General features: G+C 38.7%; 1 protein-coding gene across 6 annotated transcripts; it reads left to right on the forward strand.

Annotated features, from left to right (window-relative positions):
- Positions 1–13669: 13669 nt before the first annotated feature.
- On the forward strand, positions 13670–119609 carry CCDC15 (coiled-coil domain containing 15). 6 transcript variants are annotated; one of them, XM_038005037.2, is made up of 18 exons: positions 13671–13927; positions 14277–14462; positions 18689–18838; positions 19386–19574; positions 36159–36272; positions 38539–38661; positions 47719–47865; positions 48096–48854; positions 51151–51270; positions 51510–51632; positions 52659–52766; positions 53265–53339; positions 53652–53774; positions 64220–64312; positions 65461–65564; positions 114017–114190; positions 114507–114655; positions 116145–119608. In XM_038005037.2, the coding sequence occupies exons 2-18, from the start codon at positions 14286–14288 to the stop codon at positions 116264–116266; spliced, it is 2850 nt and encodes a 949-aa protein (XP_037860965.1). In that variant the 5' UTR covers positions 13671–13927; positions 14277–14285; the 3' UTR covers positions 116267–119608. The 6 variants fall into 6 exon arrangements, with proteins under 6 accessions (XP_072878128.1, XP_037860965.1, XP_072878113.1 ...); XM_073022012.1 differs by lacking the exon at positions 51151–51270; XM_073022014.1 differs by lacking the exon at positions 53652–53774 and having other exon boundaries at positions 116145–119607.
- Positions 119610–135038: the final 15429 nt, after the last annotated feature.

A 135038-nucleotide genomic window follows, 5' to 3' on the forward strand; every position in this document is an offset into this window, starting at 1 on the left:
AAAACAAAACAAAAAAAGGAACCTCAGTGCTACAACCACAAGGAACTGAATTCTTCCAACAACCATATGAGCTTGGAAGAGGCCCCCCGCCCGCCAGGCTTCAGAAAGGAACTTGGACAGCTGACACCTTAATTGAAGTCTGGTGAAAGACCCTGAGCAGCAGACCTATCTAAGCTGTGCATGAACTCCTTACCCAAAGAAACTGTAAGAAAATAAATGTATTCTGCCAGGCATGGTTGTTCATGCCTGTAATCCCAGCACTTTGAGAGGCTGAGGCAGGTAGATGGCTGGAGCCCAGGAGTTGGAGACCAGTCTGGATAACATGCAAAACCCTGTCTCCACAAAAAATACAAAAAAATAGCCGGCATGATGGTGTGTGCCTGTAGTCCCAGTGATTCTGGAGGCTGAGGTGAGAGGATCCTTTGAGCCCAGGAGGTTGAGGCTCCAGTGAGCTGAGATTGTACCACTGCACTCCAGCCTGGGTGACAGAGCCAGAACCTGTCTTAAATAATAATAATACATGTATGTTGTTTTAAGCTGCTAAATGTGCAGTACTTGTTATGTAGCATAGAAAATGAATACAATTAGTATGTGTGCATTTATACTGACAAAGAGGACTGACTTCTAGGTTTGGTAAACATGGTATGGAAAAAGGACGGCATATGTAGAACTGTGAAATGAGCTCTAAACTGACTAATTCAGCTGAAGCAGGAGAACGGAGTCAGGGATGATCTTGAAAACCTAGGCCTTCAAAAATTTGAAGAAATATTGGTATCTTAATTTGGGTTTCCTCAGAGGCAAATCCTAAGTCAAGAAGTCAAATAGTTTATCCAAAAGGTAATTGCAGCAGAACCAGGTAGTATATTGGGGGAATGAAACTGGAAGGAAAGGAAGCCAGTAAAGGCTGCATATGAAGTAAATCACTATTGTGGGCAGCTAGAGCTTATTCTTCCTGGGAGCCCTGGGTGGTAGTAAAGAATATGCCTCCTAGGGGATAGGGAGCTGGGGTATTTATCCACCAACTGCCATCAGATATGAGCTAAGGGGCTGCTTCTGAGGGGTAAGGAGAGGTTAATTTCTGAGGCTTCTTACCTCCTTGTTCTGTTTTTTTCTCTCTCTCTTTCTCTCTCTCTCTCTGTGTGTGTATGTGTGAGAGAGAGAGACAGAGAGAGTGCTACTCTGCATTTGACACTGTTAACCACTACATATATACACACACACACACACACACACACACATATATATATGCTTATTTATTTCTTCCAACCCTATCTTACAAACAAGAAAACAAACTTCTGAGAGGTCAGCAGCTTGTTGAGGTCACATAGCTATTAAATGGCAGAATTTGGATTAGATCCCAGACTGATCACCAAAAAAGCTTAGGCTTTTGACCAACCTGTAATGCACCAGTAGGAAGTCCTCCTCCTGGTATAAGCTTTTACCGTCCAGGACCTACCTACTCCCTAAGCTCTGGATATGAATCAGCCCTCTCTCCCCACTCCTTGGACCTGCTGGTATTGGTGAAGGTATTTTCTTTTTCTTTTCTTTTTGAGATGGAGTCTTGCTCTGTCACCCAGGCTGGAATGAATGCAGTGGCGTGATCTCTGCTCACTGTAGCCTCCGCCTCCCGGGTTCGAGCACTTATCTGCCTCAGCCTCCTGAGTAGCCGGGACTACAGGTGCCCGCCATCACGCCTGGCCAATTTTTTTCGTATTTTTAGTAGAGATGGGGTTTCACCATCTTGGCCAGGCTCGTCTTGAACTCCTGACCTCATGATCCACCCACCTGGGCCTCCCAAAGTGCTGGGATTACAGGTGTGAGCCACCACGCCTGGCCTAGTGATGAAGGTATTTTCATTTTTATTTTTTGTTGTATAAATCTATATGCAAATGGTACTGGTGTCTCTACCATAAGTTTGATTTCTCCTAAAGGACAGAGGACTCAGGAGGCAAACACCAGTCAGAAAATTTGTAGAGCTGCAGCACATTGCCTGGGAAACAACGAGTTTGTATGAGGCTTTGTGTTGAGAGGAGGCAGGCCCCAGCTCCTACAGCAACCTCTGAATAAGAGACAGATTAGCCAGCTCCCTTCGGAACAAAACAAGCTTTCTGTATGCCTGGACAGTGAGGAATGGCCCCCCTCCAAGAACCTTTTTTTTCTATTCGTTTTCTTTCTAAAGTTCTCCTAGGTGGTCCTACTCTGGGGGCCTCTGAAAAACATCAAATAGAAAGTAGAAACGGAGTCAAAAGGCACCTTCATCCTGAACATTGGTTTTGCTGGCTGCAGATTTCTGTAAACATGAAGAGTTACTCAGATGAAAAGGGTTCTGCAGAGATATGGTGTCTCCACAAGATGTGGAGTTTGTTGGGAGAAATACATGATCCTGGAGGTGGCATGGGGTCCTGGGTAAATTTTGGAAGGGCAGCAAGGAGGTGCTCCCATTTCTCTACTGAAAACAGGAAAACATCAAAGTCTTTTATACTGAGAGTAAATATTTGATTTTTGAATAGAATTCCGGCCCCCTCAGAAACTGAGAGGGACTGAGGCTTGTGTCCATGGTTGCTAAACGTGCTCTATTCAGCCACTCTCCAGAGGAACAAAGAGGAGAAATTAATTGGCATTAAAGGGCTGGAAAGATCCAGCTTTTGCTGACCTACTTAAGATGCAGCAAGGACATTCTGGAGAATGTCTCTGGAGATCTGTTCTTGTAAAGCTTCAGTGCTCAAATACAAACAGGTTGAAAAATCATGGGGAAGCCACAAATTACACCCCAACTCATGAAAGGCTTCATTGTTTCCCTTCTCCTAGATCCTCAGATGGTGTCGACCCACCAACCATGTCAGGGGAAGGATTCGCCACCCTCTGCCGTTGTTCACCCTCCTACCAAAGAGGGGGGCTCAGAAATGGGAATCAGCTGGCTAGCATCTGATAATTGCCTACTGTGTGAAGAACACTCTATGTTCCAAACATTAATAAGAGTGGTGGGATATGGAAGAGGAGGAAGGCGGCACATTCAAAAGTAATAGATGACACGATCCCTGGATCCCTGTCTAGGAGCTGAAATATATTATAGCCGGGAAGGCTGCGCCTACATCTATAAGCAAGTATAATTGATAAAATATTTGCATCGCTCTTTACAAATTATCTTTTAGAGTATTTTTTATTTAACCTTCTAACAACGCTGTGCAGTGGGATTGTTTTTTTCTTCATTTTTTCCAGGAGGATCATGAAGCTTAGAGAGGTTAAATAACCTGCTCCAAGTCACACATTTTACAAGTTGGCACAGCCTAGATTTAACTGTGCTTCCTGTCTAGTGTTCATAATGCTGTACGCCTGAAAGAGGTTGCCTTCAGCCAGGCCCAGAAGTAAAAACTAAGTAGGGAAAGGAGAGTTCTGAAACAAGATGTGAGAAAAGGGATCAGGCAGGTGGCAGGACCGTAAAAAACAAAGCTTAGTCAGCAAGGGAAACAGAGCCCCCACTGGTTAGGCCAGGGACACTAAGAAGATAGATTTGTGATACACAGGATTCAACATGGGGAGGAACCACATTTCTTCAAAGAAGGCCCTAGCTAAGTTGTTAGCAGAGGTGGCTTGAAGACAGCCCTCAATTTTTCCCCTTGTTGCAGTACTTACAGGATTTGGCTTTGTCTAGTTTAAAGATTCTTGCCAAAGTCAGGCCTCCAAGATTCTGCATCTGGTTTGTTGCCCGGCAAACTAAGGAATGTGATTTGTCAAGATCATCTGGTTGTAAGTGCCTGAAGTTCAACTGGAGCTATCTGAAACAAACAGGGAAGAATTTCTTGCATTATGTAAGAAAATTTTTCAGGGAGCAGGAATAATTGGAAATAAGGCAGTATGCTGTATCTGTACTGCCAAATATAGTAGCCATTAATTAGCTCATGTGGCTAGTGGGACTGAGGAAATATATTATAAATTTCATTTAATTGTAATTAAACTTAACACACGTGTCTAGTGGTTAACATATTGGACAGTGCAGCTTGTCATGCAGGCAGGAGAAGAAGACTCTTGATGGAGCTAGTTAAAAAATAATCTTGGCAAAGGGCTGTGGCTTAGGTCACATGCACAGCTCTAGATCAATCACTGTAGCAAGGAGACTAGAACACTATCCCAGGCTGGGCCATGTACTTAACCTCACAGTCGCAGGTGGGGCCATTGCTAGAAAAAGTGGGAGAAGAGATGCTGGGAAGACAAATCAAAATCTTCTAAGGTTTTATGACTTCTATCTTGCTTCCTAAAAGATATATTAGCAAGCATTTACTGAAAGTCTATGATGTATGATATATTTTACATATGTAACATTACTTCTCACAAAACACAAACAAAGCCTGAAGGGTCAATTATTATTACATATGTTACATATCTAGAAATAAAGACTCAGATAATGTGACTTGACCACAGACAGTAAATTGCAGAACCGGAACATAAGCCCAAGTTTGTCTTTAAAACCCCTTTCTCCACTGTAATATGCTATCCCCAAAAATTTGGGATATAGAAAATGTGACTCTTAATAGTAGATAATTTAAACAATTACAGCAGAACACACACAAATGAATAACTTGGCTTTCTCCAAATAGTTATCTAGAGAGCCTTACTGCTTTTTTTAAAAAATAAAATTCTATTTTCATTTATTTTTATTGTGGTAAAATATACAGTTTATCATTTTAACTTTTTAAGGTATACATTTCAGTGGGATTTAGTACGTTCACATTGCTGTGCAGCCATCACACTATCTTCTCCAGAACTTTTTCCTCTTATTTTCTCTTTTAAGGCCTCATGTCTTACACCTTTTAGGGGTTACATTTTTAAAATTCCTTTTCAAAAATTGCTGTTAGAGCCGGCAAGCTATTTTTTTTTTTCTGCCTCTGGGTTCACACCATTCTCCTGCCTCAGCCTCCCGAGTAGCTGGGTCTACAGGCGCCCGCCACCATGCCCAGCTAATTTTTTGTATTTTTAGTAGAGACGGAGTTTCACCATGTTAGCCAGGATGATCTCAATCTCCCGACCTTGTGACCTGCCCGCCTTGGCCTCCCAAAGTGCTGGGATTACAGGCGTGAGCCACCATGCCCCGCCCTGTAACCTATTTTTAAAGTATCTTTAATGATTAGAATTTTTATACTTCAAGAGATTTTTTTTTTTTTAAAGTCAAGCACAGAGTGAATAATGTAAGTAACAAGGATAGATAAAATAATGTTGGCTAAAACTAGCTTCAAAGGAAAAGTCTCTCCTGACCAACATGGCGAAACCCTGACTCTACTTAACACAAAAAATTAGCTGGGTGTGGTGGCACACGCCTGTAATCCCAGCTACTCGGGAGGCTGAGGCGGGAGAATCTCTTGAACTTGGAGGCAGAGGTTGCAGTGAGCCAAGGTTGCATCACTGCACTTCAACCTGGGCGACAGAGAATTTGTCTCAAAAAAAGAAAAAAAAAAAAAAGGAAAAGTCTCCTACCTTAGTCAAGCTTCTTTGGCTTCAAAGAATAGATATCCCAGTGAAGTACCATCAGACAAGAGGCATATTGCATGAATACATAAGACCTGGATCTGGAATTGGAGGGCTCAGTTTTGAGGCCACTCCAGGAACCAGTTTTTGTAGGTAGCTCTGATTCATTCTGCTTGTCTCTTTTAGTCTCCAATATTTACCAATGGACTCATCTCAGAGCTCGTTTATGGTCTACGTTACAAATCATATAAAACCTAATGCAAATTGGCATTAATAATAAATAACTTTATTGGCTCATGTATTTAGAAAGACTAGAGATGGGGTAGCACTGAGGTAATTCAGAGGCTCATCAGTGTCAACAGGGAATAGAAAGAAGGATTTATTTATTTATTTATTTATTTATTTATTTATTTATTTCTGAGATAGAGTCTTGCTCTGTCACAGAGGGAGCAGACAGCCAACAAGCCCTTCCTTGGAAGATCTGGATAGTGCATCTCTCAACTATCCTAGATGAATATTTGGCAATATAAAGAGATGCTGAAATCCCGGTTAATTTTCTTTTAATCACACACCAAGAGTAAGGAGAAAAAGACTTCTGCATCCGTGGTAAAATTAGAGAATCTTTTGCAAAAAGTATACAGCAGATGCTGTTGAGAAAACTGGGCTTAACGGGAGCAATCTGCTATTGGTGCCATTTACAGTGAAATGCTACTGCAGAGACCTGGTCTGCACAGGCAAGCAGAAGGACTCCTCTAGTTATCCTAGTTAAAAAGGTTATTTTGAGAGGTGAATAAGGAGGAGGAAGAAAAAGGACAGTGCTATGGTCCATTTTCAGGAAATAGCCCAGAATATCAGCCCTTGAACACCCTGCTGAAACTCAGGAGAGGGGCTGAAAGTGGGCATGACTCAGCTGCCTGAGGCTTCATTCCCCAAAATCCAGTTCCCCTGAGAGTAGAGATAGGCAGGTTTCTCACTTCTATAGATGTTCTCCTTAGGCTATGCCCTGAGAACTGACATGTGACCAAGTTTTCTAATTTGTTACAGGTGTGGGTCAGCCAGCAACAAATAGGAAAGTAGTGACCAAAAATGCAAATTGCTCCCTCATGCTCATGAAACAATCAGTTCTGTATGGGGTGGATCGCTGCCAAGGACCCAATGACTCGAGGCTTTGTGCAGACACGTCCAGGGATCCCCTAGACACAGAAAAGGGATTATATCTAACTCTGATGAGGAGTGCTCTGGAGCAGGGCCTCAACACTTTGGTGTCAGCAGCATCCATTCTTTTAAGTTCCTGAGGAAGATAGACATTTCTAAGCAAACAGTTTCCTTGATGAGAAACCAACTCTGGTTATATAGAATATAAGCATTCCTGAAGAGGTCAGAGAAGGGGAACAGGGTCTTAGATGTGAATTCTCTGGACATATCAAGAATGTAGATTATTGACTGGGTGTGGTGGCTCACAGTTGTAATCCCAGCACTTTAGGAGGCCGAGGTAGGCAGATCACCTGAGGTCAGGAGTTCAAGACCAGCCTGGCCAACATGGTGAAACCCCCGTCTCTACTAAAAATACAAAAATTAGCTGGGCATGGTGGCGGGTGCCTGTAATCCCAGCTACTGGAGAGGCTGAGGCAGGAGAATCACTTGAACTCAGAAGGTGGAGGTTGCAGTGAGCCAAGATCGTGCCACTGCACTCCAGCCTGGGTGACAGAGCAAGACTCTGTCTCAAAAAAGAAGAATGTAGATTATTATGAAACCACTGGCCCAGTTGCTAGTGGGAGGCACAGACCTTGAGGTGGAGAGTTGAAGAAAGCAAGGAGATACCTAACAACACTTCTTCCCAAGTGTTGGTGTGCATGTATGTGTCTGTGTATGGAGGTGTGCAATTCAACCTCTCTATTGCCTTCTCAAGTATTAGGTTGGTGCAAAAGTAATTGGGGTTTTGGTACCAGCCACTGCAAAAACATACCAAATTGTAAAGACCATAAACACTATGAAGAAACTGCATCAACTAACGGGCAAAATAACCAGCTAGCATCATAATGACAGGATCAAATTCACACATAACAATATTAACCTTAAATGTAAATGGGCTAAATGCCCCAATTGAAAGACACAGACTGGCAAATTGGATGGGTCTGTCAAGACCCATCAGTGTGCTATACTCAGGAGACCCATCTCATGTGCAAAGACACACATAGGCTCAAAATAAAGGAACAGGAGAATATTTACCAAGCAAATGATAAAGCAAAAAAAAGCAGGAGTTGCAATCCTAGTCTCTGATAAAACAGACTTTAAGCCAACAAAGATCAAAAGAGACAAGGGTATTACATAATGGTAAAGGGATCAATGCACCAAAAAGAGCTAACTATCCTAAATATATATGCACCCAATACAGGAGCACCTAGATTCATAAAGCAAGTTCTTAGAGACCTACAAAGAGACTTAGACTCCCACACAATAAAAGTTGGAGACTTTAACACTCCACTGTCAATATTAGATCAATAAGACAGAACATTAACAAGGATATTCAGGACTTTAACTCAGCTCTGGATCAAGCACACTTAACAGATATCTACAGAACTCTCCACCCCAAATCAACAGAATATACCTTCTTCTTAGCACCACATTGCACTTATTCTAAAATTGACCACATAATTGGTAGTAAAACACTCCTCAGCAAATGCAAAAGAACGGACATTATAACAGTCTTTCAGACCACAGTGCAATCAAATTAGAACTCAGGATTAAGAAATTCACTCAAAACCACACAACTACATGGAAACTGAACAACCTGCTCCTGAATGACTACTGGGTAAATAATGAAATTAAGACAGAAATAAGTTATTTGAAACCAATGAGAACAAAGACACAATGTACCAGAATCTCTGGGACACAGCTAAAGCAGTATTTAGAGGGAAATTTATAGCACTTAAATGCCCACAGGAGAAAGTGGGAAAGATGTAAAATCGACACCCTAACATCACAATGAAAAGAGCTAGAGAAGCAAGAGCAAATAGCAGAAGACAAGAAATAACTAAGATCAGAGCCGAACTGAAGGGGATAGAGACACAAAAAACCCTTCAAAAAATCCATGAATCCAGGAGCTGGTTTTTTGAAAAGATTAACAAAATAGACTGATGATGGGTTGATGGTTGCAGCAAACCACTGTGGCACATGTATACCTATGTAACAAGCCTGCATGTTCTGCACGTGTATCCCAGAACTTAAAGTATAATAATAATTTTAAAAAAGTAATTGCGGTTTTGGACCATGAATTTTAAGTGATTATAACTAGGCTCAAACACATTTTTATTAATCAAAATAGAACCATTACAATCAGCACCTTTTTGCCAATAGGAAATAAGTTCGTTTATTCCTGTAGTGTAAGAAGCTGTGCTTTGGGATTCGCTGAACTCTTAAAAAGCATTTTCTGCATCCTGCTGGTTGTAGAAGTGTTTTCCCTGCAAAAAGTTGTTGAGATGCTTGAAGAAGTGGTAGTTGGTTTGGCCACAGGTCAGATGAATATGGCGGATGAGGCAAAACTTCATAGACCAATTTGTTCAACTTTTGAAGGGTTGGTTGTGCAACAAGTAGTCAGGCATTGTTGTTGTTGTGGAGAAGAACTGGGTCCTTTCTGTTGACCACTGTCAGCTGCAGGTGTTGCACTTTTCAGTGCCTCATTGATTTGCTAAGCATACTTCTCAGATGTAATGGTTTCACCAGGATTCAGAAAGCCACAGTGGATCAGACTGGCCGCAGACCACCAAACGGTGACCATGACTTGTTTTTGGTGCTCTGGGAAGTGCTGTGGAGCTTCTTCTGGGCCCAACCATTGAGCTGGACATTGCCAGCTTTGTATAAAATCTACTTTTCATAGCACGTCTCAATCCAAGTGGAGAAATGGTTCATTGTTGTGTAGAACAAGAGAAGACAACACTTCAAAATGATAATTTTTTGATTTTCGGTTGGCTCATGAGGCACCCACTTATCGAGCTTTTTCACCTTTCCAATTTGCTTCAAATGCCAAGTGGCCATAGAATGGTCAACATTGAGTTCTTCGGTAACTTCTCCTGTAGCTATGAGAGGATCAGCTTCAATGATTGCTCTCAATTGGTCATTGTCAACTTCCAATGGCCGGACACTACGCTCATCACTTCAAGACTCTCATTTCCTTTGCAAAACTTTCTTTCTTTCTTTTAAAATTGAGACAGAGTCTTGTTCTGTCACTGGAGTACAGTGGCATGATCTCTGCTCACTGCAACCTCTGCCTCCCAGGTTCAAGCGATTCTCCCACCTCAGCCTCCTGAGTAGCTGGGATTACAGGTATGTGCCACCATGCCCAACTAATTTTTGTATTTTTAGTAGAGAAGGGGTTTCATCATGTTGGCCTGGCTGGTCTCAAACTCCTGACCTCAAGTGATCTGGATGCCTTGGCCTCCCAAAGTGCTGGGATTGCAGGTGTGAGCTGCCACACCTGGCCATCCTTTGCAAAACTTCTTGAACCACCACTGCACTGTATGTTCGCTAGCAGTTCCTGGGCCAAATGCATTCTTAATGTTGCAAGTTGTCTCTGCTGCTTTACAGCCCATTTTGAACTCGAATAAGAAAACTGCTTGCATTTGTTTTTTGTCTAACATAATTTCCATAGTCTAAAATAAACATAAACAGCAAGAAATAAGTTATTAGCAAAAAAAAAAAAGTGAGAAATGCCCATTAAACTGATGTATAACATAACCACATTTATTCAAGCATGTATTCCAACACAAAATGGCAAATTCCAACAATGCAAAAACCATAATTACTTTTGCACTCACCTAATAGTAGCTGTTTTTTGTTCCTTGCCCCTGTGGGTGGAGGTGGGATGGGTTTCCTTCTTGCTATGCAGTTACTCAGTGCTACTGCTAAACCACCTCCTCCCTTTTTCTTAACCTTACCTACAACTTTGAATCTCATGTCACCAGACTATACCATGCTTGGGTTTCCAAGTTATACTTATCCACCAACCTCCAAGCCTTTTCAAGATTGTTGCTTCTGGCTCTCTCCAACATCATTCTTGTTATATTTTTTGGTGATTTCGGTATCCTCATGGATCATCCAATCAATGCTCTGGTGCTCGGTTTCTATCCCTTCTCCAGTGATCTTGTTCTTTAACCTACCTTAGCTTTCCCTCGTTTGGTCATACCATAGACTTTGACAGCACCAATAAGCACAGCCTCTCCATACACTCAGCTCCAAGCATCCTACTCTCAGACCACAAACATCCTACTCTCAGACCACCATCTCTTATCTTAGCACATTCTTTTGAGTATCCTGTTCTAACAAACCTTAGACCACCACAGGGACCTACAACTTCTTGACTCTACCAACTTTTCACTGTCCCTTACCTTCTACTCATTGTATAACAAATGACCCTCAAATTTAGCATCTTAATACAACAAACATTATCTCACATAGTTTCCGGTTGAGCAGTCTGGCTCAGGGTCTCTTATGAGGTTGCAGTCAATTGTTGGCTGAGAGCACAGTCTCTGAAGACTTGATTAGGGCTGGAGGGTCTACTTCCAAGTTCATTCACAGGGCTGCTGTCAGAATGTTTCAGCTTCTTGCCATGTGATCCTCTTTACAGAACTGCTAATTATTTACATGGCTTCTCTCAAAGCAAGAGATCTGAGAGAGAGGGAGGGAGGGAGGAAAGGAGAGAGGGAGAGCAAGCAAGTGCATGTGAGCATGTCTCTTATAACCTAACCTCTGTAGTAATACACCACCCCTTCTGCCATATTCTGTTGGTCATGCAGACCAACCTAGGTACAATGTGGGAGGGGACTACACAAAGGTGGGGATCATTAGGGGCCATCTTGGAGGTTGGCTACAATACTATTTTATAGAGAAAACAGAGTAATCAGAAGAGAATTTCCATAAGCTCCTACCACCACATTACCTAATTATCAGTTTCCTGGGTATTCTAACTTTTCTGCTATTATTATAATTAACCATACCTCCTGCTATCTAAGGCCAATCCCTCCACTTGTTCACTAGGTTCCATTTCCTCTATGAGGTTTGTACAAAGACAAATCACCTAACATTTCTCAAAATGTATCCCCATCTTTAAGTGACACATGACTGTAGATCCCCAAATTCTCTCCTATCTCTCCTGCATCATTAGTTTTCTCCTGTCTACTGGTTAATTTCCATCAATAAAAAATATATGCTATGATCTTAAATAACTCTCCAATGATCCTACCTCTATGTTCAGCCACCTCTTTCGCTGTGTCCCTTCACAACAAAACTCATGGAAAGAATTGTCTAAAATTGCTGTCTCCAATTCCTTCTCCTACTCTTTCTTGCCTAGCCCATCAGGCTTTTGCTCTCCAACTGCTCTAAAGACACTGCTCTTTTAAAAGTTATCAATGACTTCCACATGGTCAAATCCAATAGTCAATTTTCAGTCCTTACCTTATTTGATCTGTCAGCAGGATTTAACACAGATGGTCTGCCCTCAATGGAACATTTCTTTTTCACCTGGCTTTCAAGGTATCACACCCTTGTGTTACCTTTTCTTCCTTGGTTTACTGATTAATCCTTCTCAATCTCTTAGCATTCTCCTCCTCTTTTTCTCAGCTTCTGTAATACTGAAATACCCTGGGGCTGTTTTAGGATTTATTCTTTCATCTGTCTCTATTCAACCCCTTGATGAGTCCATCCAGTCTCATGGCTTTCAATCTACAGGCTAACAACTCTTAAATTTGTATTTGCAGCCCACAACTCTTCTCTCAGCTCCCGACACTTTTTCTCATACTATCTTCTTGGATGTTGATTAGATAAATAAAACTTAATCTGCCCCAAACTGAACTCATGATCTTCCCCTTTCCAAATCTACTCCTTCCACCATCTTCACTATTTCAGTAAATAGTAATTTCATCCTGACAGCTGCTCGGGATGAAGCCCCTAGTTTTCCTTGACATCTCTCCCTCACACAATCCATATCCAAACCTTCACAGATCCTGAAAGTTTTGCCTCCCAAATAACTACAGAATTCAACCACTTATCATCATCTCTACCACCTCCTTGATCCAACACATTATATTCCCTTACCCGAATTATTGCAATAGCCACCTAATTGGTCTTTACAGTCTATTCTCACTACAGCATTCGGAATTTTTTTTTTTTTAATTTTAAGTCACATTATGGTGTTCCTTTGCTCCAAACCTTGCTCCAGTGGCTCTCCATCTCAACACCTATGGTGGCTGACGATATTCGATTGGATTGCCTGCTTGACCTACTGTCTCAGCATTCTTCCCCTTTCCCTCTGCTCCAGTCACACTATCCTCCTGAGTTTTTCTCAACGAGCCAATGCTCCCACCTTGGGGCGTTTGTACTTGCTGTTGTATCTGGAACATGTTTATAAAGCCTCCGTTGAAGAGCACAGTGGCCTCTTCTATTATCTCATTTAAGTCTTTGCTGAAAAGTATCGCAGTGCAACTTTCTCTGGACATTCTAATATTTCATCCTTCCCATTCCCACCCTGCCCGCCACAATCCCTCTTTGCTTCTACTCCACATCACAGACATTTACTTACTCATAGTTTATTCGCTTATTTCCCCTCACTCTATTGTGAATTCCCTGAGCAGGGATATTTGTTTCGTTCATAGCTACGTATCTCCGGTGCTTGGAACAGCACTGGTATTATAAAAAGCTCGTAGCAATGTATGTTAACCGAATGAATAAATTATCCTACAGAGATAGTCGAGTGTCTCTGGATTACAGCAGAGCTTGCCGCAGAGAGGGAGACCACTCAAGAGGCCGTGATGTCCAAATACAATAACACACGTACGAAACAGCGTTGTAAAATGAGCTGCACAGAGGATCCGAAAAATTTGTTAGCTTAATTTGTTTCTCCAGGAAGCCGGGCCAGGCTCGCCTCCCTCTTTCATTCTTTTCCCGTAGTTCCCTCTACTGGGACCCCTGGCCCGCCCAGTCTGCCAGATCACAGGCCCAACGCATCCCTTTCCGGAGGGATTTAGGAGGTCTCGGCGCTGGTCCAGCAACTACATTCCCACCGCGCCTCAGATGGCGCATTACCTAGCAACCGCGCTTACCCACACGTTCCCGCCCCCTCAGCCGAGCAGGAAGAGGAAGTGACGATACCACGGGCGCTCAAAACCCCACCTCTCACGCCTTCCCAGCTCCGGGAGGGGACGCGGAGTCCGGAAGGGGCGGGCATAAGGCTACGGAGGGGCGGGACGGAGCAGTCCGCCCCAAAGTGGCGGTTTACTTGAGGCAGTTACCTTGGTACACCGAGTAGACTGAGTCTGTGGCGAATTGCGGGCCGATTCCCGGCCAGTGCCATCTCAGCCGGAGTGGACCTCGGGGCCTCAGAAGCAGACTTTTATCTGGCCCGAGGCTCCCAGCCGTTCAGCGCGTCTTCCCATAACCGGATACCGATTATTGGGACTCTCGGCTGCAGACACAGGTCCCCGCCCCTCCCTCTTTCTCCGGTCTGCTGCTGTCATTCCTCCCTTCCCGCCTCGCTGCGCCCACAGCGGGGCACAGTCATCGCTCTGTCATTCCCATCCTTTCTCTTCCCTCTCATCGCCATTTCATCTAGAAGGCAACTTAAAAACCTTTCCTTGCCTCTATTTATGCCCATTTCTCTTCCCTTCTTTTCTTCCTTTTTCTCTAGAATACTTGTGTTTCCACTCCGTGCCAGGCTTCTGCCTCCAGGGCTTCTCTCCTTTTCATGGGCCTGTGGCTCATGTGTTAGGGTTGAACTTCTAATGCAGTCGTTTGAAGATTTTAAGCTTTTTCTTTCTCCTAACCAGGAGTCACAGATGCTGGGAAGTATGGCCCCAAAGAAATCTCGAAATACCACAAGGTTGCCCCTGGCTTTAAACCCCCTGAAGAGCAAGGACGTGTTGGCAGTGCTGGCTGAGAGGAACCAGGCTATAGTACCAGTTGGGGCATGGGTGGAACCTGCCTCACCAGGTAGTTCGGAAATCCCAGCATATGTGAGTGTCAGTTTGATCCAAATATGGTGGGGTTCCCCACCACCCTTTTTATTAGTCTTCTCTAATCCTGGGTGCTTAAAGATGAACAGTCCGAGGATGCTGTTTCTATTCTGCCATAAATAGTTTATGTTCTTGCATCAGGATTATAGAACAAACAAGTATTTGCCAAAACTTGACTGCAGCTTTAATTGGCATAATCAAATGCTTATTACTCATCTACTATAATATATAGAACATAATCTACATGGAACAGGTTATATAGATATATATCTGTATATCAGTTTACGTCAGACTCTTGATTGCTTGCTCTGCCCAAGACATAGGCACTATCTACATCTTCCAGACACTGCAACTTAGTATGGATGATAGTTGGCATACTTTAAGTAACATTAATTGGTTGCTTAAGGTTTATGATAAATTTTCTAATGAGGATTCAGGCAAAATGGAGTAATAGAATAAAGGAGAAAGAGATGAACTTTGGTAATCTGAAAAAGTCTTAACTAGAAATTCCACGGTTTCTGATGGTCTTTCACCAGACTGTGCCCCATAGCTATTTGTTCAAATTTAACTTGGCACTTACCACATTGTGTTATAGTAGATTGTTTATATATCTTTTCCTTATGCAGTGTGAGCTCCTTGAGCATAGAGAACAAATCTCATTTATCATCACATTCCCACTTTTATCTTAAATACTGCCTAATATAGACACTCATGAAATATTTATGAAAGGCACAAAATGTCATCTGTATGTGTAGACAAGGTGCTGAACATGGATGAAAAAAGGGTAAGGTATGTTCCCTCAGTGTACTTGATCTCAGAGGAGAAATGAGACATGTTTAAATGTTAAAGCAATGCAATATACTATATTCATTCATTTTATTTATGTTTGCACATATGTATGTATATTCATTGATTTATTTCTACCCTGCCTATTTCCAAAAAGGATTTTAAGAGTCTAGGTGGTATATCTATACAAGTTCTAAGAATATAATGCTTAATCAAGAAGCTATGACATTGGGTTGATGCGACCCAGGAAAGTGTAATGAATAATTTGATCGGAGAAGGGAAGGGAAAGATTCTCTTATTAAGGAGAATGAGGAGAGTAAAAAGTAAGCAAGGTTGAGGATTCTAAGGGTAGATTAGATCGATTGGAGTGGAAAGTTTAGTAGGAGAATGGTTATTGACAGGATTATGGAAAATAGGGATGGTGGAGTACCATAGGAAATTTTGGAGAAGGAATTGACTTTTTAAAATATTTACAGGTGAATGTCATGATCAACCAGTGTTTTGATTAGATTAATTGCTTCAAAGGTTTTGAAGGATAGGGAGTGATTGGATCCTGGGGATAAATTAGAATATAATTATAACAATTTAAGCATGGAGTATAGCATCAAAACTTTGTTAGGGGTAAGAAATAGAGAAGAAAAGCCTTGAAAAAGGATGGTTGAAGTGCTTGAGCCACGAGTTTTAGGCTGCAGTGAGCTATGATCATGCTACTGCACTCTAGCCTGGGAAAAAGAATGAGACCCCATCTCTGGAAAAAAAAAAAAAGGTGGAATGAGAAGGGATGAATGCAAGAAACACCCCACAAGTCTCGGTAAGATTTGGTATAAAGATATTTTGGTATTTAAGTTGTTGACACCTTTTTAATTGCTCAAGTTACATCTGTATAATATCAGTAGTGTATCACACTTTTTCTATGTTAAGAAGTATTGAATATCATATTCACACACATTAACTCAAAATATTAAAGTCTTGGAACATGGATAAACATATCTCCTTTTCCTGATTTAAAAATTTCTGATCAGTTCCAGCCAAAGGGGGTTTGATCAAGCATCTGATAGAACTCCTTATAGCTTTAGCATATCTAGTCTGGGTATCCGCCCTTATTAACGGATATAGCTCTCTCAGCTCAAAATAAATGCTGAATAGTTACTTCTAAAGCTTGGCCCTTAGATCATGTCTGTTCTAAAGGGGAATTTCTACTCATTTTTCTCCCCAAAATTTCAGGAGGCCATCAGGATTCCTAAAAATGTCATAGCTTTAGACTACCTCCCCCCAATAATTATTAATAAATTAGCATCAAAAGACACTGCTGTTCTATCATCATATGTGGGATTGCATTGTTTTATAATTTGTTCTGGTTAGCTTTTGCTGTGTAACCAGCCACCCCAGAACTTAGTGGTATAAAGCAAATAATACTATGTATCAGGAATTTGAGTAGGGTACAGTAGTAATGGCTTGTCTCTGCTCCATAGTGTCTGGGGCCTTAGCTGGGGCTCAAATAACTGGACATGTCTGAGTCACCTTGACTATTTTCTAGCTATTGGTTGGAGCTAGAAAATAATCAAGCTGTCCCAGTCATGTGGCATCTGCTGGGCTGTAATGTCCAAGATGGCTTTCTTATTCATATAGCTGACACTTGGGCTAGGATAACTAGAATGTCTGGGTGCTGGCTAGATACATTTCTCTTTTCGCATGGGCTTCTCTATTTGACTAACTTGGGCTTCCTCACAGCATGGTAATCTCAGGGTAGTATGAATTTTTATATGGTGCTGACTTCCTTCAGAATGAGCACTCTAAGAACCCAGGTGGAAGTTTCTTTATGACCTGACTTGTAATCTTGTGGAGTAAAAGAGGAGCAGAGAAAATGGAGGTAAAAGAAAGAGGGTGAATGGCTTAAACTTGTCTGGGACTTGAGTTAAGCTGAGTCAGTTGTTCAGGCTTCATTATGTATATATATCTCCACTGGAATTATTCTACCTAATTGTTCTTTGACAGTTGTACACTCCACTAGAATAGTTTATGGGATAGACACCTTGGAAATTTTAACTTAAGTTGAAATTTGAATGCATTTGATTTTGAGAATTTAATGACAGCCTGTAAAATGATCAGAGGCACCCTTCAGAGTTAGAAGTCGGAATCACTGAGTTAGAAGGAATAGGTAGGAGATATGATGATGATTTTATTTAATTTGAAAATTTCTAGTGAAAGAGAGACATATGCAGTCTAGAGTAAAGCAGTGTAGGTAGGAACATAATTGTTGGAGTCAGAAACTTCTAGTTCTGCTACTAGTTAGCTATATTAAAATTACTTTATCTTCCTGAACCCCAGTTTCCTCATCTGTAACATAAGGGATAAGAATACCTACTACCAAAGGTGGTTTTGAGAATAGAGTGCTACAATGTAGTTAAAATACTTGTCACGTAATAGATCCATAATAATGATAAGTGCTGTTATGATGATGACTATGATGATTATTATTCAAAGCACTTAGAGGAGATAAATGCAGATCAAGAACTCAAGTGGGATAAAGTGTTCCAGATTATTTAGAACAAACTTGTCCAAAAATGCGGCCATGGGCCACATGTGGCCCAGGATGGCTTTGAATGTGACCCAACGTAAATTAATAAATTTTCTTAAAACACTATGCATTTTTTTGTGATTTTTAAAGTTTATTTTTATGTTTTAGCTCATCAGCTACTGTTAGTGTTAATGTATTTTGTGTGACAGTTCTTTGAACATGGCCCAGGGAAGCCAAAAGATTGGACACCCCTGGTTTAGAATATGTTTTGAAATTCAGCAATTATATAAATATATATTGATTACCCTTATAGTCAAGGCTGTCTACTACATGCCATAGGGGAAATAAAGGAGAATTGAATACATATCCTGTCCTCAAAGAGTTCATAATCTAGTAGGGAAGTCAAGAAGTACTATACTCAGTTAACATTGGTGAAATGAGAAGTGTTATAGCATAAGAGGGCTTAGAGGAAGAAAGTGTTGTGGAAGGTACTGGGGAGTGGGTATTAAATGGTTGTGAAAACTGAGTAAGCCTTTAGGTGGAGATGAAAGGAAGGGCATGCTAGGTTAAAAATGGAGCATAATGCCAAATATGAAGACATTTTACAATATGACATACTTGGTGAGTGGTAAGTAACCTGGTGTGTCTTGACTATTTACTCCATTTTAGAAAATGTGTAACATATGGTAGGTTTTATTTGGTTCATTAAGATTTAATGAGACATCGTTAGTTCCAGTTCAATAAAAAATTTAAGATTTGATTTGAGTACTCATACATTCCAATTTTTTTGTACAGAATGGAATTATTTTTTTTCATAAAGGATAAGGATTGTATCCTTATCCTGACTGTTCTGTCTTTAAAACAGCCCTAATGGACAAAGCTGCTGACATTTAAGTTCATTTTCTATCTTTCATCTTTAAAGACATCAGCATATTTGATTGAAAAAGAACTAAAGGAACAGCTAAGAAGAAAACAAGAAGCTTTGAAACATTTTCAGAAGCAAGTTAAATACCGAGTAAATCAACAAATTAGGTTGAGAAAAAAGCAACAGCTTCAGAAGTCTTATGAAAGAGTAAGTTCAAAAGTGAGCCTGAGTAAAGATTGAATGGAAAATATGTATGTTATGAGATAAGCTATTAGGCAGTAACAGAATTACTTTCCTTTGATTACATGCCTAATATAATCTGATTAGTGAGGACAATAGACTTTTTTTGTAGAGAAATAATGTTTTATTCCTGTGTTCTGACTCAATTTTTTACTTTTACCAAGTAGTTAAAAGCAATGTCAGAAGTTTGGGTTCAGACTTGAGTTTGAATTCTGGCTTTGCCACTTAATAGCTATTGACTTTCGGCTAATTACTTAACTTCACTGATTGTAGTTTCTTCATCCATAAAATAAGGATATGATACTTCTCTCATAGGGCTGTGTGAGAGTTAGATGAGATAACCTAAATTATTAGCACATGGGAGGTACCTGGTAAATGTTCATTCCTCTGCCAGCTAAAGCCTCTCCCCTGCCCCCCACCCCAATTTAAAATCTCTTGAACTGCTTTAGAGGCATTATTTGATTGCCCTGGATTGGGGTAGAATGTTACTATCCCCCTTTCTTCCTTTGTGTAGGCAGAAAAAGAAGGCTCTATAGCCGTGCAGTCTTCAGCAGCACGCTTGACTTCCAAAAGGACAAGTGTTTTTCCAAACAATTTGAATGCTGCTATTGGAAGTTCTAGGTTACCTCCTTCCCTGATGCCTGGGGATGGAATAGAGGATGAAGAGAATCAGAACGAATTATTCCAACAACAAGCCCAGGCTGTAAGTACCTGTTCATTTTATTTTATGTCTATGATATTTTCCCCATCCCCTAAACTATAAATACGACATCTGGGGTATGAGGTAGGGATTAAGAGTTATCACACTCAGCTTCACTTTTTATAATCACCTCTTTTTTTTTTTTAGCTTTGTAAAGTGGGGAATAGTGGGATAATGCTTTTTAAAAATTTTAAATTTACATCTATTTGTGTTTGGTAAGACACTCTAAAATTATCTAAAGAAAGGTGCCAAAGTGTTAGAATTCAAAACTTATTAGAAAGCACTTTAGGTCAAGAACATGGATTTTCCCAGTTATATTGAAATTACATTCTAGGTAAGCTACTATTAGTTTGTAGTATACAGAGAGAAATAATTCTTAGCTTTGTTGCAAAGAAATTCAGTACACATAGGTGGCATTTCATTTATTATTTCTTTTTGTCTCATTTTTCTTATTGTTTTTTAATCTGATTATCACAATAAATGAATCTATAGTTGTAGGTTAAAGAATAATATAGTAAATTCTTAACATATCCAGAGTTTTTGGAAAAATGTAATTTTTATTTAATGACTCATTTGATATACCCAATATTTAAAAATTAACCACTGTGAGTAGATTCATCCATTCCAATTGCTTGACTCTGTCCATTTAGCCCCCACTTTAGTATACCTGAGCTTTTGTCCAGTTGATACAGTCTTCAACTCTGCTTCAGTAATTGTTCTTCATCTTATTTAAGATGTATTCCTAGAAATAATGAGAGGAAGAGAGAAAATGTGGAAAATTATGAGTATGTGAAAATAAAAGCTGTATTACTGCTTAACATACTTGGTCATAATTTAATTGTGCTATTAATATAAATAGGAAAAGCTTTAGAAGCACAGATTATCATGTTGAAATACTGTTAACATTTTTTTCTTTGTCCATAACTATTTGACTCTTTCTTGTCATTGTTCAGTTTGTAATAATCATTTTTATTTGTTAGCAAATATTTATTGAGCCAGGCACTGCATAAAGTACAAGGAATAGAACATTGACTTAAGACAGACACAGTCCTTGCTTTCGTGGTGCTTGTAGCTATTAGTCCCACTGTAGTGATGATTTAACTTCACCTGTGTAATACATAAATAGAACTCATCAGTCAGCAGTATTTGCATATGCTGTTATGGATTGTAGCGATACTAAGGAAATGTGAAATAGGACCCTCCATGGGTTTATATTTTCAGGTAGAAATACAAAACTAATAGACCATTCATTATATTATATAATAATATAGAGAAATTTTCTGTGTTTTGCAATAAAGTTGTGCTATGGGAGTTCAGAAAATTTTAAGAAAACAGTAGGGGAGGAATTCATGGGAGAGATAGAATTGAACTACACATTTTGAGTTGGTAAATTCAAGATAATTCGTTTTTCTTAGAGATGGAGTCTCACTCTGTTGCCCAGGCTGGAGTGCAGTGGTGCAGTCCTGGCTTACTGCAACCTCCTCCTCCTGAGTTCAAGAGAATCTCCTGATTCTCCTGCCTCGGCCTCCCGAGTAGCTGGATTAGGTGCCTGCCGTGCCTGCCACCATGCCTGGCTAATTTTTATATTTTTAGTAGAGATGGGGTTTCACCATGTTGGCCAGGCTGGTCTCGAATTCCTGAGCTCAAGGGATCTGCCTGCTTTGGCCTCTCAAAGTGCTGGGATTACAGGCATGAGCCACCGCACCTGGTCAAGATAATTTTTTCTTAAAAAACAAACAAATGAAAAGCCTAGAATCTGCAGTGAGCTTGGTGTATTTGGGAATAAGTGATGGAACCTTTCTAATTGATAGTTTCTAATGGAGAATAACCAAAAATGGGGTTGGATAGGGAGGAGGAAATCAGGTTATGAAAAACCTCAAATGTCACAAGATTTTTAAAAGTTTTTATAATGCCCCTGCGTTTTTTTTTTTTTTTTTTTTTTTTTTTTTTTTCTGGAAAGGATATGAACTACGGAAGAATGTTCAGTGACTTTGAGCCTGTAAACTTTGACCATATGACTCCATGACAATAGATGCTTTTTGATCTTACCACGTCTGTTGCAGTTTTTATCCACTAGATGTCACCATAAAACTAGGCAATGAAACAGTTCAGGCACGAATTCCCTTAGTTTATCTAGAACTGGTTGGGTAAATGGTACACATAATTCACTTTCTGAATGTTAGTACACTTCTCAGTTTTCTTGTGTTGGTGTTATAGAAACATGGGATCTTGGAGTTGGAAGAGTTTTAAAAATTGATCTGACATATTGAAATATTTATGCATGAAACTGTTTGATGTCCGGAATATACTTAAATGATAAAAGAATGAGGTAAAGAAGGGAGTTACAGATGAAACAAGATTGGCTAGGATTTGATAATGCTAAAGTGAAGTATCCATATCTCTCCATGGTGGTTCATTGTAGTGTTCTGATTACTTCTGTGTGTGTTTGAAGTTTTCCATAGGTTTGAATTTATTTACACTTTTATTAAATGTTAGAAAAGGATATTATCTGGTCCTTTCTCTCCAAGGAATTCTATTCTTTTTTTTAACTTTAAGTTTTAGGGTACATGTGTACAACATACATGTTTGTTACATATGTATAGATGTGCCATGTTGGTGTGCTGTACCCATTAACTTGTCATTTACCTTAGGTATTTCTCCTAATGCTATCCCTCCCCCGCCGCTCTACCCCACGACAGGCCCCAATGTGTGATGTTCCCCGCCCTGTGTCCAAGTGTTCTCATTGTTCAATTCCCAACTATGAGTGAGAATATGTGGTGTTTGGTTTTCTGTCCTTGAGATGGTTCACTCAGAATATGGTTTCTAGCTTCATCCATGTCCCTACAAAGGACATGAACTTGTCCTTTTTTATGGCTGCATAGTATTTCTTGGTGTATATGTGTCACATTTTCTTAATCCAGTCTATCATTGACAGACATTTGGGTTGGTTCCAAGTCTTTGTTATTGTGAATAGTGCCGCAATAAACATACGCGTGCATGTGTCTTTATAGTAGCATGATTTATAATCCTTTTGGTATATATCCAGTAATGGGATCGCTGGGTCAAATGGTATTTCTAGTTCTAGATCCTTGAGGAATTGCCACACTGTCTTCCACAATGGTTGAACTAGTTTACAGTCCCACCAACAGTGTAAAAGTGTTCCTATTTCTCCACATCCTCTCCAGTACCTGTTGTTTCCTGACTTTTTAATGATCGCCATTCTAACTGGTGTGAGATGGTATCTCATTGTGGTTTTGATTTACATTTCTCTGATGGCGAGTGATGATGAGCATTTTTTCATGTGTCGGCTGCATAAATGTCTTCTTTTGAGAAGTGTCTGTTCATATCCTTTGCCCACTTTTTGATGGGGTTGTTTGATTTTTTTCTTGTGAATTTGTTTAAGTTATTTGTAGATTCTGGATGTTAGCCCTTTGTCAGATGGGTAGATTGCAAAAATTTTCTCCCATTCTGTAGGCTGCCTGCTCACTCTGATGGTAGTTTCCTTTGCTGTGCAGAAGCTCTTTAGTTTAATTAGATCCCATTTGTCAATTTTGGCTTTTGTTGCCATTGTTTTTGGTGTGTCAGTCATGAAGTCCTTGCCCATGCCTAAGTCCTGAATGGTATTGCCTAGGTTTTCTTCTAGGGTTTTTATGGTTTTAGGTCTAACATTTAAGTCTTTAGTCCATCTTGAATTAAATTTTGTATAAGGTGTAAGGAAGGGATCCAGTTTCAGCTTTCTACATATGGCTAGCCAGTTTTCCCAGCAGCATTTATTAAGTAGGGAATCCTTTCCCCATTTCTTGTTTTTGTCAGATTTGTCAAAGATCAGATGGTTGTAGATGTATGGTATTATTTCTGAGGCCTCTGTTCTGTTCCATTGATCTATATATCTGTTTTGGTACCAGTACCATGCTGTTTTTGTTACTGTAACCTTGTAGTATAGTTTGAAGTCATGTAGCGTGATGTCTCCAGCTTTGTTCTTTTGGCTTAGGATTGTCTTGGCAATGCGGGCTCTTTTTTGGTTCCATATTAACTTTAAAGTAGTTTTTTCCAATTCTGTGAAGAAGGTCATTGGTAGCTTGATGGGGGTGGCATTGAATCTCTAAATTACCTTGGGCAGTATGGCCATTTTCACGATATTGATTCTTCCTATCCATGAGCATGGAATGTTCTTCTATTTGTTTGTGTCCTCTTTTATTTTGTTGAGCAGTGGTTTGTAGTTCTCCTTGAAGAGGTCCTTCACATCCCTCGTAAGTTGGATTCTTAGGTATTTTATTCTCTTTGAAGCAATTGTGAATGGGAGTTCACTCATGATTTGGCTGTGTGTTTGTCTGTTATCGGTGTAGAGGAATGCTTGTGATTTTTGCACATTGATTTTGTATCCTGAGACTTTGCTGAAGTTGCTTATGAGCTTAAGGAGATTTTGGGCTGAGACGATGGGGTTTTCTAAATATACAGTCATGTCATCTGCAAACAGGGACAATTTGACTTCCTCTTTTCCTAATTGAATACTCTTTATTTCTTTCTCTTGCCTGATTGCCCTGGCCAGAACTTCCAACACTATGTTAAATAGGACCGGTGAGAGAGGACATTCCTGTCTTGTGCCAGTTTTCAAAGGGAATGCTTCCTGTTTTTGCCCATTTAGTATGATATTGGCTGTGTGTTTGTCGTAAATAGCTCTTATTATTTTGAGATACATTCCATCAATACTTAGTTTATTGAGATTTTTTAGCAGGAAGGTCTGTTGAATTTTGTCAAAGGCCTTTTCTGCATCTATTGAGATAATCATGTGGTTTTTATTGTTGGTTCTGTTTATGTGATTGATTACTTTAACTGATTTGCGTATGTTGAACCAGCCTTGCATCTCAGGGATGAAGCCACCTTGATCTTGGTGGATAAGCTTTTTGATGTGCTGCTGGTTTCTGTTTGCCAGTATTTTATTGAGGATTCTCACATCAATGTTCATCAGGGATATTGGTCTAAAATTCTCTTTTTTTGTTGTGTTTCTGCCAGGCTTTGATATCAGGATGATGTTGGTCTCATAAAATGAGTTAGAGAGGATTCTCTCTTTTTCTATTGATTGGAATAGTTTCAGAAGGAATGGTACCAACTCTTCTTTGTATCTCTGGTAGAATTCGGCTGTGAATCCGTCTGGTCCTGGACTTTTTTTGTTTGGTAGGCTATTAATTATTGCTTCAATTTCAGAACCTGTTACTGGTCTATTCAGGGATTTAGCTTCTTCCTGGTTTAGTCTTGGGAGAGTCTAAATTTGGCTAGGAATTTATCCATTTCTTCTAGATTTTCTAGTTTATTTGCGTAGAGGTGTTTATAGTATTCTCTGATGGTAGTTGGTATTTCTGTAGGATCGGTGGTGATATCCCCTGTATCATTTTTTATTGCGTCTATTTGATTGTTCTCTCTTTTCTTTATTAGTCTGGCTAGTGGTCTATCAATTTTGTTGATCTTTTCGCAAAACCAGCTCCTGGATTCATTGATTCTTTGAAGGGTTTTTTGTGTCTTTATCTCCTTCAATTCTACTCTGATCTTACTTATTTCTTGCCTTCTCCTAGCTTTTAAATTTGTTTGCTCTTGCTTCTCTGGTTCTTTTAATTGTGATGTTAGGGTGTAGATTTTAGATCTTTCCAGCTTTCTCTTGTGGGCCTTTAGTGTTACAAATTTCCCTCTACATACTGCTTTTAATGTGTCCGAGAGATTCTGGTACGTTGTGTCTTTGTTCTCATTGGTTTCAAAGAACATCTTTATTTCTGCCTTCATTTTGTTATTTACCTAGTAGTCATTCAGGAGCAGAGTTGTTCAGTTTCCATGTAGTTGTGCAGTTTTGAGTGAGTTTCTTAATCCTGAGTTCTAATTTGATTGCACTGTGGTCTGAGAGAGTTTGTTGTGATTTCTGTTCTTTTACATTTGCTGAGGAGTGCTTTACTTCCAACTATGTGGTCAATTTTGGAATAAGTGTGATGTGGTGCTGAGAAGAATGTATATTCTGTTGATTTGGGGTGGAGAGTTCTGTAGATGTCTATTAGGTCTGCTTGGTGCAGAGCTGAGTTCAAGTCCTGGATATCCTTGTTAACCTTCTGTCACATCAATCTGTCTCATATTGACAGTGGGGTGTTAAAGTCTCCCACTAGTATTGTGTGGGAGTCTAAGTCTCTTTGTAGGTCTCAACTTGCTTTATGAATTTGGGTGCTCCTGTATTGGGTGCATATATATTTAGGATAGTTAGCTCTTCTTGTTGAATTGATCCCTTTACCATTATGTAATGGCCTTCTTTGTCTCTTTTGATCTTTGTTGATTTAAAGTTCTATTTTATCAGAGCCTAGGATTGCCACTCTTGCTTTTTTTTGTTTTCCATTTGCTTGGTAGATCTTCCTCCATCCCTTTATTTTGATCCTATGTGTGTCTCTGCACGTGAGATGGGTCTCCTGAATACATCACACTTAACTCTTTTTTCAGTTTGCCAGTCTGTGTCTTTTAATTGGGACATTTAGTCCATTTCCGTTTAAGGTTAATATTGTTATATGTGAATTTGATCCTGTCATTATGATGTTAGCTGGTTGTTTTGCCCATTAGTTGATGCAGTTTCTTTCTAGCATCGATGGTCTTTACAATTTGGCATGATTTTGCATTGGTTGGTACTGGTCGTTCCTTGCCATGTTTAGTGCTTCCTTCAGGAGCTCTTGTAAGGCAGGCCTGGTGGTGACAAAATCTCTTAGTATTTGCTTGTCTGTAAAGGATTTTATTTCTCCTTCACTTATGAAGCTTAGTTTGGCTGGATAGGAAATTCTGGGTTGAAAATTCTTTTCTATAAGAATATTGAATATTGGTCCCCACCCTCTTCTGGCTTGTAGAGTTTCTGCTGAGAGATCTGCTGTTAGTCTGATGGGCTTCCCTTTGTGGGTAATCTGACCTTTCCCTCTGGCTGCCCTTAACATTTTTTCCTTCATTTCAACCTTGGTGAATCTGACAATTACGTGTCTTGGGGTTGCTCTTCTTGAGGAGTATCTTTGTGGTGCTCTCTGTGTTTCCTGAATTTGAATGTTGGCCTGCCTTGCTACGTTGGGAAGGTTCTCCAGGATGATATCCTGAAGAGTATTTTCCAACTTGGTTCCATTCTTCCAGTCACTTTCAGGTACACCAGTCAAACATAGATTTGGTGTTTTCATGTAGTCCCATATTTCTTGAAGGCTTTGTTTGTTTCTTTTTACTCTTTTTTCTCTAAACTTCTCTTCTCACTTCATTTCATTAATTTCACCTTCAATCACGGATACCCTTTCTTCCACTTGATCGAATCGGCTACTGAAGCTTGTGCATGTGTCACGTAGTTCTCGTGCCATGGTTTTCAGCTCCATCAGGTCATTTAAGGTTGTCTCTACACTGTCCATTCTAGTTAGCCATTCGTCTAATCTTTTTTCCAGGTTTTTAGCTTCCTTGCGATGGGTTCGAACATCATCCTTTAGCTCAGAGAAGTTCGTTATTACTGACCTTCTGAAGCCTACTTCTGTCAGCTTGTCAAAGTCTGTCTCCGTCCAGCTTTGTTCTGTTGCTGGCGAGGAACTGCGATCCTTTGGAGGAGAAGAGTCGCTCTGGTTTTTAGAATTTTCAGCTTTTCTGCTCTGGTTTCTCCCCATCTTTGTGGTTTTATCTACCTTTGGTCTTTGTTGATGGTGACCTACAGATGGGGTTTTGGTGTGGATGTCCTTTTTTTTGATGTTGATGCTATTCCTTTCTGTTTTTTTTTCCTTCTAACAGTCAGGTCCCTCAGCTGCAAGTATGTTGGAGTTTGCTGGAGGTCTACTCCAGACCCTGTTTGCCTGGGTATCACCAGCGGAGGCTGCAGAACAGCAAATATTGCAGAACAGCAATTATTGCTGCCTGATCCTTCCTCTGGAAGCTTCGTCTGGAGGGGCACCCGGCTGTATGAGGTGTCAGTCGGCCCCTACTGAGAGGTGTCTTCCAGTTAGGCTACACAGGGGTCAGGGACCCACTTGAGGAGGCAGTCTTTCCATTCTCAGAGCTCAAAGTCTGTGCTGGGAAAACCACTGCTCTCTTCAGAGCTGTGAGACAGGCACGTTTAAGTCTGCAGAAGTTTCTGCTGCCTTTTGTTTAGCTATACTCTGACTCCAGAGGTGGAGTCTACAGAGGCAGGCAGGCCTCGTTGAGCTGCAGTGGGCTCCACACAGTTCGAGCTTCCTGGACACTTTGTTTATCTACTCAAGCCTCAGCAGTGGTGGACGCCCCTCCTCCAGCCAGGCTGCCACCTCACAGTTCAATCTCAGACTGCTGTGCTAGCAGTGAGCAAGGCTCCATGGGTGTGAGACCCACCGAGCCAGGCACGGGGTATAATCTCCTGGTGTGCCATTTGCTAAGACCGTTGGAAAAGCACAGTATTAGGGCGGGCGGGAGTGTCCCGATTTTCCAGGTACCGTCTGTCATGGCTTCCCTTGGCTAGGAAAAGGAAATCCCCCGACCCCTTGCGCTTCCCGCCTCACCCTGCTTCAGCTCACCCTCTGTGGGCTGCACCCACTGTCTAGCCAGTCCCAGTGAGATGAACCAGGTACCTCAGTTGGAAATGCAGAAATCACCCGTCTTCTGCTTGGATCACGCCGGGAGCTGCTAGACCGGAGCTGTTTCTATTTGGCCATCTTGGAACAGACCCCCCACAATTCTTTTTATATTATCTCTATATATGGGCATCTAATTCCTGCCACAACACCTCCACTATTGGATAACTCACTACTTTTTCAGACTGGTCCTTTTATTTTTAGAGGACTTGAAATTATTACAACTGTTTTTTCAACATGTTGAGTCAAAAATCTTCTTCCCTATAACTTTTATCCATTGGTCTTAATTTTGCCCTCTCAGGTAATAAAAAATAAAATACCATCTGAGAGCACTTCAAGTATTTGATTATAGTTATCATTTTTCTTTTTTGGGTTTCTATATTCCTAATGCCTTGTTGATTTCTTCTGAATACTATTTTGTTTTTAAATATTCTTCTGAAATAGGACCTCAAAAACAACACAATACAGTATTTCAAATATGATTTGGCCACTGTTGCTCTTAATCCATACCCCCACCTCACCCTCTACTTGATAGTACTTGGTATTACCTACTTGTTCAAAGGTCAATTAAGATTTGTTGCCTAAAGTTAGGAGCTAAAATTGTAGACTGGAAGAAATTTCAAGTGCTCTTATAAAATAGAACCAGTATTTTCTTTTTGTTAGGACTGATATTTATCTTTAGGGATTGAGTTTCTGTGATGTCCCTTGACAGCTGCATTTTGGTGAGGAATTAAAGAACAACTGATCATTGTTTTAGTCTTAGCATATGATAACTTTTTATTGATCTGTCCCTATTCGGTTTGCTACTGTTTTCTGGCATGGTTTATTCCAGCTTTTTGTTTCTCACTGAATCTTTTACTATCTTATTTCTATTTTTATTCTCTCTTTACAGTGCTAGTTTTCCAGCTTTTTAAAACCATGGAAATAATTACTTTTTGTAGTAAAACTTTAAGTAATGTGAAATAGCCTGCTAAATTCTTGTAATCTACCATTGAAAAAACCAGTATTTCAGTCAGGCACTTTTGACTGCAAGAACTCAGGCTAACCCAAACAAGGGGAAAGTTTATTTTAAGAATACACGTGGGTTAATAAGGGAAGAATCAGAATCTTACACAAATCCAAACTCCCTTCAGGAATGCAACTGGAGAGTTTTTCTGGATGTGAGGTAACTCCAGTAACCTCAAGAGCATGAAATCTTTGATCTTCACACTCATATTTAATCAGTAGCTTGATTGATTCAGTTTTTGTCATAGGGTGATCAACCTTCCCTATTAGTGTAAGATCGAGGGGTTTCCAGCACATGGTACTTTCAGTGCTAAAACTGAGACAGTTCTAGGTAAACTAGTGTAGTTGGTCCCCTTGTTTCTACATGTATGCTTCCCTCTTATTTTCTCATTTTTCTACCACTAACTGGTATTGTCATCTCTTCATCATAGCTTCATAACTTTGGTATCCTTGAGGACTTGTTAGCCTCTGTTTTCCAATTTAGGACCTTTTATGTTCAGGTCCTCTCTCTAACTTTTCTCTGGATATTTCCTAGTTTATTATCTGAGGTAATGAATATTTATTGGCCCAGCTTGCCTTTTTGCATTAGGTCTACATTACTGGCCATCTTATAGATTGATAGCAATTGTGACAAAAGAAAGATAATGCAACTCGCTGCATTGCATCGGGATTCATGGGTTATAAAAAGTGGCTCATGTGAGTTCAACTTTTAATGTATAGTATTTTATGGTCACTGAAAAGTCTAACACATTTAAAAATCAGTATGATATCATTTGCAAATAAACTACATCGTACTTGAATAAAATTCAACTTTGATTAGATTTTTGTGGCATTAAGAATACACTTTAAATTGGTTTTGGTCTTCCATGGTAATAAAGTAGGTGAAATTCTATAAATATTAGATCTCATCTATACTCTTTTCCCATGACCTACATAGTATTACTAATTGTCTCATTTATACAGTTACATATAAATTCTGTCCTATCCTTGATTGGCTAAAAAATTGCACAAACAAGTTAAAGAGAACTGGAGAATATATGAACAGTGTCACAGTTAGCTATCCATATTTCTCAAATTTTATCCTTCATATTTGCTTGATGTTTTAAATTTTACTATCTAATCATTGTTTAGATTTTAAGATTTAAATCTTAAAATTTATATAGTACAATTTTTGTTTTGTTACAAAGAAGTGCTTTTGCTCATTGTTAAAGTTATGTTTCTGTGTGCAAAATAGACATTTTTTTTTGGTGTGCAGAAGGCATTGCATCAAGGCCTGTTTTTATTTGATATACTACTACACAACCCTTGCTCCAGTCAGCTAAAGCTAGGGAGGAAGTTGCCTAAGGCTGCACCTTTAATAGCACTTGTGGGCCTGGCAGTATTCCTTAGAAGGTACTGTGATTTGGTTGTCTGGTATATCTGGGATATAGTCTCTAGGGGTCAGTGCAAGTGAAGTTTTGTTGTCATTGGTTTGTTAGGAGAACTAACAAACAGAAAGGAATAGCATCAACATCAACAAAAAGTACATCCACACCAAAACCCCATCTGTAGGTCACCATCATCAAAGACCAAAGGTAGATATAAACCACAAAGATGGGGAGAAACCAGAGCAGAAAAGCCGAAAATGCTAAAAATCAGAGTGCCTCTTCTCCTCCAAAGGATCGCAGCTCCTCGCCAGCAACAGAACAAAGCTAGACGGAGAATGACTTTGATGAGTTGACAGAAGTAGGCTTCAGAAGGTCGGTAATAACAAACTTCTCCGAGCTAAAATGTAGGCTCATGTGCTCTAGGATATTCCTGAGGTCTGATATATGTACATATGTATTTATATATGCAATATGAGAACCAAAAATGCATTTATATGTTTATGTTGTTCATGGAGAGGAAGCTTTTTGAAAGATATTGTCTGGGATTTTTTTTCTCATTTTTTATACTGAGTTTTATTAAAAGTATATATGTACATAGTTTGAACAAGTAAACAGTTGTGTGCATTGTTATTAAAAAAGATAAGTACTTTGCCCATTTCCTCATTTCTTTTTTTCTTTTTCTTTTTTTTTTTTTTTTAATTATACTTTAAGATCTAGGGTACATGTGCACAACATGCAGGTTTGTTACATATGTATACATGTGCTGTGTTGGTGTGCTGCACCTGTCAACTCATCAGCACCTATCAACTCATCATTTACATCAGGTATAACTCCCAATGCCATCCCTCCCCACTCCCCGCTCCCTACAATAGGCCCCGGAGTGTGATGTTCCCCTTCCCATGTCCAGGTGATCTCATTGTTCAATTCCCACCTATGAGTGAGAACATGCGGTGTTTGGTTTTCTGTTCTTGCGATAGTTTGCTGAGAATGATGGTTTCCAGCTGCATCCATGTCCCTACAAAGGACACGAACTCATCCTTTTTTGTGGCTGCATAGCATTCCATGGTGTATATGTGCCACATTTTCTTAATCCAATTTGTCACTGATGGACATTTGGGTTGATTCCGAGTCTTTGCTATTGTGAACAGTGCCGCAATAAACATACGTGTGTGCATGTGTCTTTATAGCAGCATGATTTATAATCCTTTGGGTAACCCGGTAATGGGATGGCTGGGTCATATGGTATTTCTAGTTCTAGATCCTTGAGTAATCACCACACTGTTTTCCACAATGGTTGAACTAGTTTACAGTCCCACCAACAGTGTAAAAGTGTTCCTATTTCTCCACATCCTCTCCAGCACCTATTGTTTCCTGACTTTTTAATGATTGCCATTCTAACTGGTGTGAGATGGTATCTCACTGTGGTTTTGATTTGCATTTCTCTGATGGCGAGTGATGATGAGCATTTTTTCATGTGTCTACTGGCTGTATGAATGTCTTCTTTGAGAAATGTCTGTTCATATCCTTTGCCCACTTTTTGATGGGATTGTTTTTTTCTTGTAAATTTGTTTGAGTTCTTTGTAGGTTCTGAATATTAGCCCTTTGTCAGATGAGTAGATTGCAAAAATTTTCTCCCATTCTGTAGGTTGCCTGTTCACTCTGATGGTAGTTTCATTTGCTGTGCAGAAGCTCTTTAGTTTAATTAGATCCCATTTGTCAATTTTGGCTTTTGTTGCCGTTGCTTTTGGTGTTTTAGACATGAAGTCCTTGTCCATGCCTATGTCCTGAATGGTATTACCTAGGTTTTCTTCTAGGGTTTTTATGGTTTTAGGTCTAACATTTAAGTCTCTAATCCATCTTGAGTTAATTTTTGTATAAAGAGTAAGGAAAGGATCCAGTTTCAGCTTTCTACTAATGGCTAGCCAATTTTCCCAGCACCATTTGTTAAATAAGGAATCCTTTCCCCATTTCTTGTTTTTTTTCAGGTTTGTCAAAGATCAGATGGCTGTAGATGTGTGGTATTATTTCTGAGGGCTCTGTTCTGTTCCATTGGTCTATATCTCTGTTTTGATACCAGAACCATGCTGTTTTGGTTACTGTAGCCTTGTAGTATAGTTTGAAGTCATGTAGCATGATGCCTCCAGCTTTGTTCTTTTGACTTAGGATTGTCTTGGCAATGCGGGCTCTTTTTTGGTTCCATATGAACTTTAAAGCAGTTTTTTCCAATTCTGTGAAGAAAGTCATTGGTAGCTTGATGGGGGTGGCATTGAATCTATAAATTACCTTGGGCAGTATGGTCCATTTCCTCCTTTCTTCTTCCTCAAAAGCAACTATTTGAATTCTTTTATATTTTGGTGTTAATACTCATATTTCTAAGTAACATGCTAGTAGTATTCCTTCTTAATTAAAACAAAATTAGGCATTTTTATTGATTTTCCACTAGGAAGGATGAGGATTTATTCCTCTTGCTATCTGCTGCTACCACTACACATGCATTCTTTCCACCCCGTCCTCTCTTTATAGTTATATTATAATTTTGCTGAGATCTGTGTTAAGCATTTATGTTGTTATGACTATATAAACATTAATCACAACTGATCCATGAGTAAACTATGATTACTTTTCCTTCTATATATGGCTTTTTGTTTTATCTGGAGTTATATTGATTTTTCATTTGCTAGGTATTCTATTTATCTAATTATGAGTAATTCATCTCCATCAGGGAATCTAAGCCTTAGTCAGAGATTTAATAGTAGTCTGTTAATAACAGTTAACAACTACAAAAGAATCAATAGTGTGCCTAAGGTTCTAGATAGAAAAGACTTTTGGTCAGATTTTATGTTTTGAGTGTTGACATACATATAACATATGCACATATGCATATGTACATTTAAACATATATATGTAAGTATACATACAAATGTGTATATGTATACCACAAACATTCACACAGTTACACATATATGTAATGACCACCATCATCTTGAAGAGAAATGTGCTTGTCTACTTGTTCATTTTAATTATTACATAATTTAATTTATAATATCCCTCTGGGTTTTATGTTTTTGTTAAATTGCTTGTTAACATTAACTTTAGTCTTTGTATTAGTTTCTGGTGACTGCTGCACATTAGTTCAAAGTTAATGACTTAAAAAATTACAGAAATCTATTATCTCTCAGTTCTGGAGGCCAGAAGTCTAGAATCAGCTTCACTAAACCAAAATGAAGGTGTCATCAGGGCTGTGCTCCATCCTCAGGTTCTAGGGGAAAGTTTGTTTTTTGACAGTTCCAGCTTTTGGTGTCTGCTGGCATTCCTTTTCTTGCAGCTACATCACATAAATCTCTGCATGCCATTTTCACATCACCTTCTCTTCTGTATGTTGAATCTCCCTCTACTTCTCTCGTAAGGACACTTTTGATGGCATTTAGGACCCATATGGATAATCCGGGATTATCTTCTCAACGTCCTTAAGATCTCAAGATCCTTAACTTAATCACATTTGCAAAGGCCATTTTTTCTTATAAAGTAATATTTACAGGTTCTAGGGATTAACACCTGGTATCTTTGGGTGGCCATTATTCACCCTATGACAGTCCTCAAAGCATGTTATGGAAAAAGCCTTTCCGTGATTGAGGCTTGGTGAAGGGTTATGGTAACTGTAGAGAAACGGAAGAAAAATAGTGTATATTCTAGCTGCTGAACCAGTTGAAATATCCTGCTTAAGGGCCTATAATCAATGTGACTCTAATAGAGGTTTGGATTTGATGGGAAATGAAAATTCCGAACCCCTGTTTCAGATTTATTACAATGGGGATTTTTGAATCCTTGGTTATATGGTGCAGGGCAATAACACCTACCTTAAGTGGCAATGAATAAAACAGACGTAGTCATGGGGCTATTTTTTTTGATAATTTCAGCTACACATATCTCCTTTTGCATTGTGAACAACTCTATCTTGATTCCCTTTGGCCACTCGGCAGCTGACCAAATCTACAAGCCTTCCTCTTGGCAAAACAAAGAGTAGTATATTTCAAGCTGATTTCTCTGGGTAGAGGTATAGACCCCTAGAAACAAGTATAAATAGAGGTGATGTGCTGTAAAAAATCCGGGCTGCTAGAGTGTTTTCATCCTTAGGTAATTATTAGCAAAAGCCATAAAGTTCATTTTATTTTTTTTTTAGACAGAGTCTTGCTCTGTCATCCAGGTTAGAGTGTAATGGTGCAATCTCGGCTCGCTTCTGCCTTGATCTCCAGGCTCGAGCAATCCTCCCACCTCTCGCACCTCAGCCTCTTGAGTTACAGACTACAGGCGTGTGCCACCACGGCAATTTTTTTTTTGTATTTTCTGTGGAGAAGTCATAGTCATCATTTCTCTTCAAGGGAGGATTGATATTATTAAACTTTCAGTGAATGGGTTAGTAGTGGTCTTGGCTTTGCCATAATTTTACTGACTGGTACAAGATATACTTTTCCTCCACGTGATACAGTGCTTATCTTTATTTTTTTATTTGTATTTTTATTTATTTATTTTTGAGATGGACTCTCTCTCTCTGTTGCTCAGGCTGGAGTGATCTCGTCTCACTGCAGCCTCTGCCTCCTGGGTTCAAGCAATTCTCTTGCCTTAGCCTCCTGAGTAGCTGGGATTACAGGTGCATACCACCACGCCTGGCTAATTTTTGTATTTTTAGTAGAGATGGGGTTTCACCGCATTGGCCAGGCTGGTCTCGGTCTCAAACTCCTGACCTCAGGTGATCCGCCCGCCTCGGCCTCCCAAAGTGCTGGGATTACAGGTGTGAGCCACTGTGCCCGGCCTACAGTGCTTATCTTAAAAATGATATATATTTTATTTCTTTGTTTCCCTAATGAGATATTCTTTGCAAATTTGTGAGATATAAAATAGGCTGTGCCTCTCTGAAAAATAAATAAAAATAGCTGCATACTGAAATTACTAGAGATAAGGAATGAACACGAAATCAACATTTAATATTAGTAGTCATTTATTAGGTGTTACTTAAAGTAGTTGAAACAAATTGGTTCTTTTGAGATGTTTGAATTTGTGTTCTAAGTTAATTTAGGAAGGCTTCTTGGAGGAAGAGGAAGGGAGATTCAAGAAAAGACTTTAAGTAGCTATATATAGTCTTCAAATGTTGAGGGTGGAGAAGGGAGTCATGTAAATTGGGGATAAAAGGACTTTAAGGAAACTAGGAATAGAGTCTCCTAGCAAGCAGTGATGAAAGCAGTTAAGCATATATGGAGCACTTGGAGAAATAACTCCTTATTGAAAAAGGTGGATAGAAGGTAAGGAATGTGTCTGGTCAGTGATCTCCAAGTGTATTAGTTCAGACTTAGGTTCTCATATTTTTGTGTACATGCTTTATATAAAGTATACATAATTTCTTAAAGAACTGTTTGAGTAACCGCCCTTAAACCAAGTTACGAAGTACAATCTCTAGAATAATGACAATAATATTGTACCACACTATCAGCAGATCAAAGTCTCCTTTGCAAGTAGTCTTGTTGTCTTAGATCTGACATTTTTTAAATAATAGGGACCTGTTTTCCTGTTGGCATACTTGGCGCATTTGGTATTAAAACTTACCCTGCTTTTGTTTGCTTTTTTCCCCCTTTCCCTGGCAGCTTAGTCAAACTATGAAACAGGCACGTCACCGGCTAGCATCCTTTAAAACTGTGAGTGAAGAAACGGGGTCAGTGTTTCCGGATGATGGAAGGAAAAGCTTTCCCACCCGAGAGGTAAATTAATTTCTAATACATGATTTAAAAAAAATACAGGTAAAAAGTACAGATAAAGATTTACTTATATCTCAGCATAATTTAGAACTGTAAAATAATTGGAAATAGCCTTAAATACCCAATAGTAGGGGATGCTTGAGTAAATTGTGACATATCCATATGCAGTCTTTCTAAAAATATAATTTTCAAAGAATATCTGAAGATAAGGGAAAGTGTCTGTGATATAAAGTTAAGAAAAAAGTTGGATACGAAATTAAGAATGAGATGATCTTAATGAAAATATATGTATATATATTCAACAAATACTTATGGAATGTCTGTGATTGCCAGCATTGTTCTAGAAACAGGACTAATAGTGGTGATAAAAGATCCCTCAAGGAGCTTCTGTGCTAGTAGGGAAGCATATAATCAACAAGCAAATAAATATAGAATATAATTTCAAGTGATAAGTGCTATGAAGAGAAATGCAGCAAAATAAAAAGATGAAAAGAGTTCCATGTGCATAGACAAAAGCCTAGGTAGAAATGGCACAAGAGGTTAATACTGATTATTTCTGGGTAGTAGTATTACAGGTGATTTTCTTCTGTTTTTTATTTTTAAAAATTGTCATAAAGTATCTTACTTTCTAATCAGGAAAAAAATTGATACTATTAATTTTTAAAAAGAAAAATTTTTTTGATTCAAAACTTAAGTGAGAGTGTAGAGCTAGGCTTAGGAGGATATTTAAGTCTACACTTATAAAATGACATTGTTTTGGTGCCTACCTCAGAATTCACAAATTTGGATCCTAAATTTATGTGTTTTCCTGTGTGTACTTAGTTTTGGCATTAATTTCAATGTTTGATAGGCAGCATCTAGTAAAATAGACCATTAATTTATTTTTTAATTATTTTCTTGCCATCATCAACTGCCTCATTTAGTTCTTTCCCAGTTTTACTTCCTAATTAGTATACTCTTATATTTTCCTGGAATATACATATAATATATAAATATACTTATATGTGACATATGTATTTTATATATATATAATTTTTGTATTTATTTGTGTATCTTGACACAACCATCAAAAATGTTTGTCTCATATGTGTTGGCAATTGGTTGAATACTAAACTGTAATGTTTTTCTCTTTAATTATAACTAAGAAATTTATAGTTAAATTTAAAAAGCAAGTGGGCATAGATACGTGTCCACATATGGCAACATATCCCACATGCGTTCAGTATGGTTGTCTTTTTCTGGCATTGCCTCATGGCTCCCCAGATAGAGTTTCTTTTGTACCTAAATTATTTTCAGATGTTGGTTTTGTGACAGTTTTCATACCTGTTGTGGTTTGGCAGTACAATAGTTTGGGCCATTAGACTGACTCCAGGGTACTGTTAGATGAGGTGATTAGACACTTTCTACTAAATAAAAAAAAAAAAAAACAGTTATAAGATCTTAGAGATGGTCATTTATATTGTTGGAAACATGCTCAGACCTTTCAACTGGTGTTTTTCCAGAAGGTGTACTATATTCACAGTTCTGAGTGAAATAATTATCCAGTAGACAGGAGGATTAAGTCTGAGACAACATCTTTGTATAAACCAGTTTTATACGTCAGAGGTGCCATTTAAGTGTAATTCTTTATTGTTATGGTGATAATGATGAATTCAGGCTACCTACTTGCTTCCAAGGAATGCATATATGTTTTTCAGGTAAAAATATGAAAAACAAATCTACTCAATACAATTGGGAATGATGTAAGAAATTGGGGAAATTTTTCTTATTACTTGTATCAAGTCTTTCCCTCAAATCTCAACAATTTTCTACCCTCTTAGTTGTGTGAAGTGGGAATTTGCAAGTCAGAAAGAACAATCTATGATTGGATTGAACCCTGGTTTTATTTCCTTGTTAGTTTTAGTGACATTAGAACCTGTCTGGTTGTTATTGATCCGGATTTGGAGATACAAGTAGAACACATACTTGCTTGTACTCTGTCAGGTTGCCAAGACTAAAATCATGAGTCTTCTGAAATTGTTACTGGCTAGAATAGGTGCCAGTTGTCATTTATAAAGTTATTATATTCTCCTGTTTCATTCCGTATGTTTTTATATGTGACTGCTTTGTTTGTACAGATGAAGTAGAACTCATGTTTTTTCCCTTTGTTGACTACCAAAACCTACTAAGATAATTTTAGATCTTTCACAGAAACTCAACTTAGTCTCATGAATATGTTGCTTCCTCTAGACCTATTTATATTTGTAGTAATTTTTTTTTTTTTTTCCAGAAAGTGCTTTCTAGGAAACCAGCATCCACTGGGATAAATACAGGAATAAGAGGAGAGTTGCCCATTAAGGTTCATCAAGGTCTTTTAGCTGCTGTACCTTACCAGAATTATATGGAAAATCAGGTAGGGAAATATAAAAAGTAGAGGGGAAAGATACTGGCTTATTAGAACTATCCACAGCTAACTAAGGATAGGATAAAGGGTTAAGATGTCCAATATTTTTTTTAATGGACTTTATTGAGATATAATTCATATACCATACAATTCACCCGTTTAAAGCAATTGATTTTCAGTACACACAGTTTGCACAGGGTTGTGCAGCTGTTACCACAATCTAATTTAGAGCGTTTTATTTTTAATTTTTAAATTATTTTTTAAAAATAACTTTTATTTTAGGTTGAAAGGTACATGTGTAGATTTGTTATATGGGTACATTGCATGTTGCAGGGGTTTGGTGTACAGATTACTTTGTCACGTGACATTACCTAATAGGTAGTTTTCCCATCCTCACCCTCCTTTCACCCTCCACCCTCAAGTACGCCCTGATGTCTGTTGTTTCCTTCTTTGTGTTCATATGTACTGAATGTTTAGCTCCCACTTATAAGTTAGAACATGTGGTATTTTGGTGTTCTGTACATGAATTAGTTTGCTTAGGATAATGGCCTCTAGTTTCATCCATGTTGCTGCAAAAGACATGATCTCATTCATTTTTATGGCTGCATAGTATTCCATGGTGTATATGTACCACATTTTCTTTATCCAATGTACTATTGATGGGCATTTAGGTTAATTCTGTGTCTTTGCTATTGTTAATAGTGCTGCAGTGAACATATGTGTGCATGTATCTTTAAGGCAGAGCGATTTATATTCCTCTGGATATATACCAGATAATGGGATTGTTGGGTTGAATGCTAATTCTGTTTTAAGTTCTTTGAAAAATCACCAAACTGCTTTCCACAGTGGCTGAACTAATTTACATTCCCCTTAGTGGTGTATAAGCTTTCCTTTTTGTCCACAACCTTGCCAGCATCTGTAATCTTTTGGCTTTTTCTGACTGGTGTGAGATGTTATCTTGTGATTTTGATTTGCATTTCTCTAATGATTAGTGGTGATGAGCGTTTTTTCACATGCATTGGCCATGTGTATGTCTTCTTTTGAAGCGTCTGTTAATGTCCTTTGCCCTCTTGTATGGAGTTGTTTTTTGCTTGTAAATTTGTTTAATTTCTTGTAGATTCTGGATATCAGACCTTTCTTTGATGCATATTTTCTCCCATTCTGTAGGTTGTCTGTTTACTCTGTTGATGGTTGCTTTTGCTGTGCAGAAGCTTTAGTTTAATTAGATCCCATGTGTCTTTTTTTTTTTTTTATTGCTGTTGCTTTTGGCATCTTCATCATGAAATCTTTGCCTGTTTCTATGTCCAGATTGATATTTCCTATGTTATCTTCTAGTGTTTTTTACGCTTTTAGGTTTTACGTTTAAGTCTTTAATTCATCATGAGTTGATTTTTATATATGGCGTAAGGAATGAGTCCAGTTTCGATCTTCTGCATATAGCTAGCCAAATATATCCCAGCACCACTGAATTGGGAGTCCTTTCCCCATTGCTTGTTTTTGTCAGTTTTGTTGACGATCAGATTGTTGTAGGTGTGCAGCATTATTTCTGGGCTCTCTATCTGTCCCATTGGTCCATGTATCTGTTTTTGTACTGATACCATGTTGTTTTGGTTACTGTAGCCTTGTAGTGTAGTTTGAAGTAGGGTAATGTGATTCCTCCAGGTTTGTTCTTTTTCTTAGAATTGCCTTGGCAATTCAGGCTCTTTTTTGTTTTCATATGAATTTTTAAATAGTTTTTTTCTGATTCTGTGAAGAATGTCATTGGTAGTTTGATAGGAATAGCATTGAATCTGTATGCTGCTTTGGGCAGTATGGCCATTTTAACGATATTGATTCTTTTTATCCATGAGCATGGAATGTTTTTCCATTTGTGTCATCTCTGATTTCTTTTAGCATTGTTTTTAAATTGTTATTATAGAGGTCTTTCACCTCCTTAGTTAGCTGTATTCCTAGGTATTTTATTCTTTTGTGGCTATTGTGAATGGGATTGCATACTTGATTTGGCTCTTAGCTTGGATATTGTTGGTGTATAGGAATGCTACTGATTTTGTATCCTGAAACTTTGCTGAAGTTGTTTGTTAGATCAAGGAGCTTTGGGCAGAGACTATGGGGATTTCTAGGTATAGAATCATATCTTCTGCGAACAGGGATAGTTTGACTTCCTCTCTTCCTACTTGGATGTCATTTTTTTCTTTCTCTTGCCTGATTGCTCTGGCTTATGTTGAATAGGAATGGTGAGTGAGGACATCTTTGTCTTGTTCTGGTTTTCAAGGGGAATGCTTCCAGTTTTGCCTATTCAGTATGATGTTGGCTCTGGGTTTTTGTTACAGATGGCTATTATTATTTTGAAGTATATTCCTTCGGTGCCTTATTTGTTGAGGGCTTTTAACATGAAAGACTGTTGAATTTTGTTGAAAGCCTTTTCTGCATCTGTTGAGATCATTCTGTGGTTTTTGTTTTTAGTTCTGTTTATGTGGTGAATCACAATTAATGATTTGTGTATGTTGAACCAACCTTGCATCCCAGGGATAGCTTTATTATGGTGGATTAGCTTTTTGATGCACTGCTGGATTTGGTTTGCTAGTATTTTGTTGAGGATTTTTGCATCTATGTTTATCAAGAATATTGGCCTGAAGTTTTTGTTGTTGTTGTTGTTGTTGTGTCTCTGCCAGGTTTTGGTATCAGGATGATGCTGGCCTTGTAGAATAAGTTAGGGAGGAGTTCTTCCTCCTCAATCTTTTGGAATAGTTTCAGTAGAAATGGTACCAGCTCTTCTTTATAACACCTGGTAGAATTCAGCTATGAATGTGTCCGGTCCTAGGCCTTTTCTGGTTGGTAGGCTTTTTATTACTAAATTCATTTTAAAAACTTGTCATTGGTCTAGTCAGGGATTCAGTGTTTTCCTGGTTCAATCTTGGGAGGTTGTATGTTTCCAGATATTTATCCATTTCTTCCAGATTTTCTAGCTTGTGTGTATAGAGGTGTTCATCATAGTCTCCGAAGGGTTTTTTTGTATTTCTGTGGGGCCAGTGGTAATGTCCCCTGTGTCATTTCTGATTGTGTTTATTTGGATATTCTCTCTCTTTTTAATTAGTATAGCTAGTGCTCTATCTTATTACTTCTTTCAAAGGACCATTTCCTGGATTAATTGCTTTCTTGTGTGTTTTTTGTTTCTCAGTTTTTATCAGTTCAGCTCTGATTTTGGTTATTTCATGTCTTCTACTAGCTTTGGAGTTGGTTTGCTCTTGTTTCTCTAGTTCTAGTTTGATGTTAGGTTGTTAATTTGAGACCTTTCTAACTTTTTGATATGGATGTTTAAAACTATGAACTTCCCTCTTAACACTGCCTTGGCTGTGTCCCACAGATTCTGGTATGTTGTATCTTTTTCCTCATTAGTTTCAAAGAATTTCTTGATTTCTGCCTTAATTTCATTATTTACCTGGAAGCCATTCAGGATCTGGTTGTTTAATTTCCATATAACTGTATGGTTTTGAGTGATTTTCTTAGCACTGATTCCTATTTTTATTGCATTGTGATCTGAAAGTGTGGTTGATTTTTGTTTTTTTTTTAATTTGCCGAGGCTTGTTTTATGGCTGATTGTGTAGTTGATTTTAGAGTATGTGCCATGTGCAGATAAGAATGTATATTCTGTTACTTTGGGGTGGAGAGTTTTGTAGATATCTATAAGGTCCATTTGGTCAAGTGTTGAGCTCAGGTCCTGAATATCTTTGTTAGTTTTCTGCCTCAACGATCTCTTTTTTTTTTTGGAGATGGAGTCTTGCTTTGTCACCCAGGTTGGAGTGTAGTGGCATGATCTTGGCTCACTGAAACCTCCGCCTCCTGGGTTCAAGCGATTCTCCTGCCTCAGCCTCCTGAGTAGTTGGGACTATAGGCACCTACTACCATGCCTGGCTAATTTTTGTATTTTTAGTAGAGATGGGGTTTTACCATATTGGCCAGGCTGGCCTTGAACTCAGTGATCTCTTTAATACTGTCAGGGGGCTGTTGAAATCTCCCACTGTTATTGTGTGGTTATCTCAGTCTCTCTCTCTCTTTTTTTTTTTGAGACAGGGTCTCACTCTGTCGTCCAGGCAGGAGTGCAGTGGCATGATCTCAGCTCACTGCAGTCTCCGCCTCCTGGGTTCAAGTGATACTCCCACCTCAGCCGCCTGAATAACTGGGACTACAGGTGCACACCATCATGCCTGGCTAATTTTTGTATTCTTTGGTAGAGATGGGGTTTCTCCATGTTGACCAGGCTGGTTTTGAACTCCTCATCTCAGACAATCTGCCCACCTCGGCTTCCCAGAGTGCTGGGATTACAGGCGTGAGCCATCGCACCTGGCCTGAGTCTCTTCATAGGTTTCTAAGAACTTGCTTTATGAATCTAGTTGCACTTGTGTTGGGTGCATATGTATCTAGGATAGTTAAGTCTTCTTGTTCAATTGAGCTTTTTACTGTTATGTAATACCCTTCTTTGTCTTTTTTAAAATTGTTATTCATTCAAAGTCTGTTTTGTCTGAAATTAGAATAGCAACCCCTGCTTTTTGGTGTTTTCCATTTGCTTGGTAGATTTTTCTCCATCCCTTTACTTTGAGCCTATCTGTGTCATTTCATGTGAGATGAGTCTCTTGAAGACAGCATACCATTGCGGTTTGCTTCTTTACCCAACTTGCCACGCTGTGCCTTTTAATGGGGCATTTAGTCCATTTGTATTCAAAGTTAGTATTTGGTGTGTGCAGATTTGATCCTGTCATCATGTTGTTAGCTGGTTATACAGACTTGTTTATGTGGTTGCTTTTTAGTATCACCTGTCTATGTACTTAAGTGTGTTTTTGTAGTGGCCAGTAATAGTCTTTCCTTTCCATGTTTAGCACTCTCTGCAGCACCTCTTGTAAGGCAGGTCTGATGGTAATGAATTCCCGTAGCATTTGGTTGTCTGAAAAAGATCTTATTTCTTCTTCACTTATGAAGCTTAGTTTGGCTGGATGTGAAATTCTTAGTTGTAAATTATCTTCTTTAAGAATGCTGAATATAGGCCCCCAATCTCTTCTGGCTTTTAGAGTTTCTGCCAACAGACTTGCTATTAACCTAATGGGATTCTCTTTTTAGATGACCTGCCTCTTCTCCCTGGCTGCCTTTAACATTTTTTCTTTTATTTCAACCTTGGAGAATCTCATAACTGTGTGTTTGGGGGATGGTCTTCTTCTTGTGTAGTATTTCGCAGGGGTTCTCTGCATTTCCTGGATTTGAAGGCTAGCCTCTCTAACCAGGTTGGACAAATTTTCATGGATGATATGAAAATATGAATACATTTTGCAAGTTGCTTGGTTTCTTTCCCTCTCAGGGATGCCAATGAGTCATAGATTTTGTCTTTTTATATACTTCCATATTTCTTGGAGGTTTTATTTATTCTTCTTTATTCTTTTTTCTTTATTTTTGTCTCACTGAGTTATTTTGGAGAGTCAGTCTTTGAGCTCTGAGGTTCTTTCCTCAGCTTGGTAATTCTGTAATTAATACTTACGACTGCATTATGAAATTCTCGCAGTGTGGTTTTTCAGCTCTATCAGATCAGTTTGCTTCTTATAATGGCTGTTTTGTCTATCAGCTTCTGTATCGTTTTATTGTAATACTTAGATTCCTTGGACTGCGTTTTGACTTTCTCCTGAATGTTGATATTTTTGTTCCTATCCATGTTCTGAATTCTATTCCTGTTATTTCATCCATTTCAGACTAGTTAAGAATTATTGTTGGGGAACTAGTGCAGTCATTTGGAGGTAAGAAGACATTCTGGCTTTTGAGTTCTTGCACTGGTTCTTATGTTTGTGGACTGTATTGTTCCTTCAGTCTCTGAAGTTGCTGTCCTTTGGATTTTTTTAAAAATCCTGTTTGATGTCCTTGGGGGTTTGATTCTGGTATAAGGTGGAGTCAGTTGACTGGCTTCATTTCTGGAAGATTTTAGGGGCCAGGACTCAGCTCATGACTCTTGGACTGTGTGCTCTAACTCTGGGGGACTGGTATTGGCCCTGGCTTTGTTCTCTGGCCCCTTAAGATTAGGAACCTGCCACAGTGGAGGAGCTAAGGTGTTCCCAGGCTGCTGGTCACAACACACGGATGGATGGTGCCAGCCAAAACACTTTTTTGGGTGGTGGCAGTGGGATTCATGCTTGTTTTTATGTGCCAGCAGCAGTGGCAGCATGGCAGGGTGCATGCCATGGTGGGATGCTGGCAGGTACAGGGGTACTGGCCTCATTGTAGGCATTTGCAGTCGTGGTGGTTGCAGTGCTGCACCAGAGGATGGAGCAGTGGGGGTGGGGCCTACTGGCATCATTGTACATGTTCACTCTGGTGGCAGTGTCAGCATGTCATGGGCTGCTCGCAGGCATGGGGCTGGTGCCCTCCATGTAGGCATTCATGTGCAGCAGTGGCTGTGCAGGGCAGGGGGTGGGGCTACTCGTCTCCTTGCATGCCTTCGCACTGGTGGGGAAGGGGAGGCGAGGTCTGCCTGCACACACATGTGAGCAAAATGATGTAGGGGTTGCTCTGGGTGAGTGCATGCTGGAAAAGTGGCATGAGGGAGGACGCAGTGGGGGAAGGGCATAGGCAGGCTCATGCTGGTTGGTGTGGTTCGCTGTGATGGTAAGGCACGGTCTGCCAGCACAGGAGCTATTATGTGGGCCTCTGGGAGGCACCCCGGTGGGCATCTGAGGTTGTACTGCAAGCAAGTGCAGCCAGGCTGGTGCCCTGGGAGAGGCTGGTAGACGGGTGCACTCATGTAAAACTGGCCCTGTCTCACGGACAAGATTGCCCTGCAGTGTTCACGTCTGACAGTTCCTCTATGGGTAATGTCTCCTAGGGGAGCAAAGTGGGCCTTGGGGGATGGGCAGCCTGACCATGCCCCACTACAGATACTCCTGTACCAAATCCTCTAGGCTTTGCACTGGCTGGAATTCTACCCCACCACCTCTTGAAGCAGCTTTCCCTGATAGCATAAGTGTCGGTGGGGGTTGTGGGGTCTCCTGCTGCCAGGATTCCAGAGGTCTGTGGAGTAAGCAGGTCGCTCCTTACTTGTTCAATTCATCCCTTCCTCAGGAGCCACTGGGGGCCAGGGACGAGTCCTGGTGCACGGTAGCCCCATTCAAGATTCCCAGCTTCCTCCCCTTTTGGCCCAGTGTCTGTGTCTTCCCTCTGTCCACTCTTAATGCCTTCCCTCCAAAGATCTGCTAGGAGTGTACCATCTTCCTAATGTTCCAGTGTCTCGGTAGCAGATGTTCCTCCGGGCTGCTTCTAGCCAGCTATCTTGCCTTTGGGATTTGCTCTAGAGCATTTTCTTCTCTCCTTAGAGAAACCCTGCACCTCATTCTCTCCTTGCCCTTAACCTCAGTCCTGGGCAACTACTGATCTACTTTTTGTCTGTATAGGTTTGCCTATTCTGGACATTTCATATGAAAGCTATTATATGATATATTGTCTTTTGTGACTGTTTTTTTCTCTTTGCATAATGTTTTAAAGTTCATCCACATTGTAGTGGATGTATCAGTACTTCATTCTTTTTATTGATGAATAATTTATTGTATAGATGTACCACATTTGGTTTATCTGTTTATCAGTTGGTAAACTTTGGGGTTCTTTGGTGTTTGTGAATTATGAATGATTGTGTATGAGCAGTTGTGTACACATTTTTGTGTGGACATTCACTTCTTTTAGGACATTCATTTCTAGGAGTGAAATTGCTGGATCATATAGTAATTCCATGTTTAACATTTCAAAGAACTACTAAACAGTTTTCCACCAGCAATATGTGAGGGTTCCCATTTCTCTGTTTCCTCTCCAACACTTATTATTGTCCTTCTCTTCTGTTATATCTATCCTAGTAGGTGTGAGTTGGTATCTCACTGTACTTTTGATTTGTAGTATATTTTCCTGATGACTCATGATCTTCAATATCTCTTCATGTGCTTGTTGCCCAGTTGTATAACTCTCCTGGATAAAATGTCTATGCATGTGCTTTGCCCATTTTTAAAATTGAGTTGTCTTTTTGTTATCAAATTGTTAAGTGTTTATATATAAATTTATACATAAAATATATATATTCTGGATACAAGTTCCTTATCAGATAGTTGATTTGCAAGTATTTTCTCACATTCTATAGACTGTTATCTTACTTGATTAATAGTATTGTTTGTGACACAACATTTTTAAATTAGTCACTTCTTTTTTTCTTATGTTGCTTGTGCTTTTGATGAATTATCTAATAATAATTGTTTATCTTAAGATCATGAAGATTTACTCCTATGTGTTCTTTTAAGAATTTTATAATTTTTAGCTCTTGATTTTAGGTCTGTGATCCATTTTGAGTTAATTTTTCTGTATGCTGTAAATAAGTGGTTCATCTTCATTCTTTTGAATATAGGTATCTAGTTGTCTCAGCATCATGTGTTGAAAAGACTATTCTTTCCTCATTGAATTTTCTTGGTACTCTTGTCAAAAATCAATTGACTATAAATTTGAGGGTTTATTTCTGAACTTTCAGTTCTGTTCCATTGTTCTGTATGTGTCAGTATTACAATGTCTTGATTCCTGTAACTTTTGTGGTAACTTTTGAAATTGGGAGGAATGAGACCCTTATCTTTGTTCTTCTTTCTCAAGAAGGTGTTTTGCTACTGTGCGTCCCTTGCATTTCCATGTGAATTTTATGATTAACTTATTAATTTCTGCCAAGGAAAAGCCAAGTGGCATTTTGATAGGGAGTGTTGTAAATTTGAGAAATATTACCATTTTACCAATCTTTACTCTTGATCCATAAACATGTTATGTCTTTCCATTTATTTTGATCATCTGTCATTTCTTTCAATTATCTTTTTAGTTTTCATTATACAATCCTATACTGTAAACATTTTATAACATTTGAACATTTGACTATGCTGACCTACTAAAATTATAATAGCAGTGACCTGAAGCCTAGAATTTTATTGCAATCACATTATGTCTGTAATAGCTACATTGTGTGTGTGTGTGTGTGTGTGTGTGTGTGTGTGTGTACGTTTTCATTGTTTTTTTCTTTAGGAACTTGACTATGAGGAACCTGACTATGAGAAATCTTCATCTCTTGTAACTGATGAGAAAGCGAAAGAAGATTTATTTGGGAGAGACCAGCAGGACCAGCAGGATATCCTTTCTGAAGATAAGAACGAACCTTTCAGCAGAGTTCAGGTAAAGCAACAAGAAATTAAATTAACTGTGATTTTGCCAGTAATGTTGTATTGATTTAGGATTGTAGATTTAGCTTTTGTTAAGTTGGACAAAGATTATAATTTCACATTTTATTCTAGTAATTTACTTCACTGCCATATCATTTTGAGATTATTTTAGGAATCTTTTGGAAAACCTAGAGTATTGCTACTAACTCACATTCTGTATTTGGTGTTTATGTTCACTTTTAGAAAGTAAAATTCAAAAATCCGTTATTTGTTCCGATGGAAGAAGAACAACAAAAGCAGATACATTTTGAGGGCCTTCAGGATATTCTGCCAGAAACTCAGGATTATCTTCCAGAAGCCCAAGGTGATTTGCTGGAAACCCAGGGTGATTTGACAGGAATCCAGAGTGTTGAGCCAGATACCCAGGCTGTTGAGCTGAAGGTTCAGATTACTGAGCCAGAAGGCCAGGCCACTGAGCCAGAAGGCCAGCCTATTAAGACAGAAACTCAGGGTATTATGCTGAAAGCCCAGAGTATTGAGCTAGAAGAAAGGAGTATTGTGTTGGAAACTCAGGATTTTCTACCCCCAAATCAGGCTTTTCTAACTAAAAACCAGGATGTTTTACTCAAAGACCACTGTGTTCTCCCTAAAGACCAGAATATTCTACTCAAATATCAGGACCAGGATTTCCTACCCAGAGACCAACATGTTCTCCCCAAAGACCAAGATATTCTACCTAAATATCAAGACCAGGATTTTCTACCTAAAGACCGGGATTTTTTATGTAGAGACCAGCATGTTCTCCCTAAAGACTGGAATATTCTACCCAAACGTCAGGACCAGGATTTTCTACCCAGAGACCGAGGTTATCTTCCCAAAGACCAAAATATTCTACTTATATGTCAGGACCAGGATTTTCTCCCCAGAGACCTGCATGTTCTCTCCAATGACCAGAATATTCTATCCAAATGTCAGGACCAAGATTTTCTACCAAAATATCAGGTAAAATAGAGTGGAAAGGAGACACAAGAAGAAGAAATAAGTTACTTAGGGTTTTGAGGAGGGATTTGTAAGGACTACAAGTATACCTTGGAGATATTGTGGTTCAGTTCCAGGCCATTGCAATAAAGCAAATATTGGAATAAAGTAAGTCACACAAATATCTTGGCTTCCCATTACGTATAAAAGTTATGTTTATATTATACTGTAGTCTATTAGTGTGCAATAGCATAATGCCTAAAAAAAATACATACCTTAATTTAAAAATACTTTATTGCTAAAAAAAAAAGCTTACAATTATCTGAGTCTTCGGCAAGCCATAATCTTTTTGCTGGTGAAGGGTCTTGGCTCAATGTTGATATCTGCTGACTAATCAGGTTGGTGTTTACTGATGTTTGGGGTGGCTATGGAAGTTACTTAAGACAATAATGAAGTTTGCCACATCATTTGACTCTTCCTTTCATGAAATATTTCTCTGTAGCATGTGATAATGTTTGATAGCATTTGATCCACAGCAGAACTTCTTTCAGAATTGGAATCAATTCCCTCAAACCCTGCCACTACTTTATCAACTAAGTCTGTGTAACATTCTAAACCCTTTGTTATCATTTTAACAATGTTCACAGTAGATTCCATCTTAAGAAAACACTTTCTTTCCTCATCATAAGAAGTAACTCCTCATCCATTTAAGTTTGAACATGAGATTGCAGCAATTCATTCACATCTTCAGGCTCCACTTCTAATTCTAGTTCTCTTGCTGTTTCTACTACATTACAATTACTTCCTTCACAGAAGTCTTGAATGCCTCAAAGTTCATGAGTTCAAATCAGCTTCTTCCAAACTCCTGTTAAAGTTGATATTTTGACTTCCTCCCATGATTCATGAATGTTCTTTCCGAGACGGGCGGATCACGAGGTCAGGAGATCGAGACCATCCTGGCTAACACGGTGAAACCCCGTCTCTACTAAAAAAAATACAAAAAACTAACCGAGCGAGGTGGCGGGCGCCTGTTGTCCCAGCTACTCGGGAGGCTGAGGCAGGAGAATGGCGTAAACCCGGGAAGCGGAGCTTGCAGTGAGCTGAGATCCGGCCACTGCACTCCAGCCTGGGCGACAGAGCCAGACTGTGTCTCAAAAAAAAAAAAAAAAAAAAAAAGAATGGTGGACCCTTTCCAAAGGGTATCAACCTACGTTGTTTATATCTATCAGAGGAATCGCTGTCTATGACAGATATGGCCTTAAGAAATGTATTTTATAAAAAACAAGACTTGAAAGTCAAAATTATTTCTTGATCCACAAGCTACAGAATGGATGTTGTGTTAGCAGGCATGAAAAAACAACATTAATCTCCTTGTAGATCTTCATCAGAGCTCTTGGGTGACTAGATGCATTGTCAATGAGCAGTTTAAAAGACGTCTTTTTTTTTTTTTTTTTTTTTTGGAACAGTTGGTTTCAACAGTAAGTGTAAAATATTCTGTAAAACATGTAAACAGACGTGCTGTCATCTTGGCTTTGTTATTCCCTTCACAAAGCACAAGAAAAGTAGATTTAGTACCATTCTTAAGGGCCCTAGGACTTTTGGAATGGTAAATGAGCATTGGCTTCAACTTAAAGTCACCAGCTGCATTAGCTGACTTAGTTGATAAAGTAGTGGCAGGGTTTGAGGGAATTGATTCCAATTCTGAAAGAAGTTCTGCTGTGGGTCAAATGCTATCAAACATTATCACATGACGTGAGCACATGCTGTTGGAAAAGTGGCGCCAGTGGATTGACTTGACATATGATTGCCACAGACCTTCAGTCTGTAAAAAAAACAGTATCTGCAAAGCATAATAAAACCAGGTATGCTGTATATTGTAGCTGATTTGGAGATCCATACTTGGAAAAAATAGTTTCTTGATTGGTTTCTCAAAACTCCAAATCTCTTACTGAGTGTTATAGTATTACCAGCAGCATATTACTCCAAATAAACAATTTGCTGTTTCTTTTCTTTTTCTATCTTTAATTTTTTAAATCAACACTCTACCCAGATTTTATGAACAATTTAACTTTTTATTTTTAATCTTCTTCATTAGGAAAAAATTTCTGGCAACAAGAAAGAAGAAAGAGAGCAACAGGAATTAGATTACTTAGGGTTGTGGTTGGACTTTTGTGCAATGGAGTGTAGTTTTTTGTTTTATTCCATAAGGTGCTCAGTTATATTCTGATCTTAGTTAACTCCAGAATTCTCACTAAAACCTAAAGTCTTAACCTGTCATTCTTAACTGAACAATTGGTATGTTATGTTTATTCTTTTTTAGAAAGCAGATCTGAAGCAGCCAACATCCATTTTGATAGATAGGAGAGGGAGAGAGGCGCTTCCTCTGGATGTCCATCAGGATCTTCTATGCAGGCATCATCAGGCCTCCATCAGAGGCAAGGTAGAAAAGAAAAAAGACACCAACAGGAACTGAATTGTTTAGAGTGTAGTTTGAAGTTTTCAAAGGTTCTCAGCTAAACTTCGGAATTGACAAAAAGTATGGGTTTCTCTTTTATTCCATAATGTCCTAAATTATCCTGAAAAAAACTGCCCTTTGGCCTTCAATGAAGCCTAGAATATTATTGCTATCATGTTAGTCTTACTAGACAATTTATAGTTTATGATTATTTTCTCTTTTAGAAAGTACACTTTAAGGAGCCATACTCTGATATGACAGATGACAAAGGGAGAGAAGACTTGTCTCTGGCAGATTATCAGTGTTTGCCTCCCAAATCCCAGGACCAGGATGACATCAGAAACCAGGTAGAGCAGAATGAAAAAGATATAAACAGGAAGAAAGTACCCGGGTTTTATACATTCCAACAACTGGTAATTTAGAATGAGGGACTTTGGAGCTAACCTAAGAAAATAGTGGCTTTTTTTTTTTTTTTTTTTTTTTTTTGATGGAGTCTTGCTCTGTCGCCCAGGCTGGAGTGCAGTGGCATAATCTCGACTCATTGCAACCTCTGCCTCCTGGATTCAAACGATTCTCCTGCCTCAGCCTCCCGAGTAGCTGGGATTACAGGCACATGCCAGCATGACCGGCTAATTTTTATTTTTTTAGTAGGGATGGGGTTTCGACATGTTGGTCAGGTGGGTCTCGAACTCCTGACCTCAGGTGATCTGTCTGCCTCTTCCTCCCAAAGTGCTGTGATTACAGGCGTGAGCCACTGTCCCTGGCCAGAATATAGTATTTTTTATTCCTTCCCACATTAGTGGGAAGATTATCCTAAGTCCTATTAGAACAGAGGAACTGCTTCAGGAGCATAGAGTGTTAAACCCTAAACAATTCAGTTTCTCCTGGTTTCCTCTTTTTTTTTTTTTATTTTTTATTTTTCTCTTCTACTTTGTACTTCAGTGGTACAAAAGACCCTGGTCTAGGGAACTATATGAGTCAAAATCAGTTCTGTGATTTCTGAGGCTGATGTATCATGTTCATATCTTATTCCAGAATCAGTTGACTATTTTAATTTAACAAGATAATTATTCAGCTCTTACCAAAGCCAACAGTATTGCTGCAAGTATATGCCCCTACATGAACAATGTAGGATCTAGAAGATACTTAGGATTTGGTGAGTTCATCAGGCTGTTCTGTCCATGATGGGATTAAGAATTAAGGTCTACATAGTTGAGCTAAAAGTGTAACATCTCCCTCATATCAAAATATATCAGAATATTTTTACCTAGTTTCATTTCTCTGGAGTTTTCACTGATGCTTATGATATTATGATTAGCATTACACAATTTTTTTTTCTATTGTTGTTTTTCCTTTAAAACATGTTTCTCAAGCAACCTGCATCTTTTATGAGAGAAGAGAGAGTGAGAGAAGAATTGCCTCTGGACTATCATCAATATGTTGTACCTAAAATCCAGGACCAAGACTCTCCTAGAGAACAGGTAGAACCGAATACAGTAGGAGGACTGTGTACTTTCTAAAAGAGGAACAAGGCTAAATTATATAACATTGAGGCCGAAACCTGTCAAACCAGCTTGTTTGTGGGATACATAGAATTAAGGCCTCCAGAATTAAGCTAAGAGTATAATGTTTTTGGTTATTTCAAAATGTGCCAGAGTAATCTGGAATTTGCTTTAAAATACTCCAGGAGAAACGTTGGAGAAGAGATAGATTAAAAAGCAAAATGTTGCTAATTGTTGAATCTGTGTAATTGTTGAATCTTGAGATTCATTATACTTTTTTTTTCCTACTTTGAGGCATGTTTGGAAATTTTTATGTTGAAACACACACACACACACACACACACACAGAGCTTTAACTGTGTTCTGTTATCCTCATCTAGTGTCATTACTCTGGGATTGTCACTGAAGTCTATAATATTGTCACTAGCCCATCATTTCTGCTTAGACAATCAGTTTTGTGTTTTGTTGTTCCTTTAGAACAAGCATTTCAAACCACCCTCATCTTTTGAGAAATGGGAGATTGCAAGAGGAAATATTCCTGGAGTGCCATCGGTATGTTTCACACAATATTCAACATCTAGTCTCTCCTAGAGAAGTAGAGCAGAATATATTGAGTAAGTAGCAGAGTGTAAATTGCTTTTTTTTTGGCTGAAGATTGACAGGGCAGTGTAACTGCTTCAGGAATTTAGCATTAAGGTCAGTAATAATGGGAAAAGAATATAACGTTCTTTTGTTCTGTGATGTATCACACCATTCTGACCTATTGAAACTACTTCACTCGTCTTCACTGAAGCTTTTACTATTGTCACAGGAATGATGATCCTGCTTGGATAATTTATGTTCAGTGTTTATGTTGTCTTTTAGCACAGGAACTATGAGCAGACCTCACATGATATGACAGATGAGAGATGGAGAAAGGAGTTACTTCCAGAGCGCCATGGATATATTTTACATGAAATCCGAGATCCAGGCTCTGCCAGAGAGCAGGTAGAGCAGGGTATATTAAAGAGTAAGCAGCAGAAAGCAAATTAGTTAGAGTTTGAGTTGGGCTTATCATAGTTTCATTACCAAAAAAGATCATGATGATCGTGTTATTTGTTTTTAATATTAGCAATAGTATTATTAATATTATGAATAACAGCTTACATTGATTGAACACTTACCACAGCCAAAATGGTTTTAGAATTTTATATGAAGTATCTTGATTTTCATAATAACCATAGAAGATAGATACTGTTATTATCCTTGGTTTATAGATGACATTTAAGATTGCTTTGCAGGTAGAGTTAAGATCCAGAACGGTGACAAGAAGTATAATGTCTACTTTTATGCCATAATATATCAGACTATTCTGACTTACTTAGATTACTTCAGGGCTATCATTGAAGCCTACGGTATTATCACTACTGTGATACCACTGCTCACACAATTTGGTAAGTGTTTTTGTATCTTTTAGAACTTATACTTTAGGCAGCAGCCATCTGTTTGGTCAGCTGAAAGATGGCCAGAGGATTTGCTTCTGGGTGACCATTAGCACCTTTCACCCACGCACTAGAGAGATACTTCCGGCAGACGACAGGTAGAGCACACCATAGGGTATGAGCAGTGGAATTTAGACAAGATTGTAGGTACCTACTAAACTGGGAGTGGTCAGGCTGATCAAGAAGCACATTCCTGTTTTATTTCATACAGTGCAAAATGTGTCCTGAGATTATTATCCTAATCCTAAGATTATTTGAGGTCTGTCATTGAAACCTAGGGTATTTTGGGGAGCATTTATTGCCCATTTGAAAAACTATAATTTTATATGTATTTTTATAAAAGGCATATTTCTAATGGCCATTGTCTTTTACAGTATGAGAGGGGAAGAAATGAGCAGTTCTGAGGGCGGGGGTTATGAGGATCTTCCACCCCATGGCCAGGGCTAGATCGCCATCAATAAGCTGGTAGAGCATAAGGCAGGAGCATCAAGAAATAAACTAATCAGGTTTGGGCTGGAGCTTGTTAGGTTCCTCTTGCCTAAGGTTTGGGGGCGTTGAGTTAAGATCTGTAGTTTTTCAAGAAAATGTTACAATGTCCTGGCCTACTAAGATTTTTCTGTGGCTTAACTGAAGTTTGGTTTTTATCACTGGAATTTTACCCCTTTCTGCATAATTTTTATTTTCCGATTTTATGTTTTTAAAAACAAAGGCTTACAGCAACCAGCAGTGTTAGGCTGTATGAAAGAGACTGGAGAGACATTTTCTCTTGGCCTCTTTAAGAGAGCAGAATTCTAAGGAGGCAAAGAAGCAGAAAATAGAGTTTGGGCTGAGGTTTTCAGGACTGAACTGCAACTCTTGGTGATTTTTAGTTTGGGTCTATAAGGTTGGCCTAAGGGTATGCTGCTGTGTTTTAGTCTACATTGTCATTTATACATCCTGAGCTCTGCCAGGCTCTTTCCTACCTCTGGTCTTTTGCATATGTTTTTTCCTCTTGTCTGGGTAGTCTTCCCTTTTTCCTTCATAAAGTCGATCCCTTCTTATCCTTCAGGTTTCAGCTTAAATGTTACCTCCTTGGAAAAGACCGTCCTTACCACCTTATCAAAAATAGATCTCCTCTTTTCTGTTTTTCTCTATCCTTGCATTCTATTTTTCTTTATCCTTGCATTCTGTTTGTTTCCTTTTCAGTGCAAAACAATTTGTAGTTAGTTACTAGTTTACTTGTTTTCTTATTGTCTGGAGATTTCCCACTAGCCCATAAGCTTTGTGAGAGAGGTACCATACCTGTTTTATTTACCATTATATGAACAGCACTTGGCACAGTGGCTGGTACCTAGTAGTCACTCGGTAGATATGTTTTGAATGGATTAGCCAATCAATCAAACATCTATTGAGCACCTTTTAGGTTTTAGCCATTGTTTAAATACTAAATATCAAAGATACAGTTGTGAGCAAGACACAACACTCAAATTTCAGGCAATCTAAAGAAGAGAGACTGATACATAAACATAATTATGAAGCAGCGTAATTAGCAATAGAGGACATATAGGGCATTTACAAAGCACACAAGAGGGGTACTTACTCCAGACTATTCAGTTCAGGTTACAGCTTTGGTGGTCTGAATCTCTTGTCCTTCTGCTGTTACTGTCCCTGGAAATTTTCAACCCTGGAATAGCCTTTTCTCCTTTTTTTTTTTTGAGACAGAGTCTCACTTTATCACCTAGGCTGGAGTGCAGTTGTGCAATCTCAGCTCATTGCAACCTCTGCCTCCTGGGCTCAAGTGATTCTTGTGCCTCAGTCTCCTGAGTAGCTGGGACTACAGGCATGTCCTACCATGCCTGGCTAATTTTTGTATTTTTAGTAGAGATGGGATTTCGTCGTGTTTGCCATGCTGGTCTCAAACTCCTGACCTCAAGTGACCCTCCCGCCTGAGCCTTCCAAAGGTGCTGGGATTACAGGTGTGAGCCACTGCGCCTGGCCATCTTTTCTCCTTTTATGCTGCTAAATAATCTAGCCTTTTTGAACAAAACACTTTAATAGTATAGATTTATACCATATTCATACTTAGGGTTTCCAGTCACAGCTGGGTTCCTTAGTGTTTTTTCTTGCCTATTCCCTACCACCTTGCTCTCCAGTGCTCTACACTGACTATTCTAAATCTTAAACACTCCTTAAACTTCTTCCTGCACCCGCATATTCTCAACTTTCATACAGAAAATAAAAGCTATCACACAATAACTGCCTTAACCATTTACTTTCTTTTTGTTGCTGTTATTACTTATTCTTACTATCTTGGAGGAAGTTTTCTCTTCAAGCCCCACCTGCTATATTCTCTGCTCTTCAAAGTTAATCACTGTCAAGAGTTGTATGCATCCTTTGAGTCCTCTTTATAAGCATTTATACACATGTAAATGTAGACACGTTAAAAAATTGTGATAAAATATACATATAAAATTTTCCATTTTAATCCCTTTTAAGTATACAGTTCAGTGGTGTTAGGTGCACTCACATTGTTGTGCAACCCTCAATCCATCTCCAGAGTTTTTTTCCATCGTGTAAAACTGAGCCGTATACACGTTAAACAGTAATTTCTCAGTCTCTTCTCCCCACGTCCCTGGCAACCACTATTCTACTTTCTGTCTTCATGAATTCGATTACTCTCGGTACCTCATGTAAGTGAAATCATACAGTATTTGTCCTTTTATGCCTGCCTTATTTCACTTCGCATAATGCTATGGCATATTATAGGAATTACTTCCTTTTTAAGGCTGAATAGCATTCCACTGAATGTATATACTACGTTTTGTTTACCCATATATCCATTGACTCTTCACAATCAGTTTTCTTTGTTCTAGACCTTCCTATACAGTATGAATCCTGTTGTGTAAGGTTCCTTTTACTCAGCATAATGTTTCTGAGATTCATTCATGTTGCTGCATCAATAATGTGTTCTTTGCATTGCTGTGTAGCATTCCATTATTTGAATATATCACAGTTTGTTTATTCAGTCTCCTATTGATGGACATCTGTGTTGTTTCCTGTTTGTAGCTATTTGGTACTGGGAATGGGGTGCTGCTACAACAAATATTGAAAAAATGTGGAAATGGCTAAAAAAATGGGTAATGGATAGAGGTGAAGAATTTTGAGGCCCCTGACAGAGAAAGCCTTTATCATTTTTAAAATTATTGTTATATTTTGAAACAGACTCTCACTTAGTTGCCCAGGCTGGATTGCAGTGGCATAATCATAGCTCATTGAAGCGCAAATAGGTGGCTCAAGTGATGCTTCTGCCTCCGCCTCCTAAGTAGCTAGGACTACAGGTTGTGCTACCCATGCTTGGCTAATGTTTATATTTTTGTGGAGACAGGGTCTTGCTGTGTTGCCTACTCTGGTCTTGAGCTCCTGGCCTCAAGTGATCCTCCTGCCTGAGGAGGCTGAGGAGGATCCCAAAGTGTTAGGATTGCAGGTGTGAGCCACTGCTCCTGGCCATCATTTTAGAGAATATCTTCATTTTTAGAAGCAAAATATTGGTGGAAATGTGTACATTAAAGATACTGCCAGCTGGGCATGGTGGCTCATGCCTATAATCCCAGCACTTTGGGAGGCCGAGGTGAACAGATCACTTGAGACCAGGAGTTTGAGACCAGACTGGCCAACATGGTGAAGCCCTGTTTCTACTAAAAATATAAAAGTTAGCCAGGCATGGTGGCATGCACCTGTAATCGCAGCTGCAAGGGTGGCTGAGGCACAAGAATCACTTGAACCCAGAAGGCGGAGGTTGCGGTGAGCCAAGATCGCACCACCGCACTCTAGCCAGGGTGACAAGAGTGAAACTCTGTCTCAAAAATAAATAAATAAATAAATAAATAAATAAAATAAAAAATAAATAAAAATACTGCCAGTGAAGCTCAAGGAAATGAGAAACATGTTATTGGAAACTGGGGGAAAGGTAATCCTTGTTATTTAGTGGTAGGAAGCTTAGCTAAATTGTGTCCTACAGTTGTATGGAAGGCATAACTTGCAAGCAATGAACTTGGAAATTTAGCTGAGATTTGCAAGCAAAATGCTAAAGGTACAGTGTGGTTTCTTTTTGTCATTCCCCAGAGAGGCTGCCAAGGTCTGTCTGGAATCCCTCTCTCCATGTCGTGTACTAGAAATTATTCAGGCAGTAAGCTGGGATAATTGTAGTGCTGACCACATTTGTTTCCTGTCTATGAGAAATAATTATCCTGTGCTTCCTTATAGCCAGTGTTTAAAAACCATTGTTGTATAGATTTTTGTTTGTTTTTTGTTTTTTCAGTCTTCAGAAGGAAGGTAAATTCTGTTCTATTATTGTACTGTGGCTTCAAGCAGAAGTCTCTTTATTTGCATATTACTTAATTTCATTCTAATTGACCTATTATCTTTTTGGCTCTATCTCTTCATATTATAATGGTTGCTCTGAGGATTACAGTATACATACTAAACCTTTCACAGTCTACTTTGAGTTAATAGTTTACCACATTAAGTAAATGTAGAAGCTTTATAATCAGACAGGTCATTTTACCCTTTCCCCTTTATGTTAAAATTTTCATAGGTGTTCCATATGCCTACACTGAAAACTCCGTTTTTTTTTTTTTTGCCTTCAATAATCATACATGTTTTTGTGGAAAACTTGAGAGAGTCTCTACCTTTTTTTTTTTTTTTGAGACAGAGTCTCTGTTGCCTAGGCAGGAGTGCAGTAGTGTGATCTCGGCTCACTGCAACCTCCGCCTCCCGGGTTCAAGCTATTCTCCTGCCTCAGCCTCCTGAGTACCTGGGATAATAGGTGCATGCCACCAGGCCTGGCTAATTTTTGAATTTTTAGTAGAGATGGGGTTTCGCCATGTTAGTCAGGCTGGTCTTGAACTCCTGCCTGGTGATCCACCCGCCTCGGCCTCTCAAAGTGCTGGAATTACAGGTGTGAACCACTGCGCCCGGCCGAGAGTCTCTACTTACTGACTCTTTTTGTTGCTTGTCTTTCATTCCTGAAGTTTCAAATTCCTCCCTGGTATCATTTTCCAGCTAACTTTCTTTACCTTTTCTTGTGGTGCAGGTCTTGTAGCAATGCATTTGCTTAATTTTCTTTCATCTGAGAATATCTCTTTTGTCATCAGTCCTAAAATTTATTTTTACTGGATATGGATTTCTGGATTGACAGTTCTTTTCTTTCAGCACATTAAAAATACTGTTCCACTGTCTTCTGGTTTCCAGTCTTTGATAGCAAATTTGTAATTATTTGAGTCATTGTTCTTCTATATGTAATATGTCTATTTTTTCTGGCTACTTTCAAAACTCTTGTTATTTTTTGGTTTCCAGCAGTTTAATTATGATGTGTCTAGGCATAATGTTTTTTAGTTTATCCCATCTCAGGTATGATGAACATTTTCAATCTGTAAATCTGTATCTTTGACCAAATTTGGGAAGTTTTTTGCCATTATGTCTTCAAATGTTTTTTATGTACCAATTATTTTCTCCTTTCCTTCTGCAACTCCATTGACACAAATGTTAGACCTTTTGATATTGTCCCACAGATGCATCATCGACATGCTGTTCGGTTTTTTTCCAGTCTTGTTTTTTCTCTTTGTTCTTCACATTGGATCATTTATATTGATCCAGTAGATTCAAGTTCACTGACTTTTTTTTCATTCTTCTATTGAGTCTATCCAGTGAAATTTTGATTTCACGTGTTGTGTTTTTCTGTCTCTAAAATTTGGATCTGTATTTTTAAATAATTTTTATTTTTGTGCTGAGAACTTCTGTATTTTCTTTCACTTCAATTGGGTTTGCCTTTTCCTCATAGATATAGTATTAATCACTGCTTTAAAGGTTTTGTCTGTTAATTCAACATCTGGGTCACCCTGGAGTTGGGATCTGTTTATTATCTTCACCCCTCAAAATTGGTCACATCTTCCTGCTTTTTTCTATGTCAACTAACTTTAAGTTATATCCTAGACTTTTTTTTTTTGAGATGGAGTCTTGCTCTGTCACCCAGGCTGGAGTGCAGTGGCGTGATCTCGGCTCACTGCAACCTCTGCTTCCTGAGTTCAAGTGATTCTCGTGTTTCAGCCTCCCTAGTAGCTGGCATTACAGGTGTGTGCTACCACTCCTGGCTAATTTTTTTATTTTTTATTTTTAGTGGAGACAGGGTTTTGCCATGTTGGCCAGGCTGGTCTTGAACTCCTGACCTCAAGTAATCCACCTGCCTTGCCCTCCCAAAGTGCTGGGATTACAGGCATGAGCCACCATGTTAGCCACCAGGCTAACATTTTTAATATTATATTTTGAGACTCTGGTTTCTGTTAAAATCCTCTGAAGAATATTGTCTCTTTTGTTGTTTGTTCTAGCAGGCAGTCAACCTGGTTAAATTCCAACTGTAAGTGATCTCTCCTGTGCACAGTGGCTCCAATGTTTAGTTAGTTTTCAAAGCTTTTAATATATTCCTATAGGTCTGTCCCATGCACTCACAGTTCAGGGGTGATTCTGAGATATGTGCGAGTTCACACACAGAATTAAGGGGTCCACTTTCTAGCTCACTTCTCTCTAGGTTACCCCATACGCTCTCCAGATCCCAGGAGCTACATTTCCTAGAAGTCTTAGTTACAATCAATGAGAGCAAGAGAGAGAGCCCAAAGTGTGCTTCATCGTTGGCAAGTACTGGGAGTCCAGTTTTCTTTATTGAAAACAGAAAGTAATTTCATTTTTATTATAGAGAAGATAAGCACAAATGAAAAAGATAACCAAAATTTTAGAGATATTTCTCATTAACATTTTGGTATATAGATTTTCAGACTTTTAGAGTCACAAAACAAATAACTTTTAAAATAATAATAGCTTTATTGATATAAACAATTTATTCTTGTTATTCATAGTAGTTGTGTTATATAAAGTTGTTACAAACACTGAATCAGGAAATACTGAATTTTTGCTCCTAGGGGAGATACTGGGGTAGATTCCTGCAAGCCTCTGGTCATACAATTTTTGTCAGCTAATCACTACATAACCTTATTTTATATATATTTCTCTTTAAAACACCTTATTTAATATACATGGTTGATCTGTTAACATGAACTCGCAGCCAACAGCATTGTAACTCATGCTGGAATGAAGCTTATCTAACACGCATGTTTTTTTCCATAAGGTACACCACTGCCTTTTTGTGCTTAGTAATAATAGATAGTACTTCAGCTATGCATGGGGACCATTTTAACAGTGAAGTCACCAACATAGAACACAAACATGCAAACACGTGGCACCAAATAGACTGCAAAAAGGACACTTGTTTACAGCATGAGAGCTGAAACAAAAAGGCAGAGTATCACCTTGGTCAGCCTCAGTTGGCAACATGCATGTTGGGTGACTCACATTTTTCACAGCTCTGTGCATGTCTGCAAAGACCTGCAAAAACACCTTGAGTACTGGGTTTACACACAAATTTCAGTGAATAGGCAAATTTGCAAATATATAATATGCAAATAATGAATGATTGTAATTCACATACCATACAATTGACCTATTTAAAGTATACAGTGTTTTTAGTGTTTACAGGGTTGTGCAAAAATCACAGGTTGTGTTTGTGGCATTAACCACAATCAGTCTCAGAACATTTTCGTCACCCCCTAAAAGTCCTGTACCACTCCCCTTTTCCCTTTAGCCCCACCTCCAGTCCTAGGCAACCACTAAGCTATTTTCTGTCTTTACAGATTTGTCAGTTCTGGATAGTCTGTGCAAAGGAGACCATGAAAGATATGACCTTTTGTGACTGGCTTCTTTCACTTAGCAGATGTTTTCAAAATCCACTGATGTAGCATATAGCAGTACTTTGTTCCTATTCACTGCTGAGAAATATTCTATTTTGTGCATATAGCACATTTTATTCATCAATTGATGGAAGTTTGGCTTATTTCTTGGCTGTTAGGAATAATACTGCTGTGAACATTTGTGTACAATTTTTTTTTGTGGGCATATTTTTCACTTCTCTTGGGCGTATACCTCATAGTGGAATTGGTGAAATGTATGATAACTGTGCTTGACCTTCTGAGGACCTGCCAAACTGATTTTTCCAAAGTGGCTGCACCATTTTTCACTCCCACCAGCAGCATGCGAGGGCTCAAATTTCTTTACATCCTCATCAACAGTTGGTATTATCTGTATTTTTAATTATTGCCATCCAAGTGGGTGTGAAGTAGCACCTCACTATACTTTTGATTTGTATTTTCCTGATAGCTAATGATGTTGAACACCTTTTCATGTGCTTACTGACCATTTGTATATCTTGCTTGGAGAACTGTTAGATGCTTTGCCCATTTTGTAATTGGGTTATTTGTGTTGTGATTATTGAGTGTGAGAATTCATAATATGTTCCACGTACAAGTCCCTTATCAGATACATATGATTTGCAGATGTTCTCCTGTCTGTGTGTTGCCTTTCACTCTCTTGGTGGTTTCCTCTGCAGCACAAAAGTTTTTAGTTTTGACAAAGTCTAATTTGTCCACTTTTTCTTTCATGGTTTGTGCTTTTATTGTCATATCTAAGAACCCATTACCTAAGCCAAAATCACGAAGATGTACTCCTATGCATTCTTCTGGTCTTATAGTATTAGCTGTTATATTTAGGCCTATGATCAATTTTGAGTAAATTTTTGTGTATAGTGTTAGGGAGAGGTCCAACTTCATTCTTTTGCATGTGGATAACCTGTGTCCCAGAATCATCTGTTAAAAAGACGTTTATTTTTCAATTGAATTGTCTTGGCACTCTTATTGAAAATCAATTCATTATAAATGTAAGAGTTTATTTCTGAACTCTCACTTTTTTTCTATTGATCTATAGCATATCTATCCTTGAATTAGTACAGTTTGTCTTGATTATTGTATCTTTGTAGTAAGTTTTGATGTTAGGAAGAGTCCCCTAACTTTGCTCTTTTTCAAGACTGTCTTAGCTATTCTGGGTCCCTTGCATTTTCATAAGAATTTTAGGATCATCTTGTCAATTTCTGCCAAGAATCAACTGACATTTTGATGGAGGTTTATTAAATTTGTTGATCGATTTGGGGAATGCTGCCAATATTAGGTCTTCCAGTCCATAAGCATGGGATGTCTTTCCATTATATAGGTCATCTTTCATTTTTTTAAAACAATGTTTTGTATGTTTCAGAGTGTAAAATTCACACTTCCTCTGTTAAATTTCTCAGTGTTTTATTCTTTTTGAAGATATTGTAATTGTAAATTTTTTCTTAATTTACTTTCTAGATTTTTCTTTACAAGTATAGAAATACAATTGATTTTTGTATATTGATCATGTATCCTGCAACCTTGTTGAAAGATAAATAACTTTTAAACTTTAGAAATTAATTTTAAACTTTTTATTTCTAAAAGTTGGAGATCATCATTTGACCTATATAATGTCCAAGTAGATATACCAAGTTATGTTATAAGGCTTTCCCAGTAAACATGGGTGGAAATTAGCCTGTTTCCTCCATGCCATTCCAGTTGTTGATATAATATTTTCTCTCGACTCATGCACACTAAGAGGGTTATATAAATTCAAAGTGATCATATGTAGAATTGAAATATTAAGGAATCTGGCTATTTATCCTAGATTCTATTCCAAGTACACTCATGACAGTGATTTCAAGTGATCACTTTAGAAGAATTTTCATTCTGAACATTTTAATTTTTTGTTTATTCATATTTTTAACCTGAACCCTTTTCTTCGATTTATTATTTTGAGTTTGGTTAATTCCTTCTGAAATGGCTTCCTTTCATTCTTTTTTGATTTTATTCTTTATATCCCCCTTTTTATTTATTTATTATTTTTTGCTTCTTTATCCCGTTGAGCCCAAGTTTGCAAAAGAAAAGACTAGATAAAAATATCAAAATGGCTTATGAAGTAGTTTTTGGTAATTTTGTCACTTTGTGTGACTGGACCTTCTAACAGGCTTATGATGGGTATCGATCAGGATTGAGCACTGAATTCCAAGCTCCACTCGCATTTCAGTCTGGCGTAGATAAAGAAGAAGATAAGAAAGAGGTATGTAATGATACTGCTTTTGGACACCAATATTTCTACTATGATAGTATTAATATATGAGAAATTGGAAACAATTTGTTGTGTCCTAACACATAAAAGAGCTAATACCACAAATTTCATAAATAAAATAAAAGTTGCTTCACTCGTTATAATGTGTTGAATTTCTTTTCCAAGCTCCTATGAGTTAGGGTACATTGATATGAAACCAATTATTTGATACTAATAGATTTCTCCAGCTAATGTATATTTGCCACTATAACTTATTTAAAGGAAGATAATTACTTTATGGCTTGCTTTCTTTTCTCTCTCTCTTTTCAATCTAAAGTTAGTTTAAACCAATAGTTCTTAAACCTGGCCATGCACCAGAATCAGATGGGAAGTTTTTTTCAAAATACAAATATGCCTAGATCTAAACCAGATACACCAGATCAATATCTGAAAACGGAGGTTTAGGGCATTTTTGTTTTTTAAAAATACCACTGGTGATTCTGATGCATCCTCAGTATTGAGTATAGACCTTCAATAATTTTTAGCAAAAAGCCCTGTACTACTCTGGTATATACATAGACATGCTTTTTGCTCATTGAATAGCTTGTGTATTTAAAAGAGTGTATATAAATCCAGAGGTATGAACAGATCACATACAGTCTAGTAGGACTTGCTTTTGTTCTACTTGTGTTTTTTATGAGTCTGAGGCTTTAGTATACCTCAGCCCTTCTACCCTCCTCTGTGCCATATTAGGCTAGGCTTAGAGTATGCTTTTGTGATACTGTTTTAATTTTGAAAAGTTAAAGTAACTATTGTTCTGTTACAAAATATCGTCTACATTCTTTCTGTGGCCCTGCTTTTATGGTACTTAATACTTGGGAACACAGAATAAATATTTCAGAGTAACACAGAGTAAATACTTTCTCTGGTTTGCCTATTAACATATAATAGCTATGTGCTTGAAAATATAAAATTCTTGTGTATATGACATCCTGAGTAACCACAGAGAGAAGGAAATTAAAGACTTAATCCCACGTAACTTCTATATCATCTATTTTTGTTTGCTTGCTGTTTGTTTTTGTCTGTGGTATAAGAATATTTTTCTTCCTTGGAAATTCCTCTGAAAGCAGAATCTTAGTAATTTTAACTTCTTTCCTTAGCGTCAAAAGCAGTACCTGAGACATAGACGACTTTTCATGGATATTGAGAGAGAACAAGTAAAAGAACAACAAAGGCAAAAAGAACAAAAGAAGAAAATTGAAAAGTAAGTTATTTAATCTGCCCTGTGAGCCTTAAATTGCCAGTTAAGATGTTTTTGGAAGATGAAGTTTAGAAAAAGGTAGTGGTTTTGCCCTCTGATCCATGTTGAAAACAGCTGTTTTTAACGATCTGGGTGAAGTATTGGAAGATGGTGAAGAGCTATGGTTTGGTTTTTTGGTTCGATTTTCTATTAGACTTGATTTTTTAGGGCAGTTGTAGGCTCACAGCAAAATTGAGCAGAAAGTACAGAGAGTATACCCTCTGCCCCACAAACGCGTAGCCTCTCCTACTGTCACTATCCTGCACCATAGTGTTACAATTTATTAGAACTGATGAACTTACATTGACACATTATTATTACCCAAAGTCCATAGTTTACATTAGGGTTCACCTTTAGTGTTAGGCATTCTATAGGTTTTGACAAATACATAATGTCATGTGTCTACCATTATGGTATTATAGAGAGTACCTCCACTTCCCTAAAATCCTCTGTGCTTTGCCTATTCCTCCCTCTTTACACCCTATCCTGTGGTAACCACTGAACTCTCTACTGTCTTCATGGTTTTGCCATTTCCAGAATGTCATATAGTTGGAATCATACAGTACATATGTAACCTTTTCAGATTGGCTTTTTATACTTAGAAATATGCATGTGCATTTCCTCTAGTGCTTTTTTATGACTTGATAGCTCATTTATTTTTAGTACTGAATAATATCCCATTATCTGAATGTATCACAGTTTAGTTATTCACCTACTGAAGGACATATTGTTTACTGCCAATATTAGCAGATATGAACAAAGCTACTTTAAAATCTATGTACAAGTTTTTGTGGGGGCGTACTTTTTAGCTCATTTGAGTAAATAACAAGGAGTATGATTGCTCAGGGAGTATGATTGCTGGATCATATGGTAAAAATATATTTAGCTTTATAAGACAATACCAAACTGTCTTCCGAAGTGGCTATACCCATTTTGCATTCCCACCAGCAAGGAATGAGAGTTCTTGTTGCTCGACATCCTTGCCAGCATTTGATATTGTCAGTATTTTGGATTTTGGCCATTCTAGTAGGTATTTAGTCGTATCTCATTGTTTTAATTTTCACTTCCCTAATGACATATAATATGGAACACCTTTTCACATGCTTATTTGTCATCTGTATATCTTCTTTGATGATGTGTCCAGATCTTTTGCCAATTTTTTGAGTCATTTGTTTTTCTTATTGTTGAATTTTAAGAGTTCTTTGTATATTTTGAATAACAGTGCTTTATCAGTCTTTCGTAAACATTTTTTCCCCAGTCTGTAGCATGTCTTCTCGTCTGTTGACAGTATCTTTTGCAGAGCAAAATGAAGTCCGCCTTATCAGTTCCTTCTTTCATGGATTGTGCCTTTGGTGTTATATATAAAAAAAAGTCACTGCCATACCCAAAGTCACTTAGATTTTCTCCTGTGTTACCTTCTAGGAGTTTTGTAGCTTTGCATTTTACATTTTTCTCTGTGATCCATTTTGTTAATTTTTGTGAGAAGTGTAAGATCTGTGTTTAGAGTCGGTTTTTTTTTGCATGTGGATGTCCAGTTGTTCCAGCAGCATTTGTTGAAAAGACCGTCTTTTATTAATCGTATTGCCTTTGCTCTTTTGTTAAAAATCAGTTGACTGCATTTATGTGGTTCTGTTTTTTGGACTCGGTTCTCTGTTCTGTTCCATTGATCTCTTTGTTCTACTCCATCGATCTATTTGTCTTTTGCCATACCATACTGTCTTGATTATTATAGCTTTACTTACATATTTTTATTGATACATAATAATTGTACATATTTATGGGATACATGTAATATTTTGATACCATGCAATGTATATGATCAAATGTGTGATGTGTAATGATCAAATCAGAGTAATTAGGATATCTGTAATCTCAAACACTATGATTTCTTTGTGTTGGAAACATTTCAAATCTTCTAGCTGTTTTGAAATATACAATAAATTATTGTTAACTAGAGTCACCCTACTGTGCTACCAATAAGTAGAATTTATTCTGCCTATCTAACTGTATGTTTATACCCATTAACCATTAACCCATTCTTCATCCCCTCCTCCCTTCCCACCCTCTGGTTAACTCTCATTCTACTTTCTACCTCTATGGGATCAGCGTTTTTAGCTCCCATCCCACATGTGAGTGAGAACTTGTGATGTTTGCCTTTCTGTGCCTGGCTTGTTTGATTTAACATAATGACTTCCAGTTCCATCTGTGTTGCAGCAAATGACAGGATTTCATTCTTTTTTATGGTCGAATAGTATTCCATCGTGTATATATACATTTTCTTTGTGTCCCTCTGTTGAGGACACTTAGGTTGATTCAATATCTTGACAATTGTGAATGGTGCCGCAGTAAACATGGGGGGGAGGTACAGGTAGCCCTTTGATACGCTGATTTCTTTTCCTTTAAATAGATACCCAATAGTGGAGTTGCTGGATCATCTGGAAGTTCTGTTTTTAAGTTTTTTTTTTAAGAAATCTCCATACTCTTTTCCATAGTTTCTGTACTAATTTACATTCCCACCAACAGAGTATAACAGTTTCCTTTTCTCTATATCCTCACCAGCTTTTGTTACTTTTTGTTGTTTTGATAATTGCCATTCTAACTGTGGTGAGATGGTATCTCATTGTGGATAAGGGAAGTGGTTGATCCCCAGGCACCCAGATGACAAGCATGAGTGCCTGCATTGGCAGTAGTGGGTGAGGCAGTCCTGTCCTCAGGCCCTTTGGTTCTCTACCTGGGTGCTGGCGTAAGTGGGTGTGGCGTGTAGCTTTATAATAAGTCTTGAAGTCGGGTAATTTCAGTCTTTCAATTTTGTTTTTCTTCTTTAATGTTGTGTTGGCTTTACCTCCCTACATAAACTTTAAGTAAGTTTGTCAATATCCTCAAAATAACTTGTTAAGATTTTTACTGAGATTGCAGTTAATGTATATATCAAGTTGGGGAGAACTGACATCTTGACAATATTGAGTCTATCCATGACCATAGATTATCTCGCCATTTTATTTAGTTGTCCTTTGATTTCTTTCTTCAGTGTTTTGTTGTTTTTGCTCCTATAGTTCTTACATATATTTTGTTAGACTTATTCCTAAGTCTTCCATTTTGGAAATCATATAAATGGTATTGTGCTTTTAGTTTTAAACTCTACCTGTTCATTGCTGGTATATAGGAAAGTTCATTGCTGGTATATTTATATGGTATTATGCTTTTAATTTTAAACTCCACCTGTTCATTGCTGGTATATAGGAAAGTGATTGACTTTTGTATGTTAAACTTGTATCCTTCAACCCTGCTGTAATCACTTAGTAGTTCCAGTAGCTTGTTCAGTGACTTTTTTGTTATTATATGATCATATCACCTGTGAACAAAGATAGTTTTATTTCTTCTTCCCTGATCTGTATGCCTTTTATTTTCTTTCATTGCCTTATTTCATTAGCACGGACTTTCAGTATGATGTCAATGAGAGGGTACATCTTTGCCTTGTTTCTTATCCTAGTGGGTAAACTTACAATTTATTACCATCAAGTATGATGTTAGCTGTAAATTTTTTGTAGATGTGCTTTATCAAGTTGAAGAAGTTCTTCTCCATCAGTTGCATTTCTTTTCTTTCTTTTCTTTTCTTTCTTTTTTTTTTTTTTGAGATAGTGTCTCTCTCTGTTGCCAAACTGGAGTGCAGTGGCACAATCTCAGCTCACTGCAACCTCTGCCTCCCTGGTTCAAGCGATTCTCCTGCCTCAGCCTCTTGAGTAGCTGGGACTACAGGCTATGGGTTTTTACTGTGTTCCTTAGAGCTCAGCCCCATTGTCTTGACAAACTTCATTGTGCCTACTGACTTATAAACAATGCATAAAAAGTTATAATGGGCCAGGCACGGTGGCTCACGTCTGTAATCCTAGCACTTTGGGAGGCTGAGGTGGGCGGATCACCTGAGGTCAGGAGTTTGAGACCAGCCTGGCCAACATGGAGAAACCCCATCTCTACTAAAAATATAATATTAGCTGGGTGTGGTGACTCATGATTGTAATCCCAGCTACTTGGGAGGCTGAGGCAGGGGAATTGCTTGAACCCAGGAGGCGGAGATTGCAGTGAGCTGAAATTACGCCATTACACTCCAGCCTGGGCAACAAGAGCGAAACTCTGTCTCAAAAAAAAAAAAAAAAAGTTATAATGAAATCTAATATGAGGATTTACTTCATCAGATGTTATTGACATACTATGCATAACGCACTAAACAAAGTGCTAATATGTGTAATAGTTTGAAATTTGTGAAGTGCTATAAAGTATAAGGCAATAACACTTTTATTTTGAAATACTCTATATAATACTATAACAAAATCGCTATAGGTTACTGTAAAGTGCTAGAATTGTGTTCAAATAGCATAATGAATAGTTTTTGGGGTCTTTTTGGTTTTGTTTTTTATAATTTCAACTTCTATTTTAGATTCGGGGGTACAGGTGCTGGTTTGTTATATGGGTATATTGCATGATGCTGAAGTTTCTGGTACAAATGATTCTGTCACTCAGATAGTAAGTATAGTACCCAATAGGTAATTTTCAGCCCTTGCTTCTCCCCTCTCCCTCCCTCTAGTAGTCTTCAGTGTTTATTGTTTTCATTTTTGTGTCTATGTGTACCCAAAGTTTAGCTTCCACTTATAAGTAAGAATATGCAGTATTTGGTTTTCTGTTTCTGTGTTAATTTGCTTAGGATAATGGCCTCCAGCTACATCCATGTTGCTGTAAAGGACATGATTTAATTTGTTTATATGGTTGCATAGTATTCCATGGTGTATACATACCACATTTTCTTTATCCAGTTCACCATTGATGGGCACCTAGGTTGATTCTGTGTCTTTGCTGTTTTGAATAGTGGTGCGATGAACATATGAATGCATGTATCTTTTTGGTAGAAGGATTCATTGTACCAAATAATAGGATTGCTGGGTCAAATGGTAGTTCTAAGTTCTTTGAAAAGTCTCCAAACTGCTTTCCACAGTGGCTGAACTAATTTACATTTCCACCAACAATGAATAAGCATTCCCTTTTCTGTGCAGCCTTGCAATTATCTGTTATTTTTAGACTTTTTAGTAATACCTGTTTTGACTGGTGTTAGATGGTATCTCATTTTGGTTTTGATTTGCATTTCTCTGATGATTAGTGATGTGGAACATTTTTTCTTCTTTATTGGCCACTTGTATGTCTTCTTTTGAGAAGTATTTGTTCATGTCTTTTGCCCACTTTTTAAATGGGGTGTTTTTTTGGTTTGCTTGGTGTTTTTTTTTTTTTTTTGAGATGGAGTCTCACTCTGTCCAGCAGCAGGTTCTCAGCTCACTGCAGCGTCTGCCTTTCGGGTTCAAGTGATTCTCGTGCCTGTCTCTCGAGTAGCGGGACTACAGGCATGTGCCACCGTGCCTGGCGAATTTTTGTATTTTTAGTAGAGACAGGGTTTTGCCATGTGGGCCAGGCTGGTCTTGAACTCCTGACCTCAGGTGATCCGCTCGCCTTAGCCTCCTAAATTGGGGGAATTACAGGTGTGAGCTACCATGCCTGGCCAAATTGTTTAAATTCCTTACAGATCCTGGATATCAGACCTTTGTCGGGTACATAGTTTGTAAATATCTTCTACCATTCTGTAGGTTGTCTGTTTATGCCCTTGATAGTTTCTCTTGCTGTGAGGAAGCTCTTTAGTTTGAGTCCAATTTGTCAGTTTTTGCTTTTGTTGCAATTGCTTTTGAGGATTTAGTCATAAAGTTTTTGCCAAAGCTGATGTCCAGAATGGTACTTCCTGGGTTTTCTTCTAGGATTTTTATAGTTTGAGGTCTTACATTTAAATATTTAACCCATCTTGAGTTAATGTTTGTGTATTGTAAAGGTAGGAGTCCAGTTTCATTCTTCTGCATTTGCCTAGCCAGTTACCCCAGCACCATTTCTTTAATAAAGAGTCCTTTCCCTAATAGGTCGTCATTGGACCTGAAAGTTTCCTAGTTCCTTTTCAATGCTATTTCATCTCAATGAAAAAAAAAACCCTTTAATTAGTAATCCATTTATTCTCTTGTATTACTAATAAGTTTTCCTTCATCTTAATGGGCAGCTGTTTCTGTAATAGAAGTATTCTTTATTTAGAACAATTCATTTAAAAAAGCAGTGACTGCTGGTATAGTAGCCATGTCAAAGGAAATATTTATTGTGTTATTTTAAGTGCTTTCACATATATTTTCATTTATTTATAATTTATTCATGGGATAATTGATTTAAACCTGCCTCTAATATTTGCGGTACTGGGCTCACATTACAAATACAAGTTTATGTACCTTACACCTAAGTATTTAAATGTTATAAGCTGAGCTAAAAAAACTGTTACATGACATATATTCTATTGTCCTACCTTGACAAATATGATTTCATAGTGACTAGAAGGTCAGACTCAAATTTGTAATTCTTGAACTCCTCTGAGTTACTTGAAGGAACATAAGTGGCAGTTTGGGGAGAGTCAGCCTCCAGTCCACCTCCTTTCTATTCTTACTTGTGCCTCTATTTTGTACTCAAAGAATTTTGGATACATGCTATGGTTCAACTCAGCCCAGATTTCCAAGTTCTAAGTACATGCCTTGTAAGTAGTCACCCCTTAATGTCCCATTGAGCCTAGATGCACAAGAGAGTTGCAGTCTGCTCTGAGGAAGACAAAGGTGGGGAACAGAACTGTGTATACCCTAAAAATGACCTTGGAAAGTTTGAGTAAAGAATTCCAGGGGCCTGGGTACTTGGAGCAGAGTATACGTGGCCAGACATAGGCTTCAGGTGCGTACCTTCCCCTAGTCCCTTAGTCTCTGAGGACTATGGGAAGAGATATGGTCAGAGACAGGCCGAAGTGGGACTATTAAAAATGTGGGTCTCGTGATAAGCTCTCCCCTCTTACCCAGGTCTAAGAGTGATTCTGCATTTATTCAGAAAACATTTATTTTTTATCTTCCATATCATAGGTACTGTCCTAGACTCAGATGATACAAAGATAAATAAAATTCATGCCTTTTCTTGAAGAACTCATAATCTTAAGTTGGGGAGGGAGGATGAGAAACAAATATATTCAAATTAGTAATATAATTAGTGCAGTTGCAGAGATAGGTACAGAGTCCATGTGAGCACAGAAGAAGGGGTTAATGATTTTATCTGGAGAGTTAGAGAAAATATTATACTTCAATTGAGTGTGGGTGGATAAATACATGTTTTGCAGGGAAGAGGATAAGGATGGTGAATTAGGAAAACATACATAAACAGAGTCAAGGTGAGAGGAAATAATCGTAGTATTCATGCAGAATTTTGTAATTCACAAGGAGTATCATATATTATCTTGTTTAGTACTTTTCAACAACAAAGCAAACATTTATTGAAAACTTACAACATGCCAGGGACTGTCCTATATGCTAAGAATATAAAACTAGAATATATGACAGGATAGTACATATTTACAAATGGACTTAAGTTTGAATGTATCCCTTATGAACTTTGTAAACTTAAGCAAGTAACTTCATCTCTGAGCCTCAATATCCTTAATTATATAATGGAGATTATAATATTGATATTCTAGTTTGTTGATAGCATTAAATGGAGAAATGTATGTAAAGTACTTAACATTGTATCTGACATTTAATAAGATCTCAATAAAAAGTACCTGTTACTACCATGATGATGTAGTGGTGGTAGTAGTGATGATGATGAAGATTAATAGGATGAACACCAAGAGAGGACAGACAGTAGGAGAAAAAGAGACAGTAATTATAATGCTTAAAGTGAGGCAGGGATAGTCTAGGGAGGTCAAGAAATGCTTTATAGATGAGTTAATACTTAAGCTACATCTTAAGGATGTAGGATCTTAAGGATCCTTAAGGATCTTAAAGGATCTTAAAGGATGAATTGAAGTTTGTCAGATGGTCAAGGAGCTTCGTATGAAGCATAAGGTATGTCTGGGAAATAAAAATTTGGGTTGGCTAAACCCCAAGTGAAGTGAAGTGGCAGAGAATCTATAACGAAGTTGTTGAAAGATTTTAAGGCAAAAGTCCTATAATCTGACTAGAATCTTAGAAAGATCAGTCTGGCAGCTGCATATAGAATAATCTAAAAAAGAAAACTAAGGCAGAGTCCAGTTAAGAAGTTATTGTAGTAGTTGTGGGGGATGATGAGGGCACTAGGAACAGAGAGTGACATATTTAATAATATTTAAGAAGTAGAATCCATAGATTTTGATAACCAAATTCTTAGTCTTGATGGCTTTGGTGTTGAGAGAGGGGTCAAGGGTAGTTTCTAACTTTTTTCTTAGATATTTGAATGAACGGTTAGTACCATTAACATAAATAGGGAATGTTCAAAGAACAGATTTTTCGGGAAGCTAATGAGTTCAGTTTGTGACCATGAGCTTAAGGAGCATGTGAAATATTAAGGGAGGTCTAATTTATATGCATGTGAAAATAACTAAAGTTCTGGGAACAATAGGAACTAAATATTTCTTAAGGAGTTTTCAAAATATGTTTCAGCATGACATTGGGTAAGGTACAGGGCTGCTGCTGGATGACAGAGAAACAAGCAGAGATTTTGGTGGTCTTAAGGAGCTGCAGTAACAAAATTGGAGACTCGAGGGATTCAAACATTTTATCAGTTTTCTCCCCAAGACATTTGCCAAAGTCTAAGAAAACATGAAGGCTAAATGGAAAATATGTGGAAAACAGACTAAGAATCTATTAGTCTGTGATGACAAGGAGATGTAGAGTTCAGGACCCACTGGGTTAGGGGAGGGGAGGAAGGGCTCAATGTACATACCAGGCTTTCAGGTGAGCTAGGGAGAAGCATACACTAAGAACGTAGTCTAACTGGCAATAGAATAAACTGTACCTAAATTACAAAGCAGCCTTGATTCTGCTGATGTCTGGACTAGATTAAGATGATGAACTGTGTACTTTGTGCCTAGCTGAGAAAAGTATGAACTTTCTCTGGTTATTTCTCTGGTTATGGATAATGTCATTTAGAGCCTCTAAAAAAATTAAAACAATATTCAGTGTTCAATCAAAAGTTTCTAAGTACATACTTGGAACTAGATGTCCAAAAGCCAAGAGAAAGAAAAGACAACAGAAGCAGACTCCAGTGACACAAGATTACTAGTATTAGTAGACTTTAAAATAATTGATGAATGTGCTCAGGTAACTAGAGGAAGAGATGGAGAAAATTGATGAAAATATGGAGAATTTCACCAAAGAACTGGAATCTATAAATAGAATCAAATACAAAAATATAATCTTAAAATAAGAACTCACTATATACACAATGAGGTACCACTTCAGACTCACCAGATTAGCTTAGGGAGGGAAAGGCAACAAACTTAACAGTACCCGATAGTGGCAAGGATGAACAGCTGTAACTCATGTATTGGTATCATATGTAGAAAAAAGCACAACCACTTTGGAAAACTGTTTAATATCTTATACAGTTAAATATAGACCTACTATATGACCCAACCAGTTTGTGCCTAGAAATTTAAGAAAAGTGGAAACATTTGTAAAAACACTGAATCGTGACAGAATGTATTCCTATCAAGTGCCCATGGAACATTTTCCAAAGTTGATCTTACTTTGGGTTATTTTTCAGTCTCTTCTGTAACTTTAGTGATATTACACTAGAAATCAATAAGCAGTGTATTTCTAAAGGATCATGGATCAAAGAAAAAATTATAATGGCAATTAGGAAATACTTTTGAGAAAATAGTAATGAAGATAAATCATATTAAAACTTTTTAGATGTCGCTGAAGCAGTCCTTAAAGGGAATGTCAGAGCCTTGATTACAATTAATATAAAATAAAAAAGGCTACAAGTCAATGTTTTAACCTTCCATCTTAAGCTTGGGAAAAACTGCCAATTACATCAGAAAAAAAGAAGCCATAGGAATAAGTGCAGAAATCAGTGAAATTTAAAACAAACACATAACAGAGGAAATCAAAGACAAAAGTTGGTTCTTTTAAAGATTTTCTTTTGAGGGGGGCGGAGCAAGATGGCCGAATAGGAACAGCTCCAGTCTCCAACTCCCAGCGCGAGCAACACAGAAGACCGGTGACTTCTGCATTTTCAACTGAGGTACTGGGTTCATCTCACTGGGGAGTGCCAGAGGATCGGTGCTGGTCAGCTGCTGCAGCCCGACCAGCGAGAGCTGAAGCAGGGCGAGGCATTGCCTCACCTGGGAAGCGCAAGGGGGAAGGGAATCCCTTTTCCTAGCCAGGGGAACTGAGACATACAACACCTGGAAAATCGGGTAACTCCCACCCCAATACTGCGCTTTAAGCAGACAGGCACACCAGGAGATCATATCCCACACCTGGCCGGGAGGGTCCCACACCCACAGAGCCTCCCTCATTGCTAGCACAGCAGTCTGTGATCTACCGGCAAGGCAGCAGCCAGGCTGGGGGAGGGGCGCCCGCCATTGCTGAGGCTTAAGTAGGTAAACAAAGCTGCTGGGAAGCTCGAACTGGGTGGAGCTCACAGCAGCTCAAGGAAACCTGCCTGTCTCTGTAGACTCCACCTCTGGGACAGGGCACAGTAAACAATAACAAACACAGCAGAAAGCTCTGCAGACACAAACGACTCTGTCTGACAGCTTTGAAGAGAGCAGTGGATCTCCCAACACGGAGGTTGAGATCTGAGAAGGGACAGACTCCCTGCTCAAGTGGGTCCCTGACCCCTGAGTAGCCTAACTGGGAGACATCCCCCACTAGGGGCAGTCTGACACCCCATACCTCACAGGGTGGAGTACACCCCTGAGAGGAAGCATCCAAAGCAAGAATCAGACAGGTACACTCGCTGTTCAGAAATATTCTATCTTCTGCAGCCTCTGCTGCTGATACCCAGGCAAACAGGGTCTGGAGTGGACCTCAAGCAATCTCCAACAGACCTACAGCTGAGGGTCCTGACTGTTAGAAGGAAAACTATCAAACAGGAAGGACACCTACACCAAAACCCCATCAGTACATCACCATCATCAAAGACCAGAGGCAGATAAAACCACAAAGGTGGGGGAAAAGCAGGGCAGAAAAGCTGGAAATTCAAAAAATAAGAGTGCATCTCCCCCGGCAAAGGAGCGCAGCTCATCGCCAGCAACGGATCAAAGCTGGACGGAGAATGACTTCGACGAGATGAGAGAAGAAGGCTTCAGTCCATCAAATTTCTCAGAGCTAAAGGAGGAATTACGTACCCAGCGCAAAGAAACTAAAAATCTTGGAAAAAAAGTGGAAGAATTGATGGCTAGAGTAATTAATGCAGAGAAGGTCATAAATGAAATGAAAGAGACGAAAACCATGACACGAGAAATACGTGACAAATGAACAAGCTTCAGTAACCGACTAGATCAACTGGAAGAAAGAATGTCAGCGATTGAGGATCAAATGAATGAAATGAAGCGAGAAGAGAAACCAAAAGAAAAAAGAAGAAAAAGAAATGAACAAAGCCTGCAAGAAGTATGGGATTATGTAAAAAGACCAAATCTACGTCTGATTGGGGTGCCTGAAAGTGAGGGGGAAAATGGAACCAAGTTGGAAAACACTCTTCAGGATATCATCCAGGAGAACTTCCCCAACCTAGTAGGGCAGGCCAACATTCAAATCCAGGAAATACAGAGAACGCCACAAAGATACTCCTCGAGAAGAGCAACTCCAAGACACATAATTGCCAGATTCACCAAAGTTGAAATGAAGGAAAAAATCTTAAGGGCAGCCAGAGAGAAAGGTCGGGTTACCCACAAAGGGAAGCCCATCAGACTAACAGCAGATCTCTCGGCAGAAACTCTTCAAGCCAGAAGAGAGTGGGGGCCAATATTCAACATTCTTAAAGAAAAGAATTTTAAACCCAGAATTTTATATCCAGCCAAACTAAGTTTCATAAGTGAAGGAGAAATAAAATCCTTTACAGATAAGCAAATGCTTAGAGATTTTGTCACCACTAGGCCTGCCTTACAACAGACCCTGAAGGAAGCACTAAACATGGAAAGGAACAACTGGTACCAGCCATTGCAAAAACATGCCAAAATGTAAAGACCATCAAGGCTTGGAAGAAACTGCATCAACTAACGAGCAAAATAACCAGTTAATATCATCATGGCAGGATCAAGTTCACACATAACAATCTTAACCTTAAATGTAAATGGACTAAATGCTCCAATTAAAAGACACAGACTGGCAAACTGGATAAAGAGTCAAGACCCATCAGTCTGCTGTATTCAGGAGACCCATCTCACACGCAGAGACATACATAGGCTCAAAATAAAGGGATGGAGGAAGATTTTCCAAGCAAATGGAGAACACAAAAAAGCGGGGGTTGCAATACTAGTCTCTGATAAAACAGACTTTAAACCATCAAAGATCAAAAGAGACAAAGAAGGCCATTACATAATGGTAAAGGGATCAATTCAACAGGAAGAGCTAACTATCCTAAATATATATGCACCCAATACAGGAGCACCCAGATTCATAAAGCAAGTCCTTAGAGACTTACAAAGAGACTTAGACTCCCATACAATAATAATGGGAGACTTCAACACTCCACTGTCAACATTAGACAGATCAACGAGACAGAAAGTTAACAAGGATATCCAGGAATTGAACTCATCTCTGCAGCAAGCAGACCTAATAGACATCTATAGAACTCTCCACCCCAAATCAACAGAATATACATTCTTCTCAGCACCACATCGTACTTACTCCAAAATTGACCACGTAATTGGAAGTAAAGCACTCCTCAGCAAATGTAAAAGAACAGAAATTATAACAAACTGTCTCTCAGACCACAGTGCAATCAAACTAGAACTCAGGACTAAGAAACTCAATCAAAACCGCTCAACTACATGGAAACTGAACAACCTGCTCCTGAATGACTACCGGGTACATAACGAAATGAAGGCAGAAATAAAGATGTTCTTTGAAACCAATGAGAACAAAGATACAACATACCAGAATCTCTGGGACACATTTAAAGCAGTGTGTAGAGGGAAATTTATAGCACTAAATGCCCACAAGAGAAAGCAGGAAAGATCTAAAATTGACACTCTAACATCGCAATTGAAAGAACTAGAGAAGCAAGAGCAAACACATTCGAAAGCTAGCAGAAGACAAGAAATAACTAAGATCAGAGCAGAACTGAAGGAGATAGAGACACAAAAAACCCTCCAAAAAATCAATGAATCCAGGAGTTGGTTTTTTGAAAAGATCAACAAAATTGACAGACCACTAGCAAGACTAATAAAGAAGAAAAGAGAGAAGAATCAAATCGACACAATTAAAAATGATAAAGGGGATATCACCACCGACCCCACAGAAATACAAACTACCATCAGAGAATAGTATAAACACCTCTACGCAAATAAACTGGAAAATCTAGAAGAAATGGATAATTTCCTGGACACTTACACTCTTCCAAGACTAAACCAGGAAGAAGTTGAATCCCTGAATAGACCAATAGCAGGCTCTGAAATTGAGGCAATAATTAATAGCCTACCAACCAAAAAAAGTCCAGGACCAGATGGATTCACAGCTGAATTCTACCAGAGGTACAAGGAGGAGTTGGTACCATTCCTTCTGAAACTATTCCAATCAATAGAAAAAGAGGGAATCCTCCCTAACTCATTTTATGAGGCCAACATCATCCTGATACCAAAGCTTAGAAGAGACACAACAAAAAAAGAGAATTTTAGACCAATATCCCTGATGAACATTGATGCAAAAATCCTCAATAAAATACTGGCAAACCGGATTCAGCAACACATCAAAAAGCTTATCCACCATGATCAAGTGGGCTTCATCCCTGGGATGCAAGGCTGGTTCAACATTTGCAAATCAATAAACATAATCCAGCATATAAACAGAACCAAAGACAAGAACCACATCATTATCTCAATAGATGCAGAAAAGGCTTTTGACAAAATTCAACAGCCCTTCATGCTAAAAACGCTCAATAAATTCGGTATTGATGGAACGTATCTCAAAATAATAAGAGCTATTTATGACAAACCCACAGCCAATATCATACTGAATGGGCAAAAACTGGAAAAATTCCCTTTGAAAACTGGCACAAGACAGGGATGCCCTCTCTCACCACTCCTATTCAACATAGTGTTGGAAGTTCTGGCTAGGGCAATCAGGCAAGAGAAAGAAATCAAGGGGATTCAGTTAGGAAAAGAAGAAGTCAAATTGTCCCTGTTTGCAGATGACATGATTGTATATTTAGAAAACCCCATTGTCTCAGCCCAAAATCTCCTTAAGCTGATAAGCAACTTCAGCAAAGTCTCAGGATACAAAATTAATGTGCAAAAATCACAAGCATTCTTATACACCAGTAACAGACAAACAGAGAGCCAAATCAGGAATGAACTTCCATTCACAATTGCTTCAAAGAGAATAAAATACCTAGGAATCCAACTTACAAGGGATGTAAAGGACCTCTTCAAGGAGAACTACAAACCACTGCTCAGTGAAATCAAAGAGGACACAAACAAATGGAAGAACATACCATGCTCATGGATAGGAAGAATCAATATCGTGAAAATGGCCATACTGCCCAAGGTAATTTATAGATTCAATGCCATCCTCATCAAGCTACCAATGAGCTTCTTCACAGAATTGGAAAAAACTGCTTTAAAGTTCATATGGAACCAAAAAAGAGCCTGCATCTCCAAGACAATCCTAAGTCAAAAGAACAAAGCTGGAGGCATCACGCTACCTGACTTCAAACTATACTACAAGGCTACAGTAACCAAAACAGCATGGTACTGGTACCAAAACAGAGATATAGACCAATGGAACAGAACAGAGTCCTCAGAAATAATACCACACATCTACAGCCATCTGATCTTTGACAAACCTGAGAGAAACAAGAAATGGGGAAAGGATTCCCTATTTAATAAATGGTGCTGGGAAAATTGGCTAGCCATAAGTAGAAAGCTGAAACTGGATCCTTTCCTTACTCCTTATACGAAAATTAATTCAAGATGGATTAGAGACTTAAATGTTACACCTAAAACCATAAAAATCCTAGAGGAAAACCTAGGTAGTACCATTCAGGACATAGGCATGGGCAAAGACTTCATGTCTAAAACACCAAAAGCAATGGCAGCAAAAGCCAAAATTGACAAATGGGATCTCATTAAACTAAAGAGCTTCTGCACAGCAAAAGAAACTACCATCAGAGTGAACAGGCAACCTACAGAATGGGAGAAAAATTTTGCAATCTACTCATCTGACAAAGGGCTAATATCTAGAACCTACAAAGAACTCAAACAAATTTACAAGAAAAGAACAAAGAACCCCATCAAAAAGTGGGCAAAGGATATGAACAGACATTTCTCAAAAGAAGACATTCATACAGCCAACAGACACATGAAAAAATGCTCATCATCACTGGCCATCAGAGAAATGCAAATCAAAACCACAATGAGATACCATCTCACACCAGTTAGAATGGCGATCATTCAAAAGTCAGGAAACAACAGGTGCTGGAGAGGATGTGGAGAAATAGGAACACTTTTACACTGTTGGTGGGATTGTAAACTAGTTCAACCATTATGGAAAACAGTATGGCGATTCCTCAAGGATCTAGAACTAGATGTACCATATGACCCAGCCATCCCATTACTGGGTATATACCCAAAGGATTATAAATTATGCTGCTATAAAGACACATGCACATGTATGTTTATTGCAGCACTATTCACAATAGCAAAGACTTGGAATCAACCCAAATGTCCATCAGTGACAGATTGGATTAAGAAAATGTGGCACATATACACCATGGAATACTATGCAGCCATAAAAAAGGATGAGTTTGTGTCCTTTGTAGGGACATGGATGCAGCTGGAAACCATCATTCTTAGCAAACTATCACAAGAACAGAAAACCAAACACCACATGTTCTCACTCATAGGTGGGAACTGAACAATGAGATCACTTGGACTCGGGAAGGGGAACATCACACACCGGGGCCTATCATGGGGAGGGGGGAGGGGGGAGGGATTGCACTGGGAGTTATACCTGATGTAAATGACGAGTTGATGGGTGCAGCACACCAACATGGCACAAGTATACATATGTAACAAACCTACACGTTATGCACATGTACCCTACAACTTAAAGTATAATAATAATAAATAAATTAAAAAAAAAAAAAAAGATTTTCTTTTGCCAAGGATGTATCACTTTTACTAATCAGTAAAAAGAAAAAACACAATTTACCAATATTAGGAATAGAACAGGAGCCATTACTACAGAGCCTACAGACATTAAATCACAGTAAGAGAACATTATAAACAACTTTACATTTTAAAAATTTGACAATTTTAATAAAATAAACTCCTATGGAGATAAAACAACTAAAATGGACACAAGAAGAAATTGAATATTTGAGTAATCCCATATCACTGAAAGGAATAAAATCAGTTATTAAAAATCCTGAAAGAAAAATCCAGGTTCAGATTCAAGCTCATATATCTTCACTGGGGAATTCTTTTTAAATATATAAGGGAAAAAATAACAAAGTTTTACATAAATTCTTCCAGAGAGTGGAAAGTAGAATATTTCTCAAATAATTATAGAGACCAGCATAACCTTAATACCAACGTGACAGGGACATTACAAGAAAGGAGCATTACAGACTAATTTTTCTTGTGAACATAAATAAAAAAAGCCTCAAGTGAAATATTGGCAGTGATCTTTGAGGGGCCCCTGCAGGCCCCTGTACTTGCAGCTTTTACCTGAGCCTCCGCCTCTAGCCCCAGGGCAGCTTCTTAACCGCCCCTGAACTTCTCCCAAGCTGTGGACCAGATGGAAACAAAGCTTTTTGCAACAACAACAATCATACAGTGAATAACATACTGAAATAAAATATTTGAAGATGTTAAAGAATTGTCTGTGGATGATAAATCATTTTTTCCTATCTTTCCTGTATTTCTTAATTTCTCAAATATTTTATCACTAGTTTGTTTGACATTGGAAGACTAAGCAGTATCTGCATGATTGAGGGCCCCTTGCTGCTGAATATCCTGTTTATTGTGCGTAAGAGGGAACAAGGACTCCTGAAATATTAATGTGGCATCCCACTAGTGAAAACAGATTTCCTGTGAGGTGTTTAGTATTCCCTTTGTGTATGTTTTTTTCCTCACATGCTTTTTTCCCCCTTGAAATATAATACTGTTGTTCTAAAAGCAACCTGACAAAAACTGTTGCAATACTAATGTAAATGAGGAGTTAATAGGTGCAGCACACAAACATAGCACATGTATACATATGTAACAAACCTGCACGTTGTGCACATGTACCCTAGAACTTAAAAAAATAAATAAATAAAATATAAAAATAAACTGAGGTCATAGAGGGATTTGCATATGCAAACTGGTTTGAATTAGACAGAAGACATTGTAATTGTACTTTATATAAATAATAAATGGCCAATGTAAAAAGACAGTGGGAGAACTGCAAACCCACTGACCATGCTATTCATGTTATTTAATTAAAATGTCCATTAATAACTTCAGATATAGCATGAAAACAAACAAAATCCATGCTGCAGGGCGCGCCCAAGATGGCCGCATAGGAACAGCTCCAGCCTCCAGCTCCCAGCATGAGCAACACAGAAGACGGGTGATTTTTGCATTTTCAACTGAGGTACCGGGTTCATCTCACTGGGGCGTATTGGACAGTTGGAGCTGGTCCGTGGGTGCAGCCCGACCAGCGAGAGCTGAAGCAGGGTGAGGCATCGCCTCACCTGCGATGCGCAAGGGGGAAGGGAATGCCTTTTCCTAACCAAAGGAAATTGAGACACACAACACCTGGAAAATCGGGTAACTCCCACCCTGATACTGCGCTTTACCAAGGATCTTAGCAAATGGCACACCAGGAGGTTATATCCCACACCTGGCCCAGAGGGTCCCCCGCCCATTGCTAGCACAGCAGTCTGAGATCTAACTGCAAGGTGGCAGCGAGGCTGGGGGAGGGGTGCCCACCATTGCTGAGGCTTAAGTAGGTAAACAAAGCTGCTGGGAAGCTCGAATTGGGTGGAGCCCACCACAGCTCAAGGAGGCTGGCCTGCCTCTGTAGACTCCTCCTCTGGGGACAGGGCATAGCTAAACAAAAATCAGCAGAAACCTCGGCAGAGGTAAATGCCCCTGTCTGACAGCTTTGAAGAGAGCAGTGGATCTCCCAGCACGGAGGTTGAGATCTGAGAATGGATAGACTGCCTGCTAAAGTGGGTCCCTGACCCCCAAGTAGCCTAACTGGGAGATATCCCCTACTGGGTGCAGACCGACACCTCACACCTCACATAGCAGGGTACACCCCTGAGACGAAGCTTCCAGAGCAAGAATCACACAGCAACACTCGCTGTTCAGCAATATTCTATCTTCTGCAGCCTCTGCTGCTGATATCCAGGCAAACAGGGTCTGGAGTGGACCTCAAGAAAACTCCAACAGACCTACAGCTGAGGGTCCTGACTGTTAGAAGGAAAACTAACAAACAGAAAGGACACCCACACCAAAACCCCATCAGTATGTTACCATCATCAAAGACCAAAGGCAGATAAAACCACAAAGATGGGGAAAAAGCAGTGCAGAAAAGCTAGAAATTCAAAAAATCAGAGTGCATCTCCCCCTCCAAAGGAATGCAGCTCATCGCCAGCAATGGAACAAAGCTCGATGGAGAATGACTTTGACGAGTTGAGAGAAGAAGGCTTCAGTTGATCAAACTTCTCAGAGCTAAAGGAGGAACTACATAACCAGTGCAAAGAAACTAAAAACCTTGAAAAAAGAATGGATGAATGGATAACTAGAATAATCAATGCAGAGAAGATCTTAAAAGACCTGATAGAGATGAAAACCATAACACGAGAACTACGTGACAAATGCACAAACTTCAGTAATCGACTTGATCAACTGGAAGAAAGAGTATCAGCGATTGAAGATCAAATGAATGAAATGAAGCAAGAAGAGAAGTGTAGAGAAAAAAGAGTAAAAAGAAATGAACAAAGCCTCCAAGAAATATGGAATTATGTGAAAAGACAAAATCTGTGTCTGATTGGTGTGCCTGAAAGTGACAAGAAAAATGGAACCAAGTTGGAAAACACTCTGCAGGATATCATCCAGGAGAACTTCCCCAACCTGGTAAGACAGGCCAACATTCAAATTCAGGAAATACAGAGAACACCACAAAGATACTCCTTGAGAAGAGCAATTCCAAGACACATAATTGTCAGATTCACCAAAGTTGAAATGAAGGAAAAAATGTTAAGGGCAGCCAGAGAGAAAGGTTGGGTTACACACAAAGGGAAGCCCATCAGACTAATAGCAGATCTCTTGGCAGAAACTCTCCAAGCCAGAAGAGAGTGGGGCCCAATATTCAACATTCTTAAAGAAAAGAATTTTCAACCTAGAATTTCATATCCAGCCAAACTGAGTTTCATAAGTGAAGGAGAAATAAAATCCTTTACAGACAAGCAAATGCTTATTTTGTCACCACCAGGTCTGCTCTACAAGAGATCCTGAAGGAAGCACTAAACATAGAAAGGAACAACAGCCATTGCAAAAACATGTCAAAATGTAAAGTCCATCGATACTAGGAAGAAACTGCATCAACTAGTGAGCAAAATAACCAGCTAATATCATAATGACATGGATCAAGTTCACACATAACAATATTAACCTTAAAGGTAAATGGACTCAATGGTCCAATTAAAAGACACAGACTGGCAAATTGGATAAAGAGTCAAGACCCATCAGTTTGCTGTATTCAGGAGACCCATCTCACATGCAGAGACACACATAGGCTCAAAATAAAGGGATGGAGGAAGATCTACCAAGAAAATGGAAAACAAAAAAAAGCAGGGGTTGCAATCCTAGTCTCTGATAAAACAGACTTTAAACCATCAAAGATCAAAAGAGACAAGGCCATTACATAATGGTAAAGGGATCAATTCATCAGGAAGAACTAACTGTCCTAAATATATATGCACCCAATACAGAAGCACCCAGATTTATAAAGCAAGTCCTTAGAGACTTACAAAGAGACTTAGACTCCCATACAATAATAATGGGAGACTTCAACACTCCACTGTCAACATTAGACAGATCAACGAGACAGAAAGTTAACAAGGATATCCAGGAATTGAACTCAGCTCTGCACCAAGCGGACCTAATAGACATCTACAGAACTCTCTACCCCAAATCAACAGAATATATATTCTTCTCAGCACCACATTGTACTTATTCCAAAATTGACCACATAGTTGGAAGTAAAGCACTCCTCAGCAAATGTAAAAGAACAGAAATTATAACAAACTGTCTCTCAGACCACAGTGCAATCAGACTAGAACTCAGTACTAAGAAACTCACTCAAAACCGCTCAACTACATGGAAACTGAACAACCTGCTCCTGAATGACTACCGGGTACATAACGAAATGAAGGCAGAAATAAAGATGTTCTTTGAAACCAATGAGATCAAAGATACAACATACCAGAATCTCTGGGACACATTTAAAGCAGTGTGTAGAGGGAAATTTATAGCACTAAATGCCCACAAGAGAAAGCTGGAAAGATCTAAAATTGACACCCTAACATCACAATTAAAAGAACTAGAGAAGCAAGAGCAAACACATTCAAAAGCTAGCAGAAGGCAAGAAATAAGATCAGAGCAGAACTGAAGGAGATAGAGACACAAAAAACACTCTAAAAAATCAATGAATCCAGGAGCTGATTTTTTGAAAAGATCAACCAAATTGATAGACCGCTAGCAAGACTAATAACAAAGAAGAGAGAGAAGAATCAAGTAGACACAATAAAAGTTTATAAAGGGGATATCACCACCAACCCCACAGAAATACAAACTACCAGCAGAGAATACTGTAAACACCTCTACGCAAATAAAGTAGAAAACCTAGAAGAAATGGATAATTTCCTGGACACATACACTCTACCAAGACTAAACCAGGAAGAAGTTGAATCCCTGAATAGACCAATAACGGGCTCCAAAATTGAGGCAATAATTAATAGCTTACCAACCAAAAAAAGTCCAGGATCAGATGGATTCACAGCTGAATTCTACCAGAGATACAAGGAGGAGTTAGTACCATTCCTTCTGAAACTATTCCAATCAATAGAAAAAGAGGGAATCCTCACAAACTCTTTTTACGAGGCCAACATCATCCTGATACCAAAGCCTGACAGAGATACAACAGAAAACGAGAATTTTAGACCAATATCCCTGATGAACATCGATGCAAAAATCCTCAATAAAATACTGTCAAACCAAATCCAGCAGCACATCAAAAAGCTTATCCACCATGATCAAGTGGCCTTCATCCCTGGGATGCAAGGCTGGTTGAACATATGCAAATCAATAAATGTAATCCAGCATATAAACAGAACCAAAGACAAAAACCACAGGATTATCTCAATAGATGCAGAAAAGGCCTTTGACAAAATTCAACAGCCCTTCATGCTAAAAACTCAATAAATTTGGTATTGATGGAACGTATCTCCAAATAATAAGAGCTATTTATGACAAACCCACAACCAATATCATACTGAATGGGCATAAACTGGAAGCATTCCCTTTGAAAACTGGCACAAGACAGGGATGCCCTCTCTCACCACTCCTGTACAACATAGTGTTGGAAATTCTGGCTAGAGCAATCAGGCAAGAGAAAGAAATAAAGGGTATTCAGTTAGAAAAAGAAGAAGTCAAATTGTCCCTGTTTGCAGATGACACGATTGTATATTTAGAAAACCCCATCATCTCAGCCCAAAATCTCCTTAAACTGATAAGCAACTTCGGCAAAGTCTCTGGATACAAAATCAATGTACAGAAATCACAAGCATTCTTATACACCAGTAACAGACAAACAGAGAGCCAAATCATGAATGAACTCCCATTCACAGTAGCTTCAAAGAGAATAAAATACCTAGGAATCCAACTTGCAAGGGATGTAAAGGACCTCTTCAAGGAGAACTACAAACCACTGCTCAGTGAAATCAAAGAGGACACAAACAAATGGAAGAACATACCATGCTCAATGATAGGAAGAATCAGCATTTTGAAAATGGCCATACTGCCCAAGGTAATTTATAGTTTCAATGCCATCCCCATTAAGCTACCAATGACTTTCTTCACAGAATTGGAAAAAACTGCTTTAAAGTTCATATGGAACCAAAAAAGAGCCCGCATCTCCAAGACAATCCTAAGCCAAAAGAACGAAGCTGGAGGCATCACGCTACCTGACTTCAAACTATACTACAAGGCTACAGTAACCAAAACAGCATGGTACTGGTACCAAAACAGAGATATAGACCAATGGAACAGAACAGAGCCCTCAGAAATAATACCATATATCTATAACCATCTGATCTTTGACAAACCTGACAAAAACAAGAAATGGGGAAAGGATTCCCTATTCAATAAATGGTGCTGGGAAAATTGGCTAGCCATAAGTAGAAAGCTGAAACTGGATCCTTTCCTTACTCCTTATACCAAAATTAATTCAAGATGGATTAGAGACTTAAATGTTACACCTAAAACCATAAAAACCCTAGAAGAAAACCTAGGTAATACCATTCAGGACATAGGCATGGGCAAGGACTTCATGTCTAAAACACCAAAAGCAACGGCAACAAAAGCCAAAATTGACAAATGGAGTCTAATTAAACAAAAGAGCTTCTGCACAGCAAAAGAAACTACCATCAGAGTGAACAGGCAACCTACAGAATGGGAGAAAATTTTTGCAATCTACTCATCTGACAAAGGGCTAATATCCAGAACCTATAAGGAACTCAAACAAATTTACAAGAAAAGAACAAAGAACCCCATCAAAAAGTGGGCAAAGGATATGAACAGACATTTCTCAAAGAAGACATTCATACAGCCAGCAGACACATGAAAAAATGCTCATCATCACTCGCCATCAGAGAAATGCAAATCAAAACCACAGTGAGATACCATCTCACACCAGTTAGAATGGCAATCATTAAAAAGTCAGGAAACAACAGGTGCTGGAGAGGATGTGGAGAAATAGGAACACTTTTACACTGTTGGTGGGAGTGTAAACTAGTTCAACCATTGTGGAAAACAGTGTGGTGATTACTCAAGGATCTAGAACTAGAAATACCATTTGAGCCAGCCATCCCATTACTGGGGATATACCCAAAGGATTATTAATCATGCTACTATAAAGACACATGCACACATATGTTTATTGCGGCACTATTCACAATAGCAAAAACTTGGAATCAACCCAAATGTCCATCAGTGACAGACTGGATTAAGAAAATGTGGTACATATACACCATGGAATACTATGCAACCATAAAAAAGGATGAATTCGTGTCCTTTGTAGGGACATGGATATAACTGGAAACCATCATTCTCAGCAAACAGTCGCAAGAACAGAAAACCAAACACTGCATGTTCTCACTCATAGGTGGGAATTGAACAATGAGATCACTTGGACACAGGAAGGGGAACATCACACACCGGGTCCTATTGTGGGAAGGGGATAGGGGGGAGGGATAGCATTAGGAGATATACCTAATGTAAATGACGAGTTAATGGTTGCAGCACAGCAACATGGCACATGTATACATATGTAACAAACCTGCAGGTTGTGCACATGTACCCTAGAACTTAAAGTATTAAAAAAAAAAAAATAAAAAAAATAACCGTGCTGCCGTAAAATTAAGAAAAGGTTTGTACTGTAAAGATTTGAAATTCAGTTGATAATGAGGCCTGAGGGGAAAGAGTATAAAGCACTAGTACAAATAAAAGCAGCTCTTAGAGCTATCAAACATAAAATGTAGACTGAACTGTAATAGCAGAAAGCCTATTTATTTTAAGAGTCCTTTTTGAGCTTACTGCTAAAACAGCAAAAATCAAAACAAAACAAAGGATTCAATTTGATACCTAGTCAGTTTCTTATATTATACAGCTTTTCTACATGGGGATAGATTAAATTAAAAAATAAAACTGTAACAAAACTATGCCACAAAAGTATTTAATTCATTATTACTATATTGTAATATTGAGAGCCCAAGGCATACAGGTATTTTACAAAGAGGCAGGACCCATTTGACTTGGGAAAGGACAACAGCCCTGGCATTACTTATGCCCCACCCTCTACCCATTCACTGGGAGGAGGGTGCAATTAGAAAATCAAAATGAGTGACTATTCTTAATATTGTTGGGCATCAAATTAATTGAATGAGACTTTAGACTATAATCCAAAATAGGGAAGGATTTAGATTTTCTGTTAGAATAATAAAGACATAATTCAGTGTGTGATGGAGGTGATCTAATGGGAAAATATATCATATATAAAACATCTGGGAACCCTTGGTAATTTGGTCAGTCAGTTCCCAAATTGCCAGAAGACATCAAAGAGCAAAGTTAGCTGAACTTGGGAAAATAACACCTGTTGGATGTACGAGTGTAGGTCTGTGTGTGAGACTGTTTAAATGGTCTGTGTGTTTTTCCTTCAACTTCTCCTGTATGGTCTCAATATAATAATAAATTTTAAGTAAATAAAAAAAAGTGTGTGAAATGGGGTTGGGATGCTTGGAAAAAAAAAAATCTTCATCAAGTTGTCTAGTGTGACTTTTAAGCAGAATTCTCTTTAAATATTTCAAAGAACTTTTCTATTTTTAATGTTCTTTAGAGCTGTAGTATAACAATTTCAGCATCTAAGCATGTTGATGCTCAGCTCAGGAAGTTCACTCTCTCACCTAGGCCAGATTTGTCTTATGATAGCCTAATCTTTTAGCTGTAATTGTGATCTGATCTGCATCAAAAGATCTTTTCAGTTCTGTATTGCTCATATGTAAGCATTTTACAGGCTAACAGGTAAAAGACAAAATGGAAATTTAGTCCAGTTCATTTAACTGAAGCCAACACACCCCTGCTGTGGGTGTTTGATGTCTAACCTAAATCTTCTCATGACATGCCTACCACATGGCATAGTCAGTGGGAGACTTTTCTTGAGCAATACTTCTGACCTTCTTTGAAAGCTTTTCTGCTAAAGGCTTTTGTTTTATCGCCATTTCCTACTGGATAATCTTTTTCTTCTTGGGTTTATACTCTTGACCTCAGAAAAAATATGAAGGACTGATTGCTTTACAGATGGTATCAGAAGACTTAATCTTGTATTACTTGTTGGCAAATAATTAAAAATTAATTTTACCTTTTACTTATTGTAGAAACTAAATTATTTATGCCTTCTTTGCATGGAAGTTATATAATTTAACTTGAAGACAAAACCACCTTAGCAGCATTCTAAAATAATCATACATCTGTTTTATAAACAGTAATACTTTACCTCACTTAGTGGTTATAAGAATGAAATGATATGGTTTCATTCATTGATTTAGCAGCTATTTATTGAGCATCTGTTAATTGGTAGGGATGGTGCTAGACATAGGGTATGCAAGAAATGAAAAGACATAATCCCTATCTTCAAGAATCTAGCTAGATAAGTTTGACTAACCAATGGGGAAGTAGATAAATACTGTCATGCCCCACATAAAGATGTTTTGGTTAGTGATGGACTGCACATACACTGTTGGTCCCATAAGATAATAGTGGAGCTGAAAAATTCCTATCACCCAGTCATGTAGCCATTGTAATGCATTCCTCATGTGTTTATGGTGATGCTTGTGTAAACCTACTGTGCTTCCAGTTGTGTAAAAGTATAGCACATACAGTTATGTACAGTGCATAATAGTTGATGATGATAATAAACACCTATATTACTAGTTTATGTATTTACTATCATATTCTAAAAGAAAAGTTAACTGTAAAACAGCCTCAGCCAGGTCGTCCTTCAGGAGGTATTCCAGAAGAAGGCATTATCATAGGAGAATACAGCTCCATGAGTGTTATTGCCTCTGAAAACCATCCAGTGGGATAGGATGTGGTGGCAGAAGACAATAATATTGATGATCCTGACCCTCTGTAGGCCTAGGCTAACGTGTATTTATGTCTTAGTTTTTAACAAAATAGTTTAAAAAGTTTTAAAAAATTTAATAGAAAAAGCACATAGGACAAGGATACAAAGAAAGAAAATATTTTTGTACAGCTGTACAACATGCTTGTGTTTTAAGCTAAGAGTTATAAAATAAGAGTCAAGTAAAAAAATTCAGTTTGTAAAGTTAAAAAGTTACAGTAAGCCGAGGTTAATTTATTATTGAAGAAAGAAAATTAATTTTTGTAACTTTAGTCTAAGTGTACAGTGTTTATAAAGTCTACAGTACTATATCATCATGTCCTAGACCTTCACATTCACTCACTGTGTGCTCAGTGACTCACCCAGAGCATCTTCCAGTCGTGCATGCTCCATTCATAGTAAGTGCCTTATTTAAGTATACTGTTTTTAATCTTGTATACTGTATTTTTGCTGTACTTTTTCTATGTTTAGATACACAAACACTTACCATTGTGTTGCAGTTGCCTACAGGATCCAGTCCAGTAATGTGTTGTACAGGTTTGTAGCTAAGGAGCAATAAGGCTATACCATAAAAACAAGAGTTTTTAAGTTGTTGAAATTGTAAGAAAATATATTTTAAATCCAGTTTCCCTTTGATGTCACCTTATTTTCATTCTCTTCGAAATGTAAATATTGACATATTTTTTAGTCTAGGTTTGTGGAAGGACACTCTATGATGTTTTCATGACAAAGATGCATTTTTTTTAAGAATGTTATCTCCATAATTGGGTGACACATGACTGGAAATAGATCATTATAATACCATATATTTAGTATTATAAGACAATACAGCACATGGTTAAGAACATAGGGAGATATGTTTCCAAGTCCCAGCTCTGCCACCTACCGGCTGTGTGACTTTGAGAGTTACTTCTGTAATCCTCAGTTTCCTCTATATACAATGAGGATAATAATGATATGTACCTCATAAAGTTCCTGCAAGGATTAAATGCGGTAACATGTAAATGTTCTTAGTACAGAATCACAAATATAGTATGTGCTCAATAAATGTTAGCTGCTGCTTATCATTAGAAGGAAAAAAGTACAAGAATATGTGGTAGCACAGAGACTGTTTTAAAGCCAAAGTTGGGGATATGGGGTGGCAGAAGGAAAGGGAGGACTTCCTGAGCTGAGTTTTGAAGGGTTTGTGGGAATAGTATAAGACAAAATGGGAATTTAAGAGGGGAAAGGCTGGACAGGAATTCCAGAAAAAAGGAATAGCATTGCAAAAGCAGTGCTTCATGAAAGAATGTGACACCTCTGAATCTGATGTGATTGGAGCTAAAGGAATGGCAATAGGTGAGCCTGAAGAAATAAGGATAGACATGACTGTAAAGACCTTAGTATGTCATGAGAAGAAAATTTGACTTTATCTTAAAAACAGGGAGCTCAGTGGCATCGTGGGGATAAGATGAAATGACTGTTAGGAGGTTATTGAAATAATATATGTAGAGAAGAGAGGTGAAATTAATTTTTTAAAAGATCGTTATGTAGTAAGTCCTTCCTGTGTGTCAAGCACTTTGCATAGATTATCTCCTCTTAATGGACACAGTAATCCTGCAAGGTAGGAGCAGTTAGCATTCACTGAGTGCTTACAATGTGGTAGGCGTAGTGTTGAGTGCTTTAGAGGCACTAGGTTATTTACTTGTTTCAAAAACCTTTTAAGGTAGATTTTATTACTCATTTCATTTTACAGATGAGAAAATGAGCCCTAGAGAGGTTAGGTAATTTGCCTAGGATTAAGGGTACATTTAGCAAGTGGCAGAACTGGGATTCAACCCCAGATTTATTTGACTTTATCACCTAACGTCTTTGAAGTTTATAACATGGCCTGCCACATAAGACAAGGCCAGGGAGGCAAAGAGGAGGAGGTAGTTTTAAGAGTGGTTAAGAGACTTGATAGGATTTTGTCAGAGGAGAATTCAAGGATAACTACCAGATTTATGGCATAGGCCACTGGGTACATGTTGTACTATAAAACAGATTTGCCAGGAAGGTGGTAGAGGTGACGAGGATAAGTTTAGTTTGGAGCATATTGGGCTTGAAGTGCTAAAAGGAAATCCAAGTAGGGAGTACCGGTAGGAAATGTTAAATTATTCTTCTTAGTGATTTCTCTCTTTTTTGATACATTATATTTGTACATATTAGTACATATTATGTGAAATTTTGTTATATACATAGGATACGTAATGATCAAATCAGGGTATTTGTCATTTCTATGTGGGGCGTACATTTCAAGTCCTCTCTTCTAGCTATTTTGAAAGATACAATATATTGTTGCTAACTATAGTCACCCTGCTCTGCTATGAAACATTAGAATTTATTCCATTTGAAGTCATAAGGAAGAATACTGTCAGAATCATGGAATTGGGAGACAAGAGAAAGGTTAAACAGAAAAAACAGGAACAGCAGGAAAAAAAGTTAGACTTCTAAGTTAGACCTTAATCCTGTTATATCAAAGAGGCAGATTTCTTCCACCTCCTTGGGAAGTTATTTTTCCAGCAGGGCACCTCTTTCTCTCCTGAAGTAAATAAGCTTGTTTCTTAATCTTAGAAGCAGAAATCCTTTTATTTGAAAGTATTGATGTTGGCAGATTTCTGTGATTGCTTTGGAAATAGTCCTTGCTTTTGGTTCTAGGTCTCTATTTCAACTTTGTGAAGGATTAGTGCTGTGGCGTTATATGAAAGACAACTAACAAGAGTTTTTAAGTTGTTGAAATTGTAAGAAAATGTATTTTAAATCCAGTTTCCCTTTAATATCACCTATTTTCATTCTCTTCGAAATGTAAATATTGACATATTTTTTAGTTGTGCAAATACACAGTATAGCACTTTATAAACCTGTTTGCAGTCTTTTATATTCTTAACCTCCCTTTTACTGAAAGCCTGATGCTGGTTTCAGAATACCTTTTGGCATGGCCAGAGAATCTCTGTAATTGTATTCACACCATTGCTCTAGGAAAAACAGATAAATTGACATATTGATTTCTGATCTAGTCTAGTTTCTATTGTGTATCAACTAAAACATGTATTTACAACAGAGGCTTTGAAGACATTGGAGAATAGAAACTTGTTTATGGAATAATTGTTTTTTAAATAAAACAAAGCAGTGGTTCTTAACCTGTGAATCTGACCAAAGCTGTGAATTTTTTTTCCCAAGAGAATACCTGTGAGACATCAAGTGGAGATGTCCAATTGGCAGGTAGATAAATAGGCTTGACTCTCAGAGGAATGATCTGTGATGGTGCTATAGCTTTGTGAGTTATAGATGGTAGTGTATAGTAACTGAAGCAGAGGGCATACATAAAATCACCTGGGTTCCGGGAAGGTATTGAGTAAGAAAAGGAGAAGGCCTGAAATTGAGCTTTGAGGAACACCTAGTGTAGAGCAGATGGGCTTGCAAAGAAAAGAGAAGGATGGTCTAAGGAAGTATATGAGGAAATTCAGGGAAAGTATTGTGTCACAGAGGCTAAAGAACAGAACAGTTTCCAGAAGGAGGGAGTGGTTAGCAATAGTAAATGTGTCTGAGAGGGCAAGTAAAATTCGGACTGAAAAATGTTCCATCAGTGTTTCTCAACTTTTTCTTCATTATTGTCCCCCTATTGAACCTTTTTAGACATTTTTTTCTAACTGCCCCCCAATATAATTTTAATACACAGATATAACTCTGTTTATGTACTGTGAGTTTTTGGAGAGCCACAAATTAATATCTAAGGGTTTTTTTTGCCTCTTTGGGGACAATATTGCACCTAATAAAAATGCATGTACTGGATGGATTAAGTGACCTAGTGACTGGTGATTAAGGTCACCAGTTGTTTTGGTGGAGTGATGGATCTTAAGGCCATATTGGAGCAGATGGATCTTAAGGCCATATTGGAGCAGATGAAGAAGTGAGGAAATAGAGACAGAAAATCTACTCACTCCTGAGATGTTTGTGAAGAGAGGAATATCTGTGAGGAGAGGAATAGCTACAAGGAGAGGGATGGGGCTGACTCCATCGTTTCTAGTAACCATTCTGTTACCAAGACCTATGGTGTTGACACTTGAAAAACAATGGTGACATGTTCCCTTAGCCCTTAGTTTACTGGTATAGAGAATAATTCATATAGAGAATTATACCAGTAACTAAACTTTTCTGTCATCATTGACTTGGCTCTGCTTAAATTCCATCATTGAAAACTTCAGTTTGATTCATTATTTACAGGAAAATCTTTTATCATTTATTTTTTTTCACAAGGTTGGAGTTACCAAACAACAAATATAAATGTCTTCAAAATGCTTACTCTTCTTTACTGGCTCTTATTGGAATAAGATCTCTATATATGCAGATCCCTAGCCAAGAGCGCCTGTGATCTTAGGCTCATCTTTTAACTTTTGTACTCTTAATAGTTTTCTTTCATTCTTTAACTTATTTCACACATGATCTTCTAAGAGAGCAAGATGACATATATTTTAAAGGCAAGTGTGATATATTTATATGTCTGTTTTGGCCTTTTTCTATATTGCCTTCCTCACATTCCTAGTATACTGCTTTATATGCCTTTAAATCTTTATCTTCACTAGTATAAAAGCATCTCCCTCTGCCCAAGCTGCAATAATGTTTTTCACATCTCCCCTATTACAACTTTATGTTGCTTTTGAGTTTGAATCATACCATAAAAATGATGTTTATGTCCTGTACTATTTGAGGAATAGTCAATTAGGTTTACAGTTGTTGCTCAGGAAAGACTGGTAAATATGGTAGAGTAGTTGTAAGAAAATCTTTGTTTAAAGTGGCTTTGTCACTTTGCTAGAGATGGCCAGTGATTAGCTGTCAGAATCTGGACAGACTTGGTTTCACAAATACCACCTATTGTGTGTTTTTCCAATGCCTGATCTTTCAGCCTTCGTAGGATGTCTTCCTGGTTTTTAACTTATACCTGTGTTAATCTAACAAAATGGAAGGCTGTAATTCCCCTGGAGTCAATAGCCTGCCACAAATGGATAGAGGTCCAGAATTTTCACCAGGACATAACTCAGTTATGAGTTCTAGTCTTGAGTCAGTCATATTTCTTAACAAAAGTTCTTTACGTACTTTTTTGATGATTTTCTCACTGAGCTGCTTATTTCCTCTCTACATGTTAGTAGGAATTTTTAAATAGGTATACTTGATGTACAATACACTGTACATATTTAAAGGATTTGATATGTTTTTATGAATTTCTGTTTTTCAGTTTGTTCTTGTATGGATTGTGCTTTTGATGACTTATTTAACAAGTCTTTGCCTAACCCAAGGTCACAAAGATTTTCTTCTGTTTTCTTCTAGAAAGATTATAATTTTAAGTGTCACATTTACTCTGTGATCCAGTTTGAGTTAATTGTCATGTATGGTATGAGGCTTATTTTTTTGTATGTGGATACCCATTTGTTGAAAAGGCTATATTTTCTTCATTGCATTGCCTTTGTGTGTTTGTCACAAATCGGTTGTCCAACAAACAATAAAAGAGAAGATTGATAAGTTGGACTTCATCAAAATTAAAAACTACCAGGAAAGTGAAAAGACAGCTACAGAATGGGAGAAAATATTTATAAATCATATATCCAATAAGAGACTTATATCCAGAATATATAAATAACTCTTACAACTCAATAATAAAAAGACAATTAATCCAATGTAAAAGTGGACAAGGATTTAAATTAACATTTCTCCCAGGAAAGTATACAAGTGGCTAATAAGCACATGAAAAAATGCTCAAATCATAGTTATTGGGAAATGCACATCAAAACCATGAAATACCTGCTCATACTCACTAGATTGGCTATAATTTTTAAAAAGACAGATAGCAGCAAGTTTTGGTGAGTATGTGGAGAAATTAGAATCCCCAAATGTTCCTAGTGAGGAATGTAAAATGGTACAGCCACTTTGGAAACTTGCACCCCAGATGTCCAATAGCTGATGAATGGAAAAATAACGTGTGGCATATCTGTACAAAAGAATGTGGGCATAAAAAGGAAAGAAGTATGGCTATAATTTGGGTAGACTTTGAAACTCTTCTGCCAAATGAAAAGCGAATCCAAAACGACCACATATTGTGTGATCCCATTTATATAAAATGTCGAAACTAGGAAAATCTATAGAGATGGAAAAATTAGTGGTTGCTAGGGCTACAGATGAGAGTGTGAGAGTGACTGCTAATAAGTATAAGGTTTCTTTATGGCATAATAAAAATGTTCTCAAATCACATAATGGTGGTGGGGAACTTTATGATATGAAAATTACATCTCAATAACATTAAAAATGAGTCATCCATATATATGCATATTTATATATACATACGTACATTCATCTCTCTATATGCATTTATTCCCAACTTTCTCTTCTTTTATTGATATATTTGTCTATCTTTATGTTAATACTATGAGGTTCTGATTAGTCCAGTTCTATAAAAAAGCTTGAAATCAGATAGTCTTAGCCCTCCTCTGTTTTCAGAGTTTTCTTGACTATTCTAGGCCTTTTGCATTTTTGTGTGAATTTAAAAATTAGTATTTCCATTTCTTTTTTTTTTTTTTTTTTGAGACGGAGTCTGGCTCTGTCACCCGGGCTGGAGTGCAGTGGCGGGATCTCAGCTCACTGCAAGCTCCGCCTCCCAGGTTTACGCCATTCTCCTGCCTCAGCCTCCCGAGTAGATGGGACTACAGGCGCCCGCCACCTCGCCCGGCTAGTTTTTTGTGTTTTTTAGTAGAGACGGGGTTTCACCGTGTTAGCCAGGATGGTCTCGATCTCCTGACCTCGTGATCCGCCCGTCTCGGCCTCCCAAAGTGCTGGGATTACAGGCTTGAGCCACCGCGCCCGGCCAGTGTTTCCGTTTCTACAAATAGCATTTTTAGATTTTGATTGGGATTATGTTCAATCTAGAAGTAATTTGGGAAAATTTAGAATTGAAATCTTAGCAATGTTGAGTCTGCTGACCCATTAACATTTATATAGTCCTTCTTTAATTTTTCTCAGGCGTATGTTGTCGTTTTCAGTGCATGGATCACTCATGTCTTTTGTCAAATCTATCCCCAAGTGTTTTATATTTTCCGTGCTATTATAAATAGTGCTGTTTTTTAAATTCCCATTTCTGGGAATTTTGCAGCCATTGAGAATGAAATGCTCTGTAAATAGGTATTAGGTCCATTTGGTCTGTAGTGAAGATTAAGTCTAATGTTTCCTCGTTTTCTTCTGAGTAATCTCTCTAATGCTGAAAGCGGGGTGTTAAAGTCTCCAGCTAGTATTCTTTCTCTCTCTTGAGTTGTAATTATATTTGCTTTATATACCTGTGTGCTCCAGTGTTGGGTGTATACATATTTACAATTGTTATATCCTCTTCCTGAATTGACTCATTTATCATTATATAGTGACCTACTTTGTCTCTTTTTATAGTTTTTGTCTTGAAATGCATTTTGTCTGATATAAGTGTAGTTACTCTTGCTTTCTTTTGGTTTTCATTTGGATAGAATATCTTTTTCCATCCCTTTAGTTTCAGACTATGTGTGTCTATAGGTGAAGTTTGTTTCTTGTAGGCAACAAATTGTTGGGTCTTGTTTTTTAATTTGTTCAGCCACTCTACATGTTTTGATTGGAGATTTTAGTCCATTTTCATTCAATGTTATTATTAACAAATGTGGGCTTACTCCTGCCGTGTTGTTATTTGTTTTCTGTTTTTGTTTTTTTGGTAGTGGTCTTCTCTTCTTTCTTTCCTTCCTTCCTGACTTTTTTTTTAATTGATAGTATGTTTTAATTTCTTTCTGTTTTTTTTGTGTGTATCTGTTGTATGGTTTTAGATTTGAGGTTACCATGAGACTTGCAAATAATATAACCTATTATTCTAAACTGATGACAACTTGACATTGATTTCATAAACAAACTAACAAAAAAGCAAAAAGAAAACTAGTAAACACTCTACCCTTTAACTTTGTCTGCTTGCATTTTAACTTTTTGTTGTTTCTATTTATATCTTATTATGTTGTCTGTGTCTTGAAAAGTTGTTATTTTTGATTGGTTTATCTTTTCATTTTTCTACTTAACATGTAAGTTTACACAGCACAATCACAATATTATAATATTCTGTGTTTTTCTGCATACTTACTACTATCAGTGAGTTTTATACCTTCAGATGATTTCTTATGGTTCATTAACATCCTTTTCTTAATGTCAAATTGAGGACGACCTCCCTTTGGCATTTCTTATAGGACAAGTCTAGTGTTGATGAAATCCCTCTGCCTTTTTTTTTTTTTTCTGAAAAAGTATTTCTTCTTCATGTTTGAAGGATATTTTTGCTGGATCTAGTATTCTAGGGTAAAGGTTTTGTTTTCCTTCTGCACTTTAAATCTATGTTCTGCCACTTTGCCTTGGCCTGAAAGATTTCGACTGAAAATTCTGCTGTCAGATGTATTAGAGCTCCATTGTATGTTACTTGTTTCCTTTCTCTTGCTGCTTTTAGAATCCTTTTAAAATATGTTATTTGTTTCTTTTCTGTTGCGGCTTTTAGGATCCTTTTTAAATATTTGACCTTTGGGAGTTCAATTATTAAATGCCTTGAGGTAGTATTCTTTGTGTTAAATCTTCTTGGTGTTTTATAACTTTCTTGTACTTGAGTATTGATGTCTTCTAGGTTTGGAAAGTTCTCTGTTATTATCCTTTTGAATAAACTTTCCACCTCCTCCCTCTGCCTCCTGTTTAAGATCAATAACTCTTAGATTTGCCCTTTCGAGGCTATTAGTTTTTAGATTTTGTAGGTATGCTTCATTCTTTTCTGTTCTTTTTTTCTTTTGTCTCCTGTGACTGTGTATTTTCAAATAGCCTTTCTTCAGGCTCACTAATTCTGTGTTCTGCTTTATCATTTCTGCTACTAAGAGACTCTGATGCATTCTTCAGTATGTCAGTTGCAGTTTTTAAGTTTAGAATTTCTGGTGTTTTTTTGGTTGTTGTTTTGTTTCGTTTTGTTTTGTGTGTGTGTGTGTTTTGTTTTTTGAGATGGAGTTTCACTGTTGTTGCCCAGGCTGGAGTGTAATGGCGTGATATTGGCTCACTGAAACCTCCACCTCCCGGATTCAAGCTATTCTCCTGCCTCGGCCTCCCGAGTAGCTGGGATTACAGGTGCCCACTACCACGCCCGGCTAATTTTTGCGTTTTTTTTTTTAGTAGAGACGGAGTTTCACCATGTTGATCAGGCTGGTCTTGAACTCCTGACCCCAGGTGATCCACCTGCCTCGGCCTCCCAAAGTGCTGGGATTACAGGCATGAGCCATTGTGCCTGGTCGATTATTTTTAATTATTTCAATTTTTGTTGAATTTATCTGATAGGATACTGAATTCCTTCTCTGTGTTATTTTGCATTTCCTCGAGTTCCGCAAAACAGCTATTTTGAATTCTGTGTCTGAGAGGTCACATATCTCTCTCTCTGTGATTGGTTCCTGGTGCCTTATTTAGTTCATCTGGTGGTGTCATCTTTTTCTGGATGGTCTTGATGATTGTGGATGTTTATCAGCGTCTGGCTATTGAAGAATTAGGTATTTATTGTAGTCTTTGCAATTTGTACTTGTTTGTACTCATCCTTTTTGGGAACGCTTTCCAGGTGTTCAGTGATACTTGCGTGTTATAATCTAAGTTTTTGGTCACAGTAGCCATATCTGCATTAGGAGGTATCTGAAGCACAGTCACACTGTGGTTGTTGCAGACTTGTGTAGGTACAATCTTGGCGGTCTTGGATAAGATCTGGAACAATTCTCTGGATTACCAGGTAGAGACTCTGTTGTTTTTCCTTAGACTCTCAAATAAATGGAGTTTGTCTCTGTGCTGAGCTGCCTGGAGCTGGGAGAGGGGTAACACAAGCACCCTTGTGGCCACCACCACTGGGATTACTCTGAGTCTGACCTGAAATCAATATCGCACTGGGTCTTTCCCAAGGCCAGCTATAACTACTATCTGGCTACTGCCTGTGTTTCCTCAAGATCCTAGGGCTCTACAGTCAGCAGGTGGTGAAGCTAGTGAGTCTTGTGTTCTTCCCTTAAGGGTCGTGAGTTCTCCCTGGCCCTGGGTGGGTCCGGAGATGCTGTCTGGGAGCCAGGACCTGGAGATGGCAACCTTAGAAATCTACCTGGTGCTCTATTCTGTTATGGCTTGAGCTAGTGCCAAAACTACTGGATAAAGACCTTCCCACTCTGTCCTCCCCTTTTTCCCAGGCAGAGGAGTTTCTTTCCATGTTTACCATCACCATGGGCTCTTGGGGAGTACTGCCACGGTACTGCAGTGTTCACTTAAGGCCCATGGGCTCTTGAGTCAGCTTGTGGTGAATGCTACTGGACCTGGGACTCATCTTTCAGAGCAATGGGCTCCCCTCTGGCCCAGGGTAGGTCCACATATCTTGTCTAAGGGCCAAGGCCTAGAATCGGGAACCCCAAGAGTCGACTTAAGGCTCTTCCCCACTGTGGCTGAGCTGGTACCTAAGCTCAAGATAAAGTCCTTTTACCTCTTTCCTCGTCTTTTCTCAAATAGAAGGGGATCGCTCCTTGTAGCCACCACAGTTGTGAATGTGTGCTGGGTCATGCCTGATTATTCAGGGCACAAGGGCTCTTTAGTCAGCAGGTGATGAATCCTGCTAGGACTGGGTTCTTCTCTTCAAGGCTGCATGTTACCTTCTGGTCTAGAGTCTGTCTGGAAATATCATCCAGGAGTTATGGCCTGGAATGGAGGCCTGACAACGCCCAGTGCCCTATCCTATTGTGGCTTAGCTGGTATCCAAGTTGCAAGACAAAGTCCTCTTTACTCTTTTCTCTTCTCTCCTCAAGCAAAGATAGGGTTCTATTTTGGAGCTGTGAGCTATGCTGCCTGGGGTTGGGGGAGGGGTGGCACCTGCACTCCCTTAGCTACCCCAGCTGGCATCTCACTAGCTGGCTTTGAGCCCTGAACAGCAATAGTACTTGCCCAAGAATTGTAGTTTTTGTGACCTACACAGCCTTTCAAATTTGTTTAGGACCCCAGAGCACTTTAGCCTGTGGTGGTGAGGTGTGCTGAAACTGAAATTCCAACCACCTGGATGGACAATTCCTCTCTGGCTGAGGCTGGTCTAAATGCACCTTCTTTGGCCACCAGCTGCGTTCTGCCTGGTGTTAGCAGCACTGTGTTCCATTACAGAGTCCCACAAATGCTCTACCTCCCGACCCCTAAGTGCATAGATTCTCCCTCCACGCCATGTGGTGTCTGTCGGGGAATGAGGAAGGAGTAGTGTAGGCAATTCAAGACTGTCTTTCCTCCCCTCTTCAGTGCTTCTTTCGGCAATATGAAGTTAAAACCAGGTTCTGTGATTGCTCACCTGATTTTTGGTCCTTTGGAAGATGCTTTTTATGTAGATAGTTTTAAAATTTGGTGTTCCTTTGGGGAGGATGATTGGTGGAGGCTTCTATTTGGCTGTCTTGCCCTGCTTCCTCCAAATCTGAAATTCTGTACCTGTTAAGCAACTCTTCTTACCGCCAGCTCCTGGTAACTACCATTTTATGTTGTTTGTTTGTATTTATTTATTCTTTAAATTTTATTTTATTTCAGTAGCTGTTGGGGAACAGATGACTTTTGGTTACGTGGATAAGTTCTTTAGTGATGATTTCTGAGATTTTGGTGCACCCATCACCCGAGCAGTGTACACTGTACCCAATATGTAGTCTTTTATTTCTCACCCCTTCCCACTCTTCCCCCAAAGCCCCAGAAGTCCATTCTATTATTCTTACGTCTTTGCATCCTCATAGCTTAGCTCCCACTTATAAGCGAGAACACACAATATTTGGTTTTCCATTCCTGAGTTACTTCACTTAGAATAATAACCTCCAACTCCATCCAAGTTGCTGCAAAAGCCATTATTTTATTTCATTTTATGGCTGAATAGTATTACATGGTGTATATAAACACCACATTTTCTTTATCTACTCATTGGTTGATGGACATTTATGTTGGTTCCATATTTTTGCAGTTGCAAATTGTGCTTCTATAAATATGCCTGTACCAGTGTCTTTTTCATATAATGACTTCTTTTCCTTTGGGTAGATACCCAGTAGTGGGATTGCTGGATTGAATGGCATTTCTACTTTTAGTTCTTTAAGGAATCTTCATGATGTTTTCCATAGTGGTTGTACTAGTTTACATTCCTACTAGCAGCGTAAGTGTTCCCTTTTCACCACATCCATGCCAACATCTATTTTGTTTTATTTTTAAAGTATGACCATTCTTGCAGGAGTAAGGTGATATCTCATTGTGGTTTTAATATGCATTTCCCTGATAAGTAATGATGTTGAGCATTTTTTCATATGTTTGATGGCTGTTTGAATATCTTCTTTTGAGAATTTCAAATTCATGTCCTTTGCCCACTTTTCGATGGGATTATTTGTTTTTTTTCTTACTGATTTGAGTTCTTTGTAGATTCTGGATATTAGTCCTTTGTTGGATGCACAGTTTGCAATTATTTTCTCCCACTCTGTGGGTTGTCTGTTTGCTCTGCTAATTATTTATTTTGCTGTGTAGAATCTTTTTAGTTTAATTAGGTACTGTATATTTATTTTTGTTTTTGCTGCATTTGCTTTTGGGTTCTTAGCCATGAATTCTTTGCCTAAGCCGATGTCTAGAACAGTTCTTTTGATGTTATCTTTTAAATTTTTTATAGTTTCAGGTCTTAGGTTTAAGTCTTTGGTCCATCTTGAGTTGATTTTTTATAAGCTGAGAGATGAGGATCCAGTTTTATTCTTCTACATGTGGCTTGCCAGTTATTCCAATGCCATTTACTGAATAGGGTGTCCTTACCCTATTCAGTTGACTGTAAGTATTCAACTTTATTTCTAGGTTCTCTAATTTGTTCCATTGGTCTGTGTGCCTGTACTATGTATGTACTACAGGTACTAAGTATGTACGCATACTATGCTGCTTTGGTATCTATAGTCTTGTAGTATAGTTTGAAATTGGATAATATGATGCCTCCAGGTTTGTTCTCTTTTCTTAGTACTGCTTGGTCTATGTGGGCTCCTTTTTTGTTTTCATATGAATGTCAGCATTCTTTTTTTCTATTTCTGTGAAGAATGATGGTGGTATTTTGATGGGAATTGCATTGAATCTGTAGGTGGCTTTTGGCAGTATCATCATTTTAACAATGTTGATTCTACCTATCCATGAGGATGGGATGTGTTTCCATTTGTTTATGTCATCTATGATTTCTTTCAGCAGTGTTTTATAGTTTTTCTTGTAGAGATCTTTCACCCCTTTGGTTAAGTATATTCCTAAGGTTGGTGTGTGTTTGTTTGTTTGCCGCTGTTGTGAAAGGGATGGAGTTCTTGATTTGATTCTCAGCTTGGTCGTTGTCGGTGTATAGCACTACGTTGATTTTATATCCTGAAACTTCACTGAGTTCATTTATCAGTTCTAGGAGCTTTTTGGATAAGTCTTTAGGGTTTTCTAGGTATATGATCATATAATCAGCAAACAATGACAGTTTGACTTCTTCTTCAAGTTTAGATGTTATTTCTTTCTCTTGCCCGATTGCTCTGGCTAGGACCCATTTCATTTTCTAATTCTATGAATTTGACTACTGTGTTAGGGTTCTCTAGAGGGATGGAACTGATGGAATAGATAAATATATATAAGGGGGAGTTTATTAAGTATTAACTCACATGATCACAAGGTCCCACAATAGGCCATCTGCAGGCTGAGGAGCAAGAACAACCACTCTGAGTCCCAAAACAAAAGAACCTGGAGTCCGATGTTTGAAGGCAGGAAGCATTCAGCACACAAGAAAGATACAGTCTGGGAGGCTAGGCTGGTCTTTCTTTTTACGTTTTTCTGTCTGCTTATATTCTAGCCTTGCTGGCAGCTGATTAGATTTTTGCCAACCCGGAGTAAGAGTGGCTCTGCCTTTCCCAGCCCACTGACTCAAATGTTAATCTCCTTTGGCAACACCCTCACAGACAGACCCAGGATCAATACTTTGTATCCTTCAATCCAAGCAAGCTGACACTCAGTATTGACCATCACAAGTCTACCCCTTGTCAACTTGAGCCCATACTCATCTCCTGAGATCATACATAATCTTCAAATAAAGACAAAAATAAGATCCTAATTATGCCTAGCTTCAACTATTCTTCATACAACCGGAAACACACAAATCCCCAACCAAAATACTATTACATAAAGTTAACAATACTTAAATGCTGATGTGAAATCAATAACTCTATGTCACATGATAAAGGAGAGAGGAAATTAAATGAAGATATTTTCTTAGTACAGGTATATACTTGCACAAACATGTTTTTAACAAAAGAAGAAGGAAATACTCATGACAGTTGCAGTCCTTGTTTCTGCACTGGTCACATGATTGTAGCTGGTATGATGACCACCTTCTTCTACTTGCCTTCAGCAAGCACCTCAGAGGGTCTTGGTTTTTTCCTGGTGGAGTGACCCAAACCTTCACTTCTGAAGGGTCTGGGTCATTTGTAGTCCTGCCTGGATTGGGCTGTTGTAGTTTCCCATTGACCTTAATCACAGGGCATGGTAATACTAAGAGACGCCCTAATAGACCTCCTGTATTCCATGCATACTCCTTACCTCTGTTGAGGAGTAGTAGACTGATTTCATCTCGAAAGTCCGGGTCGGTCACCCCAGCCAACACTGTATCTCCCTTTTTAGCCTATTGACTTAAAGACAGTAGGAGCCCAAAGTGTCCAGGTAGCCAGGTTGACTTCCAGTTGATTGTGTCTCCTGATGGCAGCATTCCTCTGGAACTAAGACCTCTAGGCCAGCAGAATGTAATATTGTGGGAACAGGAAGCAAAAATTTTGCTAGTGGATCACTAGGGGTGATGGTGAGTGGTGCCACCTCCACCCCTTGATTCCTGGACCCATTAATCCTGGCTATGAGAGGAACAGTACCATATATTGGAAGCTGATTCAGAGCATACACAGCCTTCTGGAGAACTTTGCCCCAGCCCTGCAAAGTTTTGTCACCTAGTTGGCATTGTAATTGTGACTTCAAAAGGACATCCCATCATTCTATCAATCCAGCTGCTTCAGGATGATGGGAACTGATAAAACCAGTAAGTTCCATGAGCAGAAGCCCACTGGCTGCACTTCTTCAGCTGTAAAGTCAGAGGTAATGCTGTGTAGAATACCATGACGGTAGATAAGGCATTCTGTGAGTACACAGATGGTAGTCTTGGCAGAAGCATTGCGTGCAGAATAGGCAAACCCATATCTGGAGTCAGTGTCTATTCCAGTGAGGACAAACCTCTGCCCTTTACGTGATGGAAAAGGTCCAGTATAATCAACCTGCCACCAGATAGCTGGCTGATCACCCTGAGGAATGGTGCCATATTGAGGGCTCAGTGTTTCTCTCTTCTGCTGGCAAAGTGGACGCTCAGCAGTGGCTGTAGCCAGGTCAGCCTTGGTGAATGGCAGTCCATGTTGCTGAGCCCATGTGTAACCTCCATCCCCACCACCATGGCAACTTTGTTCATGGGCCCATTGGGTGATGATGGGTGGCTGGGGAAAGAGGGTGAGTGATGTCCACAGAATGGGTCATCCTATCCACTTCATTATTAAAATCCTTCTCTACTGAGTTCACCTGTTGGTGAGCACTCTCATGGGATACAAATATCTTCACAGTTTTTTACCCCTCAGAGAGGTCCATTCACATAACTCTTCCCCAGATTTCTTTGTCACCAGTTTTTCAATCATGCTTCTTTCAAGTCCCTGACCATCCAGTCAAACCATTGGCTACAGCGGATGAGTCAGTATATAATGGCACATCTGGCCATTTCTCCTTCCATGCAAAGTGCATAACCAGGTGCACTACTCGAAGTTCTGCCCACTGGGAAGATTTCCCTTCACTGCTGTCCTTCAGGGATGTCCTAGAAAGGGACTGAGGTTCTGCAGCTGTCCACTTTCGGGTGATGCCTGCATATTGTGTGGAACCATCTGTGAACCAGGCCCTAGTCTTCTTTTCCTCTGCCAGTTGATCATAGGGAACTCCGTAAGAGGCCATTGGTGCAGGCTGGGGGAGGGAAGGCAGGGCGGCAGGAATGGAGACCATGGGCATTTGAGCCACTTCCTCATGTAACTTACTTGTGCCTTCAGGACCTGCCCACGCCTGATCACGTATATACCACTTCCATTTGATGATGGACTGCTGCTTTGTATGACCTGCTTTATGGCAGATGGGTCAGAAAGCACCCACTTCATGATAGGTAGTTCAGGTCACATGGTAACTTGATGATCCTTAAGTTTTCACCAAAGCCCAGTAACAGGCTAGGAGCTGTCTCTCAAAAGGAGAGTAGTTATCTGCAGAAGATGGCAGGGCCTTGCTCCAAAATCCTAGAGGCCTGTGCTGTGTTTCACCTATGGGGGCCTGCCAAAGGCTCCAAACAGCAGCCTTATCTGCCTCTGACACCTCAGGCACCATTGGATCTGCTGGATCATATGACCCAAGTGGCAGAGCAGCTTGCGCAGCAGCCTGGACCTGTTGTAGAGCCTTCTCCTGTTCTGGACCCCACTCAAAACTGGCAGCCTTTCAGGTCACTTGAAAGTAAGTATTAACTCACATGCTCACAAGGTCCCACAGTAGGCCATCTGCAGGCTGAGGAGCAAGGAGAGCCAGTCTGGGTTAACACACCTAAATGAGGAATGTGTTGACACCAAAATCCAAATCGGCCCACTAGGCATTGTGTCTCTTTTGTGATTGTAGGAAGGAATATCTTGACAGGCCCCACACCACTGGACCCCTAGACATTTTACTGAGGTAGAAGTTCCCTGAATTTTAGTCAGATTTATTTCCCATCCTCTGGCATGCAAATGTCTCACCAATAAATTCAGTGTGTTTGCTACTTCTCGCTCACTGGATCTAATCAGCATAATGTCATCAATGTAGTGGACCAGCGTGGTATCTTGTGGAAGTAGAAAGTGATCAAGGTCTCTCCGAATAAGATTATGACACAAAGCTGGAGAGCTAATATACCCCTGAGGTAGGACAGTAAAGGTATATTGCTGGCCTTGCCAGCTGAAGGCAAGTTGCTTCTGATGGACCTTATGGACAGGAATGGAGAAAAAGGCATTTGCCAAGTCAATGGCTACATACCAGGTACCAGGAGATGTGTTAATTTGCTCAAGCAATGAAACCACATCTGATACAGCAGCTGCAATTGGGGTCACCACTTGGTTAAACTTATGATAATCCACTGTCATTCTCCAGGATCCATTGTCTTCTGCACAGGACAAATGGGAGAGTTGAATGAGGATGTGGCGGGAATCACCAACCCTGCATCTTTCGAGTCCTTGATCATGGCACGAATTGCTGCAATCCCTCCAGGGATGCAATATTATTTTTGATATACTATTTTTCTAGGTAGAGGCAGCTCTAATGGCTTCCATTTGGCCTTTCCCACTATAATAGCCCTTACCCTACCAATCAGCCAATGTGGGGGTTCTGCCTGCTGCTGAGTATGTCTGTGCCAATTAATACATTCTGGCACTGGGAAAGTGACCACAGGATGAGTCTGGGGACTCACCAGACCCACTGTAACTCAGACCTGAGCTAAAACTCCATTAATTACCTGACCTCCATAAGCCCCTTCTTTAACTGGAGGACCACAATAACGTTTTGGGTCCCCTGGATTCAGTGTCAACTCAGAGCCAATGTCCAGTAGTCCCCGAAACGTCTGATCGTTTCCCTTTCCCCAGTGCACAGTTACCCCGGTGAAAGGCCAGAGGTCTCCTTGGGAAAGGATGGGAGAAAGATTCACTGCATAAATTGTCGGTAATGTAGTGGGGTCCTTCCTCAAGGGGACCGGCCTCCCCTTTATTCAAGGGACTCTGGGTCTGTAAACTGGCTCAAGTCTGGAAATGGATTGAGGGGCCATGATTCTCTGTTTTTATACTTCACATTAATCTTTTGTCCATTTGACATAGAAGTTTTCTGCTTATATAAATTAAGTAGGAATGCAGTAGGCTTCCTGTCAGTTTCACTTCTAGGAACACCATGAGTAATTAGCCAATGCCAGAGCTCTACATAAGTCAGACTATTCTAATTGCCGCTTTGCCTCTGCTGTCTATTGTGGTAGCTACACCCACGTTGCCTTTGATGGTTGAGTGCTGCCACTTGGCCCCTGCCACTTCGGAATCCAATTATTCCCATTGTATTTAAATTTTGTAGTTAAGTGACTGTGGTTCCCACTGTTAGATCTGACATACAGAGAAGAGCAATTACAGGACTCTTCAAAGATGTAGGTGCTGCCCTCACAAATCTGTTTCGCAAGACATTGGTCAGGGTTATATCTTCTGGACCCTCTCAGTTGGGATGAGTAGGTCTAAAGTGACTAATCCACTCCATCATCTCAATCTCCCTAAGCCTTTGGATCCCTTCCTGTACGTTAAACCAAGGGAGATCAGGCATTTCCAGCTCACTCACAGTGGGCCATCTTTTACTCCATATTTCAGCCAACCAAGCAAATAAGCTATTAGAACCTTTTTTAACTCTCTGAGCTGCAACATTAAATGCAGAGTCCCTACTTAGTGGGCAGGCCCAAATCAATAAATTCAGCCTGATGCAACTCTGTTTCTTCCACCATTATCCCACACCCTTAATATCCATTCCCGTGCCTGCTCTCCAGATTTCTGTTTACATAAATTAGAAAACTCAAGCAGTTCTTTTCGAGTGTAGCACACTTCTTCATGGGTCACACTCTCAACCTGACCTCTAAGGGCCCACCGGGACTTTAATCCAGTTATAGGTCTAGAAACAAACAGGATTTTGGGGGTGGCTCCTGAGGAGAATCAACATTATCTTGCCTGGCAACTGCCTCAGGGGAGGCCATCACTGTTGCCTATGCATCACAGGGTTTATCTCCTCAGACAAAGGTGGAAATACTGATGGCAGCATGGGTTGGGGAGGGGATGTTGCCACTATCCTTGGGGATGGGGAAGCTGTTTCTTCTGGCAAAAAAGGTTCATCAGAGTTTACAGGCTCAGTGTCCCCTGTGTCATCAGGGTCCTCCCACACGTCCCAATTCCGAGTCACAGGGTCCCATTCTTTTCCAATCAATGCCTTCACTTTAACAGTAGACACCTGTCAAGGCTGTGCATGCAACTTTCATTGCAGGTCAGCCACTTGCATGATAAGAGCTTATGTCTGATTTTCCACAATTTCAGGTCTTTCTCTACAGGTGATAAGACTCTTACTCAGGGCAATCTTAGAAGATTTGAGGTTCAGTATCTGCTTCTGAAGTCAGGAGTTAGAATCCATGAGTTCATCATTTTCTTTCATCACTTTGTCCAGTGAACTTAGGAGTAGCCAACCAACTTCATTATGTTCCTTGATGCTCCACATATGGTCAAAGGTATTTTATATAGAGTCACTAAACTCCTTGCCTCTCACGAGCGATGAATTGCGAATGTCAAATGGATTTATTTGACATAACTCTCTACACAGTTCACACCGAGGACTATCAGTGTTCTTCATACTATTAGAAGTAGAGTCCTTAACATTTTTGGGTTTCATCATATTAAGCAGCCAACTGCAGAAACCCCCAAACCAACAAAAGAACTCCATCTTTAATACTCTGTTCCTCTGGAACCACTCCTGGTACCAAAATCTATATTAGTCAGGGTTCTTTAGAGGGACAGAACTAATGGAGTGTGTGTGTGTGTGTGCGCGCGCGCGTGTGCAAAAGGAGTTTATTAACTCACATGATCACAAGGTCCCACAATAGGCCATCTGCAGGCTGAGGAGCAAGGAGAGCCAGTCCCACTTCCAAAACTAAAGAACTTGGAGTCCAATGTTCGAGAGCAGGAAGCATCCAGCATGAGAGAAAGATGTAGGCTGGGAGGCTAGGCCAGTCTCTCTTTTCACATTTTTCTGCTTGCTTGTATTCTAGCCTTACTGGCAGCTGATTAGATTGTGCCCACTGAGGTTAAGGTGAGTCTGCCTTTCCTAGCCCACTGACTCAAATGGTAATCTCCTTTGGCAATGCCCTCACAGACCCACCCAGGATCAATACTTTGTATCCTTCAATCCAATCAAGCTGACACTCAGTATTAACCATCACAGCTACTTTAGACCTTCATGTGAGTAGAATTATACATTATTTGTCTTTTTGTAACTGGCTTATTTCACTTAGTATTATGTCCTTAAGGTTCATCCATGTTGTTTAATGTGAAACGGTTTTATTTTTAAGGCTAAATAATATTCCATTTTATGTATAGAATATATTTTGTTTATTCATCCATCAGTGGACATTTGGACTGATTCTGCCTCTTACCTGTTAAAAATTAGCACTGTTAGGAACATGTGTGTACAGACATCTCTGAGACTCTTGCTTTCTTTTGAATATGTACCCAGAAGTAAGATCATATGGTGGCTGTATTTATAGTTTTTTACGGAACGTCTATGCTATTTTCCATAGGGGTTATACCATTTTATAGCTCCAACAACAGTGTACAAGGCTTTCAATTTCTCACATCCTCACCAACACCTGTTATTTTTTATTTTTTTGATAGTAAGTATCCTATTGGGTGTGAGGTGATCATTTCATTGTGGTTTCAGTTTGCCTTTTTCTGATGATTAGTGATGCTGAGCATCTTTTCGTATGCATGTTAGCCAATTTGTATATCATCTTTGGAGAAACGTTTATTCAAGTCCTTTGTCCATTTTTAATGTGATTAGTTTGGTGTTATTTTGTACTCTTTTTGTCATTTCAGATTTTTTTTGTGTGTTTCACTTTGGATGGTTTCTATTGTTATGTTTTCAGGTTTACTTCTGCAACATCTATGCTGGTAGTATTCCCATTCACTGTTTTTTTAATCTCGAATCATAGTCTTAAAATTGTAGTTTTCATCTTTAGAAGTTTGATTTGTCTTTTTTGTATCCTAACATTTGGAACATATAAAATACATTTGTAGTAACTACTTTAGTGTTTTTCTCTGCTAATTCTAACAACTGTGTCAGTTCTAGGTCGTTTTGATTGATTATTCTCCTGATTGTGAGTTGTGTTTTTCTGCCTCTTTGTGTTCTTAGTAATCTTTGGTTGGATGCCCAATGTTGTGAGTTTTACCATGTTAGTTGCTGGATGTCTTTACATTCTTGAACCTGGTTTTGGCATACAGTCAAGTTCATTTGAGGACTTGCTTTTATAACTTGTCAGGTGAGTCTGGTGCAGTACTCAGTCTAGGATTAGTTTTTATTCCCTACTGCTCAGATAAGATCATTCTGAATACTCTACCTAATGTTCTGTGAAATACAAGTTTTTCAAGTTTGATTGGTGGAAATAAGGACCAATTATTCCTGGAGCTATGTGTACTGTAGTCACTGTTCTCTTTTATTTTGGATGGTTCTCTCCCTAGCCTCAGGTTATTTCACTGCATACATACACCAATCAGTGCTCTGCTGTGTACCAGGAGACTCTCTGTTCATCTCTGGGATGCTGTCTCTGGGCAACTTTCTTCTCTCTGGTACTTTGTCCTGTGAACTCTAATTGCCTTTGTCTCCCTGCACTCTTAACTCCATCTCTTGAATTCATAGAGCCCATCAGGCTTCACTTCAATTTCCCTGCCCTGTGCCACTGCCTGGAACCTTCCAAGGCAGTAATCTCTGGCAGTTATAGGGTTTACTTCACTTGTTTCCCGTCTGTCAAAGAGCAGTGTCATTTGTTACCTGGTATCCAATGTCTTGAGAACCATCATTTCTTGTATTTGTTTGATTTGTGTACTTTTTAAAACTTTTAAAATTTTTTTGGTGGCTTAAGATTGGAGGGCAAATGTGGTTCCTGTTACTCTGTTTTGGTCAGAAGCAGAAGCCCTGTTTACTTGTAGTTTTAATCTGAAAAGACTGTTGTGCTACATTCTTACAGAAAAACTTTTTGTTTGAGATGGGAGTCTTGCTCTGTCGCTCAGGCTGGAGTGCAGTGGTGCAATTTCAGCTCACTGCAACCTCTGCCTGCTGGGTTCAAGTGATCCTCCACCCTCAGCCTCCTGAGTAGCTGGGATTACAGGCCCGTGCCACCACTGCCCGGCTAATTTTTGTATTTTTAGTAGAGATGGGTTTTCACCATGTTGGCCAGGCTGATCTGGAATTCCTGGCCTCATGTTATCCATCTGCCTTGGCCTCTCAAAGTGCTGGGATTACAGGCCTGAGCCACCACACCTAGCCTGGAAAAACTCTTCTAATAGTAGCTATTGCTCATTTCTCTTTGAGAGGAGATAAAGCAGCCAGCAGAAATTTTTGAAGATATCCTTGGGATATTAAACTGATTTCCTGACTCCTTAGTTTCTGGGAATTTCTTGAGTTATTTGGATAAAGAAGCTAATTTTAAATAATAATTTTAGGCAATTCCTAACCATGTTATGATTTTATTCTCAGAATTAAGAAAAAGAGAGAGCAAGAACGTTATGCTGAAGAGCAGAGGATCCTAAGAATGAACTTTCATGAAGATCCATATTCAGGAGACAAAATGAGTGAGATATTAGCCCAGTTACAACTTGAAGAAATAAAAGGAGCCAGAGAAAAACAACAGAGAGAAAAAGAATACCTGAGGTAATTTGAAAGGTCTTCATGATATTCTGGCTCTAGAGGAGACTTGGTAGAAAGTCATTGTTCTCATTTTCCTTAGAAGAGAATTGATTGTGTCTTTTCATACTTTTCCTCATTTAGGAGTTCATAACTTAACCAAATTTTTTGATTGCCTAATACTTCTTGGGTATAGCCCTGCATTTTTCACAGTACAAAGAGGAAATATCAAGGCTCAGAGATACGAAATAGATTTAACAGTTAAAGCTGGCTGTAAAGTCAGGATTCATGCCCACTTTCTTTCTAGTAGTTCACTTTGCCTGATCATACTTTATTTTTACAGATATGTAGAAGCTTTACGAGCCCAAATCCAGGAGAAAATGCAGCTGTATAATATTACTTTACCTCCACTATGTTGTTGTGGTCCTGATTTTTGGGATGCTCATCCTGATACCTGTGCCAACAACTGTATTTTCTATAAAAACCACAGGGGTAAGTTTCTTGAAGGAATAGTCAGGGCCTAATGGCAACAAGAAAAATCAATAAGAGTAGTGATAGTAGTAATTTACCATTTATTGAATGCTTACTATGTGTCAGAGACTGTTATAAACCCTTTTTAAAATAACTATTTGAGGCAATGAAAAAATTATAATGAGTTATATTTCTCTTGGAGATCTGTTATCTTCTTGTCTCCATTTATGTTGGGGAAATATTTTCAGCTCATTCTACTGTAGAAGGACTTCAGTTCCAGGTCCTTTAACTGAAGACTATTAGAATTTGCCTTTTATGTAAGTTAGGACTCTATCCAGTTGAATTCCCTATTACCCAAATACTTTAATGGCATGTAACATGGATGTATTACCATGTATATCCACATTAGATTGCTGGTTCTGCCAGGAGGCACTGAGGAAAATAAGAAACAGTATAAACTCTATCAGGAGTGTCCCAGGTAGAGAAAACTTAGTCCTTCATATTGTCTTTAATATTTCTATTTCCTATGCATCCTTAAATACATTGATTTATATAGTGTAAAGATTATGTCGCCCTCATGTATACACTAGGAATACTGCCAGTATATATATTCCTAGTGCTTCATCTGTATGATATGAGTTTCTTACCAGCTTTATTTTAAAAAACACAAATCTAATTATGCCATTTCCCTATTCGAAAACCTCTAGGGCTCCCCATTGCAGTATAAGATGCATGGCATATTTGGTGTATTTTCTCTCTGGCTCTGGGCCCTACTCCAGCCTTATCAAAGTTGCTATTCCCAGTATGTGCCATATTGTTCACTCCTTTTGCACCTCACACACTCAGTTCTCTGTGTTATTTCCTTTACTCTTGTTATTTTCTTCAAAACTCATCTTAAGTGTTACCACTTCTGGGAGTCTTCCATCCTGTCCTAGGTAGTTGTACATTCATTCCCAGCTTCATTCTATGATGACATTTTTTTTTTTCGAGACAGTCTTGCTCTGTTGTCCAGGCCAGAGTGCAGTGGCACGATCTCAGCTCACTGCAACCTCTGCCTCCTGGGTTCAAGTGCCTCAGCCTACTGAATACCTGGGATTACAGGTTTGCACCACCACATCCAGGTAGTTTTTGTGTTTTTAGTAGATATGAGGTTTTGCCATGTTGGCCAGGCTGATCTCGAACTCCTGACCTCAAGTGATCTGCCTGCCTCACCCTCCCAAAGTGCTGGAATTACGGGTGTGAGCCACTGTGCCTGGCCTATGTGACATTTTGTACATACCTCTGGTTTGGAAGTATTACATGGCAACTTAATTATTTTTGTGTCTATGCACTTTATTATCTTTTCTGTCCTCACAGAGTGCTTGTCATATAGTAAGTACTCAATAAATATTTATTCGGTAGATAGTTACTTGTAAGACTCTTGGTAGAGAAGCATTACTAATAAGATGGAGGCTGGTAGAGTTGTTTAGAATTTGACTTTATTCATTGCTGTGCAAACCTTTTTTTGCAGCATATACTCGGGCACTACATTCATTCATCAATTCCTGTGATGTCCCTGGGGGTAATTCAGCTCTTCGAGTCGCAATTCATAATTTTGCTTCTGCACACAGGCGGACTTTGAAAAATCTATAATAAGAATCTGAAATTAACTGGTAGTATTTTGGCTTTTACTTAAAATCAGCCCTGAGAGATTATTTAAGAAAAGCTGTTCAAGTTATAAAATATATACTCTGGAAAGAAATACTGTCTCATGTAATAACTGTCTTTATAATTAGATTGTAATCATTGTTTTAATCTGCCTTGGAACCAAGATTGAAAGCTGACTTACTCCTCTCTTCTCTCTTGTGAACCATATGGAGCCTATTATTTTAAAATATGATCAGACAAGTAAGGCTTCTCTTACTTTGCTCTGCTCTGATCAGAGAGCTCATGTGAAATCTTTGAGATTCTCTCATTTATCATCTTCTAAAACTGTGTTTTTGAGCTTGACAATACTGAAAATGTCTGGATGAAGCAGAAAAGAAAGTGATGAAATGTGTTTCTGAACATCAGTGGCCATCTATATTGCCATTACCTTTTCTAGTTGTATATAAGAATTCAAGATTATAAGAATTTAAATTTGTTGCACATTTTTTTCTCAAAATTTTTTCTCTTGTTTTTAAAAATATATTGCCTCTTTCCCCATTCAGTGACACTAGACATAGGAATTTTTAATTGTGTAATTTTCTGTTGCAGAAAAGGTAAATAAATCCTTTGTCTTTTGAATATCTTCTATGTGAAATAATTGTGAGTGACATTTGAAAAAGTGAATCTCAAGTCAAAGTGAGTAAATTCCTTATTTCCCTATTTTTAAAATCCTGGTGAATGACATGGCTACACGGCAAATGAAATAAAAATTGCCATAGTTGGTATGAATTTTTTATTTCCTTGCAGTTTTTCCTGATACAAAATATGAAAAGGTTTAATATTATGATTGAATATACATACTGACAGTTTCTTTTTTCTACTTTCTCTGATGTACAGTGCTGAAGAAGCACTTAGGTTTGTGCTCAAAATAAATAAATAAAAACTAAACATCTAGCCAAGGCTTTGAAAATAATTAGAATTACATGAATAAGATTGAATAGTTATGTAACCAGATTATCTAGTTCAGCCAAAATCCTTGAAGTAATTATAACTTGATTCAGCCTTTAAGCATTGTATTTTTTAACAGCTCTATTGGGATATCATTCACATATTATATATAATTGACACATTTAATGCATATAATTCAGTGGTTTTTAGTATATTCACTGGTTGTGCAACCATAACCACTATAAAATTTTCACTCTAAAATAAGAAGCCCCCATGATCCAGCAATCTCATTTCAAGGTATATCTCCAAAAGAATTGAAAGTAGGATCTCAAACAGGTATTTGCACACCCATGTTTATAGTGGCATTAATAATAGCCAAGGTGGAAGCAACTCAAATGTCCATCAGTGGATAAATAGTAAATAATATATGGTATATTCAATAAAATATTCAGTCTTAAAAAGGAAGGAAACCCTGTCACACACTGCAACACTATGCTAAGTGAAAAAAGCAGTCACAGAAGGACAAATACTGTCATATGCAGTACTTTAGGTAGTCAAATTAGTAGAGACAGAAAGTAAAATAGTGGTTGCCAGGAGCTGGAAGTAGGAGGATATGGAGAGCTTTGTTTAAGGAGTATGCAGTTGCAGTTTTGCAGGATGAAATGGCTCTGGAGATCTGTTTCACAACAATGTAAGTACACTTAACACTACTGAACTGTACACTTAAAAAATGGTTACGATGTTAGATTTTAGGTTATGTGTTTTTACCACAATTAAAAATTTTTTAAATAGAAAATAAAGGAATCTCTCATACCCATTGGTAGTCACTCCCCGTTTTCTCTCCCAAAATGCCCCTCCAACCATAGGCAATCACTAATTACTTTCTGCCCTATAGATTGGCCTATTGTGGACTTTTCATGTAAATTGAATATATCATTTGTGATCTTTTATGATAGAGTTTTTCATTTAACATGTTTTCAAACATATCTATCTTGTAGCATGTATCAGTATTTCATTGCTTTTCATTGCTGAATAGTGCTTTATTCTATGGATATACCACATTTTATTTATGCATTTATCAGTTGATAAACATTTGTTTCTACCTCTTGGCTATTACGAACACTGTTATGACCATTTGTTTGCAAGTTTTTCTGTAGACATATATTTTCATTTATTTTGGATATATACCTGGGAGTGGAATTACTGGGTCTTCTGGCAGCTCTGTTTAACCTTTTGAGAAACTGCAAACTTTTCAAAATGACTGCAGCATTTTACATTTCCACCAACAATATATAAGGGTTCAGATTTCTTCACATGTTCACCAACACTTGTCATTATCTGTGTCTTTGCTTATAGCCATCCCAGTGGGTGTAAAGTGATATTTCACTGTATTTTTAATTTCCATTTCCTCATGGCTGTTAATGTTGAGCATCTTTTCATATACTTTATGTCTTTCAGAGAACTGGCTTTTCAGATCCTCTGTTCACGTTGTAGTTGGGTTACTTGTCTTTTTATTATTGAGTTGTAAGTGTTCTCAGTGTATTCTACATATAGGTTTCTTATCATATGTATGATTTGCAAATATTTTCTCCCATTCTAGGGATTGTTTTTTCACTTTCTCTGTGATTTTCTTTGCAGCACAAAAATTTTAAATTTTGACAAAGTCTATTTTATCTACTTTTTGTTTTGTGGTTTGTGCTTCTGTTGTCTTGTGTAAGAAACCATTACCTAATTCAGGGTCACAAATATTTACTCCTAAGTGTTCCTCTAAAAGTCATATAGTTTTAGCTCTTATATTTAGGTCTGTAGGCCATTTTGAGTAAGTTTTTGCATATGGTATTAGGTAGTATTCCAGCTTCATTGTTTTGTATATAACCAGTATCCCAACACTATTTGTTGAAAAAGACTATTATTTGCCCCAGTAGGTTGAAAATACACATGAACTTCTATTTCTGAACTCTCAGTTGTGTTCCATTGATTTATATGTTTTACTTTACGCCAGTACAATCTGTCTTGATTACTGTAGCTCTGTGGTGAGTTTTGAAGTTTGGAAGTGTGAGGCTTCCAACTTTGTTCTTTTTCAAGATTGTTTTGCTCCTCTGGGTCCCTTGCATTTTCATATGAATTTTAAGATCACCTTCCTACAAAAAGCTGGCTGGGATTCTGATAAGGATTACATTAAATCTATTGATGAATTTGGGGACTGTTGCCATCTGACTTATGAACATAGGGTGTCTGCCCATTCATTTAGATTTTCTTTCATTTCCTTCAACAATGTTTTATAGTTTTCAAAGCGTAACATTTGCATTTATTTTCTTAGGTTTATTTCTAAGTATTTTATTCTTTGATGCTTTTGTAAATTGAATTGTTTTCTTGCAGATTGTTTATCACAGGTATAAAGAAATACAGTTTACTTTTTTGCACTTATTAATAGTTTTTTAGAGAAAACCTTAGGATTGTTTATATATAAGATCTTGTCATCTATAAGTAGCCTGTTATTTCTTTTCCTTGCCTAATTGCCCTGGCTAGAATATCCAATACAATGTTTTATAGAAATGGCAAACTGGACATCCTTGTCCTGTTTCTGATTTTAAGTGGAAAGCATTTAGTCCTTCACCACTATATAGGATGTTAACAGTGGATGTTCTTTTTCAAGTTGAGGAAGTTTCTTTCTATTACTAGTTTGTTGAGTGTTTTTATTATGGAAAGGTGTTGAATTTTGTCAAATATTCTTTCTGCATTTATTATTATCATGTATTCTTTGTCCTTTTTTTCTGTTAATATGCTGTATTACATTGTTTTCAGGTGCTAAATTACTTTGCATTACCAGGATAAGTTGTATTGGTTTTTATTTCTTTCTTTGGTCTTATACAACAATTTTATTTTGCTTGTTTGATTATACTATTTTTTTTTTTTTTTTTTTGGTTTGGTAATCTGAAACAGGTGAATTGACTTGTTTGACATCAAGTTAGTAGTAGAATTATGATGGGATTAGATCTTGCATTAGATTAGGAGTCTTTCAAGTCTTCTTTTAGCCTGTGAATATAAATTTCATCTGAGAATATGTGTGCTTTTGCATTATAATTTGGTTATATGTAGACAATGTCTAATGATTTATGTTTTTGAAGTTGGAGAATGCTGAGTAGCAGCTACCAACGAGGAAACCTGAGTCTCATGGCCCTTTGTGATGGTAGTATGGTGAATCCTGTTTGGATTGGATCAGTGTACTTTGGAAAGGAGCCTGGAATCTTAAGTGGTTTTTTTTGTTTGTTCTGTTTTGTTTTGTTTTTTAGTTTACAAATGTGTGAAATCAGAGTTGTATAGAAATATTCTACCAATTTTCGAGATTAGCAGGGGCCTATAAGAAAGGAGAGGTAAAGATAAAGAACTGAGCTGAAATGAGTAGATTTTGATTTGGGCAGTAGGAGTGCAAGGGGGACAGGATTAAATTTGAGTCCCGAATTTCAAACAGGGTAAATGGCAGGCATTTCAATTGAAAAATGATTAAGTAAGAATGAACATTTCCTAGATGACTGTTTCATCTTACTCAAACTTTCCTCAAACTTGCTATAGGTTTTTCCTTACCTTCACTACCAGTTGGTGACAGTGCTTCCTGTGTCACTGAAAAAATAAGCAATCAAAAGGAAACGTCACAAGTTTCCACCATCATACCTACCCACCTACTTGAGTCTGTTAATTCCTGTTAATGTGGATGAACTGTTCGTTCTCCTATCTTAGGCCTACCCTGGCATGTGGCTAGATCCAGTTCCCTCCCATCTACTCAAGGACATTTCTTCAGCATTTCTTCCCTCTCTCTTCTGCATCATCAGTTTTTCTTCTGACTACTAGAGTATTACTATCAGTTTATAAGCATATTGTAATTTTGCCGATCTTAAAAACCAACCAGCTAAAAAAAAAAAAAAAAAAGAGGTAGAAAAAAAAACACCTTTCTTTATCCTACATCTTCCTTCAGCTGCCACGGAACTTCCCTGCTTCCCTTCATAACAAAAATCCTTGAGTTGTGCGTATTTGCTGCTCCTATTCCTCTCCTCACATTGTCTCTCAGGTGCATTTTAGTGAGACTATTTACCTTTACCTCTTAATAAAAGTACTCTTATTAAAGTCACCCAAAACTTCCACATTGCTAAATCCAATGGTCATTCTCAGACTCCATCTTATTGTCTTATTTACTGTCTTACTGACTTACCTGTCAACAGAATTAAACATAATTAATCAATCTTTTTTTTTTTTGAAGTACCTTATTACCTGGTTCCTACAACACTAGAGCTTTTTATTTTTCTTCCAACTTCAACTGGCTATAGCTTCTTAGGTTTTTTGTTTTTGTTTTTTGTTGTTGTTGTTTTGCTGTTTCTCCCCCATCTTCAGTCCCTTAATATTGGAGTATCCTGGGGCTCAATCCTTGGACTTCTTTTCTGTCTTGCTTTTCACTTGATCTTTTGGTGATCTCTTCTTATCTCATGGTTTTAAATATTATCTATATACTGATAGCTCTCAAACTTATATATCTGGTCTGCAGCTGTTCTCTAACCTCCGGACTCATCTAACCCTGACTGCCTACTTGACATTTAGTTTTTCACAGATTTGCTCCTCCCACAGTCTTCCTCATATCAGTTAATAGCAGTTGCATCTTTCTAGTTATTGAGGCCAAAATCCTCATGAAAATCATTGACTCCCTCCTCCGCTGCTCATCTTTCGTCACTCCATCAGCAAATCATTTCAGTTCTACCTTTATAATAGATCTGCAGTTCTCATGGCTCCCTTTGCCATATGCCTGATCCACCCACCATTCTCTCTCTCATGGATTATTGTACGAGTTTCCCAAGTAATCTTCCTGTTTGCACCTTATGTATTTTCTCAATACAGTTGCCATACTTATATTAATATATCCCAAAACCAACCTTCTGATCTCTATCATTGCACACACTCACCAATAAAACCAACCAACAAAAAAATGTTTTCCTTACTGTAGTCTTCCCCATCTCAGAAAACAACAACTCCATCCTCTGTTTCTTGTGGCCAAAAAAAAAAGTGTGGAGTCAACCTTCATTCTTTTCTTAAACAACCCATATCCAATCCTTATTGGCTCCACCTAAAATATACTCAAAATGTAATTATTTTTCAGTGCCTTCCCCACTACAACCCTGGTCCAAGTCATCATGATATCTCATCCGAGTTCTTGCAGTAGCTCCCAAGTTGGTTTCTTGCTTCCATACTTGCCTCCTATAAACTGCTCTTAGCACAGCAGCCAAAACAGTGAAAATAATTAAGGTCATGCCGTTTCTCTGCTGGAAGCCTCCTTTGGCTATGCATTTTGCTCAGGGAAAACTGGAGCCCTTACAATGTCATACAGGCCCTACACAATCTGATTATTAGGTTATTAGGAATCATTTTACTTTGTTTTCCAGGTTTTCATTGCCATAGTGATTTGGAACAAATAATTTGGTTTCTCTGGGCAGCACTTTCCTCTTTTGTAAAATGAGAGGGTTATACTAAATGGCCTCCATCTACCCTATAGTTCTAACTTTCTAGGAATTTATTATTTGTTTTATAGTTTTGACCTCACTGTTTCTCATTTTTCAGTTCATTCGTTCTTCATGCTGATGTGTGGAGTGATGGTACGTTTTACTTGTGGACAGTGAGATAAGGGTGGAACAAGTTTATTCTCCTCTACTGTAACTCCAGGATTGATTGTGTTGTCTGAGTAGATGCAATTTCTGTAGGTCACAGTGGAATAGAAGGGCAGAACAGACGGCTACAGGAGCATGTGGACATGAGCCCACCAAGAGAGGCACAACCCCATGAAAGCTTAGCTTTAGCACTTACCTAGAAGGGAACTTTATTAATTTCCAGAACCCACAGCAAGAGGTGAAAATGTGTATGTGATAGAGTTAATTCCAGGATTATGGTAGTAGCAGGGGATATATATGCTGTACTTTTCCTATAACAACAATCAGAAAGCGTGTATGACATATTTTCCTAGGCATGCAGGGTGAAACAGCTTGCTCCAGTTGCTTTGACTTAATAAACTTCTGTGTCCTCTCCCTTCCATTGTTCCTGGATATTACTTAATTGTCCAGGCCTCACCCTTACCTATTTAACTTTTATGATGGACAGTCAACAACTTTATTGATGACCCACTGGGTACAGAGGCTAGAAACTCTTGCTTTTATATCTTCTGGACATTTAAGGTTTGATAAAGGAGGCAGCAGGTATTATTTTTCTGTGTTTATTTACTTAGATTCTGTTTTTAGAAGTAAAAATATATCCTTCAGTTTCTCTCTGAGTGTGGTGAGCATAATTTACTTGTGCCCTATCTTAAACATTTTTCATGCTTCTTAGAAAAAAAACATCTGGGAGATTGCAGCTGTTATAGAGGAAGAGAAAAGCAAATGGCCTCCTGGCATGCTGGATCCACTCTGTTGGGCGAAAGAGTTTAAATATGTTGGTTCAGATTTTTATAGTTCTCTTAAGGTGGAAATGAATGGTCCATCTCTGGTCTTGTTCTCTGTATTACTGACCACTGTTTGAGGTGAGCTGTATGGAAGCTCTCTAACATAGCTCACACCCTGCCAAGGAGAAGCCAAAGTGATTCCTTTTGATTAAAACAACATGGTGTTGTACCACGTGAGTTATCTTATACAGGCGCCAAGATGAGCCTACTCCTGGTAGAAGTTACCACTCAATTCTTGTCATAGATTCTCCCCATGCTCAGATGACTACAACAATAATTAATGGATGAACTTGTTAAACATGGCCATCTGATGTAATGCAGTATGAATCTTGCAGTGCCTTCTATAAAGTATTTTTGCCGAATAAAAGGTCGAAACTAAATACAATCAAGCTTGTCAGTCGTTCTCACTTGGTTTTTGGGAGAAAAGCCCTAATGTTCTAAGGAATCCATTGTATATAATAAATAACTTCTCTGCTGTTGATCTAGAATGGTACTAGTTATTTATGAACCATCCTTGAGGGAATTAAGAACATAATCACTCAACTATTTTCTGGTTTAGATGATGATAATATGTAACGAGAAAAGCCGTGAGGATTCCATTTGTAGGAAATACAAGGAAACAAGTTAGATTATGCCACGAAGAAGCAGAAATCCAGAATATGGGAAATTCTCTAGGAAAATTAAGCCAATTTGTTTAGCAAGTTAAGGGCTTGAATTTTAAAAATGAGGGGATGGCTCTAGACAAACTTATAGAGTTAGCAACCACTAAATGTAATGTATGGACTTTGTTTGGATCCTGATGTGAAGAAACAGTCTGAAAAAAATAACTTTGAAGCAATCAGAGGAATTTGAATAGAATCTAAGTGATTCATTTTGTTAGGTAAGTCGATGGCATTGTGGTTATATACAAGAAATATACAGAGATGGCTTCTGACGTATATAGGGATGAAATTATGTTTGAGATTTACTTTAAAATAATTCAGTAAAATGGGCCAAAAAGATAGATGAAGTAAGTGTGGCCACAGCTTGATGATAGTGAATCTAGGTGACAGGTTTGTGAAGTTTCATCATGCTATTCTCTATTTTTGTGTATGTTTGAGTTTTTTAAAGTTATTTACTTCAAAAAACTTAAATCTGAAATAATTTTGTTGACTGTATAATTGTCTTCCTTTTCACTCTCCCAAATATTAGGAGATTTGGATGGGAAAGTAGCATCCCTTAGTTCTGGGACTTCTAACATAGTTATTATTAGGTGGTGACTAGAACCTAGAGGCTACAGTGTTTTTTGACCTTTCTATAAGAAAGACTGATGAAATAGAATTTAGGTTTATTCAAGAGACCAGAAGCTCCCTCGCATAGCTCACACCCTAAGTAATTAGATAGGCACATAGCTACCTGGTTTTATAAACTATAACTAGTGAATTCCAAGGCATATAAAAGTTGAGACATCAGGGATGAAAGACCATGGAGAACATTAATGACAGAAAGAACGAAATGGTAATTTTGTAAAAGCAGTTTTGAAACCTTAGGGTGAATTGGGGGTAAGAGAGAATATGTGGTTCAATTCAGAGATAGTAAAAGTCCTTTATATTTGTCTCTTCCCTCTGAATAGAGTCTATAGAGATTGAAAAATGGCTCTTTGTTGTCAGCTTTTTCTTGCTGTCTTCAAAGGCCCTATTTCTATGGGATAGTTTGTAGTGGTTAGGATTGTGTTCACAGTTTAAATTCTGGTTTTATCATATATCAGCCATGTGACCTTAAGCCAGTGATTAATATTTAGGTCTGAGCCTCAGTTTTATCATCTGCGAATTGAGAATAGTAATAGTACTTACTTCATAGAGTTGTGGTGAGGATAACATGAGAAAGTAGTTAGCATAGTGCCTGGCACGTGGTAAGTACAGGAAGTGTTGGAAACTAATAATCAGAATTAGTATCTTTATTATCATAATTACTGCCACTATTACATGTCCTCTGTCCTGCATATCTGAATATTACTACTCATTTCTCATAGTTCTTGCTTAACAATTCAAGAGGGGAGGCCTCCCTTACATTGGCTACATGTGGAATCCTTGATGTTTCAGATATTTTAGCCAGAAAAAGCTAGTTAGGCATAGGAACACAGGGACATCCAATTTGGCTTTTTGAGTTATTGCCTAAGAGAGGTTTTCTATGTTCCTAGGTTATGATGACATTAACATTTGATTTGCATTTGGCTATTTGATCTTATTCAGTGCTCCATCCCACACTGAGCCTACTTACCACTAAAACCAGATTTTTGTTTTGAAGGTGGAGGAGCAAAGGAAGAGTTTGCCAGATGGATGGGTGTGCCATTTAGATTGCAAATTAGCATGTTTTCTTTATTGCTAAACCTGATGGTTAGATGATGCCTGTGTTTAAATCCTTCCTGGTTCAAAGCTGTAGGTACCCTCATCTGACAAGTTACACCCATCTTATCACATTGCCAGAATTGAGTTATGGTTCAACTGGAGGAAGAGGACATGTCTGTCCTTTTTTGCCAGGTGGGCACAGTGTTTTCTCTAATGAGTTCAAAGCATTTGCCATACACATGATCAATACCACTTTTTCTTTCACCCATGAAGACATTACATCCTACACATAAACCTTGACTCTGATATAGCTCTGTCTTTTAGGGCTTAGAGTGTTTTCTCACATGGCTGTAACTCCTTGTTCTTACTTTATAAGTAACTTGGGTCAGGGATGGTGGATAAGGGGAGATCCGAAACAGAGCTAAGACTAAGAGGGGGATAACACAGATACAAGGCAAGGACCAGGACTGAGCTAAGATTAACAATGGAAAACAGAGTTTGAAGTGGAGCAAGATTGGAACTGAAGCCAACACAATAGGAATCAGTAGTTTAGCTAGACATGGGTCTCTGAAAACTGTGGAGAGGTGATTTTAACTAGTCTAATAGACTTACATACAGTGGCTCACGTTGGAAAAATCCATTCACCAAAGAATGTAATCTGACACAGGTAAACCATGATAGCTGGAGACTGAGTTAATGTTTTATGAATATGTATTTTTATATGTATTACATTTTCTGAACCCCGACCTACCTCTTCCTTTTCACCGTTAGCAAAATAGAAAGGTAGAGATGAATAGCTGTTAATACAGCTTAGTTTGACTCCAGAAGTAGGATATAATTGGATCCATATCACTACTACCTGGCCCACTGAGGCAGCAGGGATAGGGAATTTATTCAGGTTGTGGTATAGCATGTGGTATATAGTTCTGCTGTAGGACACACAGGAAGTGGGTTGTGATGCTTATTTCAAGACACATTGCTTTGGATCCATGAGCCATTTATCCCGGTTACCATTACCCGTCATGCTTCTGTGTTTCCCAGGAGCCTTTCTTCAATTGAATAGTTGGGACTGTAAGCCTTGCCAGGTAGGATGATAGATTCACTGGGATTGGTTGCAAGTTGGGTATTGCCCCTGCATGAATCACATGGGACTGAGTCCGGCCTCTCCTTGGGGACTCTAGAAGCTGGCTAGGTCCATTACCAGGAGAGTCCCTTAGGATTAACAGGCCTTTTGTTTGCCTGAAATGTTCTTCAAATTCTCAGTCTTAAAATTCTAATAACTCTTAAGGCAAAGTACTAGTACCATCGTAACTATTTAGCATAGAAGTTTTCTGAATTATATGATAATGTTTATATATCTTAAAAGATAATTTTCATAAAAAGGTAAAATAATGACTCATACAGATATAAAGGTGAACATGCATTAAACATTTAATTCATGAGGGAAATAAGTAGATGTTTCAACTGGTTCCAAGAAAAAAGGAAAAAGTGCACAAATTTATATAGATAAAGGAATGTTGGATTGAATGTGCAAATGGAGGCAAAACTGATCTTTTTCACATTTATCTACAGTTTGCAGAATTGGTAAACCAAAGAGAACTTTAGGCTAAAATCAGATCACTTTAGAGGAGTGTCCTCTAGTTAATACATTATTTTCCACTGAAACATAAATTTTTTTCTACATCCTCTCCCATTTTGATCAAAATAGTCTCAAAGAAAGACTATGCTTGATCACAAAATAAGGCTAGTCTCATTAGAGTGGATCTCATTATAAGTACGGTAAGCATGTTAATTTACCATATAAGTTTTCTTCAGTTTACATTGCTGGAAGTTTTCATAAGGAATTTCAGATTTAACTTTTAAAATACTTGTTAACTGGACTGTGTATTTGTTCATAGTGCATCTGTTTTCAACGTGATTAGATTGTTAAATTTTGAGGGGGGTGTATGTGTGTGTGTGCACGTGCCTTAAATTTCATTCTGTGCAGTAGACAAGGACTTGATAAGACAAGAACTTGAAAGTAACTGAAGTGTTTTCTGGCTTTTCTAGAGATATCTGGGCATGTCCATTTCTCTCTAGCTGAAACTCTGTCATCGTAAACTAGGAAGTACTTGTTTCAAGTCATTACTAAGAAGGGGGAGAAAAGGTTTAGTAACAGTGATCAGAAAATACCAGACACGCTGGACATGGTGGCTCTCACCTGTCATCCCAAGGCTGAAGGGGGAGGATCACTTGAGGCCAGGAGTAGAGACCAGCCTGGGCAACATAGTGAGACCCTTATCTCTAAAAAAGCAAAAATAAAAAAAATTAATTAATTGGGCATGATGGTACGTGCCTGTAGTTCCACCTACCCAGGAGGCTGAGATGAGAGGATCACTTGAGCCCGGGAGTTCAAGGCTGCAGTGAGCTATGGTAGCACCACTATACTCCAGCCTAGGTGGCAGAGAAAGATCCTGTGTCTAAAACAAATTATTTTAATTAAAAAAAAAAAAAGAAAATAGAAATTACTAGAGCATGCTTTGGCACACAGTGAACATTGGGATGTTCCTTAATTCTGAAGAAAGAAACATTTGGGCTTGAGAATGAGTTTCTAAGAAGGTAGAGTGGATCAGCACTCTTTTCCCAGAAATTTCCATCTTGATCTTGATTCCTGAGTCTTGTAGCCTGTCCTTCATATATTTTACAATAAGGAATGCCAACCGTGTACTAGGAGCCAGGGCTCTCAGGCCAATGTTGAAGAGTTGTAGGGAAATTCTAGGATGAAGCTTTTGCTGGGACAAAGCAGATGGAAGAGTCAAGTTTTTCCAGATCTGGGGCCTACCTGTTGGGGCTGCTGTAGACATCTAGAGGCAGCAAGGATATCTTCAGTCTTTATTGTATAGTGCTGTTTTGTTTATTCAGACCTTCTTTAATCTGACTAATAAAACTCTTCCCTTGAAGACCTTTCAGTCCTTGCCTGTGAAAAGCATCATAGTTCTTGAAGTCACATGCTTTTGATTTCTAAACCCATTTCCATTTTCATTTGTTCAACCTGTTCTCCCTGTTTCATTCCTCTTGCTTCACGATGTTACAATAAGAATACATTCCTAGTTGTAGACCTGAGGAGCAGTGTAAGGCAGGGAGGCAGTCCCACAACTTCCTTGAGCCTATCTTAGGCTTAATTAAGCCTGTCATAGGCTTAATTGGTCACAGAAACAGAGGTTAGTCCCACATGATAAGAAGGAATCTGCTCCTACAAATGGAGTGGCTCTTGGGGAGAGCTTCTATCTCATCTTTCCACCAACATCACTGTGTGAACCAGGCATGTCTGTTCTCTGCAAGTTAAATTTGTTTGTCTGAGTAATAGGAAGGAGTATCCTAGAGGTGCCGATGAAGCTGTTTGATAAAAGCGGAGTTACACCTTTAAAAAAATAGCTCAACATCACTGATCACTAAAGAAATGCAAATCAAAACCACAGTGAGATACCATCTCATGCCAGTCCGAATGGCTATTATTAAAATGTCAAAAAATAGATGCTGGCAAGATTGCAGAGAAAAAAGAACCCTTTTACACTGCTGATGGGAGTATGAATTCGTTCAACCATTGTGGAAGACAGTGTGGCAATTCCTCAAAGACCTACAGACAGAAATACCATTTGACCGAGCAATCCCATTACTAGGTATATACCCAAAGGAATATAAATCATTCTGTTATGAAGATATATGCACAGATATGTTCATTGCAGCACTATTCACAACAGCAAAGGCATGGAATCAACCCAAATGCCCATCAGTAATAGACTGGATAAAGAAAATCTGGTACATATGTGCCATGGAATACTATGCAGCCATAAAAAGGAACAAGATCTTGTCCTTTGCAGGAACATGGATGGAACTGGAGGCCATTATCCTCAGCAAACTAATGCAGGAACAGAAAACCAAACACTGCATGTTCTCACTTATATGTGGGAGCTGAATGATGAGAACACACAGACACATGGAGAGAACAACACACACTGGGGCCTGTCAGAGGCGGGGCAGGGGTAGGGAGTGGCACTGGCAGGGGGCGGAGGGAGAACACCAGGAAGAATAGCTGGTCTTAATCCCTAGGTGAGGGGATGATCTGTACAGCAAACCATCATGGCACATGTTTACCTATGTAACGACCCTGCACATCCTGCGCATGTACCCCTGAGCTTAAAAGTTGAAGGAAAAAAACAAGTATTATAACTTGGAATCTAAGGCACAGTACTGAAATCTGTATTGCTAGTGAGGTACTTGAGTTACTATGGGCAGCTGACCATGCTGCTCCATAGCATATTCTCCAAAGGAAAGATTTCTACTTAAAAGGTGAATTTCTCCCATCCTGTTTCTGGAATTAGAAAACTGAGAACTACTAAAAGGAAATTAAAGTTGACATAGAGCTTTCTCTTTCAACTTTGTAAGACTTTTATAAACTAAGGATAGATTCACAGGGAGTTACAGAAACAGGTCAGAGAGTTTGTGGTTCCTTTACAGTTTTCCCCAGTGATTACATCTGACATAACCATAGTACAGTATGTCTGTGTCTGCTGTTTTATCACATGCATTGATTTGCGTAAACACCAATGCAAACAAAACAGAATTATTCCATCACCACAAAGACCTCCCTTGTGTTACCCCTATAAAGTTACACCCCTCTCAGCCACCACCTTCCTTAACTCCTGTCCATCTCTAATCCCTTTTCCATTTTTATGATTTTGTCATGTTGAGATTGTTATGAAATCATACAGTATGTGACCTTTTGAGATGGATTTTTTTTCACTTGGCATAATGCCATTGTGTCAATAGTTCATTTCTTTTTATTGTTGAGTAGTATTTCATGGTATGAATGTACCACAATTAGTTTAACTTTATTGAGGGGCATATTTGTTATTTCCAGGTTTTTGTTATTATAGATAAAGCTGCTATGGACAATTCATGTACAGGTTTTTGTATGGATGGAAATTTTCAGTTATCTGGGATAAATGCCCAGAAGTGCAGTAAATGTATGGTAAGTGTATTTTAGTTTCTTAGAAAAGTGACAGCATGTATTTGGGTAATGTTTTTTATCTCCTCTGCCAGGGGTGGGGGGTTGAAAGTCCAGGTTTCCTATTTGGCCTCTGTTAACATCCCTGGTGGAGGGAGGCAGGGCAGGGCACCTCATTACTGCTTGAAAGGGTGGGAGTTCTGGCTCTCCACTAGGCCTCCATTGATATTGCCCTGTATGGGCTCCTTACTGCTCCCCATGTGACCTCCAATGACACCTTGGTGGTTGGGGTGGGGTGCTCTTTACCATTGGAAGGTGGTGAAAGTCCTGCTTTCCCATTGGAGTTCTCTGATACCAGCCAGGCGGTGGGCGGGGGGGCACCCCTCATTACAGCCAGGTGCAAGTGGAAGTCTAGGTTCCCCACTGGCCTTTGCTGATAAGGTGGGGTGGGGCTGCAGTGTTTTCTGTGAGGTTTAGTTGGAGCAGGGTGGTTACTGCTAGGCTACCCCTTCCTTGGTCCCGTGGCTAGACAGAGCCAGCATTTCTTAGAGCTTTGGTGTTCTGTCTGTGTCATTGGTGCTTCTGGATTTCCTGGCTTCTTCAGCACCCAGTCTGAGATATATGAAGCCAAAATCAAACCCAGATAACTCACCACCGTGTCTTTCCTTAGATCTCAAGGTCCCTCACTGATCTGTCTTCTCTCCACTTTTCAGAGTTTTCTTATGCTTGCTTTATATATAATGTCCATGGTTTTTAATGGTACTTAGCAAGAAGAATAGAGAGAAGTGTATCTCTTCTGTCTTCATCCAGAACTGGAAGTCTGACAAAGCCCCGTTAAATGGCCATTTCTCCTCTGAAAACATAAATCTGATCCTGTCTTCACCCTTCTAAGGCTGTCTTATAGCACCCAACTTTCTAAAGAATACAGTTCCAACCCCTTATTGTTGACATTGAAGGTTCTTCACTGTCTCACCACATGTAATAAGTCATATCTTCTGCAGCTCCCCACCTTGCACACATACTCACCAGCTACAAAGAATGTCTCATGTACCATTTCTTCAATGTACCGTGCTTTTTCATGATTCCTTGTTTTACACATGCAATTTTCCGGTTCAACCTTTTCCTCTTCGCTTGGTATGCACTTAGCTATTCTTCAAACCTAGTTCTTAGATTGTCTACAGTAAGCCTTCTGAGAGTCTCCCGGAGTTATTTGATCGGTGCCACCATATGAACATTTTCTTCTTTATATAACCTATTTCTTGTTTGAGTTGCTCTCTTCTGCCAAGTTGTTTGAAGTGGGATTATCTCTATACATCTCTGTCCCATTTGACTGTAAATTCTTTGGGATTAGGGACTATGTCTGACTTTTTTTTTGAGACAGAGTCTCGCTCTGTTGCCCAGGCTGGAGTGCAGTGGCTCGATCTTGGCTCACTGCAAGCTCCACCCCTCCGGCTTCACGCCATTCTCCTGCCTCAGCCTCCTGAGTAGCTGGGACTACAGGCGCCCACCACCACGCCCAGCTAGTTTTCTTTTTTGTATTTTTTTTTTTTTTTAGTAGAGACGGGGTTTCACAGTGTTAGTCAGGATGGTCTCGATCTGTTGACCTGGTGATCCGCCCGCCTCGACCTCCCAAAGTCCTGGGATTACAGGCGTGAGTCACTGTGCCCGGCCTGTCTTTTTCATTAATGTATCCTCAGCACATAGCACTGTGCTTGGCACATAGTTGTCACTTAACAAATGCTATTTATTTATTTATTGAGACGGACTCTTGCTGTGTCTCCCAGGCTGGAGCGCAGTGGCACGATCTCAGCTCATTGAAACCTCTGCCTCCTGGGTTCAAGTGACTCGGCTGCCTCAGCCTCCCGAGTAGCTGGGATTACAGGCGCGTGCCAGCACACCTGGCTAATTTTTGTATTTTCAGAAGAGACGGAGTTTCGTCTTGTTGGCCATGCTGGTTTTGAACTCCTGACCTCAGGTGATCCTCCCACCTTGGCCTCCCAAAGTGCTGGGATTACAGACAACAAATGTTTATTAAGCAAGTAAGTGAATGGTTACTTTCAGATACTAGAACAACTAAAAACTGTCCCCATCTGTGTGACCAGGCTGAGACTACCTCACTTTTGTCATTACCATATATTCCTTTTAATTTTTCCTCTAAACAAGGTGACTTTGGGAAATTTTAATAATTTAACAATTTCTCCATCCTTCTCTTCTCTTCCTAAAGACTGCTGGCTGTCAGGCTGTCTTTGTATATACCCGCTGTCCCTACTGGTATCCTAAGGAGGTTGACCATTTGAAAGCAGGGCTGCCCTGTCAGTGGACTGATAGGTCTCCAAAGCCCATTCTTCAGGCCATTATGAACCATCAATCTAGTCTTCAGTACATTGAAGCCCCTACTTTTGGCCAGTTATATAAGGGCTGGAATGTTCTTTGCTAAGCATTCCAGAAGTTTGACTTCTATTGAGAAATAAAATATTTTTGAATACCTTTGGTCACCTTGCTTATCTATCTTTTGACTGTGTTAGCCGGGAAGAATTTAGTAGTAATTCTTAGTGAGATTTCAGCATCCAACATATTTAAGACAATAACTTCTTTCATTTTTATGACACTCTACTCAAGCCATACACACATCCTTGTCAACCCCAAATTATTCAACATGTATTACCACAAAGCTTACAATAACTCAGTGGGTTAAGTTGTATATATATACACACATACACAGATACACACACAAGCACACGATATTAAGGATTTTGCAGGTCAAAAATTAATTTTGTTATACCCATTGATCCTTTTTAAGAATTTTGATCCTTTAACCCCTGTATTTTGTTCTCATTTATGACAGTCATTGGTTTCTGTCAGCTGCAGTCAATATCTGACCCTAATACCAATATATTAGCTCCTGCACACGTAATTGCTCCATTTGCCAAATCTACTTAATATGGCCAGGCACTGTTACACTTTTTATATGCACAAATGTTTGATTCTTACAGCACTCTGTAAGGTAGGTGCTGTTACACACATTTTACAGAGGAGGGAACTGAGGCTTAGTGAAGTAGTAAGTATCTTGACCAGACTTGGTTCTAACTCCAAGCCAATGTTCTTTTTACTGCACCACTCCGCCTCTCAATAAAAGGGCCTCATATGAAACTGAATATTTAAAAGATTGAATAATTACAATTTATTCTAATATCCCAATTCTTACCCCCTTGATCAAGACTCTGGGTCTTGATTGTATTACCAAAAAATATGCTTGTCTCTGTTTAGTAAGACAGAAGTGGAAGGAGGCAAATATGTTCAAAAACTGATGCTTGTGGATGGGATAAAATTTTGGAGTTCTGTTACCTAGTGGCCTATTCTCATGGCATTTGTCCTTATAGACTTAAGCATTCGGATCCTTCTGTCTCTTTGAAAAAAACAGGGAAGACACTTGTTGTTGTGTCTTAAAGGGCATAAAACACCAACTGGCTACCCCAACAGTCCTGTGGGTGGTCATGGAACTTGCTAGCAGTAGGGACTGGTATTTGATGGGTAAAATGGCTTCTTTCTCACCAGTGTCTCATACTGAACCATAGGAAGCATTTTTGACAGAGTATAAGGCTATCCATATAAGAACTGAGGATCTTTTCCTTTAGCGTTTTATTCAGTAGCTCCTCCCCTCCCTCTTTATTTCCTTCAGATCCTGTCCATATTCTGCAGGGTTTGAGGAGGTGGGTGTGGGAGGGGGACCTGATAATAACAAGAAAGTGAGTCGAGAGTGGTGAGGTTGTGTAGGTGAGTGAAGGCACTCCCTGAGGCACAATATCCCTCTTTGCCACTCCCCCAAGCAGTAGGAAGCAAAGAGATCGGCCAGCTCACCAACAGGAGCGAGCAGGAAAGAGTTCCATCGTTGGTAGGAGTGTTCCCACTGCCACCCTGGCCCCTGAACAGGGATACTTGGCTGGAATTCACAGGAAGTAACTGTGACAAGGCAAAGTCTGTTTCAGTACCGGCCCTGCTCCCAGCTACTTGGTGCACTGTGAACAATAGCCGTACTACCATGAG

This window comes from Chlorocebus sabaeus, chromosome 1, assembly GCF_047675955.1.
Source record: "Chlorocebus sabaeus isolate Y175 chromosome 1, mChlSab1.0.hap1, whole genome shotgun sequence".
NCBI classification, from domain to species: Eukaryota; Metazoa; Chordata; class Mammalia; order Primates; family Cercopithecidae; genus Chlorocebus; species Chlorocebus sabaeus.

What these genes read in the sequence shown, in the direction of transcription:
- CCDC15 (XM_038005037.2), top strand. Translation starts at nt 14,286, where the DNA reads ATGCTGGGAAGTATGGCCCCAAAGAAATCTCGAAATACCACAAGGTTG. An exon ending in TTCAGAAGTCTTATGAAAGA is followed by an intron (nt 18,839 to 19,385) that starts GTAAGTTCAAAA and finishes TCCTTTGTGTAG; the next exon opens with GCAGAAAAAGAAGGCTCTAT. An exon ending in CAGGCTCTGCCAGAGAGCAG is followed by an intron (nt 53,775 to 64,219) that starts GTAGAGCAGGGT and finishes ACCTTCTAACAG; the next exon opens with GCTTATGATGGGTATCGATC.